Raw genomic sequence first — 144,179 nt, 5'->3', positions numbered from 1 at the left:
CTCTAAGGCCCCAAGAGATAGAGGAAGGAATAGTGGGACACGAAAGGGACATAATGTAGCTTAAAAGCAAAAGCAAAATGTATTTCACAGCAGTCAGAGCAGCCACACCTGATATTTCTTGTCCCCAAAAGGTGCTCAAGTAAAGGCTGTCTAGCCATCACGTGGAAAGGCTCGACCGCAAAAGGAGTCATGGCGTCAGATGGATCACGTTACTAGAGGTCTACAGCTTTCTTCAGGGCTGAGCTTCTCAGAGTCAAAAATTTCATGGTTCTTCAAGTTGAAAAGAAAAAAGTCAGATGCTTCCCTTGAAGGAATAATTTGGAGTGAGACTCATTGAAGGGTCCCTTGTATACGGCTACTGCCAAAAAGGAAGCTATAGGTGGAGATGAGAAGCAGGACAGTTTGAATCTTGGTTGGAGGACAGGACCTGGTAAACTGTGTTTTTCAGTTAACTGTGCTATTCTCAGAAGGACCCGGTAAGCTGTGTTTTTCTGTGTCAGTTGGATCAGCTTAGACCTGAAGAATGCCAGCAATTTTTATCTTCCCACATGGCCAATCTACAATAATTAGCTTTACTACTTTTTTCACAAGCTATTACTTTAATTATTTTAATTAGATTGTTCATGCACTCAAGTTGTTTACAAGCACTTTCCTTTTCATAGCACAACAATAAACAGAAGAAGGGAAACTACCAGCTTGGAGGAAGCCAAGTTTTTATCAGGTAGGCCGTGGCCGAGAGCATGGAGTTGCTTCTCCTACTCTAAACTGGGGACCACCCAGCAGGCAGACCTCCTTAGAGGACGTGAGTCCGTTCCATTGGTCGGACTAGGTCATGTGGGTATCCTCTGTGGTCTCCGCCCCTTCAGTCAAAGCAACACAGAGCAAATAACCCGTTTTCTGAGTGTTCCTCCGACAACCACCACCACAGAGTACATACTACAGACTATGGATGGCTAATAGTAGGCTTTTATTAAAATTCCACAGACTTGGCCTCTCTCAGTTATTTGGTTTGAGTTCTGGTTCCACCCCTTACCGGTGTGTGACCTTGAGAGAGTAACTTCTCAAATTCTCGATTTACCTCTCTGTCAAAGGAAGGCAAAAGCACCAAACCGGTTGAATTCTTTTGACTGCTAAATGAGTTTGCTTTGGGCGGGTGCTCACACCGCGTCAGCATAGAGCAGTCATTGGCCCTCATCTCTTCCCTCTTGCCTTCTTCTTTCCTTTCTCTTCTACTCTTCCCATCTCAGCCTGACAAAATTGGGACTTGGGGCTCCAGACTTCAGGGCTCTTTCTTACTTCATTACTGTTCTTAAGCCTGTACTTCACGTAAATATGAAAGAGAGAAAGTGAAATAACGATTTCCAAGGAATTACCACAATTTGAATAGTCCTATTGGGACATCTGAAAGACCTCAAGTTCCTTTTCTCTGGGGTCGTTACCTCCTGCACTCAAAAGTTTTGCGCAGGTGCTCTTTGGAACGTGTGTCCGGCAGCAGCCGGGTCTTCGCACCTCCTGGAATAGACCAGCGGCGGTGGGGGTGGGAAGGGGGTGTGCAATGCGGGTGCAAGAAGCTCCTCAGGCTCCACCCACAGCCTCAGAGTATTGGCCCTCCCGGGGGAGGAGAGAGGCACTGAGGCAGAAGACCCGGCATGCCATTAATTTTTGTGATCTAAAATCCTACTTTGAGCTTTTCTTTAGCAAAACCCAGCACTCCAGAAAGCCCTGTTGCTGTGCTCCCAGAGCTGTCTTTCCTTTGCCGATCTGTAAACTTGGAAGAGAAACCAGGAGTCACCAAGGCAGCTCCGCCTTCACCATAATCTGTCAAAGTAAGGAACTGGGACTCTTTACAGCAGATCCCAGGAACCCCATATTTTCCCCTATGCAATGAGGCTGCTAAATCCCCATCAGTGAAGCGTAACTTTAAAAAAATAAAAATAAATAAACTGTCTTTAAATCTTTAATAGATTAACAGAAACACAATTTTTTCTCCAGGAGTTCTTCCATGGCTAGGATTTAGAACTGAGAAAGAAAAGACTTGGCGTATGTTGAATTGAGATGTTGTACTTGACCCCATGTGTTGTATTTTTGTTCCAATTAGATGTAATTGTGTACTATTTTTGGTTTAATTTAAACAACCAAAAGAGGAACTGACCACTCAGGTTTTCAAAAGGAATCTTTGGGCACCATCTTGTGACTATTTATGGTACAATAAAACCAAAAGCAGCTCTCTGAAGTTTTTAAAAGCGTACTTCTGGAACTCTCTAGTGGCGTATCATGGAACTGAGAAAAACAACAAGTAATGAATAATGCTTCTCCTTCCAGATATTGTGAAGACTTTGGCTCCTTCTGCTGTTATAACTTAGTGATTTGCTGAAGAATCAGTGCAGTCACACTCATTAATCTCTGTGTAAATTTCAAACACATACAAGAAATAACAATAAAGTTTCATTTTAATCTCAAAGATGGAAAAAAGGGGAATCTCTCCAACATTTTAACATTTGTTAAGAACCCCCAAATTTTAAAGCTGGTCAGTCAGGGGTGCCTGGGTGGCTTAGTGGGTTAAGTGGCTGCCTGGGGTTCTGGGATTGAGTCCCACATAGGGCTCCGTGCTCAGCAGAGAGTCTTCTTCTCCTTCTCCCTCTTCCCACCGTTCTTGCTCTCCCTCTCTCAAATAAATAAACAAAATCTTAAAAATAAAAGCTGATCAAAGAAAATATAAACTGTCCTCATGCCATAGTAATGCGACACCATATAAATGGAAATGCCCACCATCTTGGTAAGTGTATTATACTTTCTAATCTCTTTATGTGTGCTAGTAGTTAATTCTCACAACAGCTCTAAGAGCTCTAAGCTCATCCCCCACTAAGAAAACTGAAGCACAGAAAGGCAACCAACTCTGAGGCCAATGACTGGTGAGTGCCAGAGCTGGGACACCGTCAGACCATTCCCTCAGAATCCACGTCCCTCACCCCTACCTCACTCACCCCTACCTCATGCTGTCTCTACCTCATGCTGTCACTAACATCTCATGCTGATGTTAGTGACTCTGGGCATGATGTTAGTGACTTTTGTTGTTCTGTGTTAGCCTTCACTGTTATGATAGCCCTTGAGCAATGTCATCTGAGTGCTTGTTAAATGGTGGTGGTAATGTTAGTCCTGAGACAAGTGTCTGAAAATCCTCCATTGATGTGGACTTAAAATGTGCTAAAAGTTAAAGCACAATGTACGATGTCAATAAAGTCTCATTTTTAAAAAATAAAGTCTCATTTTAACCTCAAAAATGGAAATAAAGGAACTCCCTCTATACTTCCCACATTTGTTAGGAACCACAATATTTTAAAGCTGGCTAGCCAGTTAAGTGCCGTAACGTCTGTGCTGTTGATATAGGAGAGACTTCTCGGGGTTCCCCAGGGTTGGCACTGTGGGCATTTGGGGCCTGATAATTCTTTGTTGTTGAGGGCTCTCCTGTGCAATATAGGATATTTTGCAGCATCCCTGATCTCTACCCAGTAGATACCAGTTTTGTTGATAGTCCATGGAAGGAAAGCAAGAGCTCTGGCTGGTGATGGTTTCTCATTGGCCAAGTTGTGGCATTTTCTTATGGACTGAGCTTGCTGCCAGCCAAGAAGAAACTCTTCCTTCCTCCTGCTGGAGGAATAAAGTAGGCTTTTTTCTTGTTGGGAATGTAAGTGAATCTCTTCTTCTTGGGGTCTGCAGTTGACGATGAGTGATGGGGCATGAGAACTCCCTGTGGCCTTTGGTCTGTTTAGGTTTCCTTTATTCATTAGTTTTATTTAAGATGATTTCTCTGTTTTTATATATAAAAACATTATATATAGAAGGTTTTTATATCCTCACCTGAGGCCCCACCCTAGAAAATGTGGTCTTGACCTTGACAAATCCATTGCAACTCACTTCTCCACTTTGGGAATGAAATGTCTATATCCTAATCCACTTGCGCCTCAAATGTCATCTTCTTTTCCTTAAAAGTTTACTTTTCTCTGTAAGTACTTGGAAAGGTTTTGTCTGTATTCCACCTGAGTTATCTACCGGGAGCTGTTCTTCAGTGTCTCACGCTTCTTTCTCTGCTCATGGCTGCTCCCTGCCTGGAATTCCTTGGTGTGGACCCCACCAGAAGGGCTCTTCCATCTGCACCAGTGGAGGAGTGAGTGTGGGCAGGCCACACTTTGTTTATTATACACTCCCTTTATTTTTCAGGAATACAGATTTACAAATGCTATAACCTCTGGTTGGATTGACCCCTTTATCATTATATACTGCCTATCTTTGTTACTTATTACAGTCTTTGTTTTAAGGTCTATTTTGTGTTGGGACACCTGGTGACTCAGTTGGTTAAGCATCCAACTCTTGATATTGGCCCTGGTTATGATCTCAGGGCTGTGAGATGGAGCCAGTGTCAGACCCCGCACTGGGTGTGGAGCCTGCTTAAGATTCTCTCTCTTGGGGCGCCTGGGTGGCTCAGTGGGTTAAGCCTCTACCTTTGGCTCAGGTCATGATCTCAGGGTCCTGGAATCGAGCCCCGCATCAGGCTCCCTGCTCAGTGGGGAGCCTGTTTCCCCCTCTCTCTCTGCCTGCCTCTCTGCCTACTTGTGATCTCTGTCTGTCAAATAAATAAATAAAATCTTTAAAACAAAACAAAACAAAAAACTAATGATGTATTGTATGGTGACTAAAATAATACAATAAAAAAAAGATCCAGCTGTTGCCATTCTTCCAAAAAAAGAAAAAAAATTAAAAATTCCCACCCATCCAGGATGAATATTTAGTACTAGTTGTTATAGTGGGGCAGACCTGAAGCTGCCTGCCAGATTGGTGAGGGTCTCCCTGTACAGATATGAGTTAGCAACTCTCCAAGTACTGTTTCGCACAGCTGACTTTGAACGTACTTCCTGGTACTTAACCTGTACTTCAGTTTCTCCTGATAAATGGCAAAGGCATGGAGAACCATTTAATACCTCATTGGTCATAAAATTTGGTCAACATGCTTACTAGCAATTCCCAGGGACTTCCCTCATTAGCCTATGAGATGCTCATTATCTTTCCTCTTTAAATAATTAATTAATTAATTTCTGAACAAGGAGTGGGTGGGGTGCAGAAGGAGAGGGAGAGGGAGAACCTTTTTTTTTTTTTAAAGATGTTATTTATTTATTTGACATCATTAGGTTTTGATGCAGTGTTCCAAGATTCATTATGTATAACACCCAGTGCTCCATGCAATCCATGCCCTCCTTAATACCCACCACCAGACTCACCCATCTCCCCCACACTCTCCCCTCTAAACCCTCAGTTTCTTTCTCAGAGTCTACAGTTTTTCATGGTTCATCTCCCCCTCCAATTTGCCCCAATTCACTTTTCCTTTCCTTCTCTTAATGTTCTCTATGTTATTCCTTATATTCCACAAGTAAGTGAAACCATAGGCTAATTGACTTTCCCTGCTTGACTTTTCACTCAGCATAATCTCCTCCAGTCCCATTCATGTTGATGACATTGGCCATACCAACTTCTTTCAAGACATCTCTCCAAAAGCAAAGGAAACAAAAGCTAAAATGAACTTTTGGGACTTCAGCAAGATAAAAAACTTCTGCATAGCAAAGGAAATAGTCAACAAAACAAAGAGGCAACCCACGGAATGGGAGAAGATATGATACCCTTCAACAGAAGAATGGATAAAGAAGTTGTGGTCCATATATACAACAGAATATTACTCAGCCATCAGAAAGGATAACAGCTGGATTATTTTAAGACTTAGTCACCCTATGGTCCATCATCCCACCCTTGGATCCATTCAGACAAGAACAAAATATCTCAGGAGTTTTTGCAGTCATAACTATCATGGCTTTTTGGGAGATTTCCCTGAGATGAACTTCCATGGGAAACCATAGATGAAGCTTAACCAATATTTGAACACTTACTGCCTGGGATTGGATTGACAATGCTAATGCAGGTGATCCATTGGAGAATGAGGAACTGACCCAAAGAATTCTACTTAAATTCTTATGGTCAGTTCTCAGCCCTGGAAAACTTACACTGGAACTAGATGAAGTTCTAAGAGATATTATTTTGATATGGACTAGCAAATGCCCCAGATTGAAGTAGACTCCTTAAAAAAAAAGAGTTGTTGCTGTGTGAACCAAGCCCAAGTCAGCCAAAAGGTGAAAAGCCAGTAAAACCAGCCAGAAAATAAGGTGGTGTAGCTACTGAGTCTAGGGGTTCGAAGGCTGAAATAGATGGTATCAGCCATGAGGATCTTCACTCAAGGTAAATTGTTGAACCAGCCAAGAAAACATTGCAAGCTCATTTGGTTGAGCCATGAGCAGACACCACACTGTTTGAAAGTAAAAATAACTATAAAGCCTTATTGGCCTGGAGAGGCTCTTTCCTTCTTTGCCCCCTTGAGCCCTTCCTCCACCCTCTCTTCTTGCTTCAGCTGCTGATAGTACAGATACTGTATGGACCTTCCATGCTCCTTAGATAACTAGCATTGACTCAAAATCCACAGATCCACAGATATCTAGCATTGATTCAAAAAATTTCTGACTCTGCTTCCTTCACCTTCTGCTAGTCCACACACATGAGGAAGGCAGTTTGGCCACTGAATGCAGCTGTCCTTAGAAAGGGATCACTTCCTCATAGCTGCTTTCTAGGTAATGATGAGGACACAAGCAATGGGAGGTGATACAGGCTTATTTTGAAAATCTGAGATTTCTCCCTGACCATTCTTGGGCATGATATGTCTTTCTTTTCCCTAACAGCAACCCCAGGACAAACATGGTTAGCACACCCTCTAGATGGCAGCCCAATCAAAATGGGGCTGGGGAGATTCAGACTTAATTCTGGTTCAGTCACCTGATTCTCTGGTTGGATCAGTATGGTCCCAGATCATAAAGATAGTTGTCACTTGGTTGAGTAATCATCACCAAATTCCCCTATGTTGCCTACACAGGCCAAAGTGGGAGCTATAATGGGTCTGTATAAGTTTTATTAAAATGTCCAAATTATCCTTGAATCTTTTTTTAAAGATAGGCCCCAGGCCCGGTGTGGAACCCAACACAGGGCTTGAACTCACCACCCTGAGATCAGATCAAGAGTCTGACAACTGACTGAGTTACCCAGATGCCCCACTCTTGCACCTTTTTTTTTTTTTTTTAAATAAAAGGTCTGGGTGTGATTAGGGGATATTGAAGAAAAGGTGAAGTTATCAACACTGAAAGTGGATATTGTGATTTTTAGGCAATTTTTAGGTATTTGACATCAATCCATCTTATTTACAAATGGGTTAAAGTTTTCCATCAAGTAAACTTAGGATAATCCTATTCCTCTCTACCCATAAAATAAGAACTAAGGAAGGACTAAGGTGATGTTTGGTGTCCTTCACAGCTTCCTCCCCACCTGCAAGCTTGCCCATGCTCTTTAAACAGCCCTCCCGCAGGGGTCAAATAAGCTCAATGGATTCCTCCAGGCTCTGCTTCCTGCTCTCTCTTGTGACATCCTATCTTACCCCTGCAGCCTGTTTTTTCTCTTTGTCCACCTTAGTTGTAGTGGCCATTGTTGGTTGGTATCTGGTATCCATTCTCATCCATTTCTCCTACCTCCAGTATGAGTCCCTGTTGGGGACTCATGTGGGAAACCAACACCATTCAGACATTCACTTATTTCAAAGCAGTCAGAGGATGCTAACCGCATCCCCATCTTCAGAGGTGGCACTGATTGATCTACGAGCAACCCATTCTTTCTTTTTGCCAATAGATCAATTCCAGCCAATGAGATGCTAGAGGAAATGTGAGGAGGAACTTCTCAGAAAAGTTAGCTTTCTCTCATAAAAGAAGGCCACAGAATGAAACACATCCTATTTCTAGTTGTGATGTTTGGAGTTTCTGTAGCGATTTGATCCCAGCCTGAAAATGAAGCCACCATTCAAGATGGCAGAACAGAGAGAGGATGATAATGTTGTAGTGCTCAGTCAACTGCGAAGCCCACCCGCCCTCTGGGAGATAATATATTTCCTATATATATAAGTCTGCTTGAGTATTCGATTCTGTTCCTTGTTACCATACACTGAGTTAAGTAACTACATGAATTCTTCTAAGTACCTTAAATGAATTCATGTAGTTAAGGCTTGTAACAAACCTATGGGTTTATTATCTCCTTCCTTTGGAAGATAAGGAAACTAAGATACAGAGAGCTTAACTGCCCTGCCCAGGTGACACAGCTACTTAAGTGACACAGCTAGGATTTGAAACCAGATCAGGCTCAGAATCCACAGACAACCACTACTCTATCACCTCTCACTATTTCCTTACTCGTAGCCTAAAGCCTTTCAACCTATATTAACTATACCTTGCTTTTAAGATTGCTGATACTGACTACACCTTACTTTTTTTTAAGACTTTTAAGACACCTTGCTTGTTAAGACAACCAATACTAACTACACCTTCATTTTTAAGACTCAACTGACACTTGGGCTTTGGACCTCCAAGCCCTTCGGCCTCCAAGCCCACAGCAGCAAGCTAGCTTCACCTTCCCATGTCCACCTGCAGGGCCCACTGCTTGCCCTGAAGAGGAGATTGAACATTAACATCTAACTTCATTTCCTATTTGAACACCTAGGAAGGCAGCCAAAAGTTAACATGTGAGCTCTGATTTAACATTCTGTTTATTTTAAGCACCTTGATGTGAACAACTGGATCAAAGGCCATCTACTGTATGGACCAAATAATGCTTTTTAGGAGAGACCCTTTGCTCTTATGATCTGGCTGGCAATAACTGGGAGATCTTATATTTGCCCTGTCCCCATTGAGGAAATAGATAAGCAGCACCTCAAGCCTGTCTCAGGGGTACACACACACACACACACATACACACACACAACACAGTTACTCCCCATATATGACATACGGCAGGTGGGGATATAATTACCAGACAACAATTACCCCTGTTCGCCAGCTCTTTGTCCTGGGAAGTTCCTTCCCCCCTCCCCATTGACAGTTCTTGGCTGTGATCAAGGGGAAATATGGATTGTACTGGATAGTTCTGCAGCCCATTACCCTTGCCAACCCCACCTCTTTCCACCAATACTATTGATAACCTATCAGAAAAATTACCAGATTTATTTTTAAAAATCATCAAAGAAACTAGGGCAGAGGTAAAAGACATTGTAAGTCTGGGGCGTGGCTCTGTTTGGTTAAGTCAGGAGGGCACTACTGCTTAGCCTTTTTACAGTAGAAATATCAAGTAACTCACTTTCAAGTTTTTCTGAATCACAAAGTGTGTAAACTTGAACAAAATGGACATACAAAGACGCCACATTTGAGGGGTCATAAAATGTTATAGGATCTCCTTAGATCTAAACTTGGAAGACTCGGTTTTTTTCTCCTAAAAGTTTTTGTATTATAAACATCTGAAACCTCCTTTAAAAAAGATCTTAAATGAAGCAGATGGTTCAAACTGATCTGAGTTTAGAGCTCAAAAAACTAGAAGGTCTCTTTTGTAACTCACACTGGGCTTTGAAGATAAAGGTCAGAGCCTTGAGAAGTCCCCTGTTCACATGGATAGTTAAAGAGGAGAATGCTCAGAGAGGGTTGGGATTTTTCTTTGTATGCACCATGGAAGAAATTATTTATTTCACATTTAAATCAAGTCTCAACCGGTATCAAAAGATTGGGATCATTCCCTGCATATTTTCAGACCACAATGCTCTAAAGCTAGAACTCAATAACAAGAGGAAATTTGGAAAGAACCCAAATACATGGAGACTAAACAGCATCCTTCTAAAGAATGAATGGGTCAACCAGGAAATTAAAGAAGAATTGAAAAAATTTATGGAAACAAATGATAATGAAAACACAACGGTTCAGAATCTGTGGGACACAACAAAGGCAGTCCTGAGAGGAAAATATATAGCAGTACAAGCCTTTCTCAAGAAACAAGAAAGGTCTCAGGTACACAACCTAACCCTACACCTAAAGGAGCTGGAGAAAGAACAAGAAAGAAACCCTAAACCCAGCAGGAGAAGAGAAATCATAAAGATTAGAGCAGAAATCAATGAAATAGAAACCAAAAAAACAATAGAACAAATCAACGAAACTAGGAGCTGGTTCTTTGAAAGAATTAATAAGATTGATAAACCCCTGGCCAGACTTATCAAAAAGAAAAGAGACAGGACCCAAATAAATAAAATCATGAATGAAAGAGGAGAGATCACAACGAACACCAAAGAAATACAGACAATTATAAGAACATACTATGAGCAACTCTACGCCAACAAATTTGACAATCTGGAAGAAATGGATACATTCCTAGAGACATATAAACTACCACAACTGAACCAGGAAGAAATAGAAAGCCTGAACAGACCCATAACCAGTAAGGTGATTGAAACAGTCATCAAAAATCTCCAAACAAACAAAAGCCCAGGGCCACACGGCTTCCCGGGGGAATTCTACCAGACATTTAAAGAAGAACTAATTCCTATTCTCCTGAAACTGTTCCAAAAAATAGAAATAGAAGGAAAACTTCCAAACTCATTTTATGAGGCCAGCATCACCTTGATCCTAAAACCAGACAAGGATCCCAACAAAAAAGAGAACTACAGACCAATATCCTTGATGAACACAGATGCAAAAATTCTTGCCAAAATACTAGCCAATAGGATTCAACAGTACATTAAAAGGATTATTCACCACGACCAAGTGGGATTTATTCCAGGGCTGCAAGGTTGGTTCAACATCCGCAAATCAATCAATGTGATACAACACATTAATAAAAGAAAGAACAAGAACCATATGATACTCTCCATAGATGCTGAAAAAGCATTTGACAAAGTACAGCATCCCTTCCTGATCAAAACTCTTCAAAGTGTAGGGATAGACGGCACATACCTCAATATTATCAAAGCCATCTATGAAAAACCCACTGCAAATATCATTCTCAATGGAGAAAAACTGAAAGCTTTTCCGCTAAGGTCAGGAACACGGCAGGGATGTCCGTTATCACCACTGCTATTCAACATAGTACTAGAAGTCCTAGCCTCAGCAATCAGACAACAAAAGGAAATTAAAGGCATCCAAATCGGCAAGAAGAAGTCAAACTATCACTCTTTGCAGATGATATGATACTATATGTGGAAAACCCAAAAGACTCCACTCCAAAACTGCTAGAACTTGTACAGGAATTCAGTAAAGTGTCAGGATATAAAATCAATGCACAGAAATCAGTTGCATTTCTCTACACCAACAACAAGACAGAAGAAAGAGAAATTAAGGAGTCCATCCCATTTACAATTGCACCCAAAACTATAAGATACCTAGGAATAAACCTAACCAAAGAGACTAAGAATCTATACTCAGAAAACTATAAAGTACTCATGAAAGAAATTGAGGAAGACACAAAGAAATGGAAAAATGTTCCATGCTCCTGGATTGGAAGAATAAATACTGTGAAAATGTCTATGCTACCTAAAGCAATCTACACATTTAATGCAATTCCTATCAAAGTACCATCCATTTTTTTCAAAGAAATGGAACAAATAATCCTAAACTTTATATGGAACCAGAAAAGACCTCGAATAGCCAAAGGAATATTGAAAAAGAAAGCCAAAGTTGGTGGCATCACAATTCCGAACTTCAAGCTCTATTACAAAGCTGTCATCATCAAGACTGCATGGTACTGGCACAAAAACAGACACATAGATCAATGGAACAGAATAGAGAGCCCAGAAATAGACCCTCAACTCTATGGTCAACTCATCTTCGACAAAGCAGGAAAGAATGTCCAATGGACAAAAGACAGCCTCTTCAATAAATGGTGTTGGGAAAATTGGACAGCCACATGCAGAAAAATGAAATTGGATCATTTCCTTACACCACACACGAAAATAGACTCAAAATGGATGAAGGATCTCAATGTGAGAAAGGAATCCATCCAAATCCTTGAGGAGAACACAGGCAGCAACCTCTTCGACCTCAGCCGCAGCAACATCTTCCTAGGAACATCACCAAAAGCAAGGGAAGCAAGGGCAAAAATGAACTATTGGGATTTTATCAAGATCAAAAGCTTTTGCACAGCAAAGGAAACAGTTAACAAAACCAAAAGACAACTGACAGAATGGGAGAAGATATTTGCAAATGACATATCAGATAAAGGGCTAGTGTCCAAAATCTATAAAGAACTTAGCAAACTCAACACCCAAAGAACATATAATCCAATCAAGAAATGGGCAGAGGACATGAACAGACATTTCTGCAAAGAAGACATCCAGATGGCCAACAGACACATGAAAAAGTGCTCCACATCACTCGGCATCAGGGAAATACAAATCAAAACCACAATGAGACATCACCTCACACCAGTCAGAATGGCTAAAATTAACAAGTCAGGAAATGACAGATGCTGGCGAGGATGCAGAGAAAGGGGAACCCTCCTACACTGTTGGTGGGAATGCAAGCTGGTGCAACCACTCTGGAAAACAGCATGGAGGTTCCTCAAAATGTTGAAAATAGAACTACCCTATGACCCTGCAATTGCACTGCTGGATATTTACCCTAAAGATACAAACGTAGTGATCCGAAGGGGCACGTGCACCCGAATGTTTATAGCAGCAATGTCTACAATAGCCAAACTATGGAAAGAACCTAGATGTCCATCTACAGACGAATGGATAAAGAAGAGGTGGTATATATACACAATGGAATACTATGCAGCCATCAAAAGAAGTGAAATCTTGCCATTTGCGACGACGTGGATGGAACTAGAGGGTATCATGCTTAGCGAAATAAGTCAATCGGAGAAAGATAACTATCATATGATCTCCCTGATATGAGGGAGAGGAGATGCAACATGGGGGGTTAAGGGGGTAGGAGAAGAGTAAATGAAACAAGATGGGATTGGGAGGGAGACAAACCATAAGTGACTCTTAATCTCACAAAACAAACTGAGGGTTGATGGGGGGAGGGGGTTGGGAGAGGGGGGTGGGGTTATGGATATTGGGGAGGGTATGTGCTATGGTGAGTGCTGTGAAGTGTGTAAACCTGGCGATTCGCAGACCCGTACCCCTGGGGATAAAAATATATATTTATAAAAAATAAAAAAAATTATTAAAAAAAAAAGAAAAAAAATAAAGTATTCTGACAGCGAGAAAAAAAAATAGAAGTCTCCAAATTCTCCACTGCTATTTATTATAATGATTATCTTTAAATGGAGTCAGTCCCAAGGTTCTTAATAATGGCTCCTAGAAATGAGTTTTTAAATGTGAACTGATTTACTTAACTCAGGCATGGCAATTTCCCTTTCCCAAATAAGGATACTGATGCCCAGAACATTTAAATAACTGGCCAGCAGTCACCCCAGTGTGGCTGAGTCCAAACCAGGAGACTGTTTCTTCTATCCAAGCAGTCCCTGCTTTTTGGTTCTGAGTCATTCTGAAGACCGCATTTGCAAAGTTTGGGTGACTACTTTGTGCTAGGCTTCAAGGGGGATAGAGGACCAGAAGATAGGGGTTTTGATTTCAAGCAGCTCATGATCTTAAAGCCTCAAGTGCTATCATTTAAACACTCATTGAATTCTTGACTGCTCACAGTATCTTGTTGTCTTTACCTTCTCTCACTTCAGCAGAGAGGTAACAATGAAAAGATGGATTGTCTTTCGAAGGTGTTGATTAATGACTTGGTGAATGTCATGAAGTGAATAAACCACCCATAACTCACACTAGATTGATAAGAAATGACAGCTTGTTTTTAAATAGCCAATCCTTCTAGGTCACTTAAAATATCATTTGATTTACAAAGCTAAATGTACCATAGGTTTTGGGGAAAAGGTACATTAGCTTTTCAAAAGCCTTTTAACCCTCTGCCTCCAATATCAGAGTTTAAGGAAGCACAGTCTTGCCAAGGATGTGAGACACCCCTTGGATCACTGCTTACCTTACTTTTTCAACAGGTGTTTTGCTTGGCATATGATCCTCCCTGCAGAAAACATCTGGTCCTACAGGTCCTTACATAACCCTTTCCCTCAATGCAAATCCTGTCCCTGCCATTTTATGCCTTGGCTCTTGCAGTCCATTATTTATTTAAATCTTTCATTTCCTTTGAGGGTCAGAGCCAAGCCACAGCTGCTATGAAGACCTCCTGTTCCAATCCAGCCTGGGGGGATTTCCTCACCTTCAGTACAGAATTTAGCTACGTGTACCTCTTGCTCAAAAATATAGGAAGAGCAGATCATAATGATTAATACTTCATACTCCTTACATAGGCATGTGGATTTAAGTTCACCACTGTCTGGGGAAGTTCTTTTTTTTTTTTTTTAAAGATTTTATTTATTTATTTGACAGAGAGAGAGAGAGAGCACAAGCGGGGGGCGGTGCAGCAGAGGGAGAGGGAGAAGCAGGCTCCCCGCTGAGCAGGGAGCCCAATGAGAAATTCCATCCCAGGACCCTGGGATCATGACCTGAGCCAAAAGCAGAGGCTTAACCATCTGAGCCACCCAGGCACCCCTCTGGGGAAGTTCTTTAGCTGAGCCTCAGTTTCTTCATCTGAAAATGGGGATAACACCTCATAGGTTAAGTCAATTCTTATGAAAGTGCTTGAACAACCCAAATGCCCATCAAAAGATGAATGGACAAAAACATGTCATAGATACATACAATGGAATATTATTCAGCCTTTAGAAAGAACAAAATTGTTACATGCAACAACATGAATGAACCTTGAGACATTATGTTAAGTGAAAGAAATGAGACACAAAATGACAAATACTGTGTGATTCCACTTACATGAGGTAGTTAGAATAGTTTAATACATAGAGACAGAATATAGAATAGTAGTTACCAAGAGCTAGAGGAAGGAGAGAAAGGGGAGTTATTGTTTATTGGATACAGAATTTCAGTTTGGGATGAATGAGAAAGTTCCAGCGTTGGATAGTGGCGATGGCTGCACAGCGAAGTAAAACATACTTTATACCACTGAACCCTACACTTACAAATGATTAAAATGGCAAGTTGTAACCAAAAAAAAGTCTAAAAGTGGGGCGCTTGGGTGGCTCAGTTGGTTAAGCACCAGGCTTCAGCTCAGACCATGATCCTGGGTCCTGGGATTGAGCACCCTGTTGGGCTCCCTGCTGAGAGGAGAGTCTGCTTCTCCTTCTCCCTCTGCTCCTCTCTACCTCCTCCCCCTGCTTGTGCTGTCTCACTCTCTCTCTCAAATAAATAAAATATATATTTTTTAAAAGTCAAAAAGTACATTATGCCACAATTAAATTTTATTTATTTATTTATTTTTAAAGAAATAAGGGCTGCTAGAGAGAGCCGGCTGGCTGACTTGAAAGGGCTCACCTTTTGTCACCTGCATGACAAAAGAGTCATTTAAAAATGGATTATGCCAAACAAAAAAAAGACAATTATCATATAGTTTCACTTGTAGGTGGAATATAAGGAATAAGGCAGAGTATCATAGGGGAAGGAAGGGAAAACTGGTGGGAAGAAATCACATAGGGAGACAAACCATAAGTGACTCTTGACTCTGGGAAACAAGTGGAAGGTTGCAGAAAGGGAGTTGGGCGGGGAGATGGGGTGATTGGCATTAAGAAGGGCACATGGTGTGATGAGCACTGTGTGTTATACGTAACAAATGAATCGCTGAACACTGTACCAAAAACAAATGATGTACTACTGTATGTTGGCTAATTGAATTTAAATTTTTAAAAATCTAAAAAAGTAAACATAAAAATAAAAATGGATGATATTGAGAAGGGCAAGAAGAGTTTTGTTTAGAAGTATGTCCAGTGCCATACCGTGGAAAAGGAAGGCAGGCACAAGACTGGGCCAAATCTCCACGGTTTACTTGGGTGAAAGATAGGTCAAGGTCCCCCTAAAAATTATTATTTTTTTTAAAGATTTTTTATTTATTTATTTGACAGAGAGAGATCACAAGTAGATGGAGAGGCAGGCAGAGAGAGAGAGAGAGAGAAGCAGGCTCCCTGCTGAGCAGAGAGCCCAATGCGGGACTCGATCCCAGGACCCCGAGATCATGACCTGAGCCGAAGGCAGTGGCTTAACCCACTGAGCCACCCAGGCGCCCTAAAAATTATTTTTTAAGTGAAAAACTTCTTCAGAAAAATTTAGACTATATCCATGTGGCAGCTGGGTGGCTCAGTCAGTTAAGCGTCCAACTCTTGGTTTTGGCTCAGGTCATGATATCAGGGTCCTGGGATCAAGCCCCATGTTAGGCTCCATTCTCAGCGGGGAGTCTGCTTGAGGATTCTCTCTTTCTCGCCCTCTGCCCCTCCCCCTGCCTTGCTCTCTCTCTCAAGCAAATAAATAAATCTTAAAAAGAAGAAAGAGAAGTAGGAGAAGAAGAAGGAGGAAGAGGAGGAGGAGGTGGTGGAGGAGAATAAGAAGCGATCCTAAGGAGCTAGAGTGAAGGTCTGGAGAAATAAAACAAGGAGGGGAGCAAAAAAAACCAAGAACAACAACAAAAGAAAACAACCAAATTCCATAGCGCGTTATTCCTTTGGCGACCAGTATGGGTAACTGGTGCTCTATCCTGCCAGCATGTATTATTACTTTAACATGTTGACTTGGCCAAAGGAAGAAATGGTTTCAAGTTTCTTACCATAGTGCCTCTTACTTCACAGGTTGGGAAACCAATGTGAATGTACTGTCAGCTACTGCCTGTATGTGTTCCAACTACATGCTCAGATACCAGAGAAACAACAGGGTAGATCCAAAAGATCTAGTGAACCCATAGTAAGACACATTTGAACTAGAGCTCCTTTTATCACTTGGCCTCCCTATCACCCCATTTTAACTGGAGAATAAGGAAAAGTACTTTAGGTCCCTTGATTCAGTATCAACACAGAGCCATGGTCCCTATATTCAACTGTTCTTGAAAAGTCTGACAATTCCCTTTTGCCGGTGCATAAGCACAGTGATAAGCAGCTTTAGATCCCTTTGGAGAAGGATCAAGGGAATGTTTACTATAAATACTTGTAGTAACATTGCATTGTCTTTCCTCAAAGGGGTCTATCTCTTCTTCAGTGAGTGGGCTTTGGGTCTGTGAAGTGGCATATTTAGAAACTGGGTGAAAAAATCTTTGTCTCTGAAAGAAATGCTGGTGAAGGTTTCTATTCACCAGTTCTCGATTTTTTCCATTTTATTATACAGGTCAAATAACATTCTGGTTGACTTTCCGTCTCCCCTCTAGGAACACCATGACTTATTAGCTGAGAGTCAAAGCATACCAAATACTACTATAACCTTGCTGCCCAATATGGCATATGCCCCCTTTATTCTAACAGTTAAGAGCTGCCATTGGTCTCTGCCATTCCAGAATCTTACTACTGCCTTGATATTAGGAATCTTAATTCCATGGTAAATCTTCTGTCAATCCCAGCCTGTACAAGACAGTTACCACAGAGTTTGTCAAATTAACTGGTGCTCCTTAGCAATGCTTTCCTCCCTGCTTTAGTGAAAGAAGTGTTCTTTGGGTCCTCCTAGGGAATACTGTCCAGTGCCCGTTTCTCTGATCACAAATAATCAATTCATTCTAATATTTTTACCTCCCTGAATCTTCAGATGCCTTCGTCAATTCCATGCCAAGGCCATTCTAGCATCTCCACCTAGTTATCCTAGGCTATCATGTTATGAAAGCTTCAAAGAGCCTTCCCAGCAGCATGTTGGATGGGATCCTGGTGTCCTTTGCCAGAATACTGAGCTCCAAGTCATGAAGGAGTGGCCCCAATAATAATAAGCTATAATCCACCCAGTTTCCTAACCCTGCCTCCGGATCACCATTCCCAATGCAGTATTCTCAAAATCCCCACACATATGTGTCCCCCAAATTCTTGAAATATTCCTATTAACAAGGTCCTGCAATAATTTTGGAACCTAAGTCACTTCCTCCCAGAACGAGTGTGGTATTTCTGCTCTGGGGGCTATGTTGTATTCTTACTGTAGCCGTCCGTTTTTTGTTTTTTTGTTTTTTGTTTTTTTAAAGATTTTATTTATTTATTTGACAGACAGAGATCTCAAGTTGGCAGAGAGGCAGGCAGAAAGAGAGGGGGAAGCAGGCTGCCGAGCAGTGAGCCCGATGTGGGGCTCGATCCCAGGATTCTGGGATCATGACCTGAGCCGAAGGCAGAGGCCTCAACCCACTGAGCCACCCAGGCACCCCAGTAGCCGTCAGTCTGAGGAAGAAAAGTACAATCTTGAGAAAGATCTGCCTCAGATATGACCCTTCAAATGTCCCAGACAGAGGGAAGTTGCTTTCTTCTATAAAGGTCAAGAGCTAGTGAATAGAGAGCTGGTACCAGTTGCCAGTATGGAAAAAGGCAGTCCAGTTCATTTACTTTAGATCGTGAGAAGCTGGTTCTATTCTAATGGACTGACATTGGAGGTGACACCCTATATTCCTTCTGGTAGGGTTTGCACCATTTAGAAAGTTAATAAAAGTATGTAAAATCCTGGGCTGCCTGGCTGACTCTGTCAGTGAAATGTGTGACTATTGATCTTGGGGGGTTGTGAATTTGAGCCCCATGTTGGGTGTAGAGATTACCTAAAAAGTCAAGTCTTAGGGGAAAAGAAAGACTATAAAATCCTAACAGAAGAACGAAGTACAAATATGTAATCAAGCTTATTAAATACTCCACAAAGAGGAGGATATCAAAGTGATAGGACTAAGTATACCTCCGAGCAGTGTTAGCCACGGGTCACATTTTATTCAGATTTGGTGTAGCCTAGAGTCAGGACACAACAGAGGGAGACAAGGAAAAGACCTTGAGCAAGTAGAGGAGCTTTGATTCGTTTTTTTAGATTTTGGTTAAAGGAAAAAAAAAAAAAACCTTGGAAATGGATGTTCAGTGCTTTTCATTGAAATTATAGTCAAAGCTGCCTTGTCTCCACTGTAGCACTTCTTAAAGTGATTCCTCTGAATAACCCCTCCAGCCTGTGGTCATTTCCAACCACAGGCAGACACTGTGATTGAAGGTATCTATGTATGTAAACAGGTGAGCAGCTGTGAATAAAATTTAGTGAATTTAGAATTCTGTGTCTATGGTGATTTTTTGAAATCTTCTTATTTGAAATCTAGCTTAAGGAAGAAAAAGACTATTGGTAGTTTAATTGAAAACATTCAGGACTGAGGAATTTGTGGAATTTGCCCTAAAACATTCTTTTCAATAATTTAGTTGTACTGCAAGCAGTTTAAGCAAAACTATTTGGACTTAGTGTTTTAGGAAGTTATGCCTTCCACAGAGAAGAATCTGATCATTGTGATGCCATCTTAGCCATTTTCTTGATGAGAGGGAATCAATTACTGCTTGACCCAGGGGGAGAACTTACCCAGGTAGTTAAATTCTTTGCTCGCAGTAGGAATGGGGTGAAATAACCTTTAAGTTAAGAAATTTGCAGTCAAATGCTCTACCACTGAGCTATACCCCCTAAGTTAAGAAATTTGGAACAAAGAGGGGAGCTGATACAATATCTGGGACAAAGGTGAGCCTAAGATTCAGAGAAAAGACATAACTGTTTATACATAGTAAGGGAGCAATCTTGCCTATGGGAAAGGAGGGAACAGTGTGATGCAACAGAAGTATCAAAAATGCTTAATCTGGTCTCTAATACAAAGTAAACATTATCTTTTCCAGAAATAAAGGCACAGCTTGAGAACAGCTTTTCCTCCACACTTTCTAGTCCTATTCTTAACTGGAATAGTATTTGATTACTGTCCACAACTTATTTGTTTTATATTTATGATTTTTTTTTTAAAGGGGCGTGCCTGACTGACTCATTTGGAGGAGCATGTGACTCAATCTCAGGGTTGGGAATTCGAGCCCTACGTTGGGTGGAGAGATTACTTAAATAAGCATACTCAAAAATAAATAAATATTAAAAAGCCATGGAGTTTTTAAATTCATCAAAATATAACAGTCGGGGCATCTGGGTGGCTCAGTGGGTTAAGCCTCTGCCTTCGGCTCAGGTCATGATCTCAGGTTCCTGGGATCGAGCCCCGCATCGGGCTCTCTGCTCAGCGGTGAGCCTGCCTTCCTCTCTCTCTGCCTGCCTCTCTGCCTACCTGTGATCTCTCTCTCTCTGTGTCAAATGAATAAAAATAAATAAATAAATAAATAAATACTTGTAAAAAAAAAAAATACAACCAGTCTTACACTTTATTTCTTTCGCCCCTGACCACAGATGTACGTATCAATTTAGATACAGTTTTAAGTGTTAATCCTTTTACTAAAAAATCATAAGTATCTTCTCTAAGTTACTACAGTATATTATAAATAATATACTTACAAAATTAAGTTTACTGGTGGTTTCCCTTATAAAAGATGTTACTTTGTCATTCTAAGAAATTTACAATTCAGAAAAGTCAAAAATTAGAAGAAAAAAAACACCTATAGTCTCACCACATATAAATTCACTCACTATCTGTATTTTGGAATCATTATTACAATATTTAATCATTGAGTAATTTTTAATTTTTTTTCAGTGTCTACAATTTTATTTTAATATAATCTAAACAGATATCATTTAGAAAATACCAAGAAAAATTTATATGTAAGAGTTGATGTTACTGGGGTGCCTGCGTGGCTCAGTGGATTAAGCCTCTGCCTTCAGCTCAGGTCATGATCTCAGGATCCTGGGATCCAGCCCCACCAGGCTCTCTGTGCAGCATGGAGCCTGCTTCCCCCGCCCCCCTCTCTGCCTGCCTCTCTGCCTACTTGTGATCTGTCAAATAAATAAAATCTTTAAAAAAAAAAAAGTTGATATTATTGCATTTGGGTAAAGCTGGCAAGTTCCTTCTACTAGCATAGTTCCGGAAACACCTCGGAGGAAACTTAATATATTGGAATAGATGTTGTGGCATTTAGCCCCCAGTTTGATAGCTCTGACGGACAACTAAAATTGTCAATGTTTGGTACTAGATGTAAAGCTTCATCTGTTACTCTGCAACCTTTAAGACTTTTTATGCATCTTATATCTAAAATTTTTTTAAGATTTTATTTATTTATTTAACAGACAGAGATCACAAGTAGGCAGAGAGGCAGAGAGAGAGGAGGAAGCAGGCTCCCCGCCAAGCAGATAGGCCGATGCGGGACTTGAATCCAGGACCCTGTGATCATGACCTGAGCGGAAGGCAGAGGCCCAACACACTGAGCCACCCAGGCGCCCTCTTATATCTAAATTCTTAAGCAGTCTGTCATCTCATAAATCCAAGTCTTCTGGAAGAGTCTGCTGTGCCAGACTTGCAAACAAAATATCAGTCTCTAGCTCATCAAAACGCAGTTTGATGCCTCTTCAACAGCCTTTGATATGTATCCCTAATCTGTAGGATCTAAATGTGAAAACTGTTCCTCCAACATTTTCAATTACAGATTGTGGAAGATTTTTGCTTTCACGGATTTCTCGGATCCACTCTTTTACCAGGTTATTTAATTTTCCCCAAATTAAAATCCTGCGCTGCAGTTCGTCTTCCTCTTCAAAAACCCCAAAGGGTTGCAGAGTCTCAGTTGGTATCTGTGTTAGTAGGTAGTGTCCTTGAGGGCTGCTAAGCTGATCCGAGAGGTAAGGTCATAGTGCTCCTGCGGCTTCTGTGTTTGCTGTGATCCCTGCTCTTTAATTGGAAGCAGCAAGGTGTCCTCAGCGGGCACCGCCCAGTCACTTCCCCGCCCCCCGCGCCAGGCCCTCCTGGGGCTGATCCATTGAGGCTCGTGGGTGGAGGCGGGGCGCCGAGGGCCACAGCCCTGAGTCCAACCCCCTTCCCTCCGCCCCTCCGCCCCCGCCCCCGCTCCACCACCGCTCCCGTGGCTTTCAGCCCTTCTTCTCCTTCCCCTTCGTCCTAACGTGGCCCCGCGAGTTTTTTTTTTAATTGGTATATATTTGCATATTTATATATAATTATGTATATATTTCATTATAATAGATGATTGTGTTGAGATTCCTGGAGGGAAGTAGGGCCTGAAGAGGGTGGTAGAATTGGTTTGTGATGGTGTTTAGTGCTGCTCTAAAATCTTTCTCCTTGGAAGCTTATGATAGAATTCTATTTCTCCACCCTCTTGAAGTCAACCGTAACTTTACCTAATGGGATAGGAGCAGGAATGGCGTGTGTCTGTTGCAAGTAAGCCGGAATACTGAAAATTTGCCGGGCTTCTTTCCTCCTGCCTGATGTGGAAAGTACCAGACGGTGGAAGTTGCATCAGTCTGAGTCTTTGTGTAAGGAGGAGGCAGAACAGAAAGAGCAGAAACCTCGAAAAGGTGATTAAAGAAAGTTTAATGAGATTACTAGGTACAGCGGTGTGATAAGATATAGGGAAACTGTAGAAGCTAGAGGCATACCACAGGGCTAGCTACAGGAGGACACCTACTGTCTCTGCGCTGGAGAGGGCAAGAAGAGGGAGGGATGGCTGAAACCAGTGAGAGTACAGTAGGAGGAGAGAGCTGTGGCCTTTGGTGTCAGAATGCATAAGCTGTCACCTCGCCAAGAGGCGATCAAGGGGATCAACCCAACAGTGTTTCTCTGCCCTCCCATTTTCCAGTCTCCTGCCAGTCCTTCCCATTGGCCAAACCCAGCTGGAAACCTGGTTAATGCTATGGATGAAAGTTGGGATCTGAGGGCACAGAGCAGAGTGTGAAAAGATGGTGAATGGGTCTGAAAGAGCAAACGAAGGCTCTGTTCTTAGTCAACCCTCCCTCCTTTTTCCCCTCAGTGTCCACTATGATTCCTTTTTTTTTTTCTTTCCAGGTGAAAAATTCTTTTCCCAGCAAACAGGTTACACACCCAAAGTCCCATCAGCTGGTATAGCCTCCCCAGGTGTTATCAATTAAGTCATTTTCACACCTGAAACCTAAGACATTAACCACCACCAGTGCTCTCCACTGTGGATCTTTTAAAAAGAAGAAAGAGAGATAGTGAATTAGTGTAAAACACTGTTGCCACTGTCTAACACGGACAATATCCAGCACAGTATGGCCCTCTGGCTCCTTAACGTCCATGTGATTCATTAACTTGTGTGCTTTGATGATTAGACAATTGGAGCTCCCTGGAAGAAAATGGTTTGCAGGTGAAAATGGGGCCAAGAAAGAATTGGATACTAGGGTAGCAAGAACAGAATGACAAACCAGGAGCTTCTGAGCTGAGTTGTCTTTATCATCAGGATCCAATTATAAAGGCCACAGTCCTGATCAGCAAACTGTAGCCCATCTTTAGAGGGACATAGGACCCAGAGAAGGGACTTAAGTAAAAAGGAGGTGAGGTGGTGGTTAACAGGCTACCAAGCTGGTCTTCAGGGTGGGGGTAGGGAATACTAATTCTATCTGGTAATAGCCCAGAAGTTTGAGGAGACAAGCCTCTTCCAGCAGGGTTAGATAGACAGGAAGCAGCCCAATGCTCCTGCAACACATTGTCATTCCATAAATATTTAGCATTATTTTGGGTCGTGTATCATCTTGAAAACTGGAGGTATGATGTTAAAAAATAGGGGAGAAAATCCTTGTCTTTATGGAGCTTGGGTAGAAGTGAGGAAGGCAGAAGTCAGATACACTCATTCAAATGGTTCATTCACTAATAATACAGAAAACATGCCATGGAGAACTCTGTGCCAATATCCAAGCACACGCTGGGGCCCTACCTAGTCCGGAGAGTAGGGAAAGACCTTTCAGGGAGACGAATGTATCTGAATGTGTCCCAAGATCATTAGCGGCCAGTTGTGAGAGCACTGGACCATTTCCAGACACCACCCCATCTTGGTGAAAGGCCTCCCCATAACTAACCCACAAGCCTTGACTCTGCCAAGCTGCAGGCCTGCACAGGACAGAGCCAGATGGAAGACTGACCCTGGAAGAGTCCAAAAGAGACATAGCTGGGAATGGTTACACGCGGTGGCTCCAATCCATTTCCTCCATGAGTCTAATATTTTACTCTATGTGTGTGTATGGCGGTGGGGGGCGGGGTGATGGAGGGACACTTTTCTGTCTCTGTCTCCACTGCTATTTCCTTGTTTGCTCCAATGTTGGGTCTATAAACCATTAAAAGTGAATCTCGGGTACTTGAGGCAAATGCTAAACTTTCTCACGTCATTCCTGCCTCTTCTTTCTCTTTGTGGTTCCTGTGTCTGCTCAGATTTCATTCATTTTGTGTGGTGGCTCAGAACTCTGAAGCCCTATGAACCTAGGTCCCAGTGCTGGCTTCCCCGGTCACCAGCTGTGAGACCTGAGGCAAGTTCCTTTCTGTCCCTTAGCTTCAATTTCCCTGGCTATAAACAGAGACTAATAACAAAATCTCCCTCACAAGGCTAGTGTGGGAACAGAATGGGATATGCCACTATAAATGGAAGCTCTAGTTGTTATTCAGTTTTTCCACTCAGACCTGGCAGCAAAATCTAGATCCCAAACTTTGCCACTCATCCTCCACCAGGACACTGACTGCAGCTACTCTCAGGGCTGCTTCCCATAAACACCTCATCTAGTGCTGGGCTGTAGGATGCCATGACAGGTTTGGCCAGGAAGTCCACGCCTCTGGGGATATCAGGCAGCTCCTCCTCATCGTTCTTCTCCTCTCCATTCCTTCTCATGCCTTAAATGGTTCCTAATATGGATATAAATTTTTGTGTGGTTCTCCCCATATGTATGGAACAATTTTATGTAAACTCTTCTTAATTTAAAAGTCACACAAACAGGGGCGCCTGGGTGGCTCAGTGGGTTAAGCCTCTGCCTTCAGCTCAGGTCATGATCCCAGGTTCCTGGGATCGAGCCCCGCATCGGGCTCTCTGCTCACCGGGGAGCCTGCTTCCTCCTCTCTCTCTGCCTGCCTCTCTGTCTACTTGTGATCTCTCTCTCTGTCAAATAAATAAATAAAATATTAAAAAAAAAGTCACACAAACATAATATCATACATTTCTATATCTGGAAAAAAAAAAAAAAAAACCTAACAACTGAAATGGCATTAAGTTGCTTTGTACTAATGCTAATGTTTTCTATGGGTCTATGGGCCTGGATAGGAATGAAATGGTCCCCCAGCCTGGGACTAGATGATCTCCTGAGGTTCTTTTAGAGATATGAAAAGCAAACTAATGACAAAATAATGAGTTCTAGGCTACATGATGTGCAAGGTATGTGCCCAGGCTTTGTTGGTAGGGCCAAGATGTTCTTGGCCAGTATTTCAAGAAAAGAGAGTGTAATTGTCTATAATTCTTTAATTTTTTTAGGATTTATTTATTTATGCTAGTTTCTTTCTTGATCTCTGGATGTAACAGTAGAGCTCTTGATTAGGCACACATATTTTTAATTGCAACACTGAATGCAATTTAACCTAACATTTTTATAAACTTTTTTGGGGGAAGCAATTTATATTTATGGATGTTTCAAAGATAGTACAAAGATAAATTACATAGATAGCACAGAGATAAGTTACAAACGTAGTACATAGAATTCTTGTAGAGATATTTCTTGGAGATCCTGCTGGTTTGGTTCCGGACCCACCGCAATAAAGCAGATATCACAGTAAAACAAGTCAAATGAATGTTTTGGTTTTCCAGTGCATATTCAAGTTATGTTTACACTACACTGCAGTCTGTTAAGTGTGCAATACCATTGTGTCTATAAAAAGAATGTACATACCTTAATTTAGAAATACTTTATTGCTGAAAAATCCCAATGAGTCATCTGAGCCACCAGCAAGTTGTAATCTTTTTGTGGGTGGAGGGTCTTGCCTCGTCGATGTTGATGGCTGCTGACTGATGAGGGTGGTGGATGCTGAATGGTAGGTGGGCTCTGGCAATTTCTTAAAATAAGACAGCAATGAAGTTTACAGCACCATTTGACTCTTCTTTTCACAAACAATTTCTCTGTAGCATGTGATGCTGTTTGATAACGCTTTACCCAAAGTAGAACTTCTTTTAAAATTGGAGTCAGTCCTCTCAATCCCGGCTGCTGCTAAGTGTATGTCATACTCCAAATCCTCTGTTGTCATTTCAACCATCTTCACAGCATCTTCACCGGGAGTAGAGTCCAGCTCAGGAAACCACTGTCTTTGCTCATCTGTAAGAAGCAGCCCTTCGGCCGTGAAAGTTCAATCAGTAAATCACAACCATCCACTCACATGTTCAGGCTCCCCTGCTGCTTCTAGTCCTCTCATTGTTTCCACCACATCTGCTGTTCCTGCCTCCACTGGAGTCCTGAGCCCACCAGGTCATCCATGAGGCTGGGATCAAATTCTTCCAGACTCCTGTTCACGTTGATATTGTGACCTCTTCCCATGGATCATGAATGTTCTCAATGGCATGTAGAATGGTGAATCCTTTCCAGAAAGTATTCAATGGACTTTGCCCAGGTCCATCAGAGGAATCACTATCCACGGCAACTATAGCCTTATGAAATGTATTTCTTACATAGTAAGACTTGAAAGTTGAAATTGCTCCTTGAACCACAGGCTATAGAATGAATGTTGTATTAGCAGACATTAATGACATTAATCTTGTTGTCCATCCCCATCAGACCTCTTGGGTGACAGGTGAGTTGTCAGTGAGCAGCAATATTTTAAGTGGAATTTTTTTTTTTTTTTTTTTTTTTTGAGCAGTAGTTCTCAACAGCGGACTTAAAATATTGGGTAAACCATGTTGTAAACAGATGTGCCATCATTCAGGCTTTGTTGTTCCATTTATAAAGCACAGGCAGAGTTTAGCATAATTCTTAAGAGTCCTGATGTTTTCAGAATGGTAAGTGAGCAGTGGCTTCAACTCCAAGTCACCAGCTCCATCAGCCTGTCCTTTGCAGCTTTGAAACAAGTCCGTGGCATCTGCTCTCTAGCAATGAAAGTCGTACATGGCATCTTCTTCCAATAGTTTCATGTAGGTTGAAAATCTGTGGTTTAGTGTAGCCACCTTCATGACTTATCTAAGCTACATCTTCTGGATACCTTGCTGTAGCTTGCACTTTTATTTTATGGAGATGGCTTCTTTCCTTAAACTTCACGATCCAACCTCTCTTAGATTCAAACTTTTCTCCTGCAGCTTCCTCACCTCATTCAGCCTTCACAGAATTGAAGAGAGTTAGGGACTTGCTCTGGATTACACTCTGGTTTAAGGGAATATTGCAGTTGGTTTGATCTTCTACACAGACCGCTGAAACTCTCTTCATATCAGTAATTAGGCTGTTTTGCTTTCTTATCATTCACGTGTTCACTGGAGTAGAACTTTCAACTTCCCTCAAGAACTTTCCCTTGGCATCCACAACTTGGCTGACTGGCTCAAGAGGTCTAGACTTCAGCCTGTCTCAGCTTTCGACATGGTTTCTACAATAAGCTTAGTCATTTCTAGCTTTTGATTTAAAGAGAGAGGTGTGCAACTTTTCCCTTCCCTTGAACAATTAGAGACCATTGTAGGGTCTATGAACTGGCCTAATTTCAGTATTATTGTGTCTCGGAGAACGGGGAGGCCCGAGGGGAGGGAGAGACATGGAGACTGGCCATCAGTGGAGCCATCAGAACACACACAACATTCTCAATTACGTTTGCTATCTTAATTGGACGCAGTTTGTGGTACCCCCAAAACGGAGCACCAGAGTAACTCAAAGATCACTGATCACAGATCATCATGACAACAGAATAGTGATGAAAAGTTTGAAGTAGTGTGAGAATCACCAAAATGTGACACAGAGACCAGGAGTGAACAAATGCGGCTGGGAAAATGCCGCCAGGAGATTTGCTCAACACAGTGTTGCCACAAGCCTTCAATCTGTAAAGAACACAGCCTCAGCGAAGCGCAATTAAGTGAGATACACCCTGATAGATTTCACGCAGCTTCCCAATATTGTTACATTGCATGTGAGCAAGTCCCTTCATCAAACCTAAGAAATTAACATTGGCACAGCACTATTAACTAAACTTCAGCCTTCATGGGAATTGCAACCATTTCCCACGCATGCTTTTTTCTGCTCCAGTAAGTAGGCTTCAGTAGGGTGCTACGTTGCATTTAGTCACCATATCTCTTTTGTCTCCTCCAACTGGGACAATTTCTCAGTCTTGCCTTGATTTTCATGCACTTGACACTTTCAAGGAGCACTAGCTGAATATTTTGTATAATGTCCCTCAATTTGGTTTTGTCTGATGTTTTCTAATGATCAGGCTGGGGTTGCCAGTGTTTTAGAATATCACAGAGATGAATGCCTTTCTCATTGTATCATATCAGGGACACACGGTATCAACATGTCCTAATTATCTTACTACTGCTGCAGTAAACTTTGATTACTTTGATTTCTTGATTACTTGTTAAGTGATATCTGTCTGCCAGGTTTCTCCACTGTGATATTACTAGGTTGTGGGTTTCTTCTCCTCTTTCCATACCCTATCCATTAGAAGTCATTTACTAAATCTGCTTAGCACTTGAGAGCTGGGAAAATAAACGACTCCTTCTAGAGGTAGGATTATCAAAACATTTGTGGACATATGCTAAAAACCACCAAAACATTTAACAAATATTTTGGGGGAGATAATTTGAAACTATGCAACTCTTTTGTTCCTCTTTAAAGTTTCATCCCCAAATCTTGCCCACAATAGTTATTACTGTGATGTTCAAATGATAATTTTTCTCTTGCCCTCATTCCTTGTACATATATTATTTGGAATTTTTCTGTAAGGAAGGGCTTCCATTCTCCCTCAGTAGTTAGCATGTGTGTAGATGTAAGAGCTTGTCTGCTTCTGTGGGTTTTTTTTTTTTTTTAATCTCAGTTGGTATGTATTTGTCTGACACAGTCTTAGACCTTTAAATCTGGAAGTCTCTCCTAGTAGTTAATAGTTCCAACCCCCATTTTCAGAAGTAACCAGTATGAAACCCTTTATTTCACATATGAGAAAGTGGAGAATCAGAGACTAAGATCATGCAGTTATATAGACAAAACTTGAGGTGGAACTCAAGACTCAAGACTCCCAGCCCATTGTTATTTCCACATTCAGTTGTTTTTTTCAAAGGTTCAGATCCACCTGCCACCCAAATACGGTGAGTGTGAACTGGATAACTTGTAAAACACCCAAGATGTAGTAAGTAAGTGGCTTTGTCCCTCACTGCTGCTGCTGTAGATAAAGTGGCACTTGTGTGTTGGGAGAAGGTCTTAATCCAGACAATTTTTATTTTCTATTTATGCTTTGGAAGACTATTAAAAAAAAAAAAACACAACAAACCTTTCTACCCTGGCCACCACAGGAATTTAATGGGGACTTGTACAGAAGCTCAAGGACAGCAGGCATCTGCAAAGATTTTTCTTGTAGAAGTCCCTGTTTTGCAAAGATTTGAGCTGTAGCAATTCGAAGTACAATTCTAGAACAATAAAAGAATCATTGATAAAAATCTGTGCCCTTGAAATTGGACTTTGAGGAACTGAAGAGAATGAGAAACGCTGGAATATGTGTAGCTGTGAAAACAAGAAGCCCCCCCACCGACGCCTATATACACATATACAACAGACCAGTGTGGCACTCTGCAGCAAAAGGGGTCCAGGAGCAGAACCTGCCTGACCAAAGATGGAGAGCGGCCACAGGACAAGCACAGGATGTCACCCTAGTGCTACCTGGCTGAAGATTTCGCCAGCATCTAGGAAAGATAGCAGCTGCTCTAAAATTACACTGACTCCAGGACCCGTACTTGGAATATGGCACAAATATTCAAACTTAGATTATTTCTGTCATGTAAGTTAGTTTTTCTGAATGAACCCTTTTATTGCTTGAAGAAAGTGAGCTCCTTAAGGTGCTGTTAAAGAGAGATGTTGGACTGGGAGGAACCCACTACCATGGAATTGCAGCCCTCGTTGTTGCCCAGACGCTGCAGACTAGGACCATGTGTCTGGTGCAGGATGGTGCCCAAACAGGCCCCAAGTCTACGGAGAGGTGCCACTCCTTACACATAGGAAACAAAAACCCCAGGCAGCAAAATCCAGAACTCCTTTTAAGTGTAGAAATATTGGTATTTTTATGGATTACAAACTGGTTAGTTATGTTTGAAATTAAGTGTACATCCTACAGAGCCTTCTTAAATATTCTAAAGGTTATTTGAGGGAAGGTTAAGATAAATGGTTTCTCTTGCGCAGTTTCAAATAGGTCTTCTAGGTCTTCTTTAAGTGAATTATTTCCCTTTCATATTTTTAGATACTCCAGGTCTTTCTCAGGACACAGTAGTCCTAACTCTGAAACAAATTCCGCTGATGTTCAAGTGGATGCAACCTCTTGTTCAACCTGAATTTACCTTTAGATATCTCCCTGAAAATAATTAGATTGTTTGTTTTTCATTCATTCATTTAATTAGAGTACAATTTATGCAACATAAAAGGCACAGTCTAAAATGTTCAGTTTGATGAGTTTAGGACATTTGTAAATATCTGTGAGACTACCACCCCAAGCAAAATATAGAACATTTTCATCATCCAGAAAGTTCTCACACACTATCTCCCCATCAATTTACCCCATCTCCAAATGCAACCTTCTGACATCTATCATAAATTTATTTTCCCTGCTCTTGCACTTCATATTCATTGAATCAAGTAGTATGTTTTGTGCATGTGTGAATGTTCTTTCGCTCAGTGTTTCTGAGCTTCATCCATGTTGCTGTGCTTTTCAGCAGTTCTTCCTTTTGCTGTTGAACAGCGTCGCATCATGTGGCTATGCCACAATCTGTTTACTCAGTCTCCTGCGGACGACTCCTGAGTTTTCTAGTTAAAGGCTGTTATGGAAAAAGTTGCTATGGATATTCTTGAGTTAGTCTTTAACTTTTCTTCTTTAAAAAATGTCTTATTTTGAAAGAATTTCAAACTTACCAAAACTCGCAAAAATTAAAATGACAGAAAAACACTCATATACCCTTTATCCAGATTTATCTACTGTAAATATTTAACTTCTGCTTTATCATTTGTGCATGTATTCTCTATTGTGTGTGCGTGTGTGTGTTTTCCTGCACCATTTGATCTTTTACCCCCAAATGATGGCACTTTACTACTAAAAAGTTCAGTTTATGTTCCCTTAGAGTATGGATATTCTCTAATAGAATCGTAATACAGATCTTCCTTGGCCTATGACCGGGTTATATTCTGGTAAGCCCATCATAAGTTGAAGACATTATAAATTTAAAAAGCATTTAATACTCCTAACTTGCTGAACACCGTAGCTTAGCCTAGCCTACATTGAACATGCTCAAAATACATCAGCCTACAGCTGGGCAAAATCATCTAACACAAATATTGTTTTATAGTAAAGTGTTGTAATATCTTATGTTGTAATATCTTAAGTACTTAATGAATTACCTATGTAATTTATTGAGTACTATACTGAAAGTGAAAAACAGAATGGTTACTCGGGTACAGAATATTTGTCAGTGTATCACTTGTCCACACTTGTGATTACATGATCCCACCTGCCTGGGAGCTGTGGTGGTTGCTGCCCAGGTCGTAAGACAGGATTATTTCATGTATTGCTAGCCCAGAAGAAGATAAAAATCTAATACTCAAAGTACAGTTTCTACTGAATGTATATCACTTTTACACCATCGTAAAGTTGAAAGATTGTAAGTCAAAACATCATAAGTTAGGGACCATTTATATAGTTACAAATTTCAGTGAATTTAACATCTATGTAATACTCTAATCTACCAATCATATTCCAACTTTATCAGTTATTGGCTTAATTATTGGCCCAATGTCCTTAAGAAAGTCATACTAATCTGCACCCCCAAAACAACAAAATCCAATTTAGGGTTAGCTATTGCTTTTAATGGTTGCCTCTTTTTAGCCTCCTTTAATCTGGAATATTTCTAGAGCCTCTCTTTGTCTTTATGACACTGACATTTTTCACAAATATGGTACTCCTTTCTTGTTTTAAAAAAATGTTCCTCATTTGGGGTTGTTCTGATGTATCTTCATAATCACATTCACGTTATACATTCAACACCAAAATACTGCATAGGAGATATTGTATCCTCGGATAGCGTATTTAGAGGCATGAGATATTCACCTCTCCCACAGTGGTGACATTAATTTGGATTCTCCAGTCTAGATCTTGTCCAATTTAGTCTCTAAAATCACCATTTTTTTTTCACTGTTGTAACTAATAGGTCGTCTTGGGGAGCTCATTTAGGATTATGAAAATATCCTGTCCCTTATCAAAATATCCTCCTAGATTGAGTGTCCATTGGTGATTTTGCCTGATTCAAACTTAACTAATGATTATTGCAAAATGATAATCTTCCAACTTGTGTACTCCTCCATATTTATCAGTTGGCCCCCAGCTTTCAACTATAATCAAGAGCCCTGTCCTCTGTTTGCTTATTTATTTATTATAGGTATGAACTCATTAATTCTATTTCTTCAATGACTTGCAGTTCATTGCTGTACTTATTTTGGTACACAAATTATCCCAGATTTGGCTAGAAGAGTCTCTTCAAGAGGCTCTTGTGTTCTGACATCTCATCTTTTTTTTTTTTTTTTTTACCATTTCTTCTTTCTTTTTTTTTTTTTTAAAGATTTTATTTATTTATTTGTCATAGAGAGAGAAGCGAGAGCGAGCACAGGCAGAAAGAGTGGCAGGCAGAGGCAGAGGGACAAGCAGGCTCCCTGCCAAGCAAGGAACCCAATGTGGGACTCGATCCCAAGACGCTGGGATCATGACCTGAGCCGAAGGCAGCTGCTTAACCAACTGAGCCACCCAGGCGTCCCACCATTTCTTATTTTCTGACATAACTAGCCATTCCAGACTCTCATTTACCTTGCTCCATGCATGGAATTAGCCATGTCTTTGAGGAGCACTGGTTCATCTTAGTGAAGAATAATATTAAAGATCAAAATCTAGGTACCAGGTATTATCATTGTTACCAGAGCATCTTTGCTTCTTGGCCCTTTCAGTGGACAGAATTAAGATATACCAAGTGTATATATACACATATACAAATGTACACCTGTAAATCATTTACATAGAGACTTATACACACACTTTTATATATATATATACACCATATATATTTTTTAGAAATCATAAATTCATGCTTGAGATCTCCAATTCCAGCCATCCCTGCAAAGTGCTTTCTAGTCTTCTTCCATTCCCTATTTGCATGTCTCTCCTTCCTCCATAAGATCTAGCTCCCCACAACACCAGTATATTAGCTCAGTCTTGTAATATATTCTAAAATAATTTAGGGGGCACCTGGGTGGCTCAGTGGGTTAAAGCCTCTGCCTTCAGCTTAGTTCATGATCCCAGGGTCCTGGGATGGAGCCCCGCATAGAGCTCTCTGCTCAGCAGGGAGCCTGCTTCCCTTTCTCTCTGCCTGCCTCTCTGCCTACTTGTGATCTCTGTCTGTCAAATAAATAAAGTAAAATAAAATAAAACCTTTAAAATAACTTAGAATCACATTGCTGATACTACTACAATAAACAAAACTCTAACATGAGCTCAAGATTCACTTGTAATTCTTACCTGTGCTCCACCTTGCCCAAGACTAAGGGTGTATAGTCAAACATGTTACTTGGCTCCTTCTTTCTTTCCTTCCTTGGCTCTTTTCTTCCTTATTCTTTTTCCTTACAGTGTGGTTATGGTATTCATTTGAAATACAATTAGATTCATGTCTTTTCTTTTGCTTTCAGTTTTTCATTTTCCCCCATTCTTAGTGGTCAAATTTAATTTTTGAATGTGTAGAACATATATATGCTTTCAAGATCCAAAACAAGGCAAAAAAGGGATTCTCAGAGAAGTGATACTCCTGTCACATCCCTTCCACCATATTTCTTCCCAACCTCTGCATACTGCCAATTTTAGTTATCTGGTTTTTCTGTTAGTGTTTCTTTTTGTAAAGATAAGCAAATGTATGTATATACCCCATTTTTCCCTTCTTTTGTGCATAAAAGATAGCATCCTATTTAAGTTCTTATGCTTTTTATTTTTAACTTAATGGTAACTCCTGAAATAACTCCCTTTTAGTGTTTCAAGATCATCTCTGCTATTTTTTTTTTACAGCTGCATAGAATTCATTGTGTTTCTGTGTCAAAGATTTTTCAATGTCCTATGCTTGAATATTTGATTAGTTTCCATTATTTTATAACTTCAAATCATGCTTCAAGAAATAATACTGTGCACACATATTTTTTTTTAATTTCTGAAAGTATTTCTACTTCTTCTGCATCTAAATTCCTAGAAGTAAGATTGTCAGGTCAAGGCATATATGTATGTATCATTTTGTATTTGTTTCTGTATTACCAAATTTCCCATAATTTTTTTCATTCCCACAGTGATATAAAGGGTGTCTGTTTTCCCCATAGTCTTGCCACAGAGTCACATTGTCAAGCTTTTCAATTTTTGCTAATGTAAGGGTAAGAAATATATTTCAGTAGAGTTTATTTTGCATTTCTCTTTTGAGTGAAGTCAAACATCTTTCAATATGTTTAAAGGCCATTTTTATATTATTGTAAATTGTTTGTTTTTGTCATTTGTCCATTTTTCTATAATATTTTTCCCCTAAAATTTTAAAAAGTTATAAATTAGAGATATTAGCCCATTATCTGCAAAGTAGGTTGCAAATATGTTCTTCTAGTTTGTCTTTTGTCTTTTGACTGTGCTTATACTGTTTTTTGACGTATCAAGTGCCTTCTTAGCACAGTAGGAAGCACATCAGTCTCATACAATTTTTTGACATATCAAAGCTTAAAGATTTTTATTACTTATATTTTTCTTTTTTTTTCATTTATTGCATCTGGATATTTAGTCATAGTTAGAAAGCCTTTATTGATACCTAGGTTATAGAGGAATTCCCCCATATTTTCTTGTAGATTCCCAATACATGTATAGCAGGATAATTTCTTGAGATGTCAGTTTTTGTTTTCTTTCTCCAGTTTCTCCATTCCCTTCTTCTATTCAGGGAGCAAGTTCTATGCTTCAGTGACACAGTTGGGCTTAGCAAGAGGGCTGCATGACTTTTGATTGTCAAAGTCTAAACTGAGACTGAAGTTTGAGGAGAATAAAAACATGCTGCCAGAGACCGGAGGAGACAGGGTTAGCTGCAGCGTGTACCAGGTCCAGCTGGACGCTAGGTCAGAAGATCCTAGCCTTATCCAAGATCTCCTGGTGTGGACAGAACTGTGTAGGCTGACACAATGACACTTCAGTCACAGCTAGTGCAGACAGAGGACTGATAAATGGAGGCACTTCTACAATGCCTTTGTGGTTTATGAGACTCCAGAATTCTGACACTGCAAAGGAAAAAAGACTAAGTTGATCTGTTTGTTTTGTATTTAAATTTCATTTTAAAAATATAATAGGTTCAAAATAGTTCTGAGATAACTGGAGATCTACATGCAAATTAGATAAATGAAATGAGAATTAAATTAGGAAAATACTTCACAGCGTGTGCAAAAATTAACTAATTCAAAATGCACCAAAGATCCAAATGTAGGAGCTAAAACAAGACAACATTTAGGAGGAAACATAGGGGATAAATCTTCACAACCTTGGACTTATTTGACAGTGAATTCTTAGATATGTCACCAAAAGCACAAGAAACAAAGGGAAAATAGATGAATTTGACTTGATCAAGATTAAAAACTTCGGTGCATTAAGGGACATTATTAAGAAAGTGAAAAGACAACCTAAAGAACGGAAAACTCTATTTGCAAACCATATACCTAATAAGGATCTAGAAACCAGAAAATATAAAGAACTCTTATGATTCAACAACAAAAAGACAACCTAATTTTTAAAGGGGTGAACGACCTGAAAGACATTTCTCCAAGGAAGATGCACAAATGGCCAACAAGTGCACGAAAAGATAATAATTAGGAAAATGCAAACCATTAACACAATTCACATTCACAGAGATTGCTATAATAAAAGCAAACAAATAACAGTTGTTGATGAGAATGGGGAGATATCAAAACCCTCTTTCACTGTTGGTGGGAATATAAAATAATTCAGCTGATGTGAAAAGGAATTTGGTGGCTCCTCAAAATATTTAACATATGTGGGGCAGCTGGCCTGCTCAGTCTATAGAGCATGCAAATCTTAATCTCAGGGTCATGAGTTCAAACCCCTTGTTTGGTGAAGAGCTTACTTTAAAAAAAAATTAACATAGAATTACTCCTTGTTTGGTCAAGAGCTAACTTTAAAAAAATTAACATAGAATTACCATATGTCCAAGTAATTCTATTCTAGGTGTATATCTCAAAGAATTTGAAAACAGGTATTCAGTATAGATATTTAGAAGTAATACTTCTGAAAACATCTACATACCTGTCATAGCAGCACTATTCACAATGTCCAAATGTCCATTAGCTGATGAGTGGGTAAATAAATAAAATGTAATCTATTCATAACATAGACTATTATTCAACCATAAAAATATTGAAGTACTAATAAATGCTACAATGTAGATACACCATGAAAACAGTGTGCTAGTTAAAAGAGTCCAGACACAAAATGTCACATGATGGATGATTCTATTTATGTGAAATATCTGGAATAGATAATTCTATTTATGTGAAATATCTGGAATAGATAAATCCATAGAGATAGAAAACAGATTAGTAGTTGCCAGAGGCTGGGAGGTGGGAACAGTGTGGAGCTACTGCTTAATGTGTATGGGATCTTCTTTTGGGATGATGAAAATATTTTAGATCTAAGTAGAGGTGGTAGTTACATAATCTTGTGATTGTTCTAAATGCCACAGAATTGTTGAGTTTGGTTAATTTTATTATGTGAATTCACCTCATTAGAATTGTTTCTTAAATATGATAGATGATGTATTATATGGTTAAAAACTTAAAAGATACAAATTTATTCAGTGCAACTATTTTTTCCTGCCTCCCACCCCCATTCAATTGCCCTTCCTACAGTCAAGTCAATATCATCATCTTCATGAGTATCCTTCCAAAGACACTATATTCATCTATAAGCAAATAAGCTTATATTACTTCCTCTCTATTCCTTTAATGAATGGCAACATACTAACATACTGTTCTGCTCTTGGCTCTTTTTCCTGCTTAATGTTATATTTTGAGATCATTCCATATTAGCATATATGGAATTGCTTCATTCTTTTCATGGATGTATAATAAATATTCCATTACATTATCTAATCAGTCCTCCACTGATGGGAATTAAAGCATGTTCCCAATTCTTTGCTTTTACAAAGATACCTTATATCTATGACATTTCAGTTATGTGAGAGTACATCTAAAGAATCAATTCCTGAAGTAAATTACTGAGTCATAGGATATATGCATTTCTATTTTTAAGCTATTGATCAATTGTTCTATAATTTGTACTAATTTACATGTCTTTCTGAAATATTAATAAAAAATTATGTAATGTATTATCAAACTTTGGGATCTTTGCCATTTGGTAAGTGAGAGTTGTATTTTAGGGTAGTTTTCTTTTGTATCTATAACTATGTGTGATAAAAGCATCTTTTCATATTAATTTTAATTTTTATTCCATAGACTATATTTCATATTATTTACCAATTTTCCTATTCAGATTATGGCTATTTTTTTTAACTGATTTGAAGGTATTCTTAGGAAATAAACCACTAGTCTATGAAATAAGGTGCAACTTTTTCCTACAGTTTTCTTTCTGCCCTGTTCACAATGTTTTGTTTCGTTTTGGTTTGGTTTGCTTATGAGGAAATTATTTTTAAGTAGCCAAACATGTATTTTTTTTCTTCTATAGCTTTCGGATTTTAATACTTGTAAAGGTGTTCCCCATGCTAAGATTATAAGATCATTATTTCATGAAGAATTCTTTCCTCTTTTTTAATCACAGTTTTACGGTTTCCTTATATATTTTTCTTCTTAGTTATTCTTTGAGCAATTTAGAAATTATTCCATTTGCAGTATGAGGTGTGGATCCAAGTCTTTTTTTTTCTTTCAGATGATACAGAATTTAAGAAAAATAAGACTTGGTTTCTTCCCTTGTAATGGTTCCTTCCATTTAAATAAATAAACACTGTAACAGCTGTGACAGAAATCTGAACAGGGTGCATTGGGAGAATATTGAGGGAAGGAAAGGAGAGTCCAGAAAAGCCTTCATAAAGAAATGGATCTTCAATACTTCCTGATAATTTCAATTACCATTCCTATACCCTTCTGGAAACTCTCTTGCATCTTGACTTCTGTGATCCTCATGCCTCCAGATTTCCATATTGCCTCTTTTTTTTTTTTTTAAAGATTTTATTTATTTATTTGACAGAGAAATCACAAGCAGGCAGAGAGGCAGGCAGAGAGAGAAGGGAAGCAGGCTCCCTGCAGAGAGGGAAAAAAAAAACACTGTTCTGGGTGAAGACTGTTCTGTTTTTCTCACCAGTGGCCCTAGTTCCTGGCACACAGTAAGTCATTAATAAATATTTTCATATAAATAAATGTTTAGCACTGATCAGTTTTCCCTAAAAACTTGCTCTTAATTCTTTGATTACCTGCTGGGAATGTCCATTTCCACCAGGCATTCCTTTTAGCTCCTCAAAATCAGTTTGTTCAGTTTAATGAACATTTACTGAGACTCTGCTCTGTGCCAACAATGTATAGGGCCCGAGAATGTACTTACTGTAAATAAACAGAAAGCACAATTGTAAGTGCATGTGGTTTTCATCACAATGACTTGCATGAACAGTCTGGAATAAAGTCACATATCATTTCCTATCATTTATTTTTCTAAAGAGAGATACCAAGAAACAGACTCTTTTTTTTTTTTTAAGATTTTATTTATTTATTTGACAGAGAGATCACAGGTAGGCAGAGAGGCAGGCAGAGAGAGAAGGGAAGCAGGCTCCCTGCAGAGAGCCTGTTTCGGGGCTCAATCCCAGGACCCTTGGATCACGACCTGAGCCGCAGAGGCTTTAACCCACTGAGCCACCCAGACACCCCAAGAAACAGACTCTAGAACAGAACTGTAGAGAACAAACCGATGGTTATGAGAAGGGAAGTGGGTAGGGGAGGGATGGGTGAAATAGGGTATGGGGATTAAAGAGTACACCTATCATGATGAAATAAATAAAATAGATAAAGTAAAATAAAATAAAATAAAATGATTTTTAAAAAAGAATCATTGAGAAACCCTCTTACTGTTATGACTGGAAGGAGAGTTAGGTACCGATTAAAATCTTGACCGCTTTCCTTTTGGGTTTCAACATTATTAGAGCCTTTACAACACTGAGGTAGTCTTATCTTACTAGCTCACTGTCCTAAAGAGAAACTCTTCAGGAGGTGTAGGAAGACTGAGCTGGTGAATTAGTTCAACCACAGTGCCCTGTGCCTATAGGGAGAGGTGATTCCAACACAGTATGAGGCTAAGCCAGGAAGGCCATCCCAATTCAGTCATCTAGGAACTACCCAAGATCTTTGAGAATAATGTCCAAGCATAGAGAACCCTTGAGAGTCCATGCCTTGGTCACTCTACCACCTTTATTTCCTTTGTTCTTTGTTTTGTTTCTTAAATTCCTCATTATAAGTGAGATCATATAGTATTTGTCTTTCTCTGACTAAATTATTTTGCTTAAGATTATACTCTCTAGCTCTATACATTTTGTTGCAAATGGCAAGATCTCATTCTTTTTTTTAATAGCTGAAATGTATATAAATGTATATATATACATATATATATAAAGAAGAGGTGGGATATATATATATCCCACCTCTTCTTTATCCATTCATCTATCGATGGACACTTGGGCAGCTTCCATGGTCTGGCTACTGTAAATAATGCTGCAATGAACATAGGGATGCATGTATCCTGTTGAATTAGTGTTTTTGGTGGGGTTTTCTGGGTAAATAGAAGTGCAATTACTGGATCATACTGTAGTTCTATTTTTAACTTTTGAGGTAACTCCATATTGTTTTCCATAGTGGCTGCACTGGTTTGCACTCCTACCAACAATGCAACCCACCAAAAAGTGATTCTTCTTTAAGCAAAGATGAAAAAGATGAATTTTTCCTGGTGACTTGAGGTGTTTACCTTGTCAGAGAAATGAATGCCAGTTTCTCTTAAGAAACACCTTACTGTAGGAATGCCTGGGTAGGTCATTGGTTAAGTGTCTGCCTTGAGCTCAGATCATGATCCCAGGGTCCTGGGATTGAGCCCTGCATGGAGCCAGCATTGAGCCCTGCATGGGCTCGGTGCTTAGCAGGGAGCCTGCTTCTCCCACCCTCCATGCTCATGCTCTTTCTCTGTCAAATAAATGAATAAATCTTAAAAAAATAAAAGTAAGACCCTGCTATACATTAGTAGAATTAGATATGAGACAGAAGCAGCAAAAGGGAGGAAGGGATTTACTTGGTAAGAGGTGGGGGCTTGGGGAACATGATCAGAAAAGACAGTTTGGAGTAGGAGACCATCAGAGTTTCATTTTAAAAGATAGACTGAGTTGAGAGTGAGGATGTTAGGGTAGGAAAGGATTGGTATTTCTGGCAGAAGGAATAGAATATTCTAGGGAAGACCACGGAGCGGAATAGCAGTATGCATTTGTCTTCTAGGCAGTGGTGGAATACATCTGTTCGAGGGGAGGAGTGTCAGGATAGGAATTCAGAGAGGTAGGTAGAGCTGATCTCATAACTAGCTTTGTGTAAGTTGCTAAGGATCTTGGAGTTTACCTTGGTGATGAGGATCTAGTGAAGAATTATTCATTTGCCTCTCATTATCTTCCCTGAAAAAAATGTTTCACTTCTGTGCTCCTGCCCTCAGGTAAATAATATCCTCCTCTCTGGTGCTCAACCAGGAAATCTCAGAGTGAATTTAAAATTTTCCTTCCTGTTAAATAACAATCTCACGATGCCCATCCAATTTGATTCCACAAAGTGCTTTCCTTCCTGTTTGCTCTGTGCTGCCTGAGTAGGTGTTTACAATCTTTCACCTAGATTATTTCAAGAGTGTCCAGACTGGTTTCTCTGCTTGATATTTCTTCCTTCAATCCATCCTACACATCGCCACTGGCACAGTCTCTTTAAATAATAGCTGAGGTTACCACTCTTCCTCCAAACCTGGACTCCCTCCTTTTATTGCAGAATAAAATCTCACCTGGTTAACTGGGTGTTTTAGATCTTCCAAAAATTGACCTCCATTAAACATTTCAAGCTTTTGTCTCATTTAGCACCGCTTCATGAACCTCCGTCCAACACCGTACTTAATCATCTTGCTTTGTACCTTCTAGTGTCTGTATCTTTGCTCCTATTATATCTTTTCCTAAAGCACCTTTCTTCTATTTTTGGAGGCCTGACCCAAATCACATCAGCTGCATAACAAATTACCCTCAAATTTAGTGGCTTAAGACAATGGTAAACATTTATTGTCTCCCACAAAGTTTTTATGAGTCAGGAATTTAAGAGCTTCTTGGCGGAACGTTGTGGCTTGGAATCTTCATAAGTTTGCATTCATCCATGGGGATGGAAGATCTGCTTCCAAGGCTGGTAAGCAGGCATTGGCTCTTTCTGGAATCCTTGATTCTTCTCGAGGACTGTTTGAGTGCACTTTATGACAGCTGGCTTCCCCAAAAGCAAGCAATCCAAGAGAGGGAGGTGGAAGCCACAGTGTCTTTTATGATCTGGTCTCAGAAGTTGCGTTCTGTCACCTTCGCCACACCCTTTTGGTCACAAGGACTCATCCTGATAGGAGGGAGATTATATCGGGCATGAGTACCAGAAATAAGGATCATTGTGAACAATGCTGGAGGCTGACTAGCACAATATCTCTTCAGGAGGATTTCTGGATTCCCCAACTCTCCTGGCCCCTCTTCTCTCTGCCTAATTGTTGAATGAGATTTAAAAATCAGAGGTCTTGGATATCTTCCAATAAAATAACATTTTTCTTAGTTATTAACTATTTTGTGATCCTGAAAATTTGTTTTGGTTAATTATCAAAGGGCATAGTGCTGAGGAACTTTGCTCTCTAAAACCTTAAGTTGTCAGAAACTCTGTTGTTCGAACTCATGTTCGCGAGACAACATATCTTTACAGTGCAGAGGTTCGGATAAGGGGTTTTGGGCACAATATTCTACATTAATGTTAAATTTATGTTTCCAAGGGAATAGAACCCAGAAGATGCTTCTCAACTCAGATCTGGTATTAATCCCTTCAAATACAGATCTGATTTGCTATGAGCTTATTAAATACGGTTTCATTTCAATTCTACCTAAACTCCTCCCTTCTTCTAATACTATAATGACCCCCATTTCTTCCTTTTTTTTCTTTGAGACATGCCCATAATTCCTCTGCTCTCTGGTATCCTTTCTGTAACAAGTTAATGAACTTAGCTTTGTTGGGTTACAGGTTTGTCCCTAGTGGTCTTTACCTGACGGACTTTATGAATAGCTAAAATTAATTTTTTAATTTTTATTTTTTAATTTACTTAAATTTAATTAACATGTAGTGTATTATTACTTCCAGAGGTAGAGTTCAGTGATTTGTCAGTCTTATATAACACCCAGTGTTCATTATATCACATGCCCCCCTTAATGTCCATCACTTAGTCACCCCATCTCTTTCTCATCACCTCCCATCCGTCCAGCAACCTTCCGTTTGTTTCCTGAGTCTTTATGGTTTGTCTCCCTCTCTGATTTCATCTTGTTTTATTTTTCCCTCTTTCCCTACTATTTTGTTTTGTTTCTTAAGTTCCACATATGAGTGAAATCATATGATAATTGTCTTTCTCTGATTGATTTATTTTGTTTAACATAATACCCTCTAGTTCTATCCATGTCATTGCAAATGGCAAGATTTCATTTTTTTAAGGACTGAATAATATTCCATTGTATATATATATACCACATTTTTATCCAATCATTTGTCGGCAGACATCTGGGCTCTTGCACAGTTTGGCTATTGTGGATGTAGCTGCTATAAACAATGGAGTGCAGGTACCTTTTAGAATATGTTGCCCAATTGGTCATTCTTATTCTCCTCTGAACTGTAATCTATTTCCTAAATATATCTTTCCTTTAACCTTGCATGCTCTTCCTTCATTGCTATAAACTCCAAGATGATACACCTTCTTCCATAGTTCCTAACACTTTTACATTACTATGCAATTTATTAGTGAATTAGTGATTTTCTCTCTTGTCCTTCTCACGGTTCTTTGTCTGGTCCATTAAGCTTTATTTTATTTTATTTTTTTAAAGATTTTATTTATTTATTTGACAGAGAGAGATCACAAGTAGGCAGAGAGGCAGGCAGAGAGGCAGGCAGATGGGGGGGGGGAAGCAGGCTCCCTGCTGAGCAGAAAGCCTGACATGGGGCTCGATCCCAGGACCCTGGGATCATGACCTGAGCCAAAAGCAGAGGCTTTAACCCACTGAGCCACCCAGGCGCCCCTGGTCCATTAAGCTTTAGCTACAAAGTCATCTTCTGTCAAGCCCTAATAGAAAGTCCAGACAGGGATACCTGGGTGGCTCAGTCAGTTAAGGATCTGCTTTCTGCTCATCTCCTTTTCAGGTCTCAGGGTCCTGGGATTGAGCCTCACATAGGTCTCCCTGCTCAGTGGGGAGTCTGCTTCTCCCTGTCCATCCCCCGACTCTTGCTCTCTTTCTCTCTCTCACATTCTCCATCCTTCTTTCTAATAATAAATACTTAAAAATAAGTTCCAGACAAAACTATTTTCTTTTTTGTGTGCTATCACAGCACAAAATGTGTTCATATCTCTAACGTGACACTTAACATATTTATAATTTTTTTTCATATTTTTCCTCGTCTGACAACCTTTGGAAATCAGGGATTGTGATCTGTTTTTATCTTTGTATCCTTGGTGCATACCAAATTGCCTAACTGTTACAGGAGATAATGAAAATGTCTATGTGGTAAATTGAGAATTTAGTAGAAGCTCCACTTTAACAAAATTTAGGCAGTTGAACACCTCTCCACACACACACACCTTGTGATTCTTGTGATCTGTATTAGGCAACTCCCAGTTCATATTAAGTAAACACCTAGGAAACCACTGTTTTGTAGGCTACTTTAACATGAGTGTGTATTATGCAAGGTTTTATGTACTTACTTTCTGACAGATACTCCTTCCTCCAGTTTTTTCAACTGAAGACAGGGATTCACTAAGTTACTGTACATATGCCAGTCTAAAAGCTAGGGATAGTGATTTCCGTAGCATGGGACCAGCCAGAAGAATGCTGTAATCTGCAATGCCCTTCTGATTCTGGGAGTAAGGCCAGCATGCACACAATGCATGATTGTTATTCCTGAATGTCCCTTTGCAGAGAACAGTGTTTCTCAAACTTTCTGTTTGATCAGAGCCACATTAAAGAAATACACTCTATATCACTGCTAGGGACACATGGCTACAAGACTGCAATAAAAATTTCTCAGAACAACTTGTTTACACGTGACACACTCTGCGTGTTCTATTGTCTTCCTACCGATCACATACACACACACACACACACACACACGAGTGGTGGTCTCAATCTACCAAAATCACTCCACAATCTGCTAGAGGTTATAACCCGTGGTTTAGGGAAAAAACCTGGCTTGGAAAAAGGTTTTCGATTTGTATAGTCATTCTTCCCACATTTCCCTACACCTCTTCGGAGTTTCCGACAGGTGTTTTCGTCTAAATAATCACCGTGCCTTCAGTTTTGTATAAATGCTCTATGATGGGGCTATTCCCCTTCTTCCTGAGCTCCTTTAAGAGGGTGGTAACTGCCCTTCACGGTGCGGGGGAGGGAGGTAGGAGGAGTGGCAGGTCACACTATGCCCCCCGCGCTGGGTAGGCCTGTTCTTCCAGTTGTTGTGAAAGCTTGGGTTGGTGTGTGCGCACGAAGGTGGGAGTAGGGGTGAGGCAGGGACAGCAACCAGGCCCGGAAGAACCAGTGAGCGCCTGAGAAAAGATCAGCAACGTCTCCGCGCGGGCAATCCAGGTGACCCTGCGGGGGTCCACGCGTGCGCAGAGAGCGTCCCAGAACTGTTCCGGCCTCCGTGGCGCTGGCGCGCGCTCCCGCGGAGCTGAAGTCCGTGGTGGGCTACGGCACGCGGACGACACGGCGGCGCGCGCCAGGGGGCGGTCCTGCGCTGCCGGCACCGCCCTCCCTCCGCTCGCTCTTCTCCTCCCAGTCTGCCCCGCGCTTCCTGCATTAAGGGTAGTCGGCGCCGCCGCGGCCCCATTCCCGGTTCGCTCGCTCAGGTGATTCCATGGCGGCCTTCAGCAAGTACTTGACGGCGCGGAACTCCACGCTGGCCGGGGCCGCGCTTCTGCTGCTCTGCCTGCTCCACAAAAGGCGCCGTGCCCTCGGCCTGCACGGGTAAGGAGGCCCTCGACCGCGCTGCCTCCGCGGGCCCGAGCGGGCGCTCCCGACGCGCTCTTTTCTAGCCTGGCGCCGGGCGGACGGGTCCCTTGGCCCGGAGGAGTCAAGCGTAGAGAGGGCGGGCCATGGCTGCTGCCAGGCTCTAATGTCAAGGTGTCTGATTTTCTCGCGCAGTCATCCCCAGTGTTCCCTGCTTCCAGCATTCTGCTCCTGGGAATGTCTGTCTCCGCCACACCCGCTAGGAAACCTGTACCTCCTGCCCCAGGCCTCGTCCCTAGTGCTCCCTACGCCCTACTCTGACTCCGAGAGCGTGAATCTTTTCCCAGCGCCCGCTAGCAGCCCTGAGCTTCTGACCCGAGGCTGTCGCCTCCAGCCCACCTCCTGTATCAACTTTCTGGGTGCGTTCTAGTTTTGTCATCTCATCTCCTGAAAGACCGTGGGTTTGCTTTGTGGATGTGTATTTGTGATTTGAGGCTGAGGATTGGACTCGCCAGGATGGAGACTGTTGCCTCAGTCACTTGGATGGGGTTTGGCACGATTCCCTAGTAGTTGCTGTTCTAAGTCGTGAGGATGGTACATGTGAACTGCCCTGGGTCTTTTGGGTAAGAATGCTTTGTAAGGTGGTGTTCCGTGGGAGCTGGTCATTTCATCCCGAAAGGCTGAATTTGGAAGGCAAGGTTCTCTCCCCTGGCTGTTCAGGTGGAAGGTTAAAGTGTGATTTAGCTGAGGATCAAGATCCTTTTTGATTATACTCCACTTCCTCCTCGAGGGAATCTAATGTTTAGCTTTTGGGCGATTATAAGATTAGAGGAAGGAAAAGAGAATTGAGTTACTGTTGTGGGATTACAGACATAATATTTTATTCTCTGGGAGACACTTGGCTTCAGCAAGTGAATGAGGAAAGGTTTCTTCCTAGCATTGCCAGTCATTGGATATTCCATATTAAATCTTGGCATACTGCTTTCATGTATTTTATTTCATTCAACTGTCTGGGCAGGTGCTGTTGCCTCTTGTTTTTGATTTGCTTGAAATATATCTGATGAATAGTAGACTTTGGACTAAATCACTAACAAGCGGACTTTCATTCATGAAATTCTATTAACCTCCTGTCTTCCTTACCTTACTAAGGTCTGAAGCGGTGGTCTTTCTCTTCCTTTCTCAATTCGATTAAGAGTTGAAAATGATTTACATCTTTGTCTAGACAATACAGTGCCAATCCACTTTTCTTCTATTCAGTTAGCTTTTAAAATGATTTCTTCTGGAAAACATAGAGGTTTTTTTTTTTTGTTTGTTTTGTTTTGTTTTTTTTTTCTGTTGTGTGCTTTCTGAGCTCCCAGTTGCAAATGGAAGTTATTTGTTATCTGGGACTATGTCAGAAAATGTCAAATGCTGTAAGATAACTTTGTATTACCTTTTATTAGAGAAATGTTTCAGTGCATAGAACAGGTGTTTTAGTATGAGGTAGGGAATTTGAGGACAGCTCTAACAACTGTGGTTTACTTTGTTTTATCAGAGTATTACATGTATAATAGGAATATAGAAAAGTACACATTAAGTATAGTGCTTGAAGAATTTTTACAGATAGAACTTATCCATGTAATCAGCACTCAGAACTGCAACTGTGTAAGAACACTATCAGCATCCCAGAAACGCTTCATGTTGGTTCCAGTCACAGTTTAGATAGCTAGTGATTTATAAGGCTGTAGATTATTGTAAGGAAAGTTTTAAATATCATCTCCTGGGAAATAGCAAAACAGTCTAATAGAAACTGTCTTACTAAATTTTAAGTGTTTTTTCATTTACATTTTATTGTAAAATGCTTTGGAAATCTTTTTGAGAAACTTAGTACTTTTTGAGGGATTAAGTTAGACAACTAATTTACTGAACAAAAGATTGTTAACCTTGTGCATTGGCATGAATAAGGAAGATCTTTATTTTCCACATTAAATATTTTGTGGGAGGAGAATGCAAATTAAGAGTAGATAAGCATGTAGGAGGGTAAATAGGGTGGCTGGGTTATGGACATTGGGGAGGGTATGTGCTATGGTGAGTGCTGTGAAGTGTGTAAACCTGGCGATTCACAGACCTGTACCCCTGGGGCAAATAATGCATTATATGTTAATAAAATTTAAAAAAAAGAAAATAAAAGAATAGATAAGCACGAAGTTTAAATTACCAAGATAAAATAATTGAATTATTTTAAAACATTCAAGAGTGGTGTTGAGTCTATTTTTGTAGTCGTTGTATTTCCAGAAACTTTTGGACATATTTCAAATGCTATCTTCAGCGCACAGTTTGAAGATTAGGAGATTAGAAAATTCTGACTTTATATTTTATTGGCTTTTTGGGTGTTGTTTGTAACAGGACTAATTAATTTTCCTATCTGATGCTTAATTAAGGAACCTATGGCTGCTTGGCCTTTTTTCATCTATGCTATTAACAAAACATTTGTCTTAGAAGATAGTTCTTAGAATCAACTAGGTAATTCTAGAGCTAGTAAAACCACTTTAAAAGTTATAATGTCACATTATACCGAACATTAGGAGAATAATTAATTTAACTTTCTGAGTTATTTTTTAGTTTTGTTAATGCGTTTTTTTCAAAGTAAGAGGAATAATATTATGAACCATCTATATGTTTTACTGAAGAAATATCATCAACATTTTGCCATTCATGTTTCATCTATAACCCCTTACTCCTACCCCTTATTTTTACAGGTTTTTAGGAAAATTTATATATATTAAACAGTATAAATCTTGGTTATACATTTTTTAAGTAAATGCAATACAACAGTGTAACCCACTCCTATCATAAATTAGAACATTTTCATCTTCCTAGAAAGTTGCCCTGAGTTCATTTCCCATTACCATATACTAACTTTTCCCCTTATTTTTAAATCATACATTTGAAAATCACACATTTTATTTTATTATTTATGGGGAATAGTGGAATCTGTGCTCATGGATAAAGGAGACCATCTATGCAGTTCAAAGGAAGTATCTGTTTTAAAATGTTGTATTACTGCCCTAGGTGCTGTGGGGTGGATTGGTGTGTGTGTATGTGTGTATCACACATACAGTCAAAAAAATATATGACATCTTTTCATAGGGAGCTTACATTCTTGTTAGGGAGGAGAAATTTAAATACACATTAGTTAAAATTGTAAGGTGGTGACGGAATGCAGTGTACAGACAGACATGCCTTAGATGTTCTGAGAAAGGAGAGATTAATGTGTTATGGAAGAGTTCGGAAAGGCTTTATGAAAAATATGAGCTAAGCCTAGCAAAGGAGTAGGGGTGGATAACTGCAGATAAATTGAGTGTTAATAGCAGCTTTATCAGATTTTTGTTGCATTTTGTGATAGGAGGAAGTTTTGTGGTACCCTTTCAGCCCATCTTTTACTGCCACCAGAGCTGTTTTTTTTAAGAAACACAATTATAGGGCGCCTGGGTGGCTCAGTGGGTTAAGCCGCTGCCTTCGGCTCAGGTCATGATCTCAGGGTCCTGGGATCGAGTCCCGCATCGGGCTCTCTGCTCAGCGGGGAGCCTGCTTCCCTCTCTCTCTCTCTCTCTGCCTGCCTCTCTGTCTACTTGTGATCTCTCTCTGTCAAATAAATAAATAAAATCTTTAAAAAAAAAAAAAAAAAAAGAAACACAATTATAGGGGAGCCTGGGTGGCTCAGTGGGTTAAAGTGTCTGCCTTCAGCTCAGGTCATGGTCTCAGGATCCTGGGATTGAGCCCCACATCAGGCTCTCTGCTCAGCGGGGAGCCTGCTTCCCCCTCTCTCTCTGCCTGCCTTTCTGCCCACTTGTGATCTCTGTCTGTCAAATAAATAAATAAAATCTTAAAAAAAAAAAAAAGAAACACAATTATAATCTTGTTATTCCTTCATTAGAGTCTTTTGGTTATTCTAAAACACAAAATTCTTAGCACGAGAAAATTGTGTTCGTGATCTTTACTACTTCCTATACTCATCCAGCATTGCGGAGTAACAGTCTCTTGAGTATGATAGGCTTTGCTCAGCCTTTGCAGTCTGATTATAATCACTATCACCCCCAACACTTTTCCCCACCTTTTGGTGTTTATTTTCTTTCAAAACTCAGTCCATTTAGCACTTTCTCTTGGTGTTTTCTGTCTTTTCCTGATTTCCAATCTGATGTTGTTGTCCTTTGCTCTCATGATACGCTAAGCATTTCTCTACTAGTTAGCACTCTGTATTGTACTAGTTTATTTTCCTGTCTTCTGCCTATATCAGAGTGAGTTTCTTGAGGTCATGCACTGCCTCAAGTATAAATTCCTAGTTTGCACATGTCACGGGATAGACACTAAGTGTTGTATGAGGTGAACAAATTATGTAGGATAGTTGAATAACTTTTTTTTTTTTTTTTTTTTTAGTTGAAGAACTTTTAAGGTTAAGGGTAATTGTCTGGCAGTTCTGGATGTAGGACCAGTACAAACATGAGTTGAGGCTTTAGGTAATAGAGGCGATAGTTGTATATCTGAGAGTATGTCACATGGGCGAGGTAGTAGGAAATTATGGGCCAGTTTTAGAGGGCAGACAAAGAGACCAGTCTGCACTGCTGTAGTATTTTATAATCTTAAACCAAACACGAAGAACAAAAACAGAACAAAGCAGTTTCTTTCCCTTCCCATGAATCTTGTCAAGTTCAGATTTCTCATCCTGAATTTCAGAGCCTTCCCTCACCTGATCTCACCTTACCTGGCTGATCTTATATGCCTTTGCCTGCCAATCAGTATGCTCTGTTCCAAACAGAGCAGTTTTGCACTGTTCTCTGAACAGGCCACATTCATTCCAGGCTTTGGAGCTTTATGCATATTAACCAAACCTGGAATCTCTCTCCTTATGTTATCTGTTCTTCAGCTCTTATCCTTTAAGGGTTAGGTGACCATCTTCCATTCCATGAAATATCATTTAACAACTCTGGATGATCTAAATAATGATCCTTTCTAACTTTCTGAAGCATGAATTTAGGTACCTTATTTATTTATTTTTATTTATTTATTTATTTGATCAAACCATTTTATTGAGGGGCCTGAGCAAAAGGTCTGTGGGCTGGTAGGACAGTGAGATTTGATGTCCTTAGCTTGGCTGGGATCTCTCCAGCTTCACAGTTGTCAAAAGCTGAGGTGCCTTTCTTGTTTTATCTATTAATTGCTTGACTGGGTGTGATCTAGTTTTCAGCTATGAGGGTGTAGCCAAGTCCCCCAGCTTATGGAGTGATCCTTTATCCTTTTCAAAGCCCACTCTGTAGATGGTGGGAACACAGTTTTGTCCTCCAAATATTTCTGAGGTGTTTCAGGGAGCTTGTATTTTTCTTAGTGACACCTTATTTAACATTTTTTTTTTTTTTGCCTCTGCTCTGTTTCATTTTATTTATTTTTAAAAATTTAATATATATATTTTTAAATTTTTTTCAATTTATTGTTTTAAAAGATTTTATTTGTAAGTAATCTCTATACCCAATGTGGGGCTTGGACTCATGACCCGGACATCAAGAGTTATATACTCTTCTAATTTAGCCAGCTAGGGGTTCCTAATATAAATAAATATTTTAAATTGAAGTATAGTTGACATATACTGTTATATTAGTCGCAGGTATATAACACAGTGATTCTTTAAGTTTATTAGTTATGCTATACTCATCACAAGTATAGCTACCATACAAATGTTATTACAGTACCATTGACTATATTCCCCATGCTGTGCCTTTTATCTGTGACTTATTCATTCTATAACTGGAAACCTGTACTTTCCACTCCCCTTCACCCTTTTTGCCCAGCTCCTTTCCCTCTTTTGACCATCAGTTCTCTTTATGTATGAGTCTGTTTCTGCTTTTTGTTAATTTGTATTTTTTTGGATTCCACATGTAAGTGAAATCATAAGGTTTGTCTTTCTCTGATTTATTTCACTTAGCATACTGTCATCTGGGTCCATCCATGTTGTTTCAAATGGCAAGATCTCTTTTTTATGGCTGAATAATATTCCATTGTGTGTGTGCATGTGTGTGTGTGTGTGTATACATCACATCTTTATCCAGTTTATCTTTATCCAGATACAGTTTGTATCTGTATCTTCACTATTGTTAATAATCCTGTAATAAACATAAGGGTGCATATATCTTTTTGAATTAGTGTTTTTGTTTTCTTTGGGTTAACACCCAGGAGTGGAATTACTGGATCACATAGTACTTCTTTTTTAAATTTTTTTGAGGAACCCCCATACTGTTTTCCACAGTGGCTGTACCAGTTTACATTCCTACCAACAGTACATGAGGGTTCCCTTTTCTCCACATCCATGCCAACACTTGTTTCCTGTCTTTTTGATACTAGCCATTCTGACAGGTATAGGTTGATATCTTGTGACTTTTATTTGCATTTCCCTGATGATTAGTGATGTTGATCATCTTTTCATGTGTCTCTTGGCCATCTGTATGTCTTCTTTGGAAAAATGTTTATTTAGGTCCTCTGCTCATTTTTAATTGGGGTATTTGTGGGTTTTTTGGTGTTGAGTAGTAGAAGGTTTTTTTTTTTTAATACTTTGGATATTGGCCTCTTATTAGATATATCATTTGTAAGTATCTTCTCCCATTCAGTAGGTTGCCTTTTGGTTTTGTTGATAGTTTCTTTCCTTGTGCAAAAGTGTTTGCTCTATTTTAGATCCTACTTAATGTCTTGTCTCTTGAGCCTATCTTTTTGGTATCTGCCTTGATTCCTATAAATTATCAGGCGCAAAGCAGGTAATTGTAGTAGAATTTTATCGAAAATTTGGGAATGGTGGCAGCGATTATATCTCAATAAAGTGAACAGCTTAAAATGGAGACATTCTTTTATTTATAAGTTCCTTTGACATTTCCACTGTTGGCAGTTTGTTGACTATTTTTCGCTGAGCCTCAGCCCTCTGGTCTTTTGCTAGATCTTTTCTAGTTTTTTTTTTTTTTTTTAAGATTTTATTTATTTATTTGACAGAGAGAGATCACAAGTAGGCAGAGAGGCAGGCAGAGAGAGAGGAAGGGAAGCGGGCTTCCCGCTGAGCAGCGAGCCCGATGCGGGACTCGATCCCAGGACCCTGGGATCATGACCTGAGCCGAAGGCAGCGGCTTAACCCACTGAGCCACCCAGGCGCCCCTTGCTAGATCTTTTCTGTACCTCTTGAATGTTCTCATATCTCTAGCTTTTATTCCCTGTACTCTCTCTCCACTAACTTTACAGCTTTCCTGCATACTTCAAATTCAGGTTTCCTTCCTGAGATCTCCTTTTGAATCAGGCTCTAGGAGAGGCTGGCTTCCTTTTGCTTAGTTTCACAGGCCCACTGAAGTGTTTTGCAAAGTACAAGCATGAGTCAGGTGAGGGGCTGGAGATGCAGGAGACCCATGGGAGGAACGATGAGTGGATGTTAAGGCCCCATTTGGGTCTCAGAATAAAGAGAATGGTTAAGCAAAAGGCCTCAAAGAATTTGCCAGGAAAAGCTTCTGTGTACTGAAACCAACTGATTGAGGTCAGATCCAGAAGCAGTGTTCTCTGAACTCTGTAGCTGTCTGTGGTCTGCTGGGCGGGAACTGGGTACAGACTGTTTAATTAATTATACTTCTCTGTTTTTGGCACAATAACATATTTCCTGGATTTTCCTTATGAGCAAATGCGGTATTTATTTTACATATTTATCTTGCTTATTGTATGTCTCTGCTGCTAGTAAGTTCCATGACGGCAGGAATTTTTGTCTGTTTTGTTCATTTTTATAGTCCCAGTGGCTAGAACTGTGGCTGGCATGTAGTTGGCTCTCAGAAATGTTTGTTGACTGACTCTCACTCTGAGATGCTCCTTTCTTAGGGCTGTGGTTACTGTTATTTTAAATAACTAATTTTTCTTATTACAAATGTTAATGTCTCCTTAAGGATATTATGAGCTGTTTAGGAGCTGAGTCCCTTATATATGCATGGATAAAACAAGTCTTACAAATTTATAAAAATGGTATCATTATTGTTTTATAACATTTTCACAGTTAACAATACAGTGGAAACAATAAAAATAATTAAAAAAATTAAATTATCCATAATGTCATCACTATAACATATGTATTATTTTATTTTTGTTACCTATTATTTCTCATTTATATGCATGCATTTTTACTTAATTATAATGTACTTGTTTTGCTATTTTCATTTAATGTGTAGACATCTTCCCTATGTTTCTACATGGACTTTATAACTATACTTTTTTCTTTAAAGATTTTATTTATTTGGGAGAGAAAGAGAGAGAGAAAGAGCCCTCGCACGCAAGGGGGAGGGGCAGAGGGAAAGGCAGAAACAGACTCCTGGCTGAGCAGGGAGCTGTGTGTGCTACTTTGTTGGATCCCAGGACTCCTGAGCGGAAGGCAGATGTTCAATCCACTGAGCCACTTAGGTGCCCCTGTAACTGTACTTTAAAGAAATACATAAATAATTCTTTGTGTGACTATATCATAATTTATTTTGGGCATCTAGATTTCTTTTATAATTTTTCTAGATAATGCTAAATTTTTTTGCTGGTGAACTTTTCTGTCTCTGCTGAAATATTTCCTTGGAATAGATTGCCAGAAATGGGGTTATAGAATGAAAGCTAATGAACTTTCCTTAGTGTTTATGGAAAAGGTGTGAACATTGTGGAGCTACACAAATTACACCTGTTACTTCTCAAGAGTTGTGCTGTAGAATACTCTGAAATGAGTCCAAATTTAATTCTCTCATCAATAAAGGGTGAATTTTTTTTTAACTACTTTAAAGGTGTAAAATAATGTCATGACATTTTAATTTGCAAGAATGCACATTTTTACATGCAGCAACTTGATCTGTATTATGGAGGTGGTTTGGCATACTATAAAACATGGTATGGTCTTTGGAGTTAGATATGGGTTCAATTTTTTTTTTTTTTTTTTTTTTTTTTTTAGTTTTTATGTGTTTATTTGACAGAGAGAGATCACAAGTAGACATAGAGATAGGCCGGGATGGGGGGGGAACAGCAGGCTCCCTGCTGAGCAGAGAGCCTGATGTGGACCTTGATCCCAGGACCCTGAGATCATGACCTGAGCTGAAGGCAGAGGCTTAACCCACTGAGCCACCCAGGTGCCCATGGGTTCAAATTTCTGTACAGCTATTTGCTAGATCTGTGACCTTGTACAAAGTTTACTCAGCCTCTGAGCCTCAGTATTCTCGCTAGCAAAGCAGGGATAATAGTATTTACTTAACTCGGTGGTCTGAGGATTAAATCAGAAATTGTCTTAACTCAGTAGTCACTGGAACAAAGCTCAATAAATAGAAGATAGCTTTAGTTCCTTGTGCTTGCTGAAAAGAAAACTAAAATGACAGCCAAACATGCCACTATTAGGTTCTCAAAAACCATTAAGCCTTCCTAAAAATTTCCTCACATGTGCCCATGAAAATCTCCCTAAAGAAGCCTTTTTTGGAGTTGGAAAGTATTTACTTTCATGTGACATGGCTTCAGGGCCTCTGTATTTTTTCATTTGCTGCTTCCTGAATGATATTCTTTATTTCTCCACCTCTTGAAGAAGTAGTCCAAAACTAAATTTATTATTCTAAGTGTGGTTGACTGACACACAGTAGAATGGCTTACTACTTGCTTTGTAGATCCTAAGCTTTTTAAAAAATAGATGAGGTTACATTTATTACTTTTGTGACCATCTATACTCTTCACTTGGATTTAGCTTACACAGTTATTTCCCCTTCATTTGCCCTCCTGAACTTCTTGTGTTTGACTTTTTAAAAAAAATTAAACCTGGGTGCACATATTTAGGCTTATCTTTGGATGTATTACTTCCTCTAATTTTTTTTTTTGATCCTGTATGTTTAATTAGTATTCATTCTTTGTATTTTCCCAGTAAATTTAAGTTATTGGACAGGGCCAAGTATAGAACATCTGTTTACACATAACTCTGTAACCTTTCTATTATTTGACATCCTTGGGGTGTTGTTATTATTTCTCATCTTCAAACTTAACTAACACTTTTTTACACCTTTCCTTCTGGTAATGACCTGGCATTCTGACAATAGGACTTAGGCATCAAATCCATATTGGGCCAGTGTGAGTCCTCCTTTGAGATGTTTCTGCTGGAGCTGGTAAGGAAGGGTCTTTCTTTTTCTTTTCTTTTTTTTTTTCCCCCCAGATTTTTGTATTTATTTGACAGAGAGAGCGAGCATGCACAAGGAGGGGGAGCAGCAGAGGGAGAAAGAGAAGCAGGCCCCCTGCTGAGAACGGAGCCCAACATGGTGCTCAGTCCCAGGACCCTGGGACCATGACCTGAGCCAAAGGCAGATGCTTAACCGACAGAACCACCCAGGCAACCTTGGGAAGAGTCTTTCTTTTCTGGTCATGGAGCAGTGAAGATAAGACCCTAGAGCTGTATGTAGCATCTGTTTCTTTTGCATGGAAAAGGTGGAGAACTGATTTAGTCCATCATCAAATGCTTTGTAGCATAGTAAACTAAGTTTAAAGAATTTTCATGATCCCTTCAGAAAAGAAAATGAATTTGGTCCAACATGACTTTTTGGTGAACTTGTGCTTGTTCATAGAATTTACAGCTTCTTCCAAGTACTGGTGCCATATTGTCCATTTGCATAAATAAGTTGTAATTTTTTTCCTAGGATCAACATCAGTCTCATCCATGACTTGATGAATAGCATCACCTTCTAATCTGTTATAGTACAATACAAACTGGAATTATGAAGAAGAATGATACTCTCTTTGTAGTTTTCTTTACAATTATATATGCCAAATTAAATTTTATAAAAATGGGTATTGTATTTCTTTATTGTTCTTTCTTTTGGAATGATTTGTATGAAATGTCGGAGTTGTTTAAGAATGCCATTTGTAGTTCCTTTTTTTTTTTTTTTTTTTAAAGATTTTATACATTTGAGAGAGAGAGAGTGAGTGAGAGTGCACAGAAGTAGGGGGAGGAGCAGAGGAAGAGGGAGAAGCAGACTCCCCACTGAACAGCAAGTCAGACCCAGCTGGGGCTGGGTCCTGAGACTCTGGGATCATGATCTGGGCTGAAGGCAGATGCTTAACTGACTGAGCCACCCAGGCACATAAGCATTTATAGTTATTTCTACAAAAAACTTTATATCAGGCTCTTGCTTATGGACATGGCTCTCATTGTGCATTCTTTTTATGGAAAAAAAAAACACTTGTTTTAGGCATCTCTGCCAATGATATCGCCATCTATAAATGTAAGGATAAAATACTTTTGATAGCTGATGGTTATGCTCTTCAGTGGGAGTTATTGTGCATATTAAGAGAGTTTGAAGCCTTGAGTGTGCTTAAACATTTTTTTTTAAAAAACACACCTTTGTAATCCTTTTGCTAAATTAGCAGACCTGAATGAATGCCATTAAATTAATTGCATGAAGTACAGAATTGAAAATAAAGTTATCAAAGCATATTCAGCTAATTTGATTGTTGTTATCTGGGGAGGCTTCCCATTTGAACCTGACTTTGAGAGATTTGTAGTATTTTGCTAAGGGGTAGAAGGTGTTTTAGGTGGGGAAAACAGCTTGAGCAAAGGCATGGAGTTAATGGAGTCGATTTGAGAAGGGACTCCAAGGACATGTAGCTGGAAGTTTTACTATGAACTATTTATTGAGCACTTACCATATTTTAAGCATTACTGTAAGTATTTTATATTTATTCTTCACAAACAGTCTTTTGGGATAGTTGTTTTATTATTTTCATTTGCGGAATCAGAAGGGTAAAAATGGTACCTGCTTATGAGAGTTTTTAAGTTTGTTTGAATTAGCCATGTGGAAGGTAGAAGACGGAATAAAATATTTTTATCAAATCCTTCAGATGGGCTTAAATTCAAAAACCAGTCACCAATCATTCAGGGGTTAAGAAAAAGTTTTATGTTAAACACAAAGTTAATTTTTAAAATTTTTTGGTAATATGTTGTTAAAATGTTAGAGTCATGGTGAAATATTCTAAGATTTTAAATATCTTTTTATTATATATACCACAACTGAAAGAAATTACATAAAAACATATATAACCTAATGACTTTTTTAATTTTTAAGATAAACACCCTTGTAACTACTACACAGGTCAAAAAATAAATCTTTGCCCGCCACGCCACAAGTCTTCCATGTTCCCCTTTCCAGTCAGAGCCCATCCCTCTTCCTTGTTATTAACTGCTATCTTGACTTCTATAGTATTTGCATCTCTACATTTTTTTCTAATTTTATTGCCCAAATGGGCATTCTTAAGCAGTATAATTTAGATGTGTGTTTTCTTATTTGTTTCTCTTAATTTGCATGTCCTGCTGCCATTCGTCTTTCCCATTTCTTTCTTTCTTTTTTTTTTAATCTTTTAAAAAAAGATTTATTTATTTTATTTTATTTATTTTATTTATTATTTATTTATTTGACAGGCAGAGATCACAAGTAGGCAGAGAGGCAGAGGAAGAGGAGGAAGCAGGCTCTCTGCTGAGCAGAGAGCCCGATTCGGGGCTCGATCCCAGAACCCTGGGATCATGACCCGAGCCGAAGGCAGAGGCTTAACCCACTGAGCCACCCAGGCGCCCCTTCCCCTTTCTTTCTTACGTTTGTTGAAGCAGTCAGCTATTTTGACCCATACAGATTCTGCCATCTAGGTTATGCTGATTGCATACTTTTTCTTCATTCTCTGTATTTCCTGTAAATTAGTAGTTGGATCTAAAAGCTTGATCAAAGCTTAGATTTTGTTTTTTATGTTTTTGGAAAAGAATACTTCCTAGGTGTTGATGTGGTATATTCTATGAAGACATATGTAGTGTCTGGTTCTTTCTCTTTTTGTGATTTTTAGCAGCCACTGTTGCTCAATGCATAAATCAGTGAATTTTTATTTATTAGGGCTTACAAAATGGTGGTATTTGAATTCGTTATTCTTCCTTTATAAGGTGGAATGCTTCCATAAAAAGGAACTTCCCTTCATCTACTATTTGGTTACCCAGTGGTACAGTTCAATTAGGAAAGGTAGGATAGATATTTGTTCTTAATTTTATCAATTTTTAGAATACTCCATTAGTTACCTCTTATTCTCTGAAGGTGACCAGCGAGTTCTTAAGTGTCATTATGAATCTCTTGATTTACTACAAGTAACTACCGATTTAATGCTTTCTATTTTATAGATGCTTTGGAGGAACCCTATTTTATGAATGCAGTGGATCTTATCAACAAAATATAAAATGTGCCTTGGTTATCAGCTCTTTCAACTATTCTGTATAATTTTTAGGATCAGCATGTTGGGATTTGATGAGGATTACTTTTAATCTTTAGATTAATGTATGATTGCCTTCCTTTTTTAAAAAAAAATTGATCTAGCCATAAGTGTGTAAAAACGTGGATTTTTTAAAAAATATCCAGCTTTCAGTTTTGCTTTACCTCTCTTTACTGTCTCTTATTTCCTTTTTTTTTTGCCTCCCTCTGTATTCTTTTATTCTTTACACTTTCCTTGCTGAATTTTATTTTTCTAATGTTCTGAGAGTGATATGAATTTCCAGCCTTTCTTTTCTGAAGTATGCATTTGAGGTGATAAAGTTCTCGCTAAGCAATGCTTTAGCGGCAGCACACAGTTTTTTTTGATATATAGACTATACCATTTTAAACATATCATTTGATGTGTATATCATACATTTCAAAAATTTTTTCGTTGACCCATGACTTTTTACGAGATAAAGTTTATCTCTTTATATATGTCAGTTATCTATTGTTGGATAACAAACCACCTCAAAATTTAATAGCTTAAAATAATTATTTCTCCCCTCAGTTCTGTGGGTTGCTGGGTGGTTCCTTTGCTGGTTTTGTCCTGGGTTTGCTTGAGGCTACATTCAACTACAGGATTGTCTACATGGGGGAAGTTTTAAGAAGGCTTCACTCATATTTGGCTGATGGTACTAGTTAGTGGCTGGGGTGCCTTGGTTCTCATCTAAGTGACTTTTTATCATCTAGTAAACTATACCACTTTCCTCATTTGTAGTCTCAGGTCAGCATTCCAAGGGGCCAAAATAAAAGCAAAAGGTTTCTGCCACGTTCTGTTGGTAAGAGCAAGTTACAAGCTTGGCCCAGATTCAGGAATGAGAAAGTAGATTCCTTCTTTTTAAGAGAAACACAAAGGATTTGTTTCATATTTAATTTACCATAATTTCTAAACATTTGGGAATTTTTCTTGTAAATTTTTTCTTTTTGTTATTGATTAAACAGCAAAATTGCTTTGTAATTATTTTTTTCATTATTTTTATCCCTTCTAGTAGTTTGGAAATTATTTACTTTATGTTCCTTTTACTGGTTACCCTAGAGATCTTAACATGTGTTAAAATTTTTAAGTCTAAACATTAATCAGTAATACTTCATCCCCCTCTTAAGCAGTAAAATGACTTTAAGAGCAGTGGCTCTGGTTAGTTTACTCCTGATTTATATGTATTTATATTTATATTTTATTATTATATATTATAAATACATATGTGTGTGTATATTTTTAAAGTTTTGGTTTTTTTTTTTAGATTTTATTTATTTATTTGATAGAATGAGAGAGAAACAGCATGAGGCGGGGAGGGTCAGAGGGAGAAGCAGACTCCCCAGTGAGCAGGAAACCTGATGTGGACTTGATTCTGGGACTCCAGGAGCATGACCTGAGCCCAGGCCAGTTGCTCAACCACCCAGGCACCCAGGTTTGTTTGTTTTCTAAGTACTAAAAGACATTATTATTGTTTTATCTAATATTCATTTAGAGTTAACTATATATTTACTACTTTGGTTACTCTTCATTCATTTTTGCAACCTGAACCTTCCAGCTGGTATCACCCTCCCAGCTACCACCAATATGACCTTTAGTTACAAATCTACTGATAATGAACTTTCTCCGTTTTGTCGGATAATGTCTGTATTTGCCTTCATTCATGAAAGTGGTTTTTTTCTCCTGAACATTTAATTCTTGATTGGCAATGATTTTCTTTGCCCATTGAATATTTGATTCTGCCATCTTCTGGTTTCCATTACTGACACCGAGAAGTGAGCTATCAGTTTGTAACTGTTGCTCCTTTGAAGGTAGTGTGTCTTTTTTTTCTGTAGCTGCTTTTAAGGATTTATCTTTATCTTTAATTTTTCTGGAACTCATTCTGATTTGGTGAGGGGTGGATTTTTAAATCTATCCTGCTTAGGACTCACTAGGCCTTTTTTACTTTGTGGATTGTTGTCTCTTCCATTTTGTAATATTCTCAGCCATTATCTATGCCTTGTTCTCTTTATTCTTCCTGGACACCAACTAAGATGGTCTCATTTTAACAACTGTCTCTTACCTTTTTTTTAAAAAACACTTAATAGATTTGTGTTTCATCCTTCTGGGGGTGACCTGCTGATTTCTGTATAATTACAATTTTAGAACATTGTTGATGAAGTGAGCATTTTCTTATTTCTTTGTTTCCATATTGTTTACTTTTTGCTACACTCTGGATAGCAAATTCTGATTTAGCTCCTAGATTATTAGTTGTCTCTTTGGCTGTGTGAAATCTACTAAAACTATTAAATATTTAAGTTCACTTGTTGTATCTGGTATTTTTTTAAAATTACATTTGGCTCTGGGGCACCAGGATAGCTCCGTCCGTTAAGTGCGGACTCTTGATCTCAGCTGTTGATCTCAGCTCGGGTCATGATCTCGGGGTTTGAGATAGAGCCTTGTGCTGGGCATGGAGCCTCCTTAAGGTTTTTTGTTTGTTTGTTTGTTTTTTTCCCCTCTGCCCCTCCCCGCTTCTGTCTTTAAAAAAACAAAACAAAACAAAACAAAATCTGTTTGGTTCTCTTAGGTCTCTCTCTCTCTTTTTTAAAATAATTTCCTTGTTTTGGTAGGTAACTTTGTTTTATTTTGTGTATTTATTTCTTTAAATACATTCTGCATTGTCTTATAGGATGTGTTTGGAAAATCCAACATCCGAAATCTTCTTAGGTCTCCTTCTGTTTTCTTTAATTTCTGCTGGTTCCTGTTTATGGAGTCTAGTTTGCTGTGTGCTTGGTTATTTTTTATTTTGGTCTGGGTATTTTATTTAAAATTCGGCCTGGGAATAATTTTGAGGCTTATAGTAAACATACTTTTTTTTTAAAGAGGAAAGTTTGCTTCTTACAAAGCCCGGGAACAATATTCAGGGAACAACTTAAACGAAGTTCCTTGAGAGTAAATTCTGAAAATTTTAGTACAGCATTTTGATGAACAGGTGGAAGACTCACATTTCAGATGCTATGGTTTTGTTTCTCAAATGAGTTATGTCATTGTATGTCCACCATCATTGTCATGTTAGTGCCTTTCAGATCAGTATCTCTACTCTTGTACTTCAAATCAAAACTTTTAGAAAATTGTCTCCTGGACGATTCCATATAGTTATCTAACTGGGACTTAAAATTGAAAAAGTTTACAATGAGTCCAATTATTATTTCTCTTAAATGCTTTTACTACTGTTATTCTTTTTGTAGTTAATGGAATCTGTGTCCTCTAATCGCTCAGTGTAAATTATTTGTGAAACCTGAGGAAAATGATCTGTGCCTTTCATGGCATTAGTTTGGAGCTGATGGTTTCTAATACCTCCTCTATCCTTACACAGTTCTTAAAGTCTGTGCTCTTCTCCACTCATTTCCGTGTTCAGTTGAACCTTGAATAATGTAGGGATTAGGGACACTGAATCCCTGAACAGTTGACAGTCTGTATAACTTTGGACTCTCCCCAAATTTAACAACTAATATCCTACTATAAAACTGACCAGAAGCCTTACTGATAATATAAACATTAACACTTACTGTGTTATGTGTCTTATGTACTGTATTCTTTCAGTAAGGTACACTAGAGAAAAGAAATGATTAATCAGAAAATCATAAGGAAAATACGTTTACAGTCCTATACTGTAAAAAATCTGTGAATAAGTGGACCCGCACAGTTCAAACCTGTATTGTTCTGATCTCCTCTCTCACCCTGTCATTTCTGGCAGTTTTCTTGTGTCTTGTGGAATAGTTATGGTAGTATATATGAGAAATTTTGATGGCTTGAATTGAAGTTCTGGCAATAGAGAAAAGAAGAGCATAGAGAGCAATTGGGTATAAAGAGTATGAGAAAGGGAAAATACCTAAGAATAATTCCTAAGTTTCTGGTTCAGATGGTTTTATAGATGAAGGTACATTCACTGAGTTAAGGCCCAGGTTCAGTATGAGAAGATGGAAGAACAAATTGGGGGTGGAAAAGTGAATTCAGACATAATTTTGTTTTGGAATATACTAATAAATTGATTATCTCATCAACATTAATGAAGCAGTGATTTATTTATTTATTTATTTATTTATTGTAATTTTATTTATTTGACAGAGACAGAGTTCACAAGTAGGTAGAGCAGCAGGCAGAGAGGGGGAAGCATGCTCCCCGCTGAGCAGAGAGCCCGATGCGGGGCTCTGTCCCAGGACCCTGAGATCATGACCTGAGCTGAAGGCAGAGGCTTAACCCATTGAGCCACCTAGGCGCCCCTGAAGCAATGATTTAAAACCAATTGATTATTTACAAAAGAAAAATAATGATTATAAAAAAATCTTAGCCATCAACTGGAATAGATAATTCTTTCTATTCTTTTGTCCCAGCACTGGTGTAGCTGTGTTATTTCCCCTATCACTTTAAATGAGTGTTGATTCCATTTTTATTGGCCTAGAACTTTTGCTTGTTTTTTAAATGATAAATGTGTAGAAGAACTGTTAAAAAAAGTGTTATATATGCTTAATTTCATGCTTATACATATTTAAGGAAGCACCACTTTAAGGCAATAGCAGTATCTGTAAGATTTTTTTTTTTCCCCTTCAGAAGACGTTCATACATTACTCTACTACTTAGAGTAGTACTTACTTACTCTACTACTAAGTCTAGGATATACTGGACTCGTTTACTTAGAATGAGCTAGATGAGAAAAGTGTTAGTGTCAAAATTACTGTGCTGGTTAATTAAATTTAATTTCCAGTTAATTAAATTCTGGTTACAGTTTCCAGTGTTCTTCCTTTTTCACTTTGTCTGAAATCTCTTATCTAAAAACTTCTCTATTTTAATTTTTGACAATTTCTTTTTCTTAGTCTTATCATTGCCTCCTCCCATCTTTAGGGGAAATCTCTGCCTATTAATTTTACGTTTTGCTGGCAATACTAAGGAAGAGTTAACTCATCTCCCTATCCCTCACTTCTCCCAAAAATAAGGAACTAACAAAGCACTATTCTATTATGTTCTTAGGAAAAAGTCTTTCCTAGGTTGTTGAAACATTAGTGATATACAGTAAACTGCTGATATTTAAAGTACACAACATGGTGAGTTTTGACATGTAACACCTGTGAAACAATTACTACAATCAAGATAACGAACATTTTATCACCCCGAAGTTCCCTTGTGGCCCCTTCTAGTCAGTCCTCTCCCTGCTCCTTGCTTGAACTACTGTTCTACTTTCTGTAACTACAGGTTAGTTTTGGTTCCTCTCGAATTTCATAAGTGGAATAGTGTACTATACATGGTTTTGTCTAGCTACTTTCAGTCAGAATAATGCTTTTGAGATTCATCCACGTTGGGTTTATCAGTTTTTTTTTTTAATTGTTGAGTACATTTTATGGACATACCACAATTTTATAATCCATTGTTGTTGGTGGACATTTGGATTGTTTCCAGGCTTTGACTATTAAAAATAAAGCTGCTCCTTTTACCACACACGAAAATAGACTCAAAATGGATGAAGGACCTCAGTGTGAGAAAGGAATCCATCAAAATCTTTGAGGAGAACACAGGCAGCAACCTCTTCGATCTCAGCCGCAGCAACTTCTTCCTAGAAACATCGCCAAAGGCAAAGGAAGTGAGGGCAAAAATGAACTATTGGGACTTCATCAAGATCAAAAGCTTTTGCACGGCAAAAAAAACCAAAACAAACAAACAAACAAAAAGCTAACAAAACCAAAAGACAACTGACAGAATGGGAGAAGATATTTGCAAAGGACATATCAGATAAAGGGCTAGTATCCAAAATCTATAAAGAACTTATCAAACTCAACACCCAAAGAACAAATAATCCAATCAAGAATTGGGCAGAGGACATGAACAGACATTTCTGCAAAGAAGACATCCAGATGGCCAACAGACACATGAAAAAGTGCTCCACATCACTCGGCATCAGGGAAATACAAATCAAAATCACAATGAGATAACACCTCACACCAGTCAAAATGGCTAAAATTAACAAGTCAAGAAATGACAGATGCTGGCAAGGATGCGGAGAAAGGGGAACCCTCCTACACTGTTGGTGGGAATGCAAGGTGGTGCAGCCACTCTGGAAAAGAGCAGGAAGGTTCCTCAAAAAGTTGAAAATAGAGCTACTCTACCCTAAATATACAAATATACTCTACCCTAAATATACAAATGTAATGATCCGAAGGGGCACGTGCACCCGAATGTTTATAGCAGCAATGTCCACAATAGCCAAACTATGGAAAGAACCTAGATGTCTATCAACAAATGAATGGATAAAGAAGAGGTGGTATATATATACACAATGGAATACTATGCAGCCATCAAAAGAAATGAAATCTTGCCATTTACAATGGCGTGGATGGAACTAGAGGGTATTATTATTATTATTATTATTTTTTTAAAGATTTTATTTTTTTTTTATTTGAGAGAGTGAAATCACAAGTAGGCAGAGAGGCAGGCAGAGAGAGAAGAAGGGAAGCAGGCTCCCTGCTGAGCAGAGAGCCCGATGCGGGACTCGATCCCAGGACCCTGAGATCATGACCTGAGCCGAAGGCAGCGGCTTAACCCACTGAGCCACCCAGGCGCCCGACTAGAGGGTATTATGCTTAGCGAAATAAGTCAGTCAGAGAAAGACAATTATCATATATGATCTCCCTGATATGAGGAAGTTGAGAGGCAACGTTGGGGGTTTGGGGGTAGGAGAAGAATAAATGAAACAAGTTGGGATCAGGAGGGAGACAAACCATAAGAGACTCTTAATCTCACAAAACAAACTGAGGATTGCCGGGGGTGGGGGGAGGGAGAGGATGGTGGGGTTATGGACATTGGGGAAGGAATGGGCTATGGTGAGTGCTGTGAAGTGTATAAACCTGGCGATTCACAGACCTGTACCCCTGGGGCTAATAATACATTATATGTTAATAAAAAAAAATTAAAAAAATAAAGCTGCTATGAATATTTGTGTAGAGTTCGTATATGGACATATGCTTTCATGTCCCTTGAGTAGATACTTAGTAGTGGAATGGCTGGATTGTATGGTAGATGTATGTTTAACTTTTTAGGAAACTTGCCACTGTTTTCCAAAGTGTTTTTGTATCCTTTTATATTCCCGTTAGCGGTATGGAAGATTCCAGGTGTTCCACATCCTTGGTAACTCTTGGTGTGATCTGTCTTTTTAATCTGAGCCATTCTAGTGGATGTATGCAGTGGTTTCTCACTGTGGTCTTAAAAGGGAACATTTGAGCATTTTCATGTGTTTATTTTCCATCCATACATGTTCTTTGACACAGTGTCTATTTAAATCTTCAAATGAATTGTCTTAGTCCACTCTAAGAGTTTTTTATGTATTCTGAATATAAGGTTTTTCTTGTATGTTTTACAGATATTTTCTTAATAGTATTTTAAAGAGCAAAATTTTGATGAAGTCCAGTTTGTTGATTTTTTTTTTTAAAGATTTTATTTATTTATTTGAGAGGGAGAGAGAGCATGAGAATGGAGAAGCAGACTCCCCAAGGAGCTGGGAGCCTGATGTGGGACTCGATCCCAGAACTCCAGGATCATGACCTGAGCTGAAGGCAGTGGCTTAACCAACTGAGCCACCCAGGCTTCCCGATTTTTTTTTTTTTTTTTGGTGCAGCTTATACTGTGAGTCCAATTTAACAAATGTTTGTTTAACTCAAGATTACAGTTTTTTTTTTTCTGTTTCCTTTTTTCTCATAGTTTTAGCTCTTACATTTAGGTTTGTATTCCACTTCAAATCAATTTTTTTTGTATATGGTGTGCAGCAAGTGTTGAGGTTAATTTTTTTTTACGTATCACACCCACTTGATCTGGTACTATTTGCTAAAAAGATTATTCTCTGCCCATTGAATTGCCTTAGCACCTTTGCCTTAAATGAGTTAGCTGTGTATGTGTGGGTCTGTTTCTGAACTCTTCTATTCCTTTCATCTATATTTGTACTCTAGTATCATACACTCTTGTTTATTGTAGCTTTATAATAAGCCTTGAAATGAGATACAATTCTTTAGACTTCGTTTTTTCCCAAAAGGTATGGATTATTCTAGGTCCTTTGCAATTATAAATGAATTTTAAAATAACCTTGTTACTCTGCAAAAAAGCCTGATGGGATTTTGATTGGGATTCCATTGAATTTCTAAATCAATTTGGGAAGAATTGACATGTTAAACAATATTGAGTCTTCTGTTCTGTGAACATGTTATATCTCTCTATTTAATCATCAGTGATTTCTCTGCAATGTATTATAGTTTTCAGCATATAGGTCTTACACATCTTCTTTTTCTTTCCAAGTTTATTGTGAAATGATTACTATTTTGGGTGCTTTTGTAAATGATATGCATAAAATTCTAATTTCCAATTATTCTTTTCCTATATGTAGAAATACAATTGATATTTGTATATTGTATCCTAGAACCTGGCTGAACTTGCTTAGCTTTTTTATAGATAGCTGCCTTAGGATTTTCTATATAGATGTTTATAGAATTTTCAATAAAGATAGTTTTACTTTGTCCTTTCAATTCTGTTTGCCTTTTATTTTTCTTACCTTTTTGCACGGTGTTTTCCAATAACAGTATTGAATAGAAGTAGTGAGAGTTGCTATCTTTGTCATATTCTGGATCACAGAGACTTAGACTTTCATTAATAAATACAATGATAGCTGTTGGGTTTTTTTTTTTTTTTTTTTTCCTTAAGATTATTTGAGAGCAAGAGTGTGGGCTCAAGTAGGGGATGGGTGCAGAGGGAGAGCAGGGAGCCTGATGGGGGCTCAGTCCCAAGACTCTGAGATCATGACCTGATCCAATGGCAGATGCTTAACCAGCTAAGCCACCCAGGTGCTCCATAGCTATAGGTTTTTATTAATGTCCTTTATCAGATTGAGGAAGTTCTTTTTATTCCTTGTTTGGTAAGAGTTTTTATGATGAATTGGTGTTAGATTTTGTCAAAGCCTTTCCTGTATATCTACTGATATGATCATACGGTTTTTTTTAAGACTGTTAATATGGGTGAATTATGGATTGATTTTCAAATGTTAACCTGATCTTCCATTTCTTGGGTAAATTCCTCCCATCCTATACTTTTAATAAATAGTTGGTTATTAGTCTTGTCTTTTTTAAATAATGTGTTTGCCAAAGAAAAAGAAGCTGGCACAAAGCACTTCTTGCATTATACCAAAATGCAGAGGTTGTCTTGAGGGTATGCACTTGTAGTTGTTTGAATTCTGAGTGAAACTAGCCTTTTACTTTATTTTATTTATTCTTTTTTGTGGAACATCATTTTTACTAGGAAGAATGACTAAATCACTGTAGTTATTTGGCCTTGAATATTGCAGACATTCTCTTGTAGTGCCCTTGAGGAAAAACAGTAGTGTTTGTTGCTGATGTTACAATTTAAGCTTTTAAGTGATAATTAAAATTTGGAAAAGTTGTCTCTGCTACCATGAGCTTGATAGCTTCCCCATGGTTAAGAGTTTCCTCATGATCTAGGTGGGAGTATTGACAAATGTAATTCTAAAAAATACTGCATAGTAAAATATATTACATTTGGAAAGTCTACTATACAACTCAGTGAATCATTATTTTCCTTTTTTTTTTAAAGATTTTTATCTATTTATTTGTCAAAGAGCGCACAAGCAGGGGAGTGGCAGGCAGGGGGAGAAGCAGACCCCTGCTGAGCAGGGAGCTTGATGTGGGACTCAGTCTCAGGATCCTGGGATCATGACCTGAGCAGAATGCAGACACTTAACTGACTGAGCCACCTAGGCATCCTGAATCATTATTTTCCAACAGACTAATGTGTATTACAAAATTTTGTGTGGGCAAAAGATTAATTGGAAGTGTGATATAATACAGAACAATGGATTTTATTGTATAAGATACAAAGTTCATTGATAGGGTTTCAGACTGCATTGTGACATTATAGTATCAAGGAAGAATATCCACAGTTATGAAAATACTCCTGTTTTACAACTACATATCTCTATCACAATAATTAAAAAGAATTCAGACTCTCATAAAAAAACCCAGTTTTCTTCTATTAAGTCAGACATTAATGAGACTTTCCAAAATATAAAACAGTGCTACTTTCCTTACTAATTTTTTTTTGTTTGGGAAAATATAGTTCTTTTTATAAAAATTTTATTTAACATGTAATATATGTATTATCCTTAAATGAATTTTGTTATACCCTGAAGTGTAACAAGAAAACTGATGAGTAATGATTGTTGTAGATATTACAGATGACCTTGCCATTAGTGTGCGAATCAACAATACACTTTGAACATGTTGAATACCTTTATTTTAATGTATTTAGCTGATAAATTGATCTTTTTGGTAGCCAGAAGGAATACACAAGAGTAGAAGACATGTCTTGTTTGTTTCAAGGCTTTTTTAGTTTCATAGGATAAAAAAATACTGAATATTTGTTAGAATTGAATCTACTTACTAGTAGATCATGTTTTGGGAAGTAAATTAACTTCTCTCCAGTCTTTAGCATGACATTTCCAGTGAAAAAAATGTAACCCAATAATTAGGATTCTAGCATACTGTTCTAATTTATCCTAAAGGATCTATATATATTTATATAGTTAATGTCTTCAGTGTTGAGAACATCCATGGAAAACATTAAAGAATTCTTTAAAAAGAGGAATTCAGAAATCCTTATTAAAGGGGCTCATAATTAACTGCACATGCCTGAATATATATAAAGGAATTTTCTGAAACAGTTTTACAACCTCATAAAAACTTTAAAACAGATAAATAATCCTGTAATGCAGTTAAAAATAGAAAAAAAATAATAAACCCAAGCACTCTTAGAATAAGAGCATCTACTGAATTGTAATTAAGTTTGGCTTTCTATCCTTTTTCAGTGACCCTGGTATCTTATTACTGGAAGTGTTCATTCTACAGATTGTTGGAGCTCAACTAAGTGTTGAACATAGAGGGTTGAATAATATATGCCCCCAAGAGTAGACGTGAAGCTGTGCTACCTAGATTCTCCTTCAGAGAAGGGCCTACGTCCAGCTGAAAGGAGTTGGATCACCAAGTAACCCTTTCTGGACACACCTTAAGGTCTGCCTTAGCTGCAGAGCCACCTTCCCTGAGCTCATGACCTCCCTGGAGCAGCATGGGTTTGTAGACTGAGCAAGATAAAGATAAAAAGATCTGGCTGTTTCAGCCTTTCACAGACTACTCTGATGGACAATACTTGCTATAGGACTTCCTGCCTGATTGAAATTTTACTGGGCCTGCTTCACAGTTTTAGCTTTCCTTGTCTTCATTTCATAGGTGTTGGTCCCCAGTAAACATTTTGTATCCCAGGTACTACCTCATGTTTATTTTGGAGAGACCAACTTACAATAGCTCCTGATCTCATGAAACTGACTTACTGGGAGGAAATATCAATCAAACAGGAGATTTAAAATGATATCAATGTTGTATAGAAGCATAGGGTGCTACAGTAGTGTGTTATCACTTTGAGTAGCATGAACCATACCACTAACCAAGCCAGTTTTTAAATTTGTAATGTGGAATGACACATGGTCTTCCCTGCTTTAGGCTACTAACCTGGGATTGCTCACATGGCTAGGAGAAGAGTCCCAGCAGCAAGAGAGAGAAGGCCCAATGCACATTTTTCAAGCCCTTGCTTGTATCAGTTTGCTATATCCCATTGACTGAAGCAGTTCACATGGCCAAACCTTGATTCAAAGATAGAGAAATAGACTCCACCTCTCCATGGGGAAATTTGTAAAATGAGTGTATGTGTATTAAAAATTACTAATTTGATGCTTTGATATAGTAGTAGTTAATATTTATTAGGCACTTTCTATAAATAATATTGAGTAAGGGACAAGTGGATTATTTTATTTAATATATTCTTTTTTTTAAGATTTTACTTATTTTTGGGGGAGAGAGAGCGAGCGAGTGAGCATGAGTGGGGGGAGGGGCAGAGGAAGAAGCACATTCCTGAGCAGGTAGCCCAATGCCTGACTCAATCCCAGGACCCAGGATCATGACCTGAGCTGAAGGCAGATGCCTAACTGACTGAGCCACCCAGGTGCCCTATATTTAATATATTCTATCTCTGTATGATGTGAAAAAGAAGGAATTCACTTGGAGAATTTGGTGTATTCTTCTGATATCTTAAAATAATTTTTATGATGGGAACAGTTTGCAAATAAAGCTCTCTTTTCTTTTCTCTACAGTAAGAAAAATGGAAAACCACCATTACAGAACAATGAGGTAAAATTTTAAGTACTTGTCTCTTTGGGATTTCATGTATTTATTTTATTTATTTTGTTACATAATTTTGAAGTTTTATTTATTTATTTTAGAGATAGAAAAGAGCCCATGTGTGAGCATGGTGGGGGAGCAGAGGGAGAGAATCTTCAAGCAGACTCCCTCACTGAGTGCGAAGCCCCCTAGGGGCTCGATCCCAGACCCATGAGATCATGACATGAGCTGAAACCGAGAGTCAGAGGCTCAATATACTAAGCCACCCAAGTGCTCCTTGTTACATAATTTTGAATCATAATTTTAGAATTAGAAGGGAACTTAACTATTATCTTTACTCCACTGTGTATTATAGCAGTTCTTTTTGAAATAGGATTCCTTGATAGGTGACTTCTAGTATTTACTTGAATCTGCTCATTTGATGAAGAAGTACCACTAGGAGGCAACCATTACGTATTAGTTCTAGCCCATGATGAGATTAATCTTCCCCTCTGCCCTCTTAGTGATTGATTCTATTGTTGTCTTTGTAGCCACATAGGACAGGACTGCTCTATTTTTTCTAATTGACTCTCATATTGTTTGAAGATAGTTGTATCTTCTGAGTCTTTTTTTTCCATGCTAAGCAGCCCCTCATTCCTTCAAGTGTTTCTTTTTTTTTTTTTTTAAAGATTTTATTTATTTGACAGAGATCACAAGTAGGCAGAGAGAGAGAGAGAGGAGGAGGAGGCAGGCTTCCCACTGAGCAGAGAGCCTGATGCGGGGCTCGATCCCAGGGCCCTGGGATCATGACCTGAGCCGAAGGCAGAGGCTTTAACCCACTGAGCCACCCAGGCGCCCCTTTCAAGTGTTTCTTAATCTGTCATGGTTTCTAGTCATTTTTCAATTCTGTATACATTTTTCTGGACCTATACTGCTTATTTTCACTAGACATTATTTTTAGTCTAGAGCATAGTTGTCCAGATGTGGTCTGACTAGGATGGAACACATCAGCACTATTACAAATATCTTGTTATGAAAGCCATATTGCTGAAATTCAGCCTAAAATTGCTTTTATTTCTTTAGCCCTAACTGCTATTTATATTGAGTTGAGTTATTATAAATTATTACCTTAAAGTATCTGATGAACAACTCTGTTGGCAGATTGCCTATAACTGTATTCATTAGTTGATATCTTTCTTTCTTTCTTTCTTTTTTAAGATTTTATTTATTTATTTGACAGAGATCACAAGTAGGCAGAGAGGCAAGCAGAGAGAGAGAGGAGGAAGCAGGCTCCCTGCCGAGCAGAGAGCCCGATGCAGGGCTCCATCCCAGGATCCTGAGATCATGACCTAAGCTGAAGGCAGAGGCTTAACCCACTGAGCCACCCAGGCGCCCCTCTTTCTTTCTTTTTTAATAACGACTTTACTGAGATATAGTTCAAAGACCATAAAATTTATCCATTTAAGAATACAATTCAGTGGTTTTAGTGTATTCACAAAAGAGTTGTGTGGCTAACTAATTTTAGAAGATTTTCATCTTCCCAAAAAGAAATTCCATGCCCATTAAAAATCACTCCTTATTGCCCTCTTTTCCTAGTCCTTAGTAACCAGTAATCTGCTTTCTGTTTCTATGATTTGCCTACTTCAGACATATTCTATAAAAAGAGTCAGATAATATGTGGTCTTTTGTCCCTCGCTTTAACTTAGCATGATGTTTTTAAGGTTCATTTGTGTTGTTGCATATATCAATACCTCATTTCTTTTTATTACCAAATAATATTCCTTTGTATAAATTGACCACATTTATCCATCTGTCAATTGAGGGAAATTTAGGTTGTTTTCATTTTTAGGCTATTATGAATAAGGCTGCTATGAACATTCATATGCAGGTTTTTGTGTGAACCTGTGTTTTCATTTCTTTTGGTATATACCCCGGAGTGGAATTGCTGTTTCATATGGTAACTCACTTGATTTCTTTTGAATAAACATTAGTTTATTCCTATATATGGCAGCTTATTGGAGCTGTACTATTAGTCTATACTCTAGTATGTCTGTACTGTTAGTGTAATTTTGAATGTAATTCTAGCATGTTAGGTAGAAGGCATTATCCATAATTTAAATTGGCCTTCTCATTTTTCCTCACGATTACTGATAATATTGACTGTGTAAAGGACCAAAGAAATGACTCTGGCATCTCTTAATTTTGTTTGCGTGCTTATTTTTGGTTATGGTTTATTTGGTTATGATTATATCCAACATAGCAAAATCTGGTTCATATTTCTTATTAAGGACCACAGTAATTTTATAAGAAACATCAAACCCTTGAGTAGTTTATTAATTCATTTATTAAGTCATTCTCTCAACAAATATTGATCGAGCCCTCCTAAATGCCTAGTTATTGGTTTTGGCTCTGGGTGTATAGCAGATATAAATATAAGTCCCTGCCCCTGTGGAGCTTAGAGTATACATGTCAGTGAATATCCTTAAACAAGAAGAAAATGGAACGAGTTGGACATGACTTATTCCTAGGAAACTCATGCCAGCTTCTAGTGTTTAGTGTCTCTTAGATCTTTCTACATCCTCCATATAATGTCTGTTCTCTGAATATCGTGGAGATTGATAAGAAAATTGCTGTTCTTTGGTTTCTGTGATCTTTTTCTCTGGCTTTGAAAAATGGGACAAGGGATGCTTTTCTTCTTGTCTGACATATCTCCATCTTCATAATCTCTCTTACCTAAATTATATCTGAGTAATCAAACCTTAATTATCTTAGTTATAGCTACCATCTGCATATTATCAAATCTTCAAGTTCTAGGGCATCATTAAAACTTGTCAGTACAACCAAATTCATCCAGTGATTTTTTTTTTAAAGATTTTATTTATTTATTTGACAGAGATCACAAGTAGACAGAGAGGCAGGCAGAGAGAGAGGGAAGCAGGCTCCCTGCTGAGCAGAGAGCCCGATGTGGGACTCGATCCCAGGACCCTGAGATCATGACCTGAGCCAAAGGCAGCGACTTAACCCACTGAGCCATCCAGGCGCCCCAGTGATTTTTTTTTAAATTCTATTTTTTGTACAGCTTCTTTTAGCATATACTTATTTGCTTATTGCATAGTGTGAGCAAGATAACTTTAGGTTAGATTAAATTTTGGACAAAAACAAGATATAATATGGTACACTTATAGCACATTTGCAGAATTTATAGGAAGTGAATGTACATACACATATACACATATATGCTAAAATGAAATCTGGTAGGATTATGTGCCAGATATTAACAGTTGGTATCTCTAAATGGTAGGTATAGGCTCCTTATTTTTGCTAATCAGAATTTTCTAATTTTTCTATAGTTAATATGTTATTTATGAGGGCAGACAGATAAAAAGGGAATTTTTTTTATTGAACTTTTTTATAATGTTTGGTGAGATGGTAAAATTTTCACAAGACATGAGATTTAGGAAGGAGAGGAAGATTTAATAGAGTTAGTAATGTAAAGAGGTAGTTGACTGGATTTAAAAATACTTAATTTTGATGGCAGTATACATGATATAAAATTCAAAATAAACACTGCTGGGGAACTGTAAACTTAGATGGGGAACTTAGCATTCCTGTGTGTATTTTATACTGATGAGGTGTATGTATGTTTGTATATCTTTTAGAATAATTTTTTTAAAGATTTTATTTATTTATTTGACAGAGAGAAAGAGATCACAAGTAGGCAGAGAGGCAGGCAGAGAGAGAGGGGGGAAGCAGGCTCCCCACTGAGCAGAGAGCCTGATGCGGGGCTTGATCCCAGGACTTTGAGATGATGACCTGAGCCTAAGGCAGATGCTTAACCCACTGAGCCATCCAGTGCCCCAATCTTCATAAACCATATAGGTAGAATTATTTTGCTTATTAAATTTTTATAAGTTGATCATGGTATGTATCATTCTACTTTCAGCATATTTTTTAGGTCCTATGTTAATGTTTATGTTGATAGCTGTAGATCTAGTCAGTTTAACGGTTTGACAGAATTCTGTTGTATAAATAGGAGCTGCTTCCTTTTTTATTGTGTAGAATTTTCATTTCATAAATTTTGGATAGTTTACATAATTTCATTATAGATGCATATTTAGGTTTTTGATTTTTATGATAGTATAAATAGTGTGCAGATGTTTTTCATTTATGTATTTAGGCATATATGCAGGAATTCCAGTAGGATAAGCACCTTAAAATAAATTTGCTGAGTTATTTTACAGTCTATGTGCGTTTTACATTTTGATAGGGCACCTGGGTGGCGGCTCAGTTGGTTAAGCAACTGCCTTCGGCTCAGGTCATGATCCTGGAGTCCTGGGATCCAAGTCCCACATCGGGCTCCCTGCCTGGCAAGGAGTCTGCTTCTCCCACTAACCTCTCTCCTCTCATGCTCTCTCTCTCTCTCAAATAAATAAGAAAAAGAGTTTTAAAAAAACCATGATGATAGGTGCTATTATAAATCTACCTAATAGTTGTGTTGATTTACACTTTCTCCAGCAATGTTACAGGAATGCTTATACTCTTGTCAGCGCCATATGGCTTTTTATTTGTTGTTTCAAAGGTCTCTTTCAGTCCATTCTAGTTCATCTCACCTTTCTAAGTGGATTGACACATCAATAGGAACTTCTCTTTGCCCTTTGAGCTTGTTGCCTCCTGAATATTAGGTACATTATTTTCTGGTTGCAGTATTTCTTTAACTATTTAAATGGTCTTTATATAATGATTTGCTTTTTCTGTAGTTTACATTTTAAATTTATATTCTCAAAGTGTTTTTTAAAAATTTTTAAAGAAATACTGGAAAGTTCACAGGTAGAGGAAAGTCAATTGTGAAATTAAAATGAATTCATTGGAGGGGCGCCTCGGTGGCTCAGTGGGTTAAACCTCTGAATTCAGCTCAGGTCATGATCTCAGGGTCCTGGGATCGAGCCCCACATTGGGCTCTCTGCTCAGCAAGGAGCCTGCTTCCTCCTCTCTCTGCCTGCCTCTCTGCCTCATTGTGGTCTCTCTGTCTCTCTCTCTCTGTTAAATAAATAAATAAAATATTTAAAAAAATAATAATAAAATGAATTCATTGGAGAGGCTAGTAGTGTTTATGAAATGTACTGTCTCTGTAGGTATTCTCCTTTAGATTTGGTTTCAGATAATGAATTTTATTATGTGTCAAGAATGGTAGAGTGTCATGGTATTTCTTCATCCTTTCTGAGCCAGCCCTCTAGTCCAGGTGTTTCTTTGCAGAATATGCTGTAATGACTTTAGGAAACATATATGCAATTCCTTCATGGCTTGAAAGGTAATGGAAATCAAGTCAGGCTTTCAGACAGTTTGTGATTTAGAAGTGATGACAATAGGAATAGAAATAAAAGAGGAGGAAGAATTACATAGCATGTAGCAGTTAATATTTTAAATTCCTTCAATGTGACTTTCTTATAACTTTTTTTAAACCTTCTTCATTGTTTTCCCTAGATCATTTCTTGAAAGCAGCTAGAAGCTAGAAATAGGTAATCCTCTGTTTAAGTCAGAAGGTGGCCATTTTATTTATTATTACTCAGTCTTTTCAAGGGTGTTCAGTACATGTGCAGTGGGGTGAGGTAGGAAGGCAGTGATAGGAAAAACTTGAAAGTAGAAATTTAATTTTGTTTTTTTTAAAGGTACTTGGTATCTGTTGCCTTGTCTTTATTTTCTTCCTGTATTTTCTCGGTTTGGGGAAGTAAAAGGGGGGATTTTGGTTGAAGTTGTAGCGTTTGGCTTGAGGAAAATAGGCTGAAGTAAATATACTGTGAGTAGTGCTTTTGGCCTGTTTCAATTTCTGGTGTGTTTCTGTCATTCAAAACAGTGCCTGGGACTGTGTTCCTGTCATTCAGAAGCGTGCTTGGGAATATTTATTGAATGAATGAAGGAACACATCCATGTGTGACTGAAATAACTGGGCCTCTAATTCAGTAGGATGAGGTTTGCAACCTTCATAAGGTTTCAAAGACCTGAACTCTGTTACAAGAGTTACAGGATAGACTGATTCTTACCTTAGTCTTCCTGATCTAACTCTACACACACAATGCCTTCTGACTTCTTGATCTATGATTCTGTAATGCATTCAGTGCCTGTTAGGATCATATAAATATAAAGCACTTAGCAAAGTGTCTGACCTATAGATGGTAGCTTATTATTATTCTAATTAAGTATACAAACTAGTCATTTATCTAAGGAACCTAGTCAGGTTCCTCAACTTAGATAAAACTTACACTAAAGTTTATCTAATTATAGAATTTACTAAACCATGGGTATTTATCAGGTGCATAGTATTTAACAAATAAGTGAATTGTGATTATAGGAGTTGGGGGAGGGTCTCGATAGGGGGATCGCATCCTTCTCGTGTCTGTTGCCTGTTGCAAGAAGTTTCTCCTGTATGTTCTTCTAAACAGTTCAGGTATAATAAAGTAAATAGCCTCTAACATATCCAAGTTATGTCACTTTTTCTTATTCCTTCAAAAGAAATGCCTGAGGGTGATAAGATTAATTACTGCTCTTAAGTTTCTCTGGTAGTTTCCCACTACACTGACTAAATAAACTTTAAATCTTTACTGTGGTTTCAAGGGTCTGTCTTTTGCAGGTCCTGTCAACCTCTTCAGCTTCTCTCATTTTTATTCTCTTTATTTTATCAGTTCTACTGTCTTGTTCTTCAGTGTGTGCACTAAATTTATTCTTGACACTTGGTTTTGTGCTTGATGTTTCCTGTGCTTGACTACCTTCCTTCCCTGAGGTTATCACATGGCTTCACTTTATTTTTGTCTCAGCTTAAATATCACCTCCCTAAAGAACTCTGGCTTGTCATCCTGTCTGAATCAGTCTTTTGCTCATGGCCCTGCCTAGTGTATCTGTAACAACTTATGGGTTTATTTTCATCTGTATTTATCCTGCTAGAATGTGAGCTGTAGGAGTGAAGAAACCTTGTCTGTCTTTGAGTTTATGAAGAAGAGAGAGTGAATTGGTAGATTGCATACTGGAAATGCTAAATGCTAAATCTAGGAATCTAAATGTTTCCAGTAATTACTATCAGGAAAATTCCTGTTCAGGATTTTAAGAACATTCTGCTGTTAATCAGGAGGTGGATAATAAATAGTCAGTAAGTACTTGACATTTCTTAGCTGTCTCTCTGATTCATCTTCTGCTACCATCCCTTGCTTATAGTTCCAGTCAGACCGGCCATTTTGTTGCTTCTCAAGCAATTAAATGAGCTTATACCTTGGCATTTTGCACTTGCTGTTTCTTCTGCTTGCAGTATTCATCTCCCAGATTTTTGCTTGGCCCCAGAACTTCTCACTTCTTTATTTAGTTTTTTATAACATCTTATTTTCTTGAAAGCATGTTTGAAGAGCAGTGCAAGTTTGTACTCTCTAAATGTAATATCCATTTTGATAGTTGTTATTATTGACTTAGGTGAAATGTGGTTCTTTAATATTTCTTGTTATAAATATCTTAATTTTTTTGTTTTAATGTAGAAAGAGGGGAAAAAAGAGCGAGCTGTGGTGGACAAGGTGTTTTTTTTAAGACTCACACGGATTCTGAAAATCATGGTTCCTAGAACATTTTGTAAGGAGGTAAGTCTTGAATTATAATGTTAAGTGTCTAACTTTTAAGCTTACGTGAGATCAGAACAATAAAATTATAAAGCTTTTGTTATACTACAGATCAGATGTTTTTTGTGTAGGTAATAAAGACTACTAAATTTTTTTCTTTAAGTTGTCTATTATCCTTGCAAGTACCCTTGTTGTTTGGTGCCAAATTTTAAATAGTTTCCTCGTTTATGAAATAGGATTTCATTATATTTTATGTGAAATATTAGACTACTTCAGTGCAGCTACTCTAAATGGTGTTGTTTTATTATAACTAAGTTCTATTAATAAAAACAAGATTAGATTTAGAAAGACAAACCGTTTTATTACATTGAGATCTTCATAAGTCACATTGATATGGAATACGTTTGAAGGTTGTTCTTTCATATTTGATTAAATATGTTTTGAAATACCCAGAATGATATAAGAATTCTTCCAGTGTTTTCAGGAGGTGAGCTGGTTTTAGGAATAAAGTTTTTATTATCGTTTCCTTTGCCCTTTTATCAAGATTATCTTTATCATTATCTGAGGAGTATTTTTAATGTTTAAAAAATAAGATAATGCTGTGTTCTCCATCTTTAATCACCTTTTGTAGAACCAGAAATATCATCACCTTTGTCTCTTTACTCCCCATACTTCATCCTTTCAGCCACTGGTATTGGGTCATTTTTCGTTCTAAACATTTTTAACACGGATATTGCAGTGTTCATTGTTCTCACTTCGAAGAAGCTCCCCTTTTTTATCTTCTCTGCCAAATTTATTTTCTTGAAGTGTAATGTTTTCCATTGTTCCAATTTTAAAAACCATTGGACTTACAATCTATTAATAGCAACAAAAAGATAAGATATTCCCAAAGCACTGTAATCCCCAAAGAGACCCCATATCTCCCTATCACACTGGACTTGCTCTCTTTCTCCCTCATTTCTGCATCATGGCTTGTAGATTCCACCCTTACCAGCCTCTAAAACATAATTTAATAACTTTTTTTCCCCTAATAAGATAGAGATAATGTGTTTTCCTTGAAGAAAAATTAGAAAATGCAGATAGATTTCTTTTTCCTTCTTGGTGCCTCTTAACCTCTCACTCAGAACTTTTATCGGTATTTCAGTGTCCAGAATATATTTTAATAAAATGAGATCACACTGAGACTTTTTAAATCTGCTCCCTTCCTTATTTTTAAATATTTTCTCTTTGTGTTTCTCTTGAATTAGTCTCGCTTTCCAATTCCTACTGTTCTCACTGTAGTTTTCTTACCTGGATTATCATCATCTCTTAATTGGTCCTTTTGCCTCTTCTTGTTTTCATAATAGACTTTTTTCTAAAACCCTAATAAAAGCACTTGTCTTCTTTTTTTCTTGTAGGGTAAATCACAACCTAACTTTGATCTTTCTTTCACTATCATCTGCTTAGAAGAGTTTGCAATTTTGTCGTCAGACTTTGTGCTCTTATGCTTTCATGACCTCATGTCTGTGACATCTCTCCCCTCCCCCCAACAAAAACAGATCCTTATTAAAAAAATAGCTTGATGCTCATTATTTTCTTAAAGTTTTCTCTTTCTACAACCCACCTGATTGAAGAATTCCTGTTTAAAATACGATCTTCTCTGGAAAGAGTTATATATTCTCCTCTTAATCCGTGAAGAGTTCAGTGCTCATCTGACTTTTTAGCAGGGGTTCGCTGAGTGTAAAATGAATATGAGATATTGGATAGATCTCTGGGCGTTAGTAAGGGAGATACCAGGGCCTAACTTGGCCAACCTCCAGCTTTCTCTAGGCCCAGCCATGCCGCAGAGTCATTTTACACATGATCTTTGAGAATTATAAAAATCCAAGTTTAACCTCAGTTCACTGGGGGTTTCACTTAGAAATAAACTCTCATAGAAATGACAGAAGATTGGAAGTAGGGATAGAGAGACTAACCGATTAGGAAATAGAGAAATGATAATGTTCCATACGAATAAATGGAAGTTCATACATATCATTAGGTGAGGAGCCGCCTAAATCAGTGCAAGAAACTAAATCAGTTTCTGACATATTCCCCAAACCCGTTCCTCATGGGAATAGTAGTGATTCTAAGGCCGTCCTTTGTAGAAAGGCATTTCAGGATTGTCAGTAATCAAAGTTTGCCAGATTTTGTTGAGACAAGTAAAGTTGGTACTTATTTTAAGGAAAAATTAAGCCGAGAGCAGAAAATCAAGGCAAAATAAACAATCTTTGCCTAGTGTTACCTTTATATGTCAAATGATTAATTTAGGATTGAGACTGTATTTAAGGTCTGAATTAAAAGTTAGTATTACAGTTAAAGTGACATCTACAGATACTATTTATTACAATTAAGAGGTTCTTCTGTTGCCAGTTGAATACCTAACTTTCAAACAGGGACTAGAGTAGGAAGATGGGATCTTTGTTTTCTGGCTGACTTTGGGGTAGCAGCTATTATTGCTCAGTCACAGAAGCTTTCTTTGACATTGTCTTTTCTTGTGGCTTCATTATTCTGTGTTTATGACTCCCTGCCTCGACTACACCTAAAGCGCTGTATGTACTTCTAGTACCTTCATCTTATTTAACAAAAATATTTGTTTTGCAAAAATTACATAAGTAATAGTTGCAATTGCCATGCAGCACCGTCATTTTGAGTTTAAATATATTGTCCAACAAATGTCCCTGCTGCTACATGCCCTCTTCCCTGACTTTAGCTTGTATCTTACTGTCATTATTCTTCCAATTTAGAAGATTTAAATAGGGTCAGCTTTGAATGCATGTGTGTGTGTGTGTGTGTGTGTGTGTGTGAGAGGTTAGAGGGTAGGTTCCCATCTCAGAGAGAGAGGATGGACTTCTGACTCAGCCTCTCATCTTTTCCCCTTGGTAATCCATCTTCCACAGCATTGCTTAAGTAATGTCAAAATGACACTTTTTAACATTTTGTTCTACCTAGAGGCTTGCAGTAGTTTAATATTGCTAAAGTCTGCTGGATATGCAATACTGTTATTCATATAGTTTCAGTCTATTTCCTATTTCTCATTAAATCCTTTATCTTTTTTTAACTCATAATTGTCATGCTCTCTTTTGTTTTATTTGGTCTGTTTAATACATTTCTAACATCATAATCCTCTTCTGCCACTCAGGCCTTCCTATTCTGCCATTTGTTCCACAAAGTGATGCAAATATACTTATCTACTATGCTGTTTTCTCATTTTTTGTGTATAAATTTTCATCACAAAATTGAGGGCAGGGGCAGTATTAGAGATTTTTCCAACAAACCGAACCAAGTTTATTGCATTAGGCACAATTTAGCCTTCAATATTTGCTTAACTGTACATTAATAGTTACTATCATTTTTTGTTTTAGACTTCTATATTAGAAATCTAAGATAATCACAGTACACTGTGATTCAGGTAATTGAAGTTATACTACTACCTTCTAGTATGAAGACAAATTATTTGTAGGAAGACAAATTATTTGACCTGCCTGGGATTCACTTTTGAATTCTGGAAGAGAAAGTTAGATTAAGTGATGTATAGGTCTTTTTCATTTATATTATATTTTTAAATTCTTTTAAAATTATATTTAAAAATTGCCTATATGTAAAATGTCAGCCATTGTATTAAAGCTAGATTAAAGATTTGAATTTAGAAATAAAAAATCTGTCTACGGCCATACCACCCTGAATGCGCCCGATCTTGTCTGATCTCGGAAGCTAAGCAGGGTCGGGCCTGGTTAGTACTTGGATGGGAGAAATAAAAAATCTTTGCCAAGGTAATGTTTCTTTTAACTTTAAAAAATGCATTTATTTAATTTACTATACCTGGTTTATTTTAGACAGGTTACTTGATACTTATTGCTGTTATGCTGGTGTCTCGAACATATTGTGATGTTTGGATGATTCAAAATGGGACACTCATTGAAAGGTACTTTTCTATTCACCTTCCTCCTATATATACAAAATACTGATTTGTCTCATATTTAACATTATCTTAAGCAAAAATTAGATTCTCAATTAGGTATAAATTTTAAGTAAAATTATGTATTTGTTCATTTACTTAACAGATGTTTATTGAGTGTCTCCCATATGCCAGGCATCCTGCTACTCTGTGATAGGGATATACTGAGGAACAGGAAAGACTTTGTACCAAGTCCTGCAGAGCTGACAGTTTATAGAGAGTTAGGGACAAGGAAACAAATTAAAATGCAGTATAATAAGTGCTGGAGCAAGGGTTAAAAAAATCACCAAGTAGGATGTCTAAAATTAAAGAGATAATTTGGAGGAAAATAACAAAGTACTTCAGAGAATCATATTGAGAATGTTTATTAGAAGGAAAAAAACAATTTGTAGACATTTCCTTCAGTTTCTGAAGGTAGTGCTTTGTACATTTTTTTCATTATAGTCTTTGTACGTATTATCATTATAATTGATAATTTTGAATTTAAAAACTTATAGTAACAGTTGGGATATTAACATTTATCTGTTAAAGATTTTATTCCTGATGATACCAATTTGAATGTTAGAGTAAAACATTTTTCTTGGAATTCTCTTCCCTGGCAAGCAGTATTTTATCAGAAAATTTCTTAAAGTACTTAATCTAATAACTTTTTGAAGACACTACTTAAAATTTTTGAATGCTCCCAAATTTTGAAATAAAGTGCTTTTTTTTCCCCCCTCATATTCTTGATTTGTTTCTCAGGATTTGTAGGATGAGGAAGAATGCTTTATGCACATGTTTTCTGACTCATCTCTCTTGGCAAATAGAGAAAGTTATTTGCATAGGATTAAAACCCTAACTACATGCCTCAGAACACGTGTAATTGTGCAGGCTCTTGTATTTAGTATGGGTCTCCCTGAAACCTGTGGTCAGTGCCCTGCCTTTTTTTCTTTTCTTTTCTTTTTTTTTCTAATTGTAGTAATATGTGAACAGCTTAAAAAGGAATACATGAACACAGCTTAATGTCAAATAGTGTTACTGGACTTAATAACAAACACATCAGTTCTCTGCCCCATTCTTCTACTTGTAACTGCCATTCCTGGGGCCAGTTGTTTTTTCTTTTTACTGTTCGTCTATACCTCTGTATTTCAATGTAACTTGTTTATTGTCTGAAATTTTTCAGTTTTAGAGAGTATGCATTTATTTCCTAATTTGAAAGATGAGAATTAGCTCTTTTACATTCCTACCCATGACCATGCTCATCCTCTTATATTGTTTCATCGCCTTTTTTGTCGTCAGAATTTATTGTTTACGTGATTTTTCCTGTTTACTGTTGAGCCAAATGCTGTACTTTGGTAGTTTCTTTGATATACAACTTTTTGTTTTTCCTAGCATTTGAAAATTGCAAGTTTTTGTTTGTGTACCTTAGTTCTTTGCCTACTTCTTACTAATTCAGTTTAAGCTTATTTGACAACACTGTAACATCTTCTCAGTATTGTAATATGGTTATACACACTAGGTGATCTTTTGATTTTTGTCTATTACCACCTCACTGTATACCTCTTGTTAGTTTCTTGTCTTCCTGCCCTAATCTGTACTGATTGCACTTTAAGCCAACTAAAGAGCCATCTACTTTGAATTTGCTTTAATTATGATCTTGGGAATTTCTTTTCTTTTTTTTTTTTTTTTTAAGATTTATTTATTTATTTATTTCACAGAGATCACAAGTAGGCAGAGGGGAAGACAGAGAGAGAGGGAGGGGAAGCAGGCTCTCCACTGAGTAGAGAGCCTGATGTGGGGCTCGATCTCAGGACCCAGAGATCATGACCTGAGCCTGAAGGCAGAGGTTTAACCCACTGAGCCACCCAGGCACCCCATCTTGGGAATTTTTTGTATCTTTCTCTTGTGCATTAAATAATCTGTTTTCTGAAACCTCTGTCTTACTTTTTCTTAATTTACTTTATCATTTTGGCACGTACATTGTTTTTCTGAGAAAGGGCACAATAGAAGTAAATTTTTGAGACCTGAACTCTTACATTTGATTGATAGTTTAGCTATATTTATATATTCCAACTTGGAAACCATTTTTTGTTAGAATTTTGAAAACATCACCCTGTTGTCTTCTGTAGAGCTCAGCAGTTCTCAGCCTTGGTTGCAGGATGATTAGAATCATCTGGGGAATTTTGAGAACCATTAATACCTGGGCCCACCCCTAGAGATCCTGATTCAATTAGACATTAGTTTTTGAGACATCCCAGGTGATTTTAATGTGTAGCCATGGTTAAACACTGCTAGTCTAGTTGCTGCATTGGGTATGGAGGTCCACTTCTGTGCTGCTTGCCCTTCCTTAATGGTGGGTCTGTTTTTAGCCCCCTGGGGAAGCTTTTATGATCCTTTGTTGTTGTTTTGGTGTATTGCTGGTGTTAAGGATTTTTACTGAATGTTGCTGTGAATTTTTTTTTTTTTCCACTGTGCTGGGCCTAGGTGGGCTCTTTTCAATTGAGAAATTTATTCTGCGTTCTGAGAAGTTTTCTTGTGCTTTTAAAAAATTCTTCCTTTTTTTTTTTCTTTATTTTTTTCTGGAATCTTTATTACTTGAGTGTTGGAACTCAAGGTATAAGATAATCATCTGATTATCTGATAATCAGATGATTATCTTATAATTTCTCTACTGTTTCATCTCTGACATTTTATTTTCTAGGAAATTTCTTTTTACTTTATCATCCAGTGAATTTATATTGCCATCATTTTATTTCTAGGAGTTATCTTTTTGTATAGATGTTCATTTTTAGAGCAATCATTCTTGCAAGTGTGTGCCTTTTTTTTATTTTTATTTTTTTAGCTTCCTGCATTGTTTCTGTTTTTTCTTGGTCCTTCGTTCTCATTTTTTTGTTCATTTTAGAGGCTTTCCTTAAGTCTGTCACTCTTCCCTGTCTATTCGTCTTTAAAAGTGAAGGGCTAGGGGCGCCTGGATGGCTTAGTGGGTTAAGCCTCTCCCTTCGGCTCAGGTCATGGTGTCAGGGTCTGGGGATCGAGCCGAGCCCTCCATCGGGCTCTGTGCTTGGCAGGGAGCTGACTTCCCCCCCTCTCTCTGCCTGCCTCTCTGCCTATTTGTGATCTCTCTCTCTCTGTCAAATAAATAAATAAAATCTTTAAAAAAATAATAAAAATGAAGGGCTAAAAAACTTGCTAGAAGCCAACTTGAGGACTTATTGATTGTTGGTCTCCCTGAATGGTGTTTGAAGAGAGTCTGGTCATTTTTGTGTATGTGCCCTAGTGAGGAATCCTCTTAGAAATCCAAGAAATTTGTTATAAACATTATAGAAGTGTTTATTGGTTGCTGCTAGCATATCAGCTTTGGAAGATCAATTTTACTGCTAAGTTCTGCTTATATGAGCTGTGTGCATAAGTAATTTGAGTCCTTTGTATATGGTAGAGAAGACATGTATGTCCTTTTATATGATTATAAAATTTTATATTTTTTCCTTTGATAACTTTATTATCTAAGTATCCTATCTATTAATAAAAATATGGGATCCCCAATAATACAAAATATATATATATATATATATATAATGTATATAACTATACAAAATATATTTTGTTAATAACAAAAATATGCAGGTTATATCTGCTATAATCATTATATTAGCTATCTGTGTAGAAAGTCACATATTGCATATAAAGAACCTTCTACAACCTTGGTATAGTGTAGAAGAGTGGTTTATTTTTTAAACTTTACTTTTCACATTTTATGATTTCATGTTTTTGTAATCCAAAAGAATAATACTTACTCTTCTAAACTAGGCATTTCCAACTTTAATTGAATAGATGCTGATTTTAATTTTCTCATAGTCTTAAATGCCCTGGAGAAAATGCACTGCCAAGAGTAGCATGAGCCAGCCTATAATTTTACTAGAGTAATCAATTTGTTGGGTACCCAGGTTTTTTTTTTTTTTTTTAAGATTTTATTTATGTATTTGGCAGAGAGAGAGAGAGATCACAAGTAGGCAGAGAGAGAGGGGGAAGCAGGCTCCCCGCCGAGCAGAGAGTCTGATGAAGGGCTTGATCTCAGGACCCTGAGATCATGACCTGAGCAAAAAGCAGAGGCTTTTACCCACTGAGCCACCCAGGCACCCCATTGGGTACCCAGTTTTAAAATTTAGATATGACATAAAGAAAAAATGAAAAAAAAAAAAAAAAAAAGCAAAACTTAGAGTTTCTAAAAAATGTTATTTTGATATTACTAAACTTACAGAAAAGTGCAGAAACAGTAAAAAACTTCCATATACTCTTTTTTTAAAGAAAGTTTTTTTTAAAAATTTTATTTATTTGATAGAGGCAGAGAGAAAGCAAGCATGAGCATTGGGGAAGGGCAGAGGAAGAAGCAGACTCTCTACCGAGCAGGGAGCCCAATGTGGGGCTTGATCCCAGGACCCTGGGATCACGACCTGAGCCAAAGGCAGATGCTTAAATTACTGAGACACCCAGATACCCCACTTTCATATATTCTTAACTCATATTCATCAATTGTGAATTAATCATTTTAAAGTAATTTGTTAACTTTCTCATTCATAAGTATTTTTGAGCTTCTGTGTATGAGATCTTTAATACTTAGTTAAATTTAACATTTTTAAACATTGTGAATTCATAATTTGGAACAGTTTTATTTGAAAAACAACACATTGCTCTAACTTGCTACTAAAGCTGCATTATAAATTGGTTGTGCTTTTTTCCTTTCTGCTTTTTCCAAAGAGGTTTAGATTCACCTATTTCTGCTTAAAAAAATGTCTGAAAGAAACTCATTCTGGTCCTTAATGTACATTTTAATATCCTTTACATCTTTTTGGCTTATTTGTTAGCGGTGGCTAAAGACTTTGGGATATGGGCAAATTTTAATGGGACAGACTTCTTCAAGGTAGACACTGGAAATTCCATGATATGAAGGAGAATCCTTCCTACCTTGTTGCTGTTATAATGTAATTATAAAGATATATTTTATTTCCAGCCTTTTGCCAACAGGCATTTTAAAATCATTTTAAAATCACGAAATCATCTTTTATAAAGATCCTTATGTGTTTTAAAAGTGATAAGATATAAACTGTAAAATTACTCTTATTATTATTTTTTTTTTTGCAGCGGAATAATAAGCAGAAATAAGGCTTTATTCAAGAAACCATTTTTTAAATTTATAGCTGCCACTCCAATGGTAAACTGTTGCTGAATGATAGCATGTGCTTCACCAAGCTTTATAATCTTGTGTGTTTCACAGCTTGGGCAGCACTAAAGCACTTTGGTTTTATGCAAAGTTTGGTTCAAACAATTTTAATCTAAACCTCTAAACTTTTTGTACTGTCTTAAGTGCTCTTGTTTTTAATACTCTGATTTCTAGAAAAAACATTTTTATGTGGTTCAGTTTTAGGTATTTTCTAGCTCAACTTAAACTTTAAAAACAATTGTTTAGCAGTTCTATCAAAATTGGACTACAGATTTTTCTATCCGTCTAAGTAGCATTTCCCAAAGTATGTTCCAAGGAATGCCAGCCATGACAGAGGAAATGACACCTGCTATAAAGCCCTTTAAGAGAATTTGAATGCACAAGTTTTATGTTATGTTAAGGTCTTTGAGGTCTTTGAAAAAGACATTTGTTAGTTTTGTTTGACCCAGGTTTTCTCAAACTTACTTGGCCATGCATCTTTTTTTGCTCTAAAACACCAGCTAACATTACTTGGCATTATTCCCCTACTCCCTCATAAAAATCAGATTATTTCCATATCATATATCATATCTTTTTTTCTATGTGGAGCTAAGTTTAAATCATTTAGCACAATATTTTTTAAAATATATTTTACTCACACTCATTGAAAAAAGAGTGTGTGATCCAATAAGTTATATCTTTTTAAAGGTCATAGATGTATGATACTCAGAGATCCTTTACTTATATGATATAATGGTTTTCAAAAAGTGGTAGAATTCTTAACTTTAAATAAGTTCTTAATGGATATTTTTAGAACAGGTAAATATGTAAAATACATTAAAAACGTGAAAGAGGAGTTGGTCTAGTTGAAGTGTGTTAACAGATCTGAAGCCGCTAGAGAACCGTTCTGATGCTCTGGGGAACCCCACTAGTCTACTCTCTGACCTGTGATTAGTTCTAGTGTCAGCAGATAAGGCTCCATGGGTCTAATCCCACTGCCATCTGTTTGGGAAAATTTTTTTAGGATGCAGCTAGCCTCATTCTTGGCTGTTTTTCCTCTGCCATAGCAGAACACAGTAACTGGAACAGAGCTCTTGTGGCCCACAGGAGCTTAAAATATTTACTCTTGATCTTTTACAGTGAGAGTTTGCTGATCTGTCATTGGGCTATCTCTGCCATTAGTTCATACAAATGAGAATCAGGGTATTAAAATATTTGAAAACAAATACTAGTTTATTTCATCCATAATAACCCATTGCTGGCTCTATAAAGTTGTTAGTTGTTTCGCCATCTAAATCCCTTTTGTGGCAGCATGAGCCTTTCTTTAAATTACCATTTTTTATGAAGGAAAAGAACTAAGGAAATCGTTGTTATTTAATTTTTGCCATTCATAGAGTGATGTTCAAGAAGCCTGTTTCAAATGTCAAATTTCAAATGTCAAATTTCAAATGTCAAATTTCTGCAAGAAAATGTTTTTCGGCATCTTTTTTTCTTACTGAATCTTTTGAGTCAATGAAAACTTCCAAGAGTAATTTTAGAGCTTTACAGCTTTTCTTAGAGTTCGATATTGCTTCTTTTGCAACTAATGCATTGCATGTGGTGGTTTGCAGTGGTATCATTGGTCGTAGCAGGAAAGATTTCAAGAGATACTTATTCAACTTCATCGCCGCCATGCCTCTCGTAAGTGTAATTCTTTAAAAATCTTTACATAGGGAAAAACTTGGATCTTCAGAGATTTTTGCTTCTTAAGTTTACTTTAAAGATTTATGGTACTAAGTTCCTATCTCAAGTTTCGTTTTATAACTTAGAGCAGAATTTTGCAATGTAAACCTTTATATGAGATAGTAAAAAAGGAATTAGGTTGGGTTCAGTTTCATTGTATACATATGTGGATGTGTCCATATGTGATGTTTTGTTCTAACCTTTAGGCCAGGGTTTCTGTGATGTTTGGTAGCATCCCACTTGATGGCAGTAGTGCCCCTCCCCCCCAGTTTTAACAACCCCAAATGTCTCCAGGACATTGGCAAATGTCCTGAGAAGGCTAGGGCTTGGGTAGGCGTGGTGGCAAAATCATCCTGACTGGGAACCATTGCTTTAGGCCATAAACTATTATAGTAACTTGAACCACTGATGTCGTTTAAGTGAAATTGGAATTTAGTATCTGAATTCATTAAAAATAAAGGTCAGTGTTTGTTAAATCATACGTGATATTCTCAGCTTGGTTCTTTCTCTTATTGCTACTATAAGAATTTTAGTGTCATAAATATGGGAGTAAAAAAAAAAAGCTTTATTTTAAACTCCAGCTAATTAGAGAATATGTCAGAAAATAAATAAAGCTTGAGGATGCATGTACACGGCTTTTAGACTTTAGAAAAAGTTGAGATAAGAATTGTAGATGTCATTAAGAGATGGAGATTCAGTGGACAACCATTGTTTTCTTGAGAAAATGTTTACATAAATCTGAGTTTGGAACTATGGAAGACTTAATTTCAATATAATGATGGGAACGAGAAGTAAAGATGACTCTAGAAATTATGGTATTAGTTGGTATGAAATGTATAGGTTTTTTTTTAACAAATGCAAATAGAATTCATTGTCTGGGGTCATAGTGCTTATAGAAGGAAACAGAAGGTACAAACATAAATGTCAGGACTCCTTTACGCTGAATCCAAAGGGGACAGATTTGGCTTTTTGTTTGTTGACAAAAGAAGTGTCAAGATGCTTCTCGTAATTAATGTTATTAACATATTAAAAAATTGAGTTTCAAGTAGAGTTTTAATATATCAGCATAATAGAGCCAATTGCATTTGCTTTGGGATGTTCTCTTTGTATTTTTGCACACTCTGAGTAAAACAGAAGCGAATCATTATCAATTTGGACAATCAGTTATAAAAATCATAGGATTTGGGGACAGAGCCAATGCTAGAGCAATAAATAATAATTTTGTGAATGGAAATGTAGTAAAACCAGTAATATGTGTTTGTTTGTTTCAGATCTCTGTAGTTAATAACTTCTTGAAGTTTGGGTTAAATGAGCTCAAACTATGCTTCCGAGTAAGACTAACTAAATACCTCTATGAGGAGTATCTCCAGTAAGTGATAACCTATTTTTATATTAAAAGCATTTACATTGAATAGAAATGCTGATGATATTGAGATCTAGAAGTTTTTCTCTTGTACTGGATATGTTTTCAAGGAAATTTTCTTAGACCCAGAAGCACATAGACAAAGACCTCAGCAATTTAGACTTTAATCCTAGCTCCTCCATTAATTTGCAAGTCATCCTTCTCTGGTCTTGCTTCCTTATCTTTAAAGTAAGGACAATCTTTACGGTCTCTTCGAGCTCCAGACCTTTCCATTTCTATGAATTTGCCCTGTGTGCTAGAATGTGAATTTTTTTGTTTTTAAAATCCTCAGTTGTCATGTCATTTTCTTTCATCTGTTTCAGAGCTTTCACATATTATAAAATGGGAAATCTGGACAACAGAATAGCCAACCCAGACCAGCTGCTTACACAAGACGTAGAAAAGTTTTGTAACAGTGTAGTTGATCTGTATTCAAATCTTAGTAAGGTAAGTTTCTCTATTTTCTTTTTAAAAATTATGTGTTGATTTGTTGAGTTTTGAATCTTAGCATATTTATATAGAATTGTTTTGATGGACATAACAGCATATAACTACTAAGTGCTTTTTTGAGAAAATTAGAGTTGTTATAATCGCTTTAACTGTAGTTATTTAATTTTCTCTATTATTTTTGTGAGGTACTTTGGCCAAGAACGAGGAATTTAGTGTATCTTATAAAGATTTTGTATGAATTTTGCTGGCTGATTTCAGTAAAAGAACGGAAATTTGAATTTTTGTCACTTGACCTGTGGACTTGTGGCAGTTGTTAGAAATTGACCATCAGTTTATGTTTCTAGTTCCACATGTGTAACACTAGGCTGGACTTCTTCCTTGTCATTTCCGTGCTTCAGTATCTCTAATTCTAATAGATCATTTGAGTAATGGTCAAAAAATCTTCACAAGATACTAGTTGATTTCCATTTTCTAATTACTGTCTCCCCCCACCCCCGCCATCCCAGAATATTGCCAGAGCTCTTGGGACAGAGGATAGGCCCTAACCAAGTTTCTTCCTGCCAGTTTCCTCAGTTCTTTTTTTTTTTTTTAAGATTTTATTTATTTATTTGACAGACAGAGATCACAAGTAGGCAGAGAGGCAGGCAGAGAGAGAGAGAGAGAGAGAGAGAGAGGAGGAAGCAGGCTCCCTGCGGAGCAGAGAGCCCAATGCGGGGCTCGATCCCAGGACCCTGGGATCATGACCTGAGCCGCAGGCAGAGGCTTTAACCCACTGAGTCACCCAGGCGCCCCTCCTCAGTTCTTTTTTCTACTGTCTTGTCTCACCACCCTTTATAGCTTTTGCTGTTGTCTTCTCATTAAGTCGTCGTCTTTGCCATTACCTCCTGCCTTGTCTGGGACATGTACAGGGCAGCTACGAGATCATCTACCCAGCATTTCCTCCTCTCGTCATCTCAGAGACCCTATTTCCTACCACTATCCACATGGCTGCTCTTGGTCTGGGGTGAGAGCTTGTCTCAAAGTGGATCAATTATAGTATCTTTGTCCCTGGCCACAGTTGATCCAGATACCCAGTCTGAGACAAAAGAACTCTACACAGAGGTCTGGGTCACACTGTAAGAAGAGGAATGCTCCTGCTTCAACCATGTGGCTGGAGGGAGGACAGGCAGTTCTTAGAAAAGTGCTATTGATCTGCAAGAATTCCCCCACTCATGACAAACCCATTAGTAGGATGCCTTTTCACTTTATGCCACACTTTTTATTCAGCTTTCCAGAAGCCTTTGCTAACTGATTCTGTACTGTAGGAATTCTGACAACTATAAATTACTGATTAATTCATTACCACATTTTGAAGTTTGTTGTATATGTGTGTCTAGGGGCAGGGGAGTGTATATACAAATATTTGTGTAATTCTGTACACACTGTTATGTATTCCTTACATCTTGACACTTGAGCAACTCTACAGCTCAAGTCTTGTCACATTGGCAATAGAGAAAAATATAATTGTTTGGGTCCTGCACTACAGTATTTTTACTGTTTTTAATATCTCATTGTTTGAACTGTGACTTAAGGGATGAGTCATTTTTGTCAACTTTTAAATGTACTTACATTTTACAAATATGTCTATCTTCTTGATAATTTATAAGGCAAAAAAGAACAGGTTGATTTTAATAGAAGCCAACAGAAAGGGATGGCTGTAGACTTAAAGTGAAAGAATATACTAGGGTTTTTTTTAAAAACACTTCAAAATATGTATAAACTTTTTTTTTTTTAAAGATTTTATTTATTTATTTGACAGAGAGAGATCACAAGTAGATGGAGAGGCAGGCAGAGAGAGGAGGAAGCAGGCTCCCCACTGAGCAGAGAGCCCGATGCGGGGCTCGATCCCAGGACCCTGAGATCATGATCTGAGCCGAAGGCAGCGGCTTAACCCACTGAGCCACCCAGGCGCCCATGTATAAACTTTTGATATGTCATTTGAGTTGTCTCCGTGTGTAAGGAGCAGTATATTAATGTCTTAGTTCTAGACGCTTGAGTTTTATATCAGAAAATTAGAGGCTCATTCAATTATTTCCACATATGGATATTGTGATAAAGTAATAGAATTAAAGCAATATTATAAGCAGGAAGAGCCTTTCATTTTATCGGTGTAGATATAAACCTGGAAAGCTGGTAGTAGATTTGAGGTTACAGTGCCTTTTATTCATTGTCTTTACACTGCATTGAGAAATATACTAAGTTCTAATGGTTAATTATCATAGTTGAACAACCTTAATTGTTGGAAAATGGAAAATGTTTTTCCCACTTGGTTGTCAGTAGCCTTTGGTCAGCTATCTCTGTTTTAAGTTTCTTGAGAATAAGAACTCTTTATTTTATGTATTTGTTGGTCTGTATGCTGTTTATAGTACATTATATATGGTGGGAACTCTGCATGTTGACAATTATGTGTTAAATGTTAAATAGCATTTTATATTTATCATGTTTTATTAGCTTTCAATCTACACAATCTACTTTTTAATTCTTTATTTTTAATATTTACAGCCATTTTTAGACATAGTTTTATATATCTTCAAGTTAACAAGTGCAATAGGAGCTCAGGTGAGTTTAATCTATCTTTTAAATTGCTATAGTACTATATTGTAAATAGCTGGATTATAGAAATTTTTATGTATCTCAAAGAATGTGTTTTTACAACATGTACCTAATAAAGTCTAGTTATAAAATAATACTGTATTAGAGACTTAAAAAAGTACTCTAATTTGCATGTTTAGGAAATAGTTTATTCAGTATGGCAGAATGTAGTATATAGATGGGAATGAGGAAAGTGCCTGTGATGAGTTTGGAAGGTAAGCTTAAAGCTTTCCTCTTAGTTTGGTCAATAGGTGATGAGGTTACTCACCAAGTTAGAAGGTATGGCAGCTATAAGCAGGATGTAGGAGAAGGGAAAACCAGGTAGAGCTTGTTTGGGAGACTTTAGCTTGACACCCTACAGAGTAGTGAGCTAAGTACTCTATAGTACTTGGTACTTACTTGGAAATACTATCTTGGATTTTTAAGAGTGATTGGAGTAGAGATAAAAAGTAGGAAAGATCTAAGGAAGAAATCTCAGGAAATATTAACATTCTAACAGAATGTCTGAGAGTGTCTGTGGAATATTAAGGGAATCTCAGGTAGAGTTCCATCAGAAGAGTTTTAGATGCCATAGGAAGAGTGAGGATGCAATTAGGAGTTTTTATTTTTATTTATTTCTTTTAAAGATTTCATTTACTTATTTGACAGAAAGAGGGAGAGGGAAAGAGCACAAGCAGGGGGAATGGCAGGCAGAACTGAGCAGGAAGCCTAATGCAGAGCTCAACCCTAGGACCATTGGGATCATGACCTGAGCCAAAGGCAGACACTCAACAGACTAGTCTAGGCCACCCAAGCGCCCACAATTAGGAGTTTTTTAGGTAAGCAAATTCAGAAGAGCTGGGGATGAGATACAGTGTTGGAAGAGGAACAGAATAGATGAGTAGTTAAAAGTGTGAATGCCCAATGTGTATTTTCCCAAAAAAGAAATAATTAAGGGGGGAAATTAGTCATGTCACTGCAGTTATTTATAAAAATTGTGCATGTTGCATCCAGTGAATTTATTATGATATCCTATATTCTCTTCCAATAATAATAGGGCCCAACAAGTATGATGGCCTACTTGATTATTTCTGGGCTACTCCTAACTCGACTTAGAAGACCCATTGGTAAGATGACAATAACTGAGCAAAAGTATGAGGGAGAGTATAGGTTCGTTAATTCCCGGCTCATCACAAACAGGTAAGAAGAAATGTGTTAAATTTAGCTGTACTAAAACTGTTTTTATGGATATTGATGTCATATAAGTTAACTCCAAAAAGTCTGGGAGACAGTTACCAAAATTGTTTGTTTATTTACCTCTTTTGAATAATACATTATAAAAAATACCAGTTTTATAAAGTAGTAATCCTCAACATTTCTTTTTCTTAATTGTGTAGTATCCCTGGTTCACCTCCTCATCTCTTTTATTGATTAATTTTCTGTTAATTTCACTTTAAACACACTCAAAATACATTCAAATTCAAGTTTACTTATAATATTTCTTCAAAGAAAATTCTGTCTCAGTTTATCCACAAATGCTTTTATTTTGAGACTGTATGCTCAGTAATTCAGTCTTTCTGCACGTGTGTCTACCTATTTTCCTGATAGTTTCCAAAATAGGAAGAAGAAGTATTAGGCTCTGGAGCCAGCCAGATTAGTTTCAAAATCTGCCTCCTCTTCTTATCAATTATATATTATATGACTTCTGGCAAGTTAGTTATAGCTTTACTTTTCTTGTTTGTAATAGAGAATATAGGACTATCATAAGTATTAAATATGAAATACATACAAAGCTTCCAGCCTAAGTTTTGATATGTAGTAGGTACTCAGTAAATTTTCTCACGTATTTATCTGTAAACTTTAAGTCATTTTGAGGGTCCTAATCTTTATGTAGACCCTAAAGCATTTACAGAATTACTTAGAAGATTACTTTTTTAACAGTTCCTTTTTCCTTTGTTTCCTTATATTGCTAAAATGGTACCAGTTTTAAATAGAGTTCAGTGCCCTAGGGAGGCGGAGGAATGGATTGTTGGTTAAGTGGAGAGGTGATCTGCCAAGTGAATGAAAGATGCTGTCGGCTAGAATGCTTTCTTTTGCAAGAAACAGAAAACCCTGATTTAGGTAGCAATAACAATAAGGACATTTACTACTTGATATAAGAACTCTTAAGGTAGCCCCATTCCAGGTACAACATGATCAGGGCTCTGGTCCTTTGATGTTCTCTTGGCTCAACCCTCCTTTGTATGTTGCTGCTTTCCTCAGCCTAATTTTTCTTATGATCACAAGATAGTAAAAGCAGTTTCAGATCTCACCAGCCCTCCTCCTCTGTAAAAAGCCCAGAAATAAAAACAGGCCATTTCTTCAGGAGAGCAGGGAAACTTTCCCAGAAGCCCCACCCTTGACTTTGTTTCACCTCTCTTTGGCCCGAATGATCACTTGCCCTTGCCTGAAGAAATCACAGCCTAGTGATTGGCTTAGACCAAATGGAACTCATCATTCCTTATAGATGGGGTTGAGGCCATTCCTAAACCCTTTGGTGCACAGAAAGGGATAAACGGGTAACTAAGAAAAGTCGAGTTCTCTTACATAAGAAGGTTGTGGAAGAGAAACAGTGATGGATAGGCAGCCATAGTATTCTGGGTTACTTTTGCCCTTCCAGGCTTTAGATTGGGGCTAAAATGAGAAGGAGGTAGAAAGCTTTTCTCATCTTCCATGGGCTTAAACATGCAGAGGGGGTAGAAGGAAGTAAGAAAAGTAATATAGGTATAGAATTATTTGTTAAACCGGAATTGTGATACCCTGGGTCTCTGTGTTATTGTGTCAAGGAAATAGTGAAACACAGGTCAAACATGATTCATCTTTATACAAAGTTAATTTTGTTTGAAAGGGTTGAGGTAAGAGCTACCTTGTTTTTGTAATGGAAAAGATGCAGATATATTTTGGAGTAGAATATAAAATTCACATACATTTTTAAGGGGAAAAAATAGACTTTGAAGATTGGGTGTTTATCGAAGGCTTTTTAACTGTACCCTATAGACTCCTGTGCGAATCTTTACTTTTCTCTGCTGTAAGAGTTATTTTTCTGGGATTTTTTACATTGTACTGAATTGGGAGTGGAATGGCTAGACTTTAGAGTCAGATATGAGTTCTAGTCTTAGCTGCTTGACTTGCTAGCTGTAAGACTTTGACAGACTTTTCTTAACTACAGTGTCTTCATCTGTAAGAATGCCCCTTTTCTTCTAGTCACGATTCTTGTGGCCCTTATGGACTCATTCAGGCCAGCTCAAGAAAAGGGGGGTTGTTGTGAGGATATGGTGAGATTCCCAGCATAAGAACGACTGTGCAGCCAGGGCTCCTAGAAGCTGGCACTGTGAAGTCATTTGTATTTGGTTTGCTTTTCTGTCTTTCAAAGGCTGTATGTCATGGAATCACTCCATAGCTTCTATTAGCTGTTGTTTTCTCCTCTCCCTTCTATAGGGTCTATATTCCATTTGTCATCTATAATGGCTGTCCCAGCCCTGCCTTCCTATACATCATAGCAACCTCCTTATTTCTTATTAAAGAAATTAAATTAATTTTCTGAGAACTAGCCCAGCACATCTTTTCCAGCTATATATGGCATATGCAACATGTGGCTCCTGTTCAGTCTCTGATCCAGTTTAGGTGTGTATTTCTTTGCTCTCTAATCAGTCAGGCAAGGAGCAGGCTCTCAAGTATAGGACTGTGGCCAGACGCACCCACTAAGCTTACAGTCTTAAGTGTCTTTTATATTTATTTAATGTTTATATATATGTTATATATATAAACATATAAATATATTTATATTAATATTTAAATATTCAGTCATCAAATACTGTATTTCAATTATTTTTCAGGCACCAGTAATATCGAAATTAATTACTAAATTGTTTTCTTTAATAGTGAAGAAATTGCCTTTTACAATGGGAATAAGAGAGAAAAGCAGACAATCCACTCAGTCTTCCGAAAGCTGGTAAGGTAGCATGCTTGAGACTCATGTATTTAGGGAAAGATTTTTTTTTTCTTGGCATTTGCTGATGTATATCTGTATCTATCTATATAGGTATATATATCTTCAATCTCTAATCTCTAAGATTTTTTTTTTTAAAGATTTTATTTATTTACTTGACACTCAGAGATCACAAGTAGGCAGAGAGGCAGGCAGAGAGAGAGAGGAGGAAGCAGGCTCCCCGCCAAGCAGAGAGCGTGATGCGGGGCTTGATCCCAGGACCCTGGGATCACGACCCTAGCCGAAGGCAGAGGCCCTAACCCACTGAGCCACCCAGGTGCCCCTCTAAGATATTTATTTTTAAGTAACTATTAAAAATATACTATTTTTAAGTAACTATTTTAAGTAACTATTTATTTTTAACTAACTATAACTATAAAAAATAAAAGAATAAAAACTATCATGCCAGTATATTAAGCTGCCCAGTTATAAAAATAGGTTGATTTTTTAAAATAAAAGTCAGTGTATTTTTAGAGGTTGTTTAGGAGTTTTATTTAGTGATAAATTCTTTTGTTTCTGTAGCATTCTTGAAGATACTATGATGGTTATATTTATTATTTACAGTAGGGGTCAGCAAACTATTTCTATAAAAGACAAAAGAGTACATATGTAGTTCAGACTTTTCAGACCTTATCGTCTGTATTGACACTCAAAAGTAGCCATATACTCCAAGGGAAGCAAAGGCAAAAATGAACTATTGGGACTTCATCAAGATAAAAAGTTTTTGCACAGCAAAAGAAATAGTTAACAAAACCAAAAGACAGCTGACAGAATGGGAGAAGATATTTGCAAATGACATATCAGATAAAAGGCTAGTATTCAAAATCTGTAAAGAACTTATCAAACTCAACATGGAAAGGACAAATAATCCAATCAAGAAATGGGCAGAAGACATGAACAGACATTTCTGCAAAGAAGACATCCAGATGGCCCACAGACATATGCAAAAGTGCTACACATTACTCAGCATCAGGGAACTACAAATCAAAACCACAATGAGATACCACCTCACACCAGTCAGAATGGCTAAAATTAACAAGTCAGGAAATGACAGATGCTGGCGAGGATGCGGAGAAAGGGGAACCCTCCTACACTGTTGGTGGGAATGCAAGGTGGTGCAGCCACTCTGGAAAAGAGCATGTGAAGGTTCCTCAAAAAGTTGAAAATAGAGCTACCCTACGACCCAGCAATCACACTACTGGGTATTTACCCTAAAGATACAAATGTAGTGAAATGTAGTGATCCGAAGAGGCACATGCACCTGAATGTTTATAGGAACAATGTCCACAATAGCCAAACCATGGTAAGAGCCTAGATGTCCATCTACAGATGAATGGATAAAGAAGATGTGATGTGTCTATATATATACACACAATGGAATACTATTCAGCCATCAAAAAATTGAAATCTTGGGGCACCTAGGTGGCTCAGTGGGTTAAAGCCTCTGCTTTCGGCTCAGGTCATGATCCCAGGGACCTGAGATCAAGCCCTGCATCGGGCTCTCTGCTTAGCGGGGAGCTTGCTTCCCCCTCTCTCTTTGCCTGCCTCTCTGCCCACTTGTGATCTCTGTCTGTCAAATAAATAAATAAAATCTTAAAAAAAAATAAATTGAAATCTTGCCCCTTGCAGCAACATGGATGGAACTAGAGGGTAGTATGCTAAGTGAAATAAGTCAGTCAGAGAAAGACAGTTATTATATAATCTCCCTGATATGAGGGATTTGAGAAAGAAAACAGGATCATAGGGGAAGAGAGGGAAAAATGACACAAGATGAAAATAGAGAGGGAGACAAACCGTAAGAGACTCTTAATCTCAGGAAACAAACTGAGGGTTGCTGGAGGGGAGGGATGGGAGGAATGGGGAGATTGGGTGATGGACATTGGGGAGGGTATATGCTATGGTGAGTTCTGTGAATTGTGTAAGACTGATGAATCACAGACCTGTACCCCTGGAACCAATAATACATTATATATTAATTTTTTTAAAAGGCGTATACTCTTTGTAAATAAGTAGGTGTAGCTATGTTCCAGTAATACTTTTTTATAAAAATAAATGGCAGGCTGGATTTGGTTTGTGGGCCAGTTTATTGACCCTTAATTTAGAGTTAAAAACATTGTTTCTTGTAAAAACTATACATATATCAGTTTTTATTTTCTTGCCATTTGGAAAATTCAAGTAATTTTATTACTTCATTTAAAAGATACTGAGTGCCATCTAGATGCCTTTGCTTATTCCAGGTGCTAGTAATAATAGTGGTGGACATAACGTACAAAATCCTGCCTCCAAGGAGCTTACATTTTAGTGGAAGCTTGTGAAATTAAATCTATATTAAGGTGACTTAAAAAGCTTAAAGAAGTAGACATTTTAAATTATTTCAGGGCGCCTGGATGGCTCAGTTGGTTGAACATCCAACTGTTGGTTTTGGCTTAGGTCATGATCTCATAGGTTGTGGGACTGAGCAGCACACCGGGGCTCGTGTTCAAGAGGAAGTCTGCTTGAAGTTTCTCTCCCTCCGTCCCTCCCTACCTCACATATGCTTAAGTTCTCTCTGTCTCTCTCTCTCTCTCTCTCAAATAAATAAGTAAATCTTTTTTTTTAAAAAAAGAATTATTTTAGACTTTGAATTTTTTGTGTTATTTAGATTTAATATGACTGAATTTTGATAGTGCTGAGAAAATGCATTTAAGGTAATTTTCCAGGGATCTGCTGTTATATCAGCTCACTCTTTACATGGCTTACTTACTCTTATCCTTTAGATTTTAGCCCCAAAGTTAACAACTTACTGTGGCCTTGCTTTTCTTTGGTTAGTCTGTCTGAAATGGCTTCCTCCAGTTCCCAATTTAATAATCTGTTTCCTTAAAATATGTATTGCAATTTATTAGTTATCTTATTTGTTTCCTAGTTTGTCTGTTTCATTAAAATGTATACTTCATGAACTCAGAGACCTTTTCTGTTTTGTTCGTTGTATCTCCAGCATTGAGCACAGCATGTAACAAATGGCATTCACTGATTAATGTTTCAGTCATTGTACTTTTGCAAAAGATAGGAAGAGGAAGCCATCCCGTACTCAGAAAACTCACATTTTAGTGGGGGAGACAGTAAATAACAACTGGCTATTTTATATGCTTTTGGGTAGTCATGAATTCTATGATCAAAAATAAAATGGGATGACATGGTACACAGTGTGATGGAGTGGTTACCTAGCTATTTTGGGTAGGATGGCGAGAAGGTCTTTTCTTGAGGTGACATTTAATCAGAAACCCACATGGAATGAGGGAGTTAGTCACAAAATAAAACTGTCTGGGACAGCAACAGTATTCCTGATGGAGAGAACAACAAGAGGAAAGCCTTAAGGCAGTTTGAGGAACTAGTAATTCTGGAGCTCAGTGAGAAGGAACATGGAAGCAGATGAAGTTTATGATAGAACCCAGTGCCAGATCGTGCAGGGCCTTGAATAACCTGATAGATGCAAAAGTTGAGAACACTGAAAAGGCAGAATATAAAATATTTTTAGACTTGTAATTTTGAGGTAGAGTGTGCTCGATTAAAGCTGCAGACTAGGGCTGTACAGCCTTGATGACATTAGCACTTGCTTCAGATCGAGTATAGTAAGATTCTTAAGGAAAACATAGACCAGATGTCTCCAGCTAAAGCAAAGCACTGAGTGCCAATCTAGACTCTAGTGTTTTACCTAAATTAGCTCATCCTTCTGTGTTATTGTTGTTTTGATTATTGACCATTTTTAATGCAAGTATGTATCTGATAATATTGTGAATACAGTATTATATACAAATGATACCACATTAACATTTATATGTAATTTCCATTCTGTTTGCATAAAAATGGTTTCATGGGGGCACCTGGGTGGCTCATTGGGTTAAGCCTCTGCCTTTGACTCAGGTCATGATCTCAGAGTCCTGGGATCGAGTCCCACATCGGGCTCTGCCTGCGGAGAGCCTGCTTCCTCCTCTCTCTCTCTGCCTGCCTCTCTGACTACTTGTGATCTCTCTGTCAACTAAATAAATAAATTCTTAAAAAAAAAAAAATGGTTTCATGAAGTATTTGGCATCTGCTCTGTGATAAGTATTGTACATGAAATGTAATGTACAGTATAATCAGAAATCAGACAGTATTTGTGGAATCAGTAAATTATACATTTTTAAAGAATTTTCAGTAAGTATTTGTGGAATAAATAGCTCATGCAGTTCTTTTTATTTTCAGGGTAGATTCATTTTTTTATGTACACACATAATATATATTTTATTATTTTTGTTTTCTGCCAGGTGGAGCATCTCCATAATTTCATTTTGTTTCGGTTTTCTATGGGCTTCATTGATAGCATAGTTGCCAAATGTAAGTATGCTTTCAAAGAGATAGTGGAATGAAATTTATGGAGAAAGTGAAGTATTATTAATGTTTAAATCTTAATGGTTTTGTTTCAGATCTTGCCACTGTTGTTGGTTACCTCGTTGTAAGTCGTCCTTTCCTAGATTTGTCTCATCCTCGACATCTCAAGAGTACACATTCAGAACTTCTAGAGGTAAAGTATTAGTAGTCATAGTCATAATAAATTGAAATTTAAATATAAAAACAAATAAAAGGTAGTTTTTAGTCTTAGAAATACAAGTGAAAACTAATATTTATTTCTATTTAAGGATTACTACCAAAGTGGAAGAATGCTTTTGCGAATGTCTCAAGCTCTGGGTCGGATAGTTTTGGCTGGCCGTGAAATGACTAGATTGGCTGGGTAAGTAAGATTAGTAATACTAAGCAATTGCAGAAAATAAGTTTTAAGAATATGTTATACTTAATGATTGTGCCCAGTTGAGGTTAAGATAAGGGGCAATGGAAGCCCCATTTCTTATTCCTGCAAGCTGATTTTGATAGACAAATTAAGGGAGATTTTTCTCTGAGTTTTTCTTGTTTCCTTAAGAGCTGTTTTGAGTCTTCAGCCAGGTTAATGGTTCTCAAGCTGTCTGCTCCATGGACAGTAGTATTTAGTAAGTTAGAAAATGTTAAGTCATGGCAGTCTGTTCTGAATTCTGGGAAATTAAGTTAATGAATAGAATTTTTGTATTTGAACTTTTTTGTCCTCCACTGTATTTTCTTCCTCTTAGGTTTTTGAAACTGACGACCTAGCAAAAGATAAAGATGAAGTTGCCTTTAATGGGGAAAAAAGTGAAAAGTCACTTTGTGGTATCTGTAGATGCAATTGCAAATGTGGTCATTCTGTCTAGTAAAATTGTTCTTAGAGCATAATATGGAATTAAGTATTTCAGTATTTTAAACTCTAATATAAAGGGCTTTGGTATGGCATTAAAGAACACCATAATGTAAAAAGTACATCTAAAGATATTGGATCATTTCAGATCCTTCCCAGACCTGTGACTTATCCACATATTTCTTCTTTATTCCTCCTTTTCTATGGCAATTTAAGTCTTCATGGCAAAATGGAGGAGATTGTCAACTACTATGAGGAGTCTCTCTTTCTTGAGACTGTAGACATTCTTCCTAGTTGTTAATAACTTCTCTTATGCCTTTACGGTTCATGGTAAATGGGGTGCTTCTTTTCCTTCAGGAGGTATCTGCTTGATTTTCACAGAAAATTTCTCTTTTGCTTCTTTGATGCAGATTGCTTTCTCTTTGACCATCATGTTATTTTTATTTCCTCGATGTCTTGGCATCAGTGTTGATTTCTTTCTGTTGCTTCAGTGATTTCTATCTCATATTAAGAACACTTCAACTTTTCTCCAATTTCGGAGTAGGAAAGAGAGGAATCTTCCATATTCTTCCATGTTTGCAGGGAGGTAGCAGGCATTTGGCATATGTGTAATGCCTTCCTCACACAAAAAGACTAACTTTATACTTGGCTATCACTCACTCCAGGAGGAACTTGGTCCATACTTCCTATGTCTGTGGAGGGTACTAACTAGTACAAGTCCTTGTGTAGTGCCTACTAGAAACCTTTAAATTCTAGTGGCAAACAATCTTCTTGACTCACCTGTTAATGAAGTAATTATCTCTTGAGGTGGAGAGCCTATGAATCCTCTTCCCTTATCCTCATCCTGCTGTCCTACTGAAACATGATAATAAAGCATGCATACACTATCACTCATACTTTATGACGAAGAAACTTCTTTTAGGTTATTTCATTTAAACTAAATTATAATTTTTAGGAATTTCAGTTAAGTTTGAATAAAAGTTTTGAACTTACACAATGTTATATGTCAGTTACATCTCAAATAAGTAGCAAAAATAATAGTAAAAGATATGATGGCCTTTGGAGTTTTCATTATGACTTTTTTTTTTAATTTCAGTTTTACTGCTCGGATTACAGAATTAATGCAAGTATTAAAGGATTTAAATCAAGGCAAATATGAGCGCACAATGGTCTCGCAACAGGAAAGGGGTAAATATGAATGCACTAGGTCCCATAGTTTAAGTTTTGGCTGATGTCCTGTGATGCTCTAATACTTATTTTCCACTTAAGGTATTGAAGAAGGAGCACAAGTCATTCCCTTGATACCTGGTGCTGGAGAAATCATCAATGCTGATAACATTATAAAGTATGTGTAGGAAAAGTTCTTTGGCACCATAAACATTTGTTAAACCATGTAATGGCATTCTCTTTCAGCTATGTTTGCTTAATGTTTAATGTAAAATTATAATTTTTTATCGATTTCTTCTGTAGATTTGATCATGTTCCTTTAGCAACGCCAAATGGAGATATTTTGATCCGAGACCTTAATTTTGAAGTAAGTTATTAAATGACTGTATATGAGCTTAGATTTAAAATGTGAAATGAAAAGCTAGTCTAATATTGTAAAATAACTGTAAGGTTTGACTTAGTCTCTGAATCCACAAAATTCTTTTAAAATGTAAGTCTTTGAAATACTTAGAAATCTACTTTTCGTTGTTGTTATGACTTACAAAAAAATCTTTTGCAAATAAAGTCTGTCTCAGAAAAGCCACAGAAGATATAGTTGATTGTAATGTAATCTCTAGTGGGAAATGAATATTTAAACATTCAATATAATTTTAGTTTAAGTTCAAAAAAATTAGAGTTAGGTATTGTTTTGACTGTGCAGGAGGCTCTGTCCCTAAACAAACCAAATATAGACTCTGCTGTCACTGGAAACAGTGGGAGAGCAGCACAGTAGCACTGGGTAATATCTCATGCTCGGTGAAGAGTGATGCTGATTCAGTCTAGTCTCTTAATCAAATGGGACTATGGCAGACCCAATTAAAATGAAAAAGAAAGAGGAGTATTTTTGTATATTCGTAAGACACTCCCAGACCCAAGGGTTACCATTAGGATATATGTCGGTTATGACTATGAGTAGTTCAGATCAGAAAATCTTGATGATTATTAACAGATTCCTACCATGTAGGCTGTCTCCCAAGTCTAGAGCCCACTAGATACCACTTCTTTAGAACTACTCTGTCCAGTAGTTAAAAAGTGTCCAGGAACCTCAATAATACAGTTATTAAGAACTTCTTTTCAGTGAAAGTTACCCTTATCTTTTAGTCTTAATTTAACCTGGGGGAATAAAAACATTTTTAAAAATCTTTACTATAGAAAAACTATTGCTGGCTTACAGGACTGATATCATAATTGGAAGTTTGTCCAACATTACCAAAAGCCATGTGGGTAAAGTTAATGCTGAATCTAAGATGTTTGAGCATTAAAGAGAATGCCTGTGGATATCTCTTAAGTCTAGTTATTATGTCTACAGATTATCATATATTTGGTTTTTGGGTTTCCTGGCATATTGCAACAAATAGTATGGAGAAGTATTGGCTACCAGTGAAAACCACAAGGAACAGTTAGGAACAGAAGACAGTGTATGTGGCTGACATTCCTTAAAGCATAGTAGTAGGGGATCATTTAATTAAAAGCTCTGAACTTTAAGAGCTCAGGATATCACTATTATAGCAAAGTAAAATTATTATAATCAGAAGTATTCACTACACTCAATTTTACAGGAAAAGGTAGTAAGTAGGTAATTGCTTAGGAAGAAGTCTGTCAGGAATATTCATTGCCTTCAGTTTCACAGGAAATTGAATTATCAGGAATACTCACAGTGTTCGGTTTCATAGGAAAAGGTAATAGGTAACTGCATAGGAAGTCCATCAAAAAGATTATTTAAAATAATTTCTCAGAAAAAGGGACAGTTCATTTTTCTGGAAAAATCATTCCCTGTAGTTTATTTCTCTAACACTGATATGCATATGATGTGGTATTTTATTATAAATCAGTTATGTGGTAGGCTAGTAATTCTCAACCTTTTTTAGAAGCTCATTTTTTTAAAAATAAGATTTGTTTATTTGAGAACGAGAGAGAGCAAGAGACAGAGGTGGGATGGGGCAGAGGGAGAGTGAGAAAGAGAATCCTGAAGCAGGCTCCACAGTGAGTGTGGAGCCCAATAGCAGGCTGGATCTCATGACCCTGAAATCATGACCTGAGCTGAAATCAAGAGTCAGCCGCCCAACTGACCGAGTCACCCAGGTTCTCAGAAACTCATTCTTTTTTTTATTGTGGTAAAATATCTGTAACATAAAATTTACCCTTTCATCCATTAAATTTTTTTTTATTGTGGCAAAATGTACACAACATAAAATGTGCTCTCTCTTTTTTTTTTTTTTTAAAGATTTTATTTATTTATTCGACAGAGAGAAATCATAAGTAGGCAGAGAGAGAGGAGGAAGCAGGCTCCCTGCTGAGCAGAAAGCCCGATGCGGGGCTCGAACCCAGGACCTGGGATCATGACCTGAGCCGAAGGCAGTGGCTTAACCCACTGAGCCACCCAGGTGCCCCTAAAATGTGCTCTCAACCATTTTTAAGTACACAGTTCAGTGGCACTAAGTTCATTTACAGTGTTGTGCAATGGTCACCACTAACCATCCCCAGGACTCTTTCATCATAACAAATAGAAACTCTATACCCATTAAAAAGTAACTCCTCATCTCCCCTCCCCCCAGCCCCTGGTAGTTACTATTCTACTTTATGGATATGACTGTTCTAGGGAATTCCTGTAAGTGGAGTCACACAGTAGTTGTCCTTTTGTGTCTAGCTTATTTCACTTAGCATGATAATATCTTCAGGGTTCATCCGTGTTATAGCATGTGTCAGAATTTCATTCATCGGGCGCCTGGGTGGCTCAGTGGGTTAAAGCCTCTGCCTTCGGCTCAGGTCAGGGTCTCAGGGTCCTGGGATCAGCCCACATCAGGCTCTCTGCTCAGCGGGGAGCCTGCTTCCTCCTCTCTCTCTGCCTGCCTCTCTGACCACTTGTGATCTCTATCAAATAAATAAATAAAATCTTTAAAAAAAAAACAGTATCATTCATTTTCAAGGCTGAATACTCTTCTGTTGTATGTATAGACCACATTTTGTTTATCCATTCATCCTCCTCAGTTGCTTCCACCTTTGGCTATTGGGAATAATGCTGATGGCTCTATGTTTCATCAAAGTAAAAGATAGTCCTTTCAGTGGCTTCCAGTGCCCTGTAAAATTTGCCTGCACCGCCCTTCCCCAGCCTCTTACAGTCCTTTTCCTACTCCACTTTCTTCCCTGTCAGTTTTCTCAGCCTCTTTTCTGTTTTTTGACTAGGACAGGTACAGTCCTGTCTCATTGCCTTCGAACAAGCTTTTTCTAGGGGGAGGTTGGGCTGGAGCAGTCTTCCTCCAGAAAACTCCTAATTCATGCCATTCAAAGTTGCCCAGTTACCATTTTTTTCTTTTTTCTTTTCCTTTCTTTCCTTTCCTCTTCTCTTCTCTTCTGTTCTGTTTTTAAGATTTTTATTTATTTATGACAGAGAGAGATAGGGAGAGAAGGAACACAAGCATGGGGGAGCTGGAGAGGGAGAAGCAGGTTCCCCCCATGCGCCGGCTGGATCTCAGGACTCCCAGGCAGCTGGGATCATGACCTGAGCTGAAGGCAGACGCCTAATGACTGAGCCACCCAGGTGCCCCCAGTTACCATTTTCAGTGAGACCTGGCCTGACCACCTTAAAAATGTAACCTCCCGGGCGCCTGGGTGGCTCAGTGGGTTAAGCCGCTGCCTTCGGCTCAGGTCATGATCTCAGGGTCCTGGGATCGAGGCCCGCATCAGGCTCTCTGCTCAGCAGGGAGCCTGCTTCCCTCTCTCTCTCTCTGCCTGCCTCTCCGTCTACTTGTGATCTCTCTCTGTCAAATAAATAAATAAAATCTTAAAAAAAAAAAAAATGTAACCTCCTTTACCAACTCCCAAATTTCCTTACCTTGATATATTTTTTTCTCTATAGCACTTACTTTCCAATACGCTATAATTTACTCATTTATTGTGTGTATTCTTTATTATATGTCTCTCCTACTAAAATGTAAGCTGGTAAGAGCAGGTTTTGTTTTGTTTTGTTTTGTTTAATTAGTGTAGCCCCATTACCTAGAGCAGAGCCTGACTGTGAGCATTCAATAAATATTCACTGAGTTAAATAACAGGAAGGTAGGGCCTCAGCAGTTAAGAAAATTGTCAAAGCAGGTTCCACAACCAGAGTAACTCACATCTTTGTTGTCTTCTTTCCTTCTGTGATACACTGCTGTGTGATACTGTGAGCTGGAATTGTAATCCAGATTTCTGATTCTTCACAGAGTTTATTAAATACTTACATGAGACTGTAAGCTCAGAACTTAATCACTTTTGATCACATTTTCTCATTTAACTTTACATTGTTGCAGAGCGATTTGGTAGCACTGGTAAATATTTATAATATATGTAGACTTCTAAGAACCTGATCCATAGAAACATTTCTCACTAATACATAAATTCGCTCACTGGTTCTGGTTCATTGCAGTATTATCTAAAAGAGCAAAGCAAAATACAAATGACCTAAACAATGAACAAAAAGGAAGTTTTTTAAATAAATTATCATACATTCTTAGAATGGAATACACTGTAGGCATTAAAAAAAATAGAATGGGGAATCTGAATATACTGACTTGGAAGAATATTTGTGATATATTGTTAAATAGTAACATGTAGAACATATATTGTATGATTCCATTTTTTTAAAAACAAGACCATATATACACATGCTTGTTTTTAAGCTCAAAATTTATAAGCTGTTGTTCTGTATTCTGATTAAGTTGATTTTATTCAGTGATCACATTTATAGCTAAAAAGAAAGCTTAGCATTAGCAAAGAACAATTTGACTGTAAGGAAATGTTCACTGAATATATATTCACTATTAATTCATAGACTGATTTTCTTTCAGGTTCGATCTGGGGCCAATGTTTTAATTTGTGGCCCAAATGGCTGTGGGAAGAGTTCACTTTTCCGTGTTCTTGGTGAAGTAAGTACAAGTTGGCTTCAAGATTTTGTGGTCTTGTTTTGCCATACAATCTATCACATTGTGAAATTTACAACTGCTCTTCTCCCCACTCCTTTTCCTTTTATAGTTATGGCCTCTTTTTGGAGGACGTCTAACTAAACCTGAGAGAGGAAAGTTGTTTTATGTTCCTCAGGTAAGACCTTGTTTGAGTTATTTTGTAATCTTTGATGTAAAGATCTTTTATTTTTTAAAAGGTCACTTACAATGATTTTTGCTCTGTCACTGTCAGAGACCTTATATGACCCTTGGAACACTTCGAGACCAAGTGATATATCCAGATGGAAGAGAAGATCAGAGAAGGAAGGGGATATCTGATCTAGTAAGGAAATGTTTATGTCTTAGATCTACTGGAAATACTCCATTTCAGATTATTTATCTTAATCAGATTAGTTAAGTATTTTAACTGCCAGGTAGTTTACCCTATCCTGTAAAACCTTCTAAAACATCGTCATTACTTGTAACTTTGCAAGTGGAGGTAAGATGTTAACTACTCTGCTTAAATAAGGCTTAGTGAGTATTTAACCTTGTCTCTCATCCTTTAATTATGTACAGTAGTGTTATTTTATTTAAACTACTAGATATGTTTTGTCAGAATTAGTATAGATAGGAAGTGAGGGTTCAGGGCTATCTTTGTGTCATATTCTTTTGTGAAGTGATATTGGCAATAGAATTATAGTGATTGTAGTTTAAAAAATAAAAGCAAGATAGAGAATGTTGGCTTACATTATGTTTGGTTTCATCTTTAATCATTGTGCTAAAAGGTACTAAAGGAATACTTAGATAATGTCCAGTTGGGTCATATCCTTGAACGTGAAGGAGGCTGGGACAGTGTTCAGGATTGGATGGATGTCCTCAGTGGTGGAGAAAAACAAAGAATGGCGGTAAGTATACTCTGAACACATTGCATGACAGTGTAACTGGTTGCATAAAGTCACTTTTAGAGTCCAGTATTTTGATTATTTTTATTAATTGATTAATTTAAAATTATTATTTTAGTCTTTTCATTTAGCAATTGTTATAGTATGGATTAGTTTAAATGATAATAGAAGTGCTTGAAAATGTGTAACTTGCATATGCATTTAGAATTCTTAAAAATTCATAAGTTTTCCAATTATATGCTATTAATCCATTGAGGATTAATTGAAGTGGGGGAACCTTTTAGCATATTGATCCTGGGTAATATGGTAGTCCAAGATGTCTTAATATCTTTTCCCTACTGACCCCTCACTTAAGCTGTTCTCTCTGAAGTTTCTGAAGATGTTAGAGATGATCCACTCTGTGTTCCCACTTTATTCATCTCCTGCCCTCCCCTCTACTGTTAGGCCATTATATCCATCTTGGTTTCAGGGCTCAGTATCTACGACCCAGAGTTATTTAGAACTTTTACATTTTCCTAATAGAAGCATCTGAAAAGAGCTGTTTTAATTTTATGATTGTCTAAACTTATTCCTGGTCAAACATGACTACAAAACACTGCCTTTTAAGAATGATACCTTGAATACTCCGTTAAGAGGGTTAACTTTTAAAGAGTCATTTTCTAACTATGCATACCATAGTTTGAGCAGCTGTAGAGGAATTTTTTTTTTCCCAGAGTGTTAACCTTGTGGGAATTAGAGAAAACTGTAACCAAAGAAAAACAGCAAAAGAAATGGTTTATTGCCGAATTGCTTACTCATGATCTTTAAATTATATTCTTCCTTTTTTTGTTGCCTCTTATTCCCTGATAGTGCCTGTTATTTTTCCCAGAACATACCCATTCTGTATGAACTTCATGTCAGCCTGTTCTTGTGTTTTTGTCTGGCTAGTGCTGGAACATGAGATTAATCTATAGAGTGAAGAATGAATCATAAACAAAAGAAAAGAGATGTCAGCCATACTCAAAGTGAAAATTGGATGGCAGGAGTGAGAATTTGAGTGATTGAGGTTTCTGCACTCAATTAGAAGATGACTATAGAAATAACTGCAAGTCAAGAGAACAAATTTAAGTTCCTCTTACTATGACTTCAAAGACTATGGAAGGATAGGTCAGGATTCACAAAGGCACACAGTATAAATGCAGAGAAAGAAAAATAAATGTGCTTAACTAAGGAATCCTGTGGATGGGGGTATAAGGGTACAGAGGGGATAGATTTTATTTGAAGATAAGAAATTCAAGGCCTAGAGGAGTGAGGGAATATCTTGGGGGAGAGGGAAGGAGTGGAAGGAGGAGCCCTGTAAAGTCAGATGAACCATGATAGAGTTGATTAAATGAAGAAACTCACCCATGACACTGCTGCATGACCAAGTCGCTGGCACGTATGTTCTGTATAGACCAATATTTGGAGAATTGGTTGTGAAATTTAAAAGAGAGCTTATTGTTTTGCTACCTTCAAAAGTTTTGTGGGGAGACAGAGAAGGCTAATACAACAAATGTTGAGGCTGGTGAAATTGGGCAAAGTTTGTGTATGGTCATATTAATGCTCTTACAGTTTTTGGTTAGGCTTGAAAATTTGCAAAGTAAAAAATGAGGGAAGTGAGGATGTAATTTTTATAAATTATAAAAATAATTTGTAAATTATAAAAATTATACTTTTTTAGGAAAAATGGATTGAAAGGTCTAACCACACAAAACAGTGAATATATAAGAGTGGAGGTTGGTTGGTGTAAACAGATGAAACAAGGGAACTTTTGGGTAAGGAAAGTCAGATTTGAATTGGAGGGAATGGAATAATACTACTGAATTAAAGGGAGATCTGGTGAACACATGTCTAAAATTCCTTGAGGAAAGTGAGTAAATGAAAGGAAGTAAGATCATTATTCCATAATTTTAGTGAAAAACTTAATCATGGTATAATTTCCCCAGAGTTCACTCTCAGCTAGGGGTCTACTCTTTTTTTTTTTAAAATCATTTTTTTTTTAATTTATTTTCAGCATAACAGTATTCATTGTTTTGTACCACACCCAGTGCTCCATGCAATCCGTGCCCTCTCTAATACCCACCACCTGGATCCCCCAACCTCCCACCCCCCCACCTCTTCAAACCCTTCAGATTGTTTTTCAGAGTCCATAGTCTCTCATTGTTCACCTCCCCTTCCAATTTCCCCCAACTCCCTTCTCCTAACTCCCCATGTCCTCCATGCTATTTGTTATGCTCCACAAATAAGTGAAACCATATGATAATTGACTCTCTCTGCTTGACTTATTTCACTCAGCATAATCTCTTCCAGTCCCGTCCATGTTGCTACAAAAGTTCGGTATTCATCCTTTCTGATGGAGGCATAATACTCCATAGTGTATATGGACCACATCTTCCTTATCCATTCATCCGTTGAAGGGCATCTTGGTTCTTTCCATGGTTTGGCAACCGTGGCCATTGCTGCTATAAACATTGGGGTACAGATGGCCCTTCTTTTCACTACATCTGTATCTTTGGGGTAAATACCCAGTAGTGCAATGGCAGGGTCATAGGGAAGTTCTATTTTTAATTTCTTGAGGATCCTCCACACTGTTCTCCAAAGAGGCTGCACCAACTTGCATTCCCACCAACAGTGTAAGAGGGTTCCCCTTTCTCCACATCCCCTCCAACACATTTTGTTTCCTGGCTTGCTAATTTTGGCCATTCTAACTGGTGTAAGGTGATATCTCAATGTGGTTTTAATTTGAATCTCCCTGATGGCTAGTGATAATGAACATTTTTTCATGTGTCTGATAGCCATTTGTATGTCTTCATTGGAGAAGTGTCTGTTCATATCTTCTGCCCATTTTTTGATGTGATTATCTGTTTTGTGTGTGTTGAGTTTGAGGAGTTCTTTATAGATCCTGGATATCAATCTTTTGTCTGTACTGTCATTTGCAAATATCTTCTCCCATTCCGTGGGTTGCCTCTTTGTTTTCTAGACTGTTTCCTTTGCTGTGCAGAAGCTTTTGATTTTGATGAAGTCCCAAAAGTTTATTTTGGCTTTTGTTTCCTTTGCCTTTGGAGACATATCTTGAAAGGAGTTGCTGTGGCTGATATAGAAGAGATTACTGCCTATGTTCTCCTCTAGGATCCTGGTGGATTCCTGTCTCACGTTGAGGTCTTTTATCCATTTTGAGTTTATCTTTGTGTACAGTGTAAGAGAATGGTCGAGTTTCATTCTTCTACATATAGCTGCCCAGTTTTCCCAGCACCATTTATTGAAGAGACTGTCTTTTTTCCACTGTATATTTTTTCCTGTTTTGTCGAAGATTAACTGACCATAGAGTTGAGGGTCCATATCTGGGCTCTTTACTCTGTTCCACTGGTCTATGTGTCTGTTTTTATGCCAGTACCATGCTGTCTTGGTGATCACAGCTTTGTAGTAAAGCTTGAAATCAGGTAACGTGATGCCCCCAGTTTTATTTTTGTTTTTCAACATTTCCTTAGCGAAATGGGGTCTCTTCTGGTTCCATACAAATTTTTGGATTATTTGCTCCAGCTCTTTGAAGAATACCGGTGGAATTTTGATTGGAATGGTATTAAAAGTATAGATTGCTCTAGGCAGTATAGACATTTTAACAATGTTTATTCTTCCGATCTAAGAGCATGGAATGGTCTTCCATCTTTTTGTGTCTTCTTCAATTTTTTTCATGAGTGTTCTGTAGTTCCTCGAGTACAGATCCTTTACCTCTTTGGTTAGGTTTATTCCCAGGTATCTTGTGGTTCTTGGTGCTATAATAAATGGAACCAATTCTCTAATTTCCCTTTCTGTATTTTCATTGTTAGTGTATAAGAAAGCCACTGATTTCTGTACATTGACTTTGTATCCTGCCACGTTACTGAATTGCTGTATGAGTTCTAGTAGTTTGGGGGTGGAGTCTTTTGGGGTCTACTCTTTGCAAGGCTCTGAGATAGGTGTCTGTCCTTAATAATCTAGGTAGGAGATCCGGGTATTCTCAACTAACTGTAACACAAGGCAGTCTTCAATTATAGCTATAATAAAAGTACACTGGAATAATGATGAGGGAAGCATTGGTTTTGAATGGCAGACTCTATGTAATTCTCCCAACAGCCCTGTGAATTAAGGGACAGTCAAGGGAAGGACTTGTAGGGCCAAAACAGCCTCCTAATGCCATGTGGCTACTGAGTGGCAGAATAGAGATTCAGGTGGGTGTGATGCCAGATTTCTTGCTCCTGACTGGTACATTATATAGCCTCTGATGTGCCGGTGGACTCTCTCTCCAGTTCTCTCACTGCCTCTCAGAGTCTCAAGTAACATTTTTCTTACCTCATTCCACCCCTTTCGGCCCAGCCATTACCACCCAGGGTTGCTCTACCCAATATCATAAGTTGCGATATCTTATTTCTCTGACTGATAGTTCTCTTTCCCACTCCACTCTACTTGTCCTTCCTATTTAGTAGTGGTCTTTTTTTATTATGAATTATGAAAAAGTATGTAAGATTAAAAAGTTGGAATATTTATAAAAGTATAAAGAAGGGCAACCAGGGTACCTGGGTGTCTCAGTTGGTTAAGCAGCTCCCTTCGGCTCAGGTCATGATCCCAGGGTCCTGGGATCGAGCCCTGCATTGGGCTCCCTGCTCAATGGAGAGCCTGCTTCCCCCTCTTCCTCTGCCTACCGCTCTGCCTACTTGTGCTCTCTATCTCTCTCTAATAAATAAATAAATCTTTAATTAAAAAAAAGAAGGGTCAAAACACCTTACTAGAGATAGCACTCTCATAAAATTGTTAGTGTTTTTTAAAACCAATTTTGTAATTAATTCTTTTTCTTTTAGAAATTGGCAACTGTCTTCCTTCTTCAGACTTACAGATATCTTGAATATTGATCCCTCCCTTTTCTTATGATTACTCAGTCCCCTTCTGACTCTACTTCCTTTCCTGTCCAGCACAGACTTAATAATCCAGGGCCTGGCACATAGGAGGTAGTCAGGAAGTATTTCGTAAAGGAATGAACAAATGCTCCTTTTCCCTTAACTTCCTTTCCTGCTTTTTGTTTCCTCATATTACCTTAGCTGCAGCCCAAGAACAGTTCTTTGCCTCAGTGTTTCTGTATATAGGCCTCTGAGCACAGCTGAAAGATCACAATTTGTTTGGTGCCACTACACTTTCATGTTCCCTGGTTATCATCTTCCTTTTGCCCCCTCTCTCATTTTTCATGATAATCACTTAAAAACTACCAGTCTCAGGCTTTCTACCCCATTTCCTACTCCCAGCAGAACAACTCACTTCCTACTTTAAAAAGCTGGTATTATGTCAGTTACTGACAGCTCATTTTTATTGAGTGCAAAATAGATAGGTGGTAGGCTAAGCCCTTTACAGTGAATTCTTGTCAGTCCTTTGAGGCAGGAACTGTTGAGTGTCCCCTTGTACAGAGGAAATTGAACTGTAGCACCGTGAAGTAGGCTGCCAAGCAAGGATCACTAGTACAGGTTACCGTGTGGGGTGGGGCCGGGGGCTGGCCGAGCTTAGGTGGTAGTACCACTGCAAAGTTCACGTGCTTGCTCACCTTACAGTCTTCTCATACTGTGGTAGCAAGGACTGACAGCATGGTGGGAGAGAGACACATGAGAAAATTGCCATCCAGTATGCCAAACGTGATGATGAGTTCCATGGGAATATGGTGGGGGGGCATTTGTGGCATGCCTTCAGATAATCAGTCCTCTTAATGAAGTTCACACTGGAGTGTCCTGACCTCCCTGCTTCTGTGCGTGGGGGATATGTCATCCTTCCTCTTGAGAAAGGCTAAATTTCTCCGTGTTTTTGGGCCTTCTCTTCTCTGACTGTATCATACTCTTTCCTTCAGTATATCATACTCTTTCCTTCACACCCTATATTTAATCTCTTCTGGTCTTTCTCTTTCAGAAAGACATTTTCAGATCTCCCTGATGTAAAAAGCAAACTCTGCCTTAACCAAAGATCCTCTGTAGTCTGTACCTTTCATTCTCTGCACAGCTGAACTTCTAGTAGTCTATACTTGCTGCTTCCCCTTTCTTACCTCATCAGATAGGGAGTACTGCTTATGTTTTAATTTATCAAATATCTACATGTTTTCTTCATGCAAGTGTTGGGTGTACAGTAGTGGTTAAAATAGAGTTTCTACTTAATTGAATATAATAGCCTAGAAGAGTAGACAAAGAGAACATACAGTTCACAGCATACGAAGGGCTGCAGAGAAGTTGCAGTAGGGACCCACTTGGATTGAGGCAGAGGGCTCAGGGTAGTTTTGAGGAGAAATTTCAAAGATGTAAAAAGCAGAGAAAAGGAAAGTGTTTGAGACAAAAGGAAAGTGACATGTGCTAAACCTCTCTGGCTTAAGACCCCTTGTGTCCTGGTAGTTGAGAAGAGACAATTTTGGCCAGAATGTTGAGGTTAGAAAACAAGAAGGAATCTGATTCTGCAGGGATGCCCCAGTAAGAAGTGGATTTTGTTCAAAGTGAAGTGGGAAGTTGAAGAGAAGAGTGACATTTGATTTACATTTCTGAAAAATCCTTTCTGGTTATAGGGAGAATGGATTGGAGGGGAGTGAAAGAGGAAGTAGGCTATAAGCAGGAGATGGTTGTGCTCTGGGCTGAGGGCATGATTGTGGAGAAGGGAGAAAGTGAGTGGACTACAAACTCTGAAGGACTTACTCAAATGGACTAAAAAATATGAGGGTGGGGGTGTGAAAAGGAGGGAGAGAAGCGAGGACTTGTGGCCTTCCAGCTTGAGCAGCTGTTTGATAGTGTTATTTTCTGAAATGTTTAAGGTGCAGTGGGGTAGATGGATGGATTTTAAGGGGGAAAATTCAGTGAAATTTGATGGAAATAGCAAATAGGAATTTTTATTTAGCAGTCTAGAAATTTGAAGAGCAAAGGTACAAGAGATATGTATGGAGAGTCCACAAATGTAAATAATATTTGGAATCATGGGAATCGATGAGACCATTCAGGGAGAGACAATATAGGCTATAGGGCTTACAAATACAATGTAGGATAAAGGACTTACAAATTTGCCCTGAGGAACCCCAAAATTTAATGGTCAAGTGAAGAAGAAAAGGCTGGTAAAGAAGCTGAGGAAGCAGCTTAAGAAGTGAGAAGAAATGTTAAGACTGTGTTTCACTGTCACTTTCTCATGGAGGAGGAAGTGGTCATCTGAATTGCATGTAGCAGGAAAGATAAACTGTAAGAATATAAAAGTGTCCATTGGTCTTGGCACATGGCGATTGTTGCTAGGGGCAAATGACCAGTTGGAATATCTGTTAGACAAAGGATCAGAGTAAATAATTCCCCGAAAATAAAATACACATGGAAAATAAGTGAGAAAGTGTTCAGCATTTTTGCTAATTGAAGAAATGGAAGCTATAACATTCTTGGTGTTGATTTTTACTTATAAAATTAGCAGACCCTTAAAAATGAGCACATTTAGTATTAACCTCAGGGACACAAAAGGGTGCATTCAAAAATTATTGGTGTAAATATTAATTGGCAGCTTAATATTAATTGACATTACTTAAGCAATAAAATGTTCAGAAATAAATACATTTTTTCATTTAAGCCATCTGGAGTCTGAATTCTAAGATTTGGTTAAAATATGTACCCTCTAATCTTGTTTAGAGAACATTCTATAATAGTTTAAAACTCAACCTCATTTCATATCAGTCTTAAATGTTTTAGATTAACTCTTAACAGTAAATTTCCTATGTGTTACATTTTCCCCTTTGTTTGGGACGATAGTAAAGACACATAGGTTTTGTTTCTTTTTTTTTTTTTTTTTTAAAGATTTTATTTATTTATTTGACAGAGAGAGATCACGAGTAGGCAGAGAAGCAGGCAGAGAGAGAGGAAGGGAAGCAAAGCAGGCTCCCTGCTGAGCAGAGAGCCTGATGCGGGACTCGATCCCAGGACCCCGAGATCATGACCTGAGCCGAAGGCAGCAGCTTAACCCACTGAGCCACCCAGGCGCCCGGTTTTGTTTCTTTTAAATATATTTCTCTTTTGGGGAAGTAGGTTTTTTTGAGGTAAAATAATTTTCATTCTTGCTTTCCAAGACTCAATGCATATTTAATTTAAGGTAAATCTATTTTAGCTTATTAATTTCTGCATGTGATTGTAAAATATTTCCTTTTATGCTTCAGATGGCAAGATTATTTTATCATAAACCCCAGTTTGCCATTTTGGATGAATGCACAAGTGCAGTTAGTGTGGATGTGGAAGGTTACATTTACAGTCATTGTCGAAAGGTAAGCATTTCAGGTTCTTAATTTGAGGGTCCCTGTCATTCTTGGTTTACTGTGTATCCAACCAAATGTCTATCCAAAGAGATTTCAAAATGACTATCAAAGGGTGTTCTATCTGCTTTACTAAAGATTTCAAATGATAATTAATTATATGAGTTTAAAAATTATAAATGAATTCTGTATATAATTCTCTTTGGCTGTATCTTAGATTTGAAACAAATACTGTATCTAAATTTACTTCTCTTTTACCTCATTCCCTATACTCAGAGTTAATAAACTGAGATATTCTTAATGTGTCCCATTAAGAATGAAACCTAAATATCTTTTTTTTTAAATCAGGAAAACTTGACAGTAGTCATTTGGTAGTTTCAGTTTGTCCTTTTTTCCCCCCTCCTCTGGCGTGGGCAACATTTTACCAGAGTTTCTTGTGGCAGCCTTTTCTGAGGCTGTGTGTATTGATACCATTCCTTAACTCTTTGGTAGTTCTGTGGTGGTTGTCGTACCATCTATACTCTTGTTGGATTTGGAGAATAAGAGCAGTATATCCTAACTGTTTTACAGTGTTATGTAAGTAAAAGAAGTACAGGAGTCTTTTAACAATTTGTAAGTGTTATTGGGGGTTTACAGTAAATATAAAAGGTCATGTTGCATATTTACAGTATGAATTCGTACTGTTAAGAGTGTGGTCATTGATCAGCATCTCCTGGGAGCTTGTTAGAATGCAGCCTCTCTGGCCCTACCAAATTAGAGTCCACATTTTAACTAAATTCCCAGAGGATTCAAATGCACATTATAGTTTGAGAAGCATTGGTATAATGAGGAAAGAATAAATTTGCTACATGAATCTTTGTAGGAAGATTTTTCTGTACTGATTTTATTTCTTTAATGGTTTGTTTTCTATTCTTGAATCAGTTATGTTCATTTATAATATTTTTATGTATCTGTTCCTATAAACTTTCAGATTTATAGGTATTGGAGGTGTAGTCTCTATTTGATCAGTGATATAGAGGCTCTTTGGTGGTAGTCTTGACTGTGTGTTGTCCCCTTATGTTTAGTTATAAGCTATATGTCCCCACAAAAGATGCAATTTTCCAATAAAAGTGTAGATTCCATTTAAAAGAAGAAAATTCTTACGGGGTCCCCAGTTTCTAGTTTTAATTATATTCCTATAATAATAGTTGAAATGAGATATGAACTCCTTGAACTTAGAGCTCATTTACAGCCACAAAACAAATAAAAATTTACAAATTAAGTACAGACAAAACACAGTTTCAATTTGGTAACATTAAAGAGACCTCTGATACTGTTTTGCTGAAACTAAATCACCAGTTTGGGATTTAATTATGGAAAGATACAGTCTGAGGTCCAGATCTTATATTTTGAATTTTGCTTATGTATCTTATTTAAGTAATTCTATCAGAAAGAATGCTTTCATTAAGCTGAGACCTGATCCAATTACTGTAGAATCATAAAAGATAGTACCTGAAGTGAGCTTTCAAGTAAGTGGGGTTGCCTGGGTGGCTCAATGGGTTAAGCCTCTGCCTTCAGCTCAGGTCATAATCTCAGAGTCCTGGGATCGAGCCCCGCATCGGGCTCTCTGCTCAGCGGGGAGCCTGCTTCCCTTCCTCTCTCTCTACCTGCCTCTCTGCCTACTTGTGATCTCTGTCAAATAAATAAAATCTTAAAAAAAGAAAAATCAAGTAAGTGTACCATTGAAATGTTTTACTAATAACTTACTTTGTCATGCTGTTTGTAACCAATTTGAAAACTTTTCCACATGGCATCCAAAGTTATGGCACATTAAAAGTGTTAAGTGCTATCACTTTATTTATTTATTTATTTATATAGAGAGAGTGGGGGGAACGAAGAAACAGAGGGAGAGAGAATCTTAAGAAGGCTCCACACCCAGCACAGAGCCCAACTTGGGGCTCCATCTCATAACCCTGAAGTAATGACCTGAGCCAAAATCAAGAGTCAGACACTTTACTGACTGAGCCACCCAGGCACCCCAAGTGCTCTCACTTAAAGTAATCACTTTGTACCAGCAAAGTACAAACACAGACTTGGGCACTTAAATCTCATGGTAGAAATGATCCAGAATATACTTAGGCTAATTTTTAAAAATTTATCAAAATTAAAATTAGAACTCATGTTGGAATTATCTGGATCCTCAAGCATTTATCTCTCAGCCTGAAGAGATCCGTTTTAAGTAACTATGATCTAGAGCAGGGTTTCTCAGTCTCAGCTCTGTTGACATTTTGGATCAGCTAATCCTCAGTTGTGAGGAGCTGTCCTTTGCTTTATAGGATATTTGATAGCATATCTGACTTCTGTTCATTAGATGCTAGTAGCACTCTCAGTTGTGACAATCAAAAATGTCTCCAGACATTGCCAAGTGTCCCCTGATGGATAGAACTCCTCCCCCCACCCCCAAGTTGAGAACCACTGATCCAGAGCCTCTGCAGTTATATTGATTGATGGGTTGTTGTTGTTGTTGTTTTAATCTTTATTAGAAATCTCTGAATCTTTATTTAGAGTTAAAAAACCAGTAAGGTTTTGGGGCACCTGGATGGCTCATTTGGTTAGGCATCTGCCGTCAGCTCAGGTCATGATCCCAGGGTCCCAGGATTAAGCCCCACGTCAGGCTCCCTGATTAGTGGGGAGTTTGCTTCTCCCTCTGCCCCTCCTCCTCATGCTCTCTCTCTCAAATAAACAAATAAAATTTAAAAAAAAAATCAATAAGGTCTCAAAACTAAAAGATTTTTCATTATTTTGTAGCATGCTTAATAGGGTAGCCAAACCTTGCCTAAACTAACAGAAGATATTTAAACTCTTATCTCAGTGTCAGTGTTATAACGTTGCCACAGAAACATTCAATTTTCTGCCCCAGAATTTTGCCCCAGACACAATCCAAACAGGTTCCGATAAAGGAGTGTGACCCTGTATTTGAAAAACAGATTGACTGTAGACAGTACCATGTTGATTTAATTTTCCTGACTTTGACCTCTTGCTATTTTTACTATTTCTTGTACTCTTCATATATTTTTCACAATAAAATAGAATCTGGGTCAGGATATATATTTTCTGCCCCAAACAAAATAGTACATTTAATGCTAGTACCTGTTAGGTTGTTTTTTTTTTTAAAGAATTTATTGATACTTGTGTGTTTTTATTATGTGGTTGATGGTCTGTACTTTGCATTACCTTGAACATCGGCATCATTTGTTATTTTTTCTCTTTTACATTGATTTTTAATTATAGCTTCTGAAAACAGTCATTTTAATAGTTTAAATATGTAGATGAGTTTAATTTGTGATTCTGTGTTACTGATAAAAACCTAAATCATTTTCTTTGTATTAGGTCGGCATCACCCTCTTCACTGTGTCACATAGAAAGTCTCTTTGGAAACACCATGAGGTTTGTATTTCTTATACTGGATGGTATAGTGGAATTTTATCTCATTTAAATACTTGAATTCAGGTGATTATGGTTTTAGATTTCCTGGTGTATGTTCTCTTAGAAACATATACCTTGAAGGACAAAACATGATTCTAAATTTTCCTTAAATATTGTAGTTATCAGTTTTGAAAGCTCTAATACATATTTAATAAGCCCTAGCTGATTGGAGAGAGAGTAGAGAACCAGTTAGTGGTTCTCCATTTTTAGAAATCACTATTGTATAATAGCTGACTAAAATTTACACAACCTTATCACAGCTATGGCTAAGTGAAGTTTTTCTCACCACTCAGTATTGACAGAAGGGAAAGAGTCTTAGGAAGGATTAGATCGCAGAAAGTTTAAGGACATTTTTAGTGAAATCATGGCTGTAAGGGGAAACTGAATAATGTCAGCTGTGTTTATCATTCGACTGTAATAAAACAGAATCATTGAGTAGTTACTATAATTTACATAGCCATTAAAGTGAGGTTTGCACTGGTATGGATCCCTTATGTATCCTGGTGTTCTAACAGTGCCATTCTCAGTATGACAGTTCTTTTCATCTCTTCAAGATCTTCATGATCAAACCCCAAACTAAACCCTGTTAACTCTTCCCTTCCCTCTCCTCCCTTTCCCTTCCCCTCTCTCTTTCTCTTTCCTTCCTTCTTCTCTTTCTTCCTTCCTAAATGATAAAGACATTCTAAAAGAAAGGGTTTGAGAAAAATTAGAACAAATATACAGGGTATCTTGGTCCATAAAATACATACCTGATGGAGCAACTTTTTCCCCAAGTACTGAGCTGAATATCCTTGGGGGATACAGAGTGCTGTCTTTACCCTCAATAACCCTATGGTTAAGATGATAGTATACAGATAAGATGAAAAGTAGGAGATTTGAACTCAGAAAACCTGGCTTCAAGCATGACTGTTCTGGCATCCATTGCTTCCTTCATATAATAAAGTTATTGATCCTTGCCTTCCTGTCTCTTAGATTACCATGAACATCGAAGAGGTAGCCTCTGTAAAAGTATTTAGTAAAAATAATGGAATTCTGTATAGCTGTGTGACTTTTAAAGATACTTTTTATTCTTATAATTTGTCCATTAATTCTTGTAATTTGTCCATTTTTCAGAATGAAATGAGAAATTGAATAACTAATAATCAAAGCAGTTTAAAAAGTATCCAAGCCTTGCTGTTTTCTCAGGAGCTCATAAATATCATAGCCACAGGGCTGTGAGAGTTTTTGGATTTGACCTCCCCTCTTCTTCTGGTGGGGGAGACAGGTGCAGAGTACCAAGCAGAGATTGTGTGACGGAGGCATGTTAATGTCAGAGGCCAGAATAGATAGAAGATGGGAAAACATATCTTTTCTGTAAATAAAAAGCTGCTAAATAAAACAGAAGTCTTTCTAGCTGTTGTCCTAAGTGTCTTCATAGGATGGGATATACAGGCATACTGTATAGCTCTTTTACTCCTTTACTAAGACCACAAACAAATAAAAAGTCTTAAGTTAGAGGTTCCAAACTAATCCAGGAAACCAGATAAAGGAAATATTCAAGAATTCCCCGTTGATTAGGCTTATCCTTAGTGCAGTTCAGCCTGTGGTACATTGGATTGGATGTGGAGTTATGGAAGCATTCTGATATGTAGGATGCCTGTACATTTGTTTCCTTCAAAGTAATGAGGAATTTTGGTATTTTAGTTCTTATAAAGGAAAGTACTCTGTCCACTCCAAGCAGAATTACATTGTTGCTATATTAAAGAGAGTGGACTTCTTCACTTAGTCTTAACTTTCTGGGTATAAAACTTTTGAAGGTATAAGTGGCTTAAAATAATTTCCATTGTCTTGTATAATAACCTCTGCATAAATTCCTGACAAAAATGAAATTATCTTAGTCATTGATTTTTTTCCCCCCACTTCTTTCCCGTAGTACTACCTGCATATGGATGGCAGAGGCAATTATGAATTTAAACAGATAACAGAAGATACGGTTGAGTTTGGCTCTTAGAATCTGGAGAGCTGTTCTGCTTCAATGAAATCATTAAAGAACACACTTAGAAATACACAGTACGTTGTAAAATAAAGTTGAGCTTGGGTTTTTTTTTTTTTTTCTTAAAACAACAAATAATTAGATATGAAATAATTGAGAACAAGTTGTCAAACCATTTAATATTATATAGGATCTTGCTAATTGTGTATATGTTGGTTTAATTATTAATATGTACTAAGAATGTCCTTATTCTTGTGGTTAAAAACCTGCCTAAATTAAATTGGGCTTAAATCAGTGTAACCTGATTCATCCTGGGATGTAAACCATTTGAAGTCAGCTAATTTGACTTTTATGGCTCTATCTTTTCCTTCAATGAAGAACCCTATTGAAAACTGGGGTCATCATTTATCCTGTTCTTACAAGATAGTCTTGAGCTTCATTTTCTTGTGCTCCATGATTGTAGGAAACAAATCATAGTATTTTATCAAAACGTATAACCCGAATGCATAATAGCATTTATCGCGCAGTGGCAGATTGCTTTAGCTGCCACTGTTATACTCATTCCTTGTATAGATCTTGGGGTACATTTGACTCCAGGGAAGCCATTTGAAATTTCTTTGGCTAAGTAATAAGTGTGCCCCTCTCAGTCTGCAGTATTGAGTTGTTTTGAGGGTTCTTTGTGGGAATATAACAGAAGTTTATGTGCAGTCTTGCTTACAAGGGGTGGTTACTATGTTTCACACCTAATCTTCCCAATGTTTGGGATATTAAGGCATAAAGTCCTTACATGTCAAGCTCAAGCTCTTTAATAAGAGTTTCAGATTTTTTAAAAGAATTGGATGGATCTGTGTATGTTAGAAGCCCATTCATTAGAAGTGTGGTGGTTACATTTGTTAAACTCCAAATGAGCCATAGGAATGCACTACATGAAGTAATGCACTGAGTATGCAATGTTATCACTGTCTTTGACTGTGATTTTATGTTTAAAAAATGTTATAATTACGCACATGGGTGAATTATGTTTCCTAGGCACTGATTTATCTCTGTGAATCTTGAATAACTTTTTATATTTGGGTCATTATGTTGAACTACCCCAAGAGAAATTGATTTCACCTCACCAAGCCACCATTAATGACTTACATGTATTGTTTGCACAGGGAAAACTGAAACTGAATTTTATCAATAAGCTAGATATGAAATCAGTTTTATCAGACTAGGGTTCAGAAATGGGCATTTTATAATCTTGTTTCAGTATAACTGATTTTGTCTTTTTCTCACAATTAACTATAAGAATCACCGGCTACCAAAGTAAAACTTGATGTACTGATTCCATAATATATAACATTCAGTTTTTACCACTCTCTTTGGCAAACTTGTCTACTTACTTATTTTCTGTTCAGATTAAAAAGAATCAGTTATCCTGTACAACTTTTGCTTGTTCTTTTTATTCTGGTATCTAAAAACTGGGTAGTTCATACATAGTTCACATAATCTTGACTTAAAAAACACGAAAATAAATTGACATTCAGAAATCCCTTTTAGAGAGGAGTCAAGATGGCGGAGAAGTAGCAGGCTGAGACTACTTCAGGTAGTGGGAGATCAGCTAGATAGCTTATCTAAAGATTACAAACACCTACAAATCCAACGGGAGATCGAAGAGAAGAAGAACAGCAACTCTAGAAACAGAAAATCAACCACTTTCTGAAAGGTAGGACTGGCGGAGAAGTGAATCCAAAGCGACGGAAGATAGACCGCGGGGGGAGGGTCCGGCTCCCGACAAGCGGCAGAGCAACGGAGCACAAAATTGGGACTTTTAAAAGTCTGTTCCACTGAGGGACATCGCTCCAGAGGCTTAACCGGGGTGAAGCCCACGTGGGGTAAGCGTGGCCTCAGGTCCTGCAGGGTCACAGAAGGATCGGGGGTGTCTGAGTGTCGCAGAGCTCACAGGTATTAGAACGGGGAAGCCGGCTACAGAGACAGAGCCAAGGAGTGACTCTCAGCTTGGGGTTGCCTTGAACCGGTTGCAGGCTCGGTCAGCTTGGAGCGTGGCCAGAGGCCAGGGTGACGGGAGTCATTGGGCGCTGTTCTCTGGGGGCGCACTGAGGAGTGGGGCCCCGGGCTCTCTGCTCCTCCGGGCCAGAGAGTGGGAGGCCGCCATCTTCATTCCCGCCCTCCGGAACTCTACGGAAAGCGCTCAGGGAACAAAAGCTCCCGAAAGCAAACCCAAGCAGCGGATTACTCAGCCGGCCCCGGGTAAGGGCGGTGCAACTCCGCCTGGGGCAAAGACGCTTGAGAATCACTACAACAGGCCCCTCCCCCAGAAGATCAGCAAGAAACCCAGCCAGGACCAAGTTCACCTACCAAGGAGTGTAGTTTCAATACCAAGGAGAGTGGCGGAATTCCAGAGGAGGAGAAAGCAAGACACAGAACTCATGGCTTTCTCCCCATGATTCTTTAGCCTTGCAGTTAATTTTTGTTTTTCTTTTTCAATTTTTTTTCTTCTTCTAAATTTTTTTAACTTTTACCCTTTTCTTTTTTAACATTTTTTAACTAGTTTATCTAATATATATATATATATTTTTTTCCTTTTTATACTTTTTCTTTATTGGTTTTCTTTTTTTAATTTTTTTTTTCTTTCTTTCTGAACCTCTTTTTATCCCCTTGCTCCCCCCTCACGATTTGGGATCTCTTCTGATTTGGCTAAAGCATATTTTCCTGGGGTTGTTGCCACCCTTTTAGTATTTTACTTGCTCCTTCATATACTCTTATCTGGACAAAATGACAAGGCGGAAAAATTCACCACAAAAAAAAGAACAAGAGGCAGTACCAAAGGCTAGGGACCTAATCAATACAGACATTGGTAATATGTCAGATCCAGAGTTCAGAATGACGATTCTCAAGGTTCTAGCCGGGCTTGAAAAAGGCATGGAAGATATTAGAGAAACCCTCTCGGGAGATAGAAGAGCCCTTTCTGGAGAAATAAAAGAACTAAAATCTAACCAAGTTGAAATCAAAAAAGCTATTAATGAGGTGCAAACAAAAATGGAGGCTCTGACTGCTAGGATAAATGAGGCAGAAGAAAGAATTAGCGATATAGAAGACCAAATGACGGAGAATAAAGAAGCTGAGCAAAAGAGGGACAAACAGCTAGTGGATCACGAGGGGAGAATTCGAGAGATAAGTGACACCATAAGATGAAACAACATTAGAATAATTGGGATTCCAGAAGAAGAGGAAACAGAGGGGAGCAGAAGGTATATTGGAGAGAATTATTGGAGAGAATTTCCCCAATATGGCAAAGGCAACAAGCATCAAAATCCAGGAGGTTCAGAGAACCCCCCCTCAAAATCAATAAGAATAGGTCCACACCCCGTCACCTAATAGTAAAATTGACAAGTCTTAGTGACAAAGAGAAGATCCTGAAAGCAGCCCGGGAAAAGAAGTCTGTAACGTACAATGGTAAAAATATTAGATTGGCAGCAGACTTATCCACAGAGACCTGGCAGGCCAAAAAGCTGGCATGATATATTCAGAGTACTAAACGAGAAAAACATGCAGCCAAGAATACTATATCCAGCTAGGCTATCATTGAAAATAGAAGGAGAGATTAAAAGCTTCCAGGACAAACAAAAACTGAAAGAATTTGCAAATACCAAACCAGCTCTACAGGAAATATTGAAAAGGGTCCTCTAAGCAAAGAGAGACCCTAAAAGAAGTAGATCAGAAAGAAACAGAGACAATATACAATAACAGACACCTTACAGGCAATACAATGGCACTAAATTCATATCTCTCAATACTTACCCTGAATGTTAATGGGCTATATGCCCAAATCAAAAGACACAGGGTATCAGAATGGATAAAAAACAAAACCCATCTATATGTTGCCTACAAGAAACTCATCTTAAACCTGAAGACACCTCCAGATTTAAAGTGAGGGGGTGGAAAAGAATTTACCATGCTAATGGACATCAGAAGAAAGCAGGAGTGGCAATCCTTATATCAGATCAATTAGATTTTAAGCCAAAGACTATAATAAGAGATGAGGAAGGACACTATATCATACTCAAAGGAACTATCCAACAAGAAGATCTAACAATTTTAAATATCTATGCCCCTAACGTGGGAGCAGCCAACTATATAAACCAATTAATAACAAAATCAAAGAAACACATCGACAAGAATACAATAATAGTAGGGGATTTTAACACTCCCCTCACTGAAATGGACAGATCATCCAAGCAAAAGATCAACAAGGAAATCAAGGCCTTAAATGACACACTGGACCAGATGGACATCACAGATATATTCAGAACTTTTCATCCCAGAGCAACAGAATACACATTCTTCTCTAGTGCACATGGAACATTCTCCAGAATAGATCACATTCTTGGTCCTAAATCAGGTCTCAACCATTATCAAAAGATTGGGATCATTCCCTGCATATTTTCAGACCACAATGCTCTGAAGCTAGAACTCAATCACAAGAGGAAATTTGGAAAGAACCCAAATACATGGAGACAAAACAGCATCCTTCTAAAGAATGAATGGGTCAACCAGGAAATTAAAGAAGAATTGAAAAAATTCATGGAAACAAATGATAATGAAAACACAACGGTTCAAAATCTGTGGGACACAACAAAGGCAGTCCTGAGAGGAAAATAATAGCGGTACAAGCCTTTCTCAAGAAACAAGAAAGGTCTCAGGTACACAACCTAACCCTACACCTAAAGGAGCTGGAGAAAGAACAAGAAAGAAACCCTAAACCCAGCAGGAGAAGAGAAATCATAAAGATCAGAGCAGAAATCAATGAAATAGAAACCAAAAAAACAATAGAACAAATCAACGAAACTAGGAGCTGGTTCTTTGAAAGAATTAATAAGATTGATAAACCCCTGGCCAGACTTATCAAAAAGAAAAGAGAGAGGACCCAAATAGGACCCAAATGAAAGAGGAGAGATCACAACGAACACCAAAGAAATACAGACAATTATAAGAACATACTATGAGCAACTCTACGCCAACAAATTTGACAATCTGGAAGAAATGGATGCATTCCTAGAGACATATAAACTACCACAACTGAACCAGGAAGAAATAGAAAGCCTCAACAGACCCATAACCAGTAAGGAGATTGAAACAGTCATCAAAAATCTCCAAACAAACAAAAGCCCAGGGCCAGATGGCTTCCCAGGGGAATTCTACCAAACATTTAAAGAAGAACTAATTCCTATTCTCCTGAAACTGTTCCAAAAAATAGAAATGGAAGGAAAACTTCCAAACTCATTTTATGAGGCCAGCATCACCTTGATCCCAAAACCAGACAAGGATCCCATCAAAAAAGAGAACTACAGACCAATATCCTTGATGAACACAGATGCAAAAATTCTCGCCAAAATACTAGCCAATAGGATTCAACAGTACATTAAAAGGATTATTCACCACGACCAAGTGGGATTTATTCCAGGGCTGCAAGGTTGGTTCAACATCCGCAAATCAATCAATGTGATACAACACATTAATAAAAGAAAGAACAAGAACCATATGATACTCTCCATAGATGCTGAAAAAGCATTTGACAAAGTACAGCATCCCTTCCTGATCAAAACTCTTCAAAGTGTAGGGATAGACGGCACATACCTCAATATTATCAAAGCCATCTATGAAAAACCCACCGCAAATATCATTCTCAATGGAGAAAAACTGAAAGCTTTTCCGCTAAGGTCAGGAACACGGCAGGGATGTCCGTGTTCTACTATGCTATGCTATTCAACATAGTACTAGAAGTCCTAGCCTCAGCAATCAGACAACAAAAGGAAATTAAAGGCATCCAAATCGGCAGAGAAGAAGTCAAACTATCACTCTTCGCAGATGATATGATACTATATGTGGAAAACCCAAAAGACTCCACTCCAAAACTGGTAGAACTTGTACAGGAATTCAGTAAAGTGTCAGGATATAAAATCAATGCACAGAAATCAGTTGCATTTCTCTACACCAACAACAAGACAGAAGAAAGAGAAATTAAGGAGTCCATCCCATTTACAATTGCACCCAAAACTATAAGATACCTAGGAATAAACCTAACCAAAGAGACTAAGAATCTATACTCAGAAAACTATAAAGTACTCATGAAAGAAATTGAGGAAGACACAAAGAAATGGAAAAATGTTCCATGCTCCTGGATTGGAAGAATAAATATTGTGAAAATGTCTATGCTACCTAAAGCAATCTACACATTTAATGCAATTCCTATCAAAGTACCATCCATTTTTTTCAAAGAAATGGAACAAATAATCCTAAAATTTATATGGAACCAGAAAAGACCTCGAATAGCCAAAGGAATATTGAAAAAGAAAGCCAAAGTTGGTGGCATCACAATTCCGAACTTCAAGCTCTATTACAAAGCTGTCATCATCATGACTGCATGGTACTGGCACAAAAACAGACACATAGATCAATGGAACAGAATAGAGAGCCCAGAAATAGACCCTCAACTCTATGGTCAACTCATCTTCGACAAAGCAGGAAAGAATGTCCAATGGAAAAAAGACAGCCTCTTCAATAAATGGTGTTGGGAAAATTGGACAGCCACATACAGAAAAATGAAATTGGATCATTTCCTTACACCACACACGAAAATAGACTCAAAATGGATGAAGGATCTCAATGTGAGAAAGGAATCCATCAAAATCCTTGAGGAGAACACAGGCAGCAACCTCTTCGACCTCAGCCGCAGCAACATCTTCCTAGGAACATCACCAAAAGCAAGGGAAGCAAGGGCAAAAATGAACTATTGGGATTTTATCAAGATCAAAAGCTTTTGCACAGCAAAGGAAACAGTTAACAAAACCAAAAGACAACTGACAGAATGGGAGAAGATATTTGCAAATGACATATCAGATAAAGGGCTAGTGTTCAAAATCTATAAAGAACTTAGCAAACTCAACACCCAAAGAACAAATAATCCAATCAAGAAATGGGCAGAGGACATGAACAGACATTTCTGCAAAGAAGACATCCAGATGGCCAACAGACACATGAAAAAGTGCTCCACATCACTCGGCATCAGGGAAATACAAATCAAAACCACAATGAGATATCACCTCACACCAGTCAGAATGGCTAAAATTAACAAGTCAGGAAATGACAGATGCTGGCGAGGATGCAGAGAAAGGGGAACCCTCCTACACTGTTGGTGGGAATGCAAGCTGGTGCAACCACTCTGGAAAACAGCATGGAGGTTCCTCAAAATGTTGAAAATAGAACTACCCTATGACCCAGCAATTGCACTGCTGGGTATTTACCCTAAAGATACAAACGTAGTGATCCAAAGGGGCACGTGCACCCGAATGTTTATAGCAGTAATGTCTACAATAGCCAAACTATGGAAAGAACCTAGATGTCCATCAACAGACGAATGGATAAAGAAGAGGTGGTATATATACACAATGGAATACTATGCAGCCATCAAAAGAAATGAAATCTTGCCATTTGCGACGACGTGGATGGAACTAGAGGGTATCATGCTTAGCGAAATAAGTCAATCGGAGAAAGACATCTATCATATGATCTCCCTGAAATGAGTGAGAGGAGATGCAACATGGGGGGTTAAGGGGGTAGGAGAAGAGTAAATGAAACAAGATGGGATTGGGAGGGAGACAAACCATAAGTGACTCTTAATCTCACAAAACAAACTGAGGGTTGATGGGGGGAGGGGGGTGGGATTATGGACACTGGGGAGGGTATGTGCTATGGTGAGTGCTGTGAAGTGTGGAAACCTGGCGATTCACAGACCTGTACCCCTGGGGATAAAAATATATGTTTATAAAAAATAAAATTAAAAAAAAAAAAAGAAATCCCTTTTAGCACCCAAAGTCTCTTTTTCAAAAAGTATGTCAAATGTGATTTTTAGCAGAATGAATTTCTCTTTTAGAAAAGCCACATAAAACCTTCTGTGTGCCAGAGCACCTGGCTGGTTCAGTTGGTGGAGCATGCAACTCTTCATCTTAGGTTCATGAGTTTGAGCCACACACTGGGTATAGAGATTACGAAAGAAAGAAAAAAAAGTGAGATCCCCACAGACATCAGTGTACCTCGCAAATGCAACCTAATAGCCAGGAGACTTTAAAAGATACTATCAGTCCTGGGAAAGATTTTAAGTTCTGGGGGAATTTTGAGATTTTCAGATTTCTAGATTACCCTGAACCTACTAGCAGCTGCCTCTTTATTCCTTCTGTAATGGATTTTTACCATCAAAAAACCAGTTGTTGGTCCTTTTTTTCTTTCTTTTAAAATTTAACAAACATCAAAGTGCTTCACTGTTTGAGGCATAGAGGAATATCCTTTTCCTGGAGAATCACCATGTACACTAACATAATGGTGGTTCTGCGAAGACCTACAATAAAGAAATCCAACGTTTCTAAAATATGATTACCGTGAAACATCTTTTTCCTCACAGGTCCTCTTAGCATATTCTGTAGGCCTCACTGGGAAATGGCAGCTTAATCTGAACAATAAGCTAGAGAATAAATTCCATTCATGAGCAACATACTGGATCCCAAGGGTACCACTCTGTGTTCTAATACCAAGCTTCTATTTTTCCTACAACAGAAAATAGGGGTATAAACAACTACAGTGGTTTGCTGTGCATTAACAGAATAAAATGTATGTAGGGTTTGCCTCTGCAGGGGAGGCAAAATTTTACCTCTGCCATCTTTGGGTTTTTGGTTGGTCCTGAGAATTAAGTTGACATAAGATAGGTAGATAGGAAAAACAATACACATTTATTTAATACAAGTTTTAGGTGCTATGGAAGCCCTCATAAGGAGATGGCTCAAAGAAGTGGCAAAACCTAAAGGCTTTTTATACCAGGTTGAACAAAGAGAGGCAATTGTAGAAAAGTAAACTACGTGAGGAAGCCAAGTGAAGGTAGGAAATAAATAAGGTTTAGGTAGAATTCTCTCTGTCTTGACCTGACATCCTTGATGATGAGAATGATACTTTCCTTCTGGTTTAGAGAGGACATCCTCCATATGGAGATGGCAAATATTAGCTTATTTTCAGGAAGAAAAGGGGGAGAGTCAGAGTGCCCTTCTTGCACCTGTTTTTTTTTTTTTTTTCCCTTATTTTTTAAAAAAATTATTAGAGCAGAAGCAGGAGGAGCAGCAGACAGAGAGAAGCAGGCTCCCCGTTGAGCAAGGAGCCCAGTGCTTAGTTTAATCCCAGGATCCTGGGACTATGACCAGAGCTGAAGGCACCACTTAGCAGACTGAGCCACCCAGGCGCCCCTGCACCTGTTTTTTTTTAAGTGTTTTTAGCTCAGAAACAGTGGTTACACCAAAGTGGTGTATTCTGGGGTGGCATATTGCCACCCTTCACCTTGTTCCCTTCTCTTAGTGATTAGCATGTGACTTAAAACTAGTGAGACTGTAGTGTCTGTCATTTCCTTATGGACTTCTTAAACTTCTAAACTTGGTGTTTAAAAGTATAATTTGCCAAAAGGCAGAGTGAATTCTGTCAGGTGAACTTCAGCATTGTTAGTTGTAGGAAACTGTTTACATCAGTCATTTTTCCTGTGTGAATAATTGAAATATTCTGACCCATAAACATTACCATATGCATGTCACTTAAAAAAAATTGAAAACCAGTTTCCTCTGGGAAACTCTGCTCCTCCTCCCTAGGAGCAACCATTTTAATTGTCTTGTGGTGATTGCATTTTTTCCCCTTATTTTTAAAGTAATACGCTATACAGCTATTTCTTGATAAATTAATTTTAGATACTTCCTATTGCCCATTTTGTCACCGGCCTGACCCCCTGAACTCAGGACTGACCTCCTGAACTCACGAACTAATAGAAGCTTTGAGTTTTAGAATGCATAATTTTTACAAGCACTTGCCTTTAAACCTAATAGAGTTCTTTTATAAATGACTTTTTGCAATACCATCCGAATGTCAAAAATAACCACCTAGACAGACACACACACAAAACACCTTATTGTTAGGATTTGTACTTTCCTTGACACCAAGTAACTTTATGGAAGCTGAGGGCCAGGTTTTGAACAGGGGTGTTCAATCTTGGCCCATTTCACAGGTCAAAGGCTCCAGAAATCATTTGGTCTCTTCTTTTCCTGAGACTCCCTTATGTTACATTTCTATTGGAAAGACTACCATTCTGGGTGTTCCATAGAGGAAAGGTGGTTCTTGTCTCAAGGAGATTCAGTTGGTTCTTCTGCTATTGCTAGGGCCACAGGGGCTCCTCAGGGAAGATGAGGATCTGGTTTTCTACAAGGGGCACTGGAGTGATTTGGTTTTGCCATCCCGCTTCCCTTTCCCAGGCAGTTAGAGCAATCTGATTTCCAGTGCCCCTCTTGCTTACAGTATGTGAACTGATTGTAACCCAGTTTTGTGTCTGGTCTCTTGGTCCCAGGATTGGGGCTGGGACACTTACCCATGGGGACTTCCTTTCTTCCCCTGGATTACCTCATGCAGACTAGAGCTACTGTCAGAAGGGCAGCTTGCCTTTTCATTTTCTTGTCTTCCTTTTCATCCTTTGTCCCATCTGTTATTGAGTACCCTAAAAGCTGTCTTTGCTGAGTGGAATTAGTGTTGGGACCTGTTGCTAATTTTTGATGCTTTCTGCAGATATCTGGAGCACTTTGAGATATGATATAGGTATTAAGGACCATTTGACTAACTTGGGCCTTGGGGTCCCAATTTGTATGCCTTTTCAGACAATCCCACAGGCTTTCTGGGAAGGCTGATGGGTTTTTAAACAACACAACATCAGGTGCCCCTGACAAGTAGACCAAACAACCAGGTACCCAGGCTCTACTCAATTAAGTCCTTTGCCGGGGGGGGGGGGGGGGGGGGGGGGAGGTGGAGGGTGTCCCTGCTTAGCAGGGAGTCTGTTTCCTACCTCTCCTTCTGCCCCTCCCCCTCTCATGTTCTTTCTTTCTCTCTCTCTCTCTCTCTCAAATCAATAAAATCTTTTAAAAAAGAAAAAAATAAATTAAGGTCTCTAAGCTTTAAGAATTCTAATAAATGTAATTAGGACTACTGGGAATAATATGGGAAACAGCTATATATGCCAGGAAAGAAAGATGGGTGTTTTTGGTAAGCAAGGTATGAGAAATAGAAATACGCTTTTGTTGGGGAGAAAAGAAAGTAACTTTGTCCTAAATGAGACTGGTTGTAGTATGGGATATGGGAAACTTAGGACAAAATCTGAATGTAAAAAGAGAGCTGTAGAAAGTCTAAGACAAAGGAATCTCTGGAAGGGAGTTTTATATTTTATATGTAATTGAGACTGAGATAGGAATGAATGAGTTTTGAGTGTACACTGGTATAGGGGCCCCTGGCTGGCTCAGTCAGAGGAGCATGTGACTCTTGATCTTGGGGTCATGAGTTCAAGCCCCATCTTGGGTATAAAGTTTACTAAAAAAATAAACTAAAAAAAACACACTGGTATAGGTTGGAATTTGGTTTACTTGTGATAAGAAATAGTAAACCAAGTTTTTTTCTTTATCTACCCAGAAAAAATAGTTTCTATGCTTTGTCTTTATCAGGTCTTTGATTACTTAAGAAAATCCAATCTTCTTAATAATAAAAGAGCTAAGTTTGGTTAGCAACAATAACCCCCATAGAATCTCTTATTGCCAACTTGGTTAAAAGTTTTGTAATGATCTGCAATCCCACTTAGATGTGTACTTTAAAAGCTTCTGATATTTTTGACAACTTCTCCAAAAAATGAAGACTTTTTGACTAGTTAGGCTTATTTATTTGGTATGGAAAGCATTATCAACTAAGCAATGATAAATCTTCTTAGATTATATTGTGTGGGTAAATGCTCTGGCTGTTCCAGAAATTATCTAAAATCCCTGAAGTTCTAGTATGTCCCGGTATAATGTCATCACTTGTAATTCTGATTATGAGGTATTGTGTGTCACAAAAATACTATAGCTAGCAAGGGCTACATAAGGTATCAAAAGAAAAGGCCCCAGTATCTAAGGAAGCTGTAAAATACTTGGAGTTTATTATGTCTGAGGGGCAATGAGGTAGGTCTTCCTCAGAAAGGAAAATAGCATTATGTCAACTCGCCCCACCAAGGACCCACAAATAGTTGTGTAGGTTTTGGGGAGTGACCGATTTTTGTCACATCTGGATTCCTAACTTTGCCAATTGCAAAACCCTCTAAGATAAGCTTTGTGGACCTGTGACAGACCTGTTTGAGTGAGATTAAAGCATGTGATCTAGTTTACTGCAGTCACAAAGATCTTGGAAGTGAACCCCTGTTCGATGCAGAAGAAATATGGATAAGTAGGCTTCCATTTTAGGTGGGGGGTGGGTGGGGGATGGGCAGGCCTCACTGAAAAGATAATACTTGAGTGAAAGTTGTAAAGGAAGTGAGGGAGCCAGCCATATAGATATTCGAGGCAAGGACATTTTAAGCCAAAGGCAGTGGTAAATAGGAAAACCAGGAGGTGGGCCATGCCTGGCCTGTTAACGTATGAGAAGTGGCCTCCCTGATAGCCCCAAGGATTCTAACCCTGGGTAGTCTCACCTGTGTATCATGTGCCCTCATGCTGAGTTCGTGCTGGCCGGGTGTGATGAAGGAACACGACAGAAGTGACTGTGTGTAGCGTCGGAGGCCAAGGCATCAAGGGCACTGTGGCTTCCCCTCTCCTGCTTGGATGGCTTGCTCTGAGGGAAACCAGCTCCTAGTAAGGACCCCCTGATGGCTGGAAGGAAGGTCCCAGGCCCTAGCCTGGGCTGACTTGCCAGCCTGTTAGTAAGCCATCTCAAACATGGGTCCCCAGCCCCAGGGTTGCCTTCAGAGATACCTGCAGCCCCAGAGGATATCTTGACTGCACGTCTCTTGAATAATTCTGAGTGGGAAGTGCTTCTCAATCCCTTTCCGAATTCTTGACCAACGGAAAGCATGGCTTTGGTTGTGTTAAGCTGTCAGACTTGGGGATGCTTAGTGATGTGGCCCTGGAGTCCTAATGCCTTAGGAAACACTGAAGAGGCACAAATAATAAGGGAGTGAGTGTGGGGCAAGGAGCAGGGGATAAATTCAGAGACAGGGAGAGGGCCCAGATTATGTGGGACTTTGTAGGTTTGTATCCATTGGGACGTCATTAGAGACATGAACAAAGGGGTGGACTTGATCTGGCTTAGGTTTTGTGAGCTCTCAGGCCCTGTGCTGAGGCACCGACAGCAGAGGGGTGGAAGCAGAGGAAGCGGGTGAGGAGGTCCTTGCCATAATCAGGTCAGAGGTGGTGAGGGCGACAGAGGAGTGGCCGTGAGCGTGGTGAGAAGGGGTAGAATTCTGGAAGTATTTTGAAGGGAGAAATGATAAGATTTGCTGAAAACAATTTAAAAGATTGGACAGAACATAAAAAGCCACCTCTTCAAGGCATCCTAGAGCCAACATATAGTGAAGAATTACCTAGGCAAGGCTGGGGAAAGGCAAAGAGCTCCGAAGGAGAAGCGGGAAGCGCTCTGTCCCAGAGGTCATTGCGGAACCCAGAGTGGGCAGCTGAGAGTGAGAGGGGACCTTCGAATGGGCATAAGAAGGGCCAGTCGGGTGCTGCCACGAGTGGGAGCTGCCGCATGCTTCCAGGAGCTACCCTGAAGGACAGAAGGGGCTCACCGAACCCGGAAAAAGACCCACGAAACCCAGACTATTAAGAGGAGCTCCCACTAGGATAGGAGCTGACCCAAAGGCTTAAACTAAAACTCAGCTCCTTCCAGATGACCCAGGGGAGGCCCTTTCCTCCAGGCTCTACTCCCCACCGCCCGATGCAGAGGTTTCTAGGGTTTGAAGCACACAGTGGACCTTGACCAGGTGGTGGAGCCGCCTGCCTATCCCTACACCCCCCACTGAAATCAGTCTCCACCACGCGAACCTGGGGTGGGGTGTACCTCAAGACGGGGGAAAACCGGTCGCCACAGGCCCAATTACACGCAGTATAGACGGGACCCCACCTCTTGCAGTGAGCCACACATCTCTAAAATTAGAGGGGGTCCCGCCCCAGACCCACCGCTGCGGGGTTGAAAGGCAGCTGCCCCTCGCCAGAACCTCGGCGCTGCGCTCGCACGACAGAGGACGACAAACACACCCGCGAGCCACCGACAGGACGGACACTTTTGTCCGTCTCATCCGCGAGGTAGGCGAAGCCCCCAGAGGTAGGGACACTCAGTCTAAAGGATCCTGGCTCATGCTGCTCTGGTTTCTGCAGTCCTGTCTACTGCGGGTCCCTGAGTGGCCTGCAGCATTTTCTCGGACTGTTCAGTCGTGAGCGGCACAGGTCATTGTTAGCACCTGGTAGAACGGAGCGTTTTCTGGCTGCCTTCAGTTTGCTCCTCGGCTTCTAGAGACGGGCTATGATGCTCTGAGCCTTCTGATCTTGAAATGAACCCGGTTCTGATAGGAGTCGTTGTCCCCGTTGTTCTAGGATATCTGAAACTAGCAAACTCCAGATACACTGGAGCGCCCTGGGGAGTGCAGTTCCCTGGAGAATATAAGTAGGCGATGATAGACTGGCTCTGCACCACCTGCTAGTGGGAGGGGGTCCGGGCAGTACTTAATACTTCGTGTTGTGCCTGTAGTCAAAGTCAATATTAAGAAAATCTTTGATGGGATGCCTGGGTGGCTCAGTCGGTTAGGCGTCTGTCTTCGGCTCAGGTCATGATCCCAGAGCCTTGGGATCAAGTCCTGCATGGGGCCTCTTGCTCAGCGGAGAGCCTTCCTCTCCTGCCCCTCCCCCTGCTCATGCTTGTGTGCGTGCACTCGCTCGCTCTCTCTCTCTCACAAGCAAATTAATAAATTAAAAAAAAAATTTTAAAGATTTTTATTTATTTATTTGACAGACAGAGATCACAAGTAGGCAGAGAGGCAGGCAGAGAGAGAGAGGGAAGCAGGCTCCCTGCAGAGCAGAGAGCCCGATGCGGGGCTCCATCCCAGGACCCTGAGATCATGACCTGAGCAGAAGGCAGAGGTTTTAACCCACTGAGCCACCCAGGTGCTGCAATAAATAAAATCTTTTTAAAAATTAAAAGAAAATCTTTGATCAGGCAGCTTGGCTGCCTACCCTCAAACAAAGAGGAGGAGGCTTTCCTGAGGGGGACAGGGAGGCCGTCAGAAGGGCCCTACCCAGCGTCATGTGGTTCCTCTCCTTCCTGGGGCCCCTGGTAATCCTGCTCGGCTTACTACTCTTTGGAACCTGCATACTCAACTATTCGGTGCAGTCTGTGGCCAAGCGTAAAGACGGTTGCGAGTAACACGAGGGGGCGAACAGCTAGGGGTAAAATCTGGTGACATACAGATCTCACACGAGGGGGGAAACAGTTCTCCTTTCTGAATCCCTGTGAGTACACGCCATGTCTGACAGGAAGAAGCTCCAGAAGATGGTCCTCCACCCTGGGCCCCTCCAGAAGGAGAAGTGGAATAAAACCAGAGGAGGGATTTTGTCACCAGTCTGACCTCCTGAACTCAGGATGCTCCTAGAAGCTTCCATCTCAGCGTTACCTTTAGAAACTAACAAACTGATGGAACAGAAAAAGAAATATTTGAGGAAAACCCCTGAGCAGATGAATCAAAGTGCCAGAAATGTCTCAGCCTCATGATAATGTTAAGATGACCCTCTAAAAATTTGTCCCAAATCCTAATAAAAGGGAGCCTTCGGTCTCTTGTTCAGGGAGTCATGGCTTTGGGAATTATTCCCTGTGGGAGTGGGAGAGGGAGAAGCGGGCTTCCCACTGCGCAGGGAGGCCAATGTGGGCCTCGATCCCAGGACCCTGGGATCATGACTTGAGCTGAAGGCAGCCGCCTAACGACTGAGTCTCCCAGGCACCCACTTGTTTGACCTTTTACCCTACAAACATGTGAGCTCTATAAATGCTGGGATTGTGCTCAGTGTTTTTCAATCAAATTCACAATGCTTGGCCCATAGTAGGTGTTTAGTATTAGAATAAATTAACGAATAAGTGAGTGAATTCCAGTATATAATCTTGGCTTTTTGAAGGCAGTTATGATCTAGAAAAGGAGCCAAGACAGGTAAAGAACTATTTCGTACAACATTAAGGGTCCTGTGGAGGAGTATAAGAGTATTGTGAGGTGATGGGGAGAGTGCTGGGAATCCAGGGAAGGAAAGCACCTGGCTGAGACCCAGGGAACATTCTGAGCTACTCTGAAAGGTGGGTACAAGCAAGGCACATGAGTCAGTGCAACTGAAGCCGGAGAGCTTTTGGTCTTTAGAGAGCTGCAGATGAGGCAGAAGTCCTCAAAGTCTTTATGTTTGGAAAATGACAAAATACATCATCGGAAAGTGTAATATTTGTAATATATTTGGGACTCTGCCTTTACTTTTGGCTAGGATTAGTACCTTGCTGAAATGTAAGTTCAGTAAATGACATCTTCTCATCAAGGCTGTGTAATTCTGTCGATAAAGTGTCTGTCTGCATTTTCCGCCCTGCACCCCTTACCCTGGATTTGTGAAATTGGGAATATGGACAGAATGATTGGGAAAGTACATAGAACAGAGCTTCTCCGACATTGGTGAGCACACACATCATCTGGAAAATGCACATTCTGATTCGGTAGGTCTGGAGTGGGGCTTGAGAATTTCCATATCTCGCTGGCTCTCAAATGATGCCGAAGCTGCTGAACCCCGAGTATACTTGAACTAGCAGGAGCTAGGGTGGAGGTCTCGCTGTGGACTAAAGAGACCCCCCACAGGTAGAGTTGCAGCATGCTGGAGAAGGTAGTTTGGTTTAATGATTCTGCCCCCACCCCACCCTGCCGCCCTGTGCCTTCATGCTTAATCATTTACAGGTATTTGGTTTTAAGACTCCTTTCTTTTTATAATCCAGTCTAGAAGCATCCGGGTCAAATTGTCAATCCACCCTGTGAACTGAAGGTGGCGCCACAATCTTAGTTATAAACCACACTTCCCTTTCAGGCTGCTGTGAGGGAGAAAAGCACACTGTGGGCCCCTCTAAATGTTACTTTTCTTTCTCTCTCTTTCTTTCTTTCTTTCTTCCTTCCTTTCTTTCTTTCTTTCTTTCTTTCTTTCTTTCTTTCTTTCTTTCTTTCTTTCTTTCTTTCTTTCTTTCTTTCTCTTTCTTTTTTTTAAGATTTTATTTATTATTTATTTGACAGACAGGGATCACAAGTAGTCAGAGAGGCAGGCAGAGAGAGAGGAAGGGAAGCAGGCTCCTTGCTGAGCAAAGAGCCCAATGCGGGGTTCTATCCCAGGACCCCAGGACCAACACCCAAGCAGAAGGCAGAGGATTTAACCTACTGAGCCACCCAGGCACCCCTAAATGTTACTTTTTAAATTCTCTGGTTTGGTGTATGCTCAGGGAACAAAAGTTACCTTGCAGATGGAGCAGACTTTTTTGGTAGTTTTTGAAAAATCACATTGGAGAGACAATGTTATGTCAAGAACCTTTTCCTTAAAGCTTTTTTCTTAGAACCCTATTTAAAAGCTTATTAAATTTTGCACATTCAACATGAGTTGCAATTTCTCAGTTTCCAAATTCCTGGATTTTCTTTTTATTTTTTTAGTATTTCTATTTCCCCACAGGAAAAGTGTTATTTTTAGTTGTTCATTATTGAGGCTCTAATAATGGTAATCATGTAAATGATTGAATGAGGCTAAAATGAGCTGAAGAGCTTTGGGCCAATTAGTGTACTTGACAAACGAGAAAACAGGCTTCCCAATTTCACTGAAGTTCTCTTGATAGAGTTCCTTGCAACGGGAAAAATACTGACAGACTCATCTGTGACAAACGTTCTCCTGGGCAGGGAACAGCCTGCGGAAGGAGAATCTTATCTGTGCTTTATGTATTATTTTGATTTTGGCCTCACAGCAGGCTGCATTCTGACCTCTTCAAGGGCTAGACCATGTGGGTCTCTAGCTACTCGTATTGTAGTAAAAAAGAGATTAAACCAGTGGTTCTCAAAATTTATTGGGCATTAAAATTACTTGACTTCTCAGTACAGCACGGATGGCTGAACCCTATCTTACACCACTCAGAAAAAATTGACTCAGAATGGATTAAAAACTTCAGTGTAAGATCTGAAACCATGAACCTCCTAGAAGAAAACAGGAATAAAGCTCCTTAGTCACGACTTTTTGGAAATCATACCCAAAGCACAAGCAACAAAATGAAAAATAAACAACTGGGACTACATCAAAATATAAAGTTTCTCCACAACAAGGAAAACCATCAACAAGATGAAAAGAATGGAAAAAAATATTTTCATGTATCTGATGAGGGGTTAATATCCAAAATATATAGAGAACTCATACAGAGCAACAGCAAACAAACAGAAAACAACCCTGAAAAAAAAAAAACCCAAACAACAACAAAAAAAACCCAAAACCAAAAACCAAAAACTAAAAAAATGGACAAAGAACCTGGATAGACATTCTTCCAAAGACATACAGATAATCAACAAGTACATGAAAAGATGCTCAACATGGCTAGTCATCAGGGAAATGCAAATTAAAATCACGATGGGATCTCCCCTCACACTTGTTAGAATAGCCATCATCAAGAAGACAAAGGATAAGAAATGCTGGCGTGCATGTGGAGAAAAGGGAGCCCTGTGCACTGTTGGTGGAAATGTAAATTGGTGCAGCTGCTATGGAAAGCAGTATGGAGGATTCTCCAAAGATTAAAAAAAAAAAAATAGAGATGCCATATGATCCAGCAATTCCACTTCTGGGAATGTATCTAAAGGAAATAAAAGCAGTAACTCGAAAAAGATGTCTGCACCCCCCACATTCAGAGCAGGATTATTAACAATAGCCAAGACATGGAAACAAATTGTCCATTGACCATTGGTGGATGGGTAAAGAGGTTGTGGCAAAATGAAATATTATTCATCCATTAAAAAATAAAATTCTACCTATGCAACACCATGGATATACCTTGAAAGGATTATGCTCAGTGGAGTAAGTCAGAGAAACACTAATATTGTATGATCTCATGTATATGTGAAATCTAACACCAGCACCATGGCCAGTATCATAGAAAAAGAGGTCAGACTTGTGGTTACTTGAGGGTTGTTGGAGAGGAAGGGGGAATTGACAGAAGGTGGTCAAAAGGCACAGACTCCCAGTAAGACAGAGGTAGCACTAGGCAGGGTGAGATGCATGACAGGTTGACTAGCTAGCACTCCGCATGATACACAAGAACCCTGTTAGGAGGGTCGGTCCTAAGAGTTCTCAGCACAAGGGGAAATTTCTTTTCTTTTTAAAAATATTTTTATTATTTATTAGAGAGAGAGGAGAGCAAACATGAGCAGTGGGCAGGGGTAGAGGGAGAAGCAGGCTCCCCCCTCTCTCTGCCTGCCTCTCTGCCTACTTGTGATCTCGATCTCTCTCTCTCTCTCTCTCTCTCTGTCAAATAAATAAATAAATAAATAAATAAAAATATTTTTAAAAAGAGTATGTGATCAAATAAGTTATATCTTTTTAAAGATCCTAGATCTATGGTACTCAGAGATCCTTATATTAAGGTTTTCAAAAAGTAGGATTCTTACTTTAAATAAGTTCTTTTTAGAAAGATTTTATTTTTTATTTGTCAGAGAGAGAGAAAACAAGTAGGGGGAGCAACAGGCAGAGGGAGAAGCAGGCTCTCCTCTGAGCAAGGAGCCTGATGTGGGATTCGATCTCAGGACACCAGGATCATTACCAGAGCTGAAGGCAGCCGCTTAACCTGGCATCCTTTAAATAAGTTCCTAATGGATATTTTTAGAACAGGTAAGTATGTAAAATACATTAAAAACGTGAAAGAGGAGTTGGTCTAGTTGAAGTGTGTTAACAGATCTAAAGCCGCTAGAGAACCGTTCTGAGGCTCTGGGGAACCCCACTAGTCTACTCTCTGACCTGTGATTAGTTCTAGTGTCAGCAGATAAGGCTCCATGGGTCTAATCCCACTGCCATCTGTTTGGGAAAATTTTTTTAGGATGCAGCTAGCCTCATTCTTGGCTGTTTTTTCCTCTGCCATAGCAGAACACAGTAACTGGAACAGAGCTCTTGTGGCCCACAGGAGCTTAAAATATTTACTCTTGATCTTTTACAGTGAGAGTTTGCTGATCTGTCATTGGGCTATCTCTGCCATTAGTTCATACAAATGAGAATCAGGGTATTAAAATATTTGAAAACAAATACTAGTTTATTTCATCCATAATAACCCATTGCTGGCTCTATAAAGTTGTTAGTTGTTTCGCCATCTAAATCCCTTTTGTGGCAGCATGAGCCTTTCTTTAAATTACCATTTTTTATGAAGGAAAAGAACTAAGGAAATCGTTGTTATTTAATTTTTGCCATTCATAGAGTGATGTTCAAGAAGCCTGTTTCAAATGTCAAATTTCAAATGTCAAATTTCAAATGTCAAATTTCTGCAAGAAAATGTTTTTCGGCATCTTTTTTTCTTACTGAATCTTTTGAGTCAATGAAAACTTCCAAGAGTAATTTTAGAGC

The 144,179-nt window shown here is 38.4% G+C and overlaps 1 protein-coding gene and 1 pseudogene across 4 annotated transcripts; one reads left to right on the top strand and one right to left on the bottom strand.

Moving 5' to 3' along the window:
• Positions 1–20,538: 20,538 nt before the first annotated feature.
• On the bottom strand, positions 20,539–24,582 carry LOC125097356 (poly(A) polymerase alpha-like; annotated as a pseudogene).
• Positions 24,583–44,770: 20,188 nt separating this feature from the next.
• Positions 44,771–125,103, top strand: ABCD3 (ATP binding cassette subfamily D member 3). 4 transcript variants are annotated; one of them, XM_047726222.1, is made up of 23 exons: positions 44,771–45,249; positions 70,751–70,787; positions 78,272–78,370; positions 82,204–82,292; positions 87,444–87,513; positions 90,495–90,592; positions 90,949–91,072; positions 93,617–93,673; positions 94,743–94,885; positions 97,607–97,676; positions 101,996–102,065; positions 102,155–102,252; positions 102,368–102,459; positions 104,030–104,121; positions 104,203–104,278; positions 104,404–104,467; positions 108,963–109,040; positions 109,147–109,212; positions 109,309–109,398; positions 109,841–109,960; positions 118,149–118,253; positions 121,611–121,667; positions 123,619–125,103. In XM_047726222.1, exons 1-23 carry the CDS (start codon positions 45,140–45,142, stop codon positions 123,694–123,696), a joined length of 1,983 nt encoding a protein of 660 aa, XP_047582178.1. In that variant the 5' UTR covers positions 44,771–45,139; the 3' UTR covers positions 123,697–125,103. The 4 variants fall into 4 exon arrangements, with proteins under 4 accessions (XP_047582178.1, XP_047582177.1, XP_047582180.1 ...); XM_047726221.1 differs by lacking the exon at positions 87,444–87,513 and adding an exon at positions 89,112–89,181 and having other exon boundaries at positions 44,774–45,249; XM_047726223.1 differs by lacking the exons at positions 44,771–45,249; positions 70,751–70,787; positions 87,444–87,513 and adding exons at positions 77,637–77,895; positions 89,112–89,181.
• The last annotated feature ends 19,076 nt before the right edge of the window (positions 125,104–144,179 follow it).

Source organism: Lutra lutra, chromosome 4 (genome assembly GCF_902655055.1).
Source record: "Lutra lutra chromosome 4, mLutLut1.2, whole genome shotgun sequence".
NCBI classification, from domain to species: Eukaryota; Metazoa; Chordata; class Mammalia; order Carnivora; family Mustelidae; genus Lutra; species Lutra lutra.
This window is presented reverse-complemented; position numbering and strand designations above follow the sequence as displayed.

Coding starts and splice junctions, on each gene's coding strand:
- ABCD3 (XM_047726222.1), top strand. CDS start 45,140: ATGGCGGCCTTCAGCAAGTACTTGACGGCGCGGAACTCCACGCTGGCC. Junction 78,371..82,203: donor CTAGAACATTTTGTAAGGAG/GTAAGTCTTGAA, acceptor GGTTTATTTTAG/ACAGGTTACTTGATACTTAT. Junction 104,279..104,403: donor AATGCTGATAACATTATAAA/GTATGTGTAGGA, acceptor TTTCTTCTGTAG/ATTTGATCATGTTCCTTTAG.